At 42.9% G+C, this 144,179-nt stretch overlaps 1 protein-coding gene across 1 annotated transcript; it reads right to left on the reverse strand.

Annotated features, from left to right (window-relative positions):
• Window positions 1-239: 239 nt before the first annotated feature.
• Window positions 240-80,961, reverse strand: NFATC3 (nuclear factor of activated T cells 3). The gene is made up of 10 exons (XM_060254514.1): window positions 80,566-80,961; window positions 65,459-66,584; window positions 53,735-53,897; window positions 33,228-33,427; window positions 29,854-30,026; window positions 26,582-26,722; window positions 24,058-24,113; window positions 23,290-23,416; window positions 20,918-21,985; window positions 240-3,870 (listed from the first exon to the last, which is right to left on the reverse strand). The coding sequence occupies exons 1-10, from the start codon at window positions 80,693-80,695 to the stop codon at window positions 3,746-3,748; spliced, it is 3,309 nt and encodes a 1,102-aa protein (XP_060110497.1). The 5' UTR covers window positions 80,696-80,961; the 3' UTR covers window positions 240-3,745.
• Window positions 80,962-144,179: the final 63,218 nt, after the last annotated feature.

Here is a 144,179-nt window from a genome sequence, read left to right on the forward strand (position 1 = left end):
ACTACTAACATCTCCTGGCATTTGTCAGGGTAAAATTACAAACCCGAGCTCTCATGCTGCTGGGCTGAAGGACCATCATTGACTGCTAGGCAGAAGCATCCAGATTGGTCATGTTAAGGGATAAATTCTGATGTTTGCATAGTCTGACATAGTCATGAAAGTTTTTTCTTCTTTCTTTGTGCGCATGGAAAACACACCAGAGCATGATTCACAACAGAATACACACTGATAGAAAGAGACATTGTTAGGCATTTTCTTCTTTATTTCAACACTATGATTCAAGAGCCTAAAATGCAAGTTCTTCCCTTTGTATTTCTGCATGTAGCACTGCAATCATAACTTACAAAAGGTTTAATACACAAAATGTACATTAAAATTACAATACAAGGATCTGTAAACATCTAGAATGTAACCTTTAGTCTTAAATCATAATTGTCCCACATTGTTAAATACAAAACTTAAATTCTGAACAATCTCCAAACCTTATAGGAATGACATTCATTCTGTGTATCAAAAATAGAGTTTTCAAAGCTCTGTTTGCATCCTAACAAAATGTGTCATTTTTTTTCCTCTTCTTTAATCTTTGGTTTTAAAAACGATGGCAGTTCCATTTCTATAATGAAGAGTTTATTACGAGTGTCAGATTGTGGTCAAACTTTGGTAAAACCAAAACTACTTTGACAACCCATATCCAATGGGCCACAAACTGCCCCCCCCCCCCCCCAACATCTGATTAACAAACCCCTACCCCTTTTGTAAAAGAGTGATTTTTCATCATTGCTTTCCCTGGTAGACTTGGACTCCATCATTGAAAGCAATTTTGAGGTGGGAGGAGGCTAGCAAAAGTGCCTGTCTCAGGCTGCTACTGAAAAAAAAAATGTAAATTTGCATAGTCTGATGGAGAGCATGTGCTTTTAATACCCACTACATTTTACAAGATCAACAGTCTTACCTATAGCATCACACAAGCAATAAAATAAAATTAAGACCCTTGTACTGAAGCTTTTACAAGGCAAAAATACAACAATTTTTAGTACCGAAATCTATTTTTTTAAATAGGAAAGCATTTTTACTTCTACAGGCATCAAGGTATTTGAAAAGGCATCAGAAGGTTCATGAGCATTCCACCAAATCCACTGCCACAAAATCTCCTTGTGTCTCCATGAGGTTGCAAGGTGTGCCAGTATTGACCTGGCTGAAGCAGAGAGAGGTCGTGACCCATGCAGAGCTTGGTGGATTGCCCATTTAGTGCATAGCAAGCTGGGATTTATTTGGGTTCCCACATTTTAGGTACAATATAGATTCAAAACTACTTAGGATGACTTAGAGAGAAAAGGTTTCACCTCCCTACCCATCAAGGAGCAGAAACCTCCCCCCACCCCCCAGAGTACAAAAAGCTCAGAAACCTGAAATCTCCCTGCAACTACTGCAGACCCATACATGAGCAAAAACTGGAATATAGCCACCGTTACAAGGTCAATCGCTTATACTAGTTCAAGGGAGTGAAATGCTACAAAATGTAACTAGCCATACTCCAAGGGTTTTTAAAAAAAAAAAAATTATTAAAAGGTCAGCAAAATAGGGAACAGATTTACTTACAACAGCACCACCACTCTTCTCTTGAGTTCAGAATTACCCCTGACCCTTCTGATTTCAAAACATGGCAATGCAATGCAGGGGCCCCTAACAAATGGGAATATAATGCATCTTAGGAGGTACCAGAGAGGATCTACCACTAAAAGGTGCGAGCCACAATAAATGAGATGTCCACCATATTAAGATATCCAAGATAGCATTTTCCTACGAAAGCAGCCTCCTGTCCTCCACTTGAAATATGTGGATACTAGCAAAAGCGTGTACGTGGCTTCCTGTCTCTAAAAATTAACACAGTGCTTTGTTAGAATTGTTTTTCTGTTCAAACGTACAGGGAAACAAATCTTTATGTATTGTGCTTGACGTATAATGGAACGGCAGGCAACTGGTGGTCCGTGGGCTACAGATACCCTACTTGGGCTACTATTGATCAATGCCCCTTTAATGCAAGTGCTCATGCAAACTACTTCACAGGAGAAGGAGAAACTTAGACACTTGTGGCTTCCTGTTTGCAGGTTTCCTGGAGGGTCCCCCCCAGGAGAGACGTTTCGGCCCCAATAAACTGTAAGCATGCTGACAACAGTATGAGAGTAAAGGGCCATTCTACTTATGGATCACTTTGACTGGGGAATCTAAAATGCAGAGGCAGTTAAGACTTTGGTGGAAATACAATTCATCAAAAAAGTAAGGGAGTTCATTTTTTACCTCCTGAATGAGCAAGAGGGTTTTTTTTTTTTTTTTTTTAACATTTGAGCTTCACATTCTAGGCAGGCCAAAAGCGAATACAGTCCAGCTTTCATTGTCACCAGACTATTGCCCCTACAACAAGAGCAACAGAAATTGTGATATCAAGCCTCTCTGGTGGTGATTCTGATATTAAACATTCGGGTTCCACATACCCCATCATGGTCCATATCAGACAGGCCCAGAGCATTTTTCAAAATCTGAAATATTTCATAATGTATCAGTTTCACCCACTTTACTTCAGGCTGCACCTAATTTGACTTTACAACATCAATTCCTATAAAAAAACATAAACTACCACAATCCCATCAAGAAAATATTTTGAAGCAGCAAGTTTGAGAAAGAGATTTAATATGTTTACCCACCAAAAAGAGGGGGGAGTTAAAAACCCTACCTGAGGGATTCCAAAACTGTGTTTCTGTGGGGATAACTCTTCCTTAAAATGATTTTGACTAAATAATATTCTTATAAAGTAGGACTTCTAGATGTGTGTATTAAACACCCTCCCCATCTTAGTTCCCTGCTTATATGAGTATTTCTAGAAAATGTTCTGAACATATAAAGCTGTTTCTGTTACAGGGGCCTGCGCTAGCTAGGGGGATCATCTAAAATGTTATAAAAAGTTATATTTTGGAATGTCATTTCTACCCCAATATTTCCATGATGGAATGGTCTCTTTTCAGCCTACCAAACATTTTTTTAAAAAATGTATAAAGAACACAGACCTACATTTGGCTTTGCTTCCTATAAATCCAAAGAAAATGCTAATAATCTTATACACAAGACTTCCAAGGCATTGGCTTAAGATGACAGGGTACTTTTTGTGCCTCTGGAAGATGTCATGTATTTTTTTTTTTAAAAAAACAACTTCTGTTTTAAACATTATAAGCTTAAAGGCTCTTCAAAATGACCCCCAAAAGGTATACAAATTTATATTACAATCCTAATAACTCTCCTAAGGAAAAAGCAGCATATGAAGATGCATATTTAAAAAAAAATCCCCCCCACATTCAGTACTGTGCATATTGAGAGCAAAAAAACTATTTCTCCATACATTAAGCACTTAATATAAAAGTATTCTATTTAAACGCACAAAAACAAGCAAAGCTCATTGGTGGTGGTGGTGGTGGGTTTTTTTTCATGGTTAAAATTGCTTGTGTTGGTTCTCTGTGTGTCCATTTTTGCCAATGTTTACAACATCCTGGGAAGCTAGAATTAGAGTGCTCGGTCTCCAAGCCAGAAGTACATCCCTCCTCCCCCTGCCTGCTCCCTCCCAAGAACAGCCACAACCGCTCCAAATCATCAAGGCCACAAAGTCGGAAGCACAGTAAAATCTACAGAAAGGATGAAGCGGTCTTCGGAGGAAAGTGCGGAGTGGTCCGGACTGCTTCCCCCCCAAGTTGAGCTGCTACTGAACGGCATCCGATATGCCTGCCTCCAGAGACGTGGGGCATGTGTGCGGAGGATGGATGGCCACGACCGTGCCATGGGACACAGAGATCTGCGACATGTCTCTTCCTATGATCTCATTCACTGAAAGGGAGAAAAATAAGTCAATATGTTTTTCCAGTTCTTGTGAAGATTTGCTAGACAAACAAACCCCCCCCCCCACATATTCACTCATGTTAAATAACATTACAGCTCCAAGGTTTAAAGATTCATAATGCTAGTTTGTTTGTTTTTGTTTGTTTTTTTAAAAAAGGAGGGGGAAACCATAGACACTAAGTTTCTCAACAATATAAATCTGTAAAGAGACAGTTTGGGGAGTCTGCAGGTGGGATTCATCAGCTATCCATCCATTTTTAAAGCACTCAGATACCACTGATCTGTCCCACTAGCAGAGGTGCCAGGGACGGCTCAAGGATTTCTGACACCCTAGGCACGCTATGATTTTGGCACCCTTCCAGTCAATAGAATGAAGTCATCCCATTGAACCTCTATTAAATAGGCAGGACATTTTTTGCTCCAGGTTGTTGGCAGCCATAGGCTTAACAGACTGGCTCAGTATAAAGCAGCACTCCCTTAACTTCATACAAGCTTTTTGGCACTTCTCTAACTCTGATGTCCTAGACAATTTCCTAGATTTGCCTGGTCGTCAGGCTGGCCCTGAGACATGCATTCCAGTCTGGTGGAAGAAAGAGCCTACTGCAACAAGGAAAGGCTCTCTTGGCCAGAGCAAAGTGTCTCTACAGAATCCAACCATGCAAACAAATAAGAACTCAGAAGAACAGGAAACAGCCTTTCTCAAGAGATGACCTTTGTCTCTCCAGGCATGAGCCATAGAGATGCAGAGGGCCACCAAGTTCTTGGAAACAGATGCATCAAAGCATGTCCCCATGACACTTCATATCATGCAAAAGCAATCCTATGATCTGCCTTTCCAAGCTGTGGGGACTTATGTGAGATAATAGTTTATGCCACCATCTTGATCATTTTAACTAATATTTTAATCTGTATTTAAATTGATATTTAATTTTATTGTTAAATGGCTTGATGTTTTCATATGCTACTTCTTGTTACCTGCCCTGAGCCCACTCATTGGGGAGAGCAGGCTAGAAATAAAAAATAATAAATAAATAATAAAAAAACCCCATGGTGAACACAAGTTTAGTATAGAATGCCATTTCAGGGACAGGACTGAAGTAGGATTAAAGTCCTAGTGGGGAATGTTCACTGGCAGGGGAAGGGGAGGGAAAGCCTGCAGCATGCTCTGGTCTCTGGCTTAAGTCCTCCCTTCAGCACTCCCCCAGCTCTAGTGTCTCCCCTTCACTCTGATTCACAATGAGGCTGATCTGGGATGAGTTATAGGCTCCACTGGAACCCAATTTTGGCCAGCACACATATTCCCAGTACTTGACAGATAGAGATGTGTACAACAGCACACTTAGGCCTCTACAGTGGTCATGCCCATACACTGATCAAGTTGGTCAGCATTTGTTTCTTCCTTTTTAATAATGAGTATAAGAAAAGGGAGAAATTGAACTCTGATTGGTTATGGGTTAGGGATAGTAATGACATAAACAGATATTGTAACCATATGTTAGTAATAAATTGTTTAAAACCAAAGAGTGTTTAAAGAGTCCTTTTTGCAATACTAGTCTTAATGAATACTTTAGTACAAAAATAGTGTAGTGATATCAATCTGATACACCACCAGTTATGAATAACATGCTGTCCTTGGGATTCTGCAAGATATTGAACCCGCTGCTGTTTGAGTCAGCGGCTGCTGCTGCTTGCTACTGTTGCATTTCTGATAAAAAATGGAAACACTGGACTCCAACAAAGAAGATGGATTTGGAATCAGGTTGCTGCCAATTTCCATTTAGATTCTGCACTGTGTTCTGTGCTTCCATTGTGAGATGGCTACTATTAATTGTTCAATGGATTTTTGTGGGTTTTCCTACAAGTTTTGCTTAACAAAGCCCAAAAGCATAAAGGCAGAACAGTATTATGTTGCCTTTAAGTCATGGCAGGATGAAAGCAAACCTTGTGAAACTTTGCGGGCAGGGTCTGCTTCCACTCTCACACACAGAGTAACAGCTGCCATTGACAAAGTTCCACCTCCTTTTTACCTATGCATCCTTTCCATTAATACTCTAGTCTGTATTCAGAACTGTTAAATATTCATTAACTTGTCCTAGCTCCAAAGACTCAGGCTCTCTCGAGCTCCCACATCCAGTAATGGTGGAAGCATCAAAGTCTGCAGCCTGCAGTTTCTTCAGTCTTGTTTTATCTCTTTAGTTGAGGGGGGGATAGTGGACAATCACTTCCCCACCCCCTGCAAATCTACACATCCATGCTTCATTATCTCATGTATCTATCCTAAATTGATATACAGAATATAAATTGGTTGGCAAGCACAATATGTTATGTGAAATTTACTGTTGGACTTTGTAATTTGATTTACTAAAAACTTTATATTGTAAAAAAAATTCTTCATGTAATGTTGCCGAAGCTGATGGCCTTAACTTGCACTTATATTGGCTATTATCTGGTGAGTCACTGGCAGCTATCCCAGAAGGCTATGGTTGAGAGATGGAGTACACAAATATTTTTAAAATAACACAGGCAAATTTAGAACCACCACTGTTGGCTTTCAGTTTCTGTTGATCCAGAAGGATTAAATCTCACTTTTACTTTTTGTCTGAAAACATACAGGAATAGGGATGGGCACGAACCAGCTGATTGTGTCTAATTGTCACAAACGTTGGCCTGCTTATGGTTTGGGGAGCAATCATTGCAAACTGAAGAACCTCTGTGAATTTTCACGAATTTTGATGCAGTGCATGGTGGTTCATGAAGAGCAGAAAACGGATTTTAAACCCCTGTTTTTTGTTCTTCACAAAAAATAGCTGAGCAATGGGGAGCTCAGCTCTTTGGTTTAAATGGTCCCCTGCTTTCTGTTTCCTTTGGAACAAAAAGCAGTGGTTTAAACTTTAAATGGCTCATGAACCAACACAAACCAGGTCAGTTTGTAAACCAATCTCCTGGTTCATAAATAGGTTTCCCAGCTCCCACAGGGGCAAAGGCCCCAACGTGCTGCCATGAAGCTAGCCACTCAGGAGAGCCCCACCCCGCAAAGAGCACCAGCACAGCCCAGCATGATGATGTCACCTGGAAGTGACACTATCGCAGCCGGCACGTTGCCAGGGGGACGCTCTGTCATTTAGGGGGGAAATTCTATGATTATCATACAGTTTTTTCCTAAGTGATAAAGCGTCCCCCCAGCAACGTGCCTCATGCAATAGTGTCACTTCTAGGTGATGTCATTGCATCACACACACTTTACACATGCAAGAGGAGTCCACACCCAGAGCTAGGTATGACCTGGCAACCCTATTCATATCACAAACTGAACTACAAAAATGCAGTTCATGCCCATCCCTATATGGGAACTCTATGAGAACTGACTGTCCACTGCACTAATCCTAAGCACACAAACTACTAACAAGTCTTGGCCACCCCAACAGCCAAATTTTTCACTGCAGGACCAATCCACACCATTAGGAAGTACAGGGATTAACATTTACTTCTAAGTGAACTGTGTTTAAAGTAGGCTGGTAGACTGGTTACTTGCATGGAAAGAAGGAGTCAATGTTTTTGAAAAGAACACACACAGTAGTAGTTCACCTGATAAATACTGGACTTGTAAAAGCATCAGTAAGAAAGGCCTAGAATATATTTGTGCAGGATTTTTACTGGGATTCCAGCGGATAGTGTTTATATGTATTTTCAGAGGCATACTCAAGGGAAGGAGTGGTGATTCTACATGACAGGCTTTGAGAGGAAGGAAAGCAAAATAGGAATCCTGTTTGCATGAGCTTGCGGATTTAGAATCCCAGACTACTTAATTACCTGCTGACCAATTAGAAATTATTTTGAGGGAGTATAGTTGCTAGCAGAACAGATGGCAAGTGACATTTGATGAAGTTGCTGGAATGAACTGCTTTGCCTTTTGATCTTTAAAGTAGAAGAATATATAAAGGCAAGCTTCACAAATATTTAGTTAGTTACTTTAGGTGGTTTAATGCATTTTATGTCACCTTTCTTGCAAGAGGCTAATATATTTCTTCAGTTTTACAACACAACAGTCTTGTGTGGTAGCTTAGGCTGAAAAAATGACCAGCTGAAGGTCACCCAGCAGGTGTCATGAGAAGTGGAGATTTCACCTCTGATCTCCCTGATCCATTTCCAATGTTCTAACCCCATACTATAATGTCCCTCTATAAATTTGGTTTCAAATGGTAAAAGCCCATGTCCCAAGACAAGAGAAACTTAATATAGCAGAGGGAAGAGATGGTTTCAGTTGTTTATCATCTGAAGTAATTAATGGCAATCCCAAATGAAGGTAAGATCTGTACTTCATATTAACGTTTTAAAATAATAAACTTATATAAAAATATTAACTCAAGAATGCTGAATGGAGTTGAAAACGGGATATTTATTTTACTCTTGGAAGGAAAACAAGGGGACAAAAGCTTTCTAAATTCTCTGCCTCAGATGAGGTTAGGTCACTTCTATGTTAAACACACAAAAATAATAAATTGCACAACCACATCTGGATTCTAATGCAACTAATCCTGCCCAGAATGTATAAAGTGACTTTTTGACATGTCCACACAACTAATTAGAGAAACACTGAATCTGTGCTGGGACCATGCAAGAAGCTGAAAAGGTTTGCTCAGCAGAATTCCTCAACTCTACTCCATACATTTCACTGTCTCTTGCTAGGGTGCAACTAGTCCCTGTTTGGACATGGGCCTTTCAGTAGCCACCCTGTTACTCCAGGAAAGCATTGCAGAAAAGGTGAACAAGGCCCCCACATTACTGACCTTAAAGAGATGCTGCAAAACAGGTTTAAGAAGGAATCTGGGAGCTGGTGAAACACTGTTTTGGGGCCAAGTCGTGAATAAAAGGAAGCTCACCTTGTGGACAAAAAGACTGGACAAGGGTTCTGAGATCAAAGTTATTATGGTTTAGCTGGTTTATGGATTTAGTTGTTGCATATTTTTAATTTTAATTTTGCCCCCCACCACCACCCTTGGAAGCCAACTGTTGGGAGAACAGTAGGCTTAGCAGTATATTAAACAAACAACTTATGGAAACTATTCTTTAAAATTAAAATTATTCTTTAAAATTATTCTACTTTTGACACCGCAATGACCAGGGAGTCCAAAGAGAGCTCAGAAAAGACCTTAATGTTACTAACAGAGTAGGTTACACAGGAGCCCATCCATGTGGTCAGATGCTGCAAAGGGCTTGTAGCTCTTATAATCCACTCCCAAAAGACTCTTTTCCAGCTTTTCACCGATTCTCGCTCGCTCGCTAACTCTTCAGTAGCACTTTACTGCAGCACTAGAGAGGAACAATGAAGTTGCTACAACTTCGCTTTCCCTGCCACTTCCTTGTTTTCAGCTGTTGCAAAAAGCCCTCTGACTGTGCCTGTACGAATCAACAGCTGCTGTTATCTAAAGCAGGGTTCCCAAACTTTTCTTTCCTGTGGTCCGGTTATTTTTACATTTCTCCTTCGTGGCCCACTAAAATTTGGGGGGTAGAGCCAGGAGATTTTGGGGGTAGAGCTGGAAGACAGGAATCATGTCATTTCCTTTGGTATCACTTCCAGGTCAAGGGCCAAGTGATGTCACTTCTGGGGCACACTGAACCAAAACTCCACCTTTTCCTGTGATGTCACTTTCAGGGCACTCCCCCAAACCTGCCTCTTCTTCTGAAGTAACTTCGTTTTCAGAAAAATCTCTCCAAAACTCATGCTGAGAAAAATGGGGGTGGAAAGTGGGTGGTCTGCAACTTTTCATACATTCCCAGAGTCCTCTCTTGCCACCCCCACACCTGCATGCATCTTTCCCTTTGTGTGTTCTTCTCCAGTTTGTAAGCACTCCTAATGCCCATGTTCAGTTGCCTGCACCACCTACATACCCTTTCCTCAACAGCACTGGCCAGTATATGCAGTTGGGAGTGCGGTTGCCATTGCCATCAGGAATGCCAGTACTGTGTACCACCCACACTGGGCCCTGGCAGCTGCTGTACCTCAAAATATGCTGACACATTTAGTAGGCCCTTCCTTCAGCTGCTACTACTGACACCCTGCCTCAAGTTACAACCAAGCTTGCGTGGTTTCAATAAAATCTTTTGAGAGTTATTTTTCATACTTTTCTTTGGCTGAAACACTGGGAAATTGCTGTGAAAGGTAGCAGAGAATTGTACTGCAATTAATGAATTAATTTCAAGTTATAAGAAGTTCACACAAGCTTTTCTGCAGTTATCCCAAAAAGGATATTTATGAGGGGCTTGCAGCTTTTTGCTGGCTGTTTTTCCCATGCTTTTAAAAGCAACCCGTTGTGCAGATATTTAGCCAATGAACTTCGTTCATCCTTTTTAATAGCTACAGGAGAAGTTTAATTTTGGTGTCAGACAGCTGTTAAAAGCAGGATCAATAAAATGGTGCCAGGTTCATAGTACCATCACTTTCAGTGCTGTTGAGATATACAGCAGTAATCTCCATTAATATCTTTCTGCCCCACACTTCTCACTCTCACTCACTCACACAGAAATCTCATAGAAAGGTCAGCTGGCTACAACTGGGGGTGCCAACTTTTCATTGGCAGAGCTCCTATGTCTGCAACAACAGTATGATGAACAGAAAAGTTTCATCCAGGAAACATGGAAGGAAAGAAAGAAAGAGAAAGGGAAAGAATGAAATGGAAGGAAAAGAAAAGAAAAGAAAGACACGGAAAGAAAGAACATAAGAACATAAGAGAAGCCATGTTGGATCAGGCCAGTGGACCATCCAGTCCAAGGTTCTCTCATACAATGCCCAAAAAGCACCAGAATGTCCACCAGTGAGGCCAGGGCACTAGAAGCCCTCCCATTGTTGCTTCCCCCTGACCCCCCAGCACCAAGAATACAGACAGAGCATCACTTGTAGGAAAAGAAAGAGAGAGAGAGAGAGAGAGAGAGAAAGAAAGAAAGAAAGAAAGAAAGAAAGAAAGAAAGAAAGAAAGAAAGAAAGAAAGAAAGAAAGAAAGAAAGAAAGAAAGAAAGAGAAAGAAAGAAAGAAAGAAAGCAAGCCTTACTCACCATTTGATGGCCCCAGCCAGCAACAATTCTGCCCAGGGGTCATTTGGTAAAAAAAAAAAATAGCTACTGGAATGCCCACTCCCCGCCCCTCCCGGGTGAATAAAACATCCCCCCTTCTTTGCTGCTCAGGCCTCCCGGGGAAATCTCCCCAAAATAACATACTGCAAGGTGCATGAAAGCTCATACCTTGAAGAACACTTCATGGGTCTATAGTGCCAGTGGACTCCAGCTTTTCTCTCAAACATTGGGAGGGGGGAGGGGGGAGAAGGAAGGAGAGGCAGCCTAGCTGCTCTCTGCACAACACAGAGACGGGGGAAGGAAGCCAAACGGAGCTCAGGCTTTGCAGCCTGTGTCAGTCTTCAAGGCTAGTTTTTCTCTGCACAACAGAGAGACGAGGGAAGGAAGGAAGGAAGCAGAGCACAGCTCATGCTTTGCTGGGGGCGGGGCTATCTTTGGCTTTTCTTGTGACCTGGTAGTGAGGCTTCCGTGGCCTGGTACCTGCAAATGGGAAACACTGATCTAAAGTTTTCTGACCACAGGAAGGCTCAGCCATGGGCTTCAGAAGGGTGCAGTTTAGTCCTTTGCCAGCTGACTTCAGATGGAAAGGAAAGGTCCCCTGTGCAAGCACCAGTCGTTTCCGACTCTGGGATGACGTTGTTTTCACAACGTTTTCACGGCAGACTTTTTACGGGGTGGTTTGCCATTGCCTTCCCCAGTCATCTACGCTTTCCCCCCAGCAAGCTGGATACTCATTTTACCAACCTCGGAAGGATGCAAGGCTGAGTCAATCTGGAGCTGGCTACCTGAAAACCCAGCTTCCGCTGGGGATCGAACTCAGGTTGTGAGCAGAGCTTAGGACTGCAGTACTGCAGCTTTAATACTCTGTCCAATACTATATAAGTAATATAAAGTTCAATACTAATAGGGAGAATCACAAAGAGGCTGACAGCAGGAAAACACCATGATGCTTCAGATGCGTAGCAACACCTTTGAGTTCTCAGTCAAATGGCAAACTGCCACAGCCAAGATGATTTTTCATGAGTTTGTTTCATGGCAAATATTTGTATATTTGACTAGGGAAAATGGTTCAATTCCGCAGAAACTGAGAAGTATTTCCTGCTTTTTGTCCTGGATATTAGCCACAGCTCTGACAGAACTGACTAAATCCTCCCCCCCTCCCCTCATGGGAGCTCAGGAGGCTTGGAAGAAAGAGCTGTGCAACTCACCTTGTTTGGGGAGGGGGAGGAAAAGAAGAAAAAGAGGAGGAGACTGGATTTATAACCTGCCCTTCACTTGGGAGTCTCAGAGCAGCTTACAGTCTTGTTCCCCACAACAGACATCCTGTGAGGTAGGTGGGGATGAGAACTGTGACTGACCTAAGGTCACCCAGCAGCTGCATGTGCAGGAGTGGGGAATCAAACCCAGTTCCCTAGATTAGAGTCCACCACTCTTAACTACTACCCCAAAGTACCCCAAACCAGATCTTTGAAAGGAGCCTCAAGAGCTTCTGCACACTCCGTTGTAGCCTATAGAATTTGGACAAAAATGTAGCTGAAACTGAGGAGGCAGATGAAGACACACAGCAGCACCAAAGTGCTTTGACAGTGAAAGGGGGAACAAATCTAAAAAAATGGGTGAGGGCAGCAAGGGAGGGGAGGATGGGATGTTTCTTTCCTTGTGAGTCTTGTTGGATCTAATTCTCAAATTGGCACCATATGTGGATCAACATACAACAGTATCACTTGTGAACTGGGCAGGTATTTCTGCAAAGCTGGGGAAATCAGCAGACTTGAAGAAAAATCTGAATTCTATACATAAACTGGGTTATGTAAAAACTCCAAATTCATACAAGAGATTTCGGAGCAGGCTTCGCAACCAATGAAAAAGAAATACCAAGTGAGATCTTGTGACACTATATTGCAAGATCTCAGCCACCACATTGATACTGCTTGGCAACCTGTAACACTGACAGCAATCTGAAAGAGAAGGGTGTCTGTACTTTCAGCTCGAAGCCCCTTCCCCATCAGCTGGATGGCCCCAAACACATCTGTTCCAAGAGGGAAGAGGAAGAACAGAAGAAGGAAAAGCAGAGATAGCAGGAGATGGTAGGATTCCTCCACTCCCACAAGTTCACAGAATGCCCCCCCCCTTTGTTAATTATATAATTATTTTTATTGAGAACCATTTGGGAAAACTGCTGATAAAAGTTCTAAATTTTAGAATAAATGAATCCACATGGAAATGATTTCTACTCCTTTCCAATTTATGCTGACAAAGTTTATTTTAAATAAGGAGGACTCAAGACTGCTGGGTATTTAAATTCATCCTTCAGTGAAAAGGACTGAAAAGACAAATGAGTCAGCTGAGTAAATATGATCTCCAGAAGAAACTACCAGAAGTGAAATCAAGACATTTTAAAGCACTATAAAGTCAAACAAACCAACAAACAGGACCCTCAAATAAAGGAAATACCTAAGTCTTATATTGATGTTTGTAACATATATGCACAGTGGAAGAGTGTAGGCTTGCCAACTCACCCCGCCCCCCCGCCCCCCATGATGGTAACATTTCACATCTGCATATACACACCACTAACAGTATGGCCAGCATACCTTGATTTTATAACAAGTGACACAACAACTTACATGCATTAGACTTACTCATGAAGGTTGTTATACAAATATGAAACACACAAGCATCAGATGGGGCTGAAAGCAGGAACACCATAGAGGAGATGGGGTGACAAGACCATAATACCACATTTATATTTTGAATACCATCCCTGGAATATGCACCAGCCTCAACTTAAAACAGAAGCAACTGAATCTGCCTTGATCCTCACATACAGTATACAGAATTGTTTTCTGAAGTAGCAAGATAGGAACCTGCTAAGGTTACTTGGGCCACCTCCTGCATTGTGTTCATTCTCTCCATTCCTTAATAGGAGCACAACATGTACCACTGAACCAAATTTCGGACTGCAATCCTCTAAGCATTCTTAGCGAGGCACTGTGGACATTTCTGGCTGTTGGTTTTATAACTTAAATTAGTTTAGCTTTGCTGTTGCAGGAATTAGGTTTGAGTTGTTTTACTGATCTACTGCACTTATCTGAATCCTTAATCGTTATACTTTTTGTTAGCTGCCAAACTTACTTCTGTACTGTGGCCAGAACTGGGCTGCATGTATCATTTGCAAAAGTAAAAGTATTACTGGTTTTGGCAAACAGATTCACAGATGCATCCCTCCCCCCCCACCTCACCCCCACCCCCATTATCAACATTAAATTACTTCTCAAGGAAAACAAAGCTAACAGTGCAGCCTGTGCTTTTTTTTTTTTTGCACAATGCATCTGTATCTGCATACAAAAGTCTGCAAGTCCCTGTAACTATACAAGCTTTGGCAGTAAAATATATTTAGCTCTATCTTTTGTTGTACACAACCATCAAGTGGTATCATGTCAACTTCCAGTATAGCAGCAGGCCAGGATATAATTACCTTGTACTGTGGGGAAACCAACTGCAATTGCTGGTTTGTGAACAAGAGGACACCAGAAAGACAAGAATTACACATGCCTTGGGGCGGGGGGAAGAAAAAGTCTCACTCCACAAGCAGCACTGTAACCTGCATGAGATCTTCTAATAAATGACTGAAATTAAAGCAAGAATTATGCTGCCCTGTATTACTTCCATGTAAGACCTGATCTGTTACATATAAAAGTTGTGCAAACTGAGCACAGCCCTTAATTTATTGATCAGCACTGTACACAATAGATGTGGGTAATTAAAGCCAAGACTAGCTAGAACAGGGGTGACAAACTGATTTATGAGGGCCATGTATCAGACCTTGTTGGGCTGGGCCATGTATGTCATAAAACGTAATGCCCGATAGCGGAGATATAACATTTATAAAGGGACGCAAACACAAAGGTTTTTTAAAAACTTAAAATATGCTAAAAAGATTAGCACTCTTGCAATATTTTGTTTAATAGTTTATGATAACTGACACCTCTTCCTCTGAATTATTGCATCAAGATCTGGAGACAATGTCTGTGCTATAGCAATCTTGAGTATGGTGTTCAGGTGTTGTTCAGATATGTGTCTGTAAGTTGCAAACCTACTTTTGATTTATTGATATTCATTAAAGAAATCTTAGGGTCAATTCCTTTGAGCCTAAGACCCAGAGGAAAACAAGAAATGGCAGGGCACTGCAAGCTTTTGTATATAAGTTGCTTCATGTGTTGGTCAGCCAATAGAGAAAACAGAGGCTTCGCTCTGTAGCTCCTGTGTGATTGAGCAATCCTGGCAAAGCAAGTTGTGATGCAAGAGAGAGAGAAGAAAGCAGATAACAGTGGGCCTGATAGCGGGTCTCATAGGAATCTTCCGGGGGCCTGATTTGACCCTTAGGTCGCATGTCTGACATCCCTGAGGAGAGGTCTGTGTATATTCATGGACGCAGTACCCAAGGAAAAGAGGCCTCCTTCCTGTTTAAAGGAGTTTTATCATATCTCTTTCTCCACCACCATCTCTTTCTCCACTACTGACCTAGTCAGGACAGGTCAAGGAAGTGATTCCTGCAGTTTCTTCCTGGAGATTATCTAGGATTCCATCTCTGTTTCATGCTAGGAGGAAGAGGGATGAGAAGGGGGAACCTTGGACATCCCACTGTCTAGACCTATTAGCATTTGTAAGAAGGTGGGCTGAGGTACGTCCAGAGACTTTTCCCCTCTCCTTGCCTGTTCTCTGCCCAGAGAAAAAAGAACTGTTGAAATGCAAAATGGAGGCTTTGCTCTTTTCAAACCTCCCGGGGGAGGGGGGGAAGCATTTCTTCACAGTTTCCATCAGATCAAATTTCTCTCACTGCCATGGTGGTTTGTACACAATGATCAACGCATGCAAATGCACAGTGGACCCTTCAAAAGCAAGTTACAGTCAAGCAGCACTCTCTCGCTCTCTCTCTCTCTGATATCTCTGTCAACACAGATTCAGGAGACTGATCAACTGCCTATATGGCTCAGTGTTTGTCTTTTTAACCCTCAGAACTCTCAGCCATTACCCAAGGTCATTCAATAAGCTCCATGGCTGAATGAAGATCTCAATTCAGGTCTCCCCAGTCTTTGCTTGCACTGGAGGCATACATATTATGCCCTCTGGCACATGAACTTCAGAGGGGCTAGCCAACTAGTTTCCAGACTCTGCTCTTGATCACTGATCCCTGCAAAGACACAATTCACTATTAGTGAACTAAATTAAATAAGGCTTCAGTTAAGGATAGGCACAGACCTGAACCCAAGCCTAAGTCCAGGCCAGACTTTGTCCAGTCCAGAGTTCATGAGGTGAGGTCCAGGGAAGGTGACTTCCCCCAAACGCTCATCGAACTTTTCTGCTCAGTTTGGCATGCCACTTCTGGATGATATTGAGCCCTGCCCCTGGCACTCCCACATCATCCATAAGTGATGTCACTGCATCACCAACATGCTCACGTCACTTCTGGGTAATGCAGGTGTACTAGGGCAGGGCCTGATGCCACCCGAACTGGTTCCATTCAGGTGGGGGTTTTGTTCAAAGGTTCAGTTCAAGGACATCAGTTTGCAAGCCCTGGACCAAACTGGGCAGTCCCAGTCTATGCCCTTGCCTAGCTTCAGTATGGGCCAATGGACTACTTTCATTGCACACTGATTCTGCAGAGAACCCATTTCAAGGGAGACTGGCTTTGATCTAGAACAAATGCTTGGATTTCTCATCAGCAGCTTTATGCAACAGAAAAGGAAGTGAAAGATGATCAGCAAAAGATCCATCAATCTAATTCTGAACATAACCAGGATAACATAACCGCTTAAACTGGTAGGAGAGAAAGCCATGGGTCAGCACTAGAGTATCTGCTTTGCATGCCTAAGGTTCAAGGTTCAATTCCTGGCATCTCTCGTTAAAAGGATCAGGTAATGGAGATACGAAAGACCTCAGCTCAAGACCCTGGCCAGCAACTGCCAGTTAGAGAAGACAACACTGTCATCAGTGGACCAATTGCTTGACTCTGTATAAGGCAGCATCATGTGTTGGTTAACAAAGGCAGCATTGAGCTATTGTTACACTAAAAAAGTTGCAAAAATAAATCTCAAAACATCGTGACACATGAATAAAAGATTAAATGTGTTTTAATTCCATATATAATTCAAGATCTTTTTTTCTACATTGGAATCTATGCTTTACTTACATGAACATATGAAGCTGCCTTATACTTAATCAGACTTTTGGTCTACCAAGGTCAGTCTTGTCTACTCTGACTGGCAGTGGGTCTCCAGGGACTCAGTCCAAGGTCTTTTCCATCACCTGCTACCTGATCCTTTCTATGGGAAATGCTGGAGACTGAACTCGAGACTTTCTGCACGAAAAGTAGGTGCTCTATCACTGAGACACAGCCTCTCCTCAAAGGGAACTCTGGAAGTGGACACCACAGCTGAACTCCACCAGTAACTTGCTGTGTTTGAATACTGAATGGAGAAAGGAGGGCCATTACTCTACCTATGAGTAAGTAGCTTAGTAGTCTCAGTTTAGTCTTGCAAATAAAGTACTGACAAGTCCAGCTTCTGCAGTTACCACAAGCCTAAAACTACTCATCACAATGAGTTTACTTTGAAATAACTGAAACTACTGGACTCAGTGAAGAAAATCTCCAGTGATTATCTATCACTATTATAAATCATCTACCATCATTAGCTATTCTGTTGCTAAATGTCACAGTAAGACTAGACTAAAAGATATGGTTCATGGCCCAGTAAGGTCTTCTAGATTCTCTATGTGCTTTTGACTCTTTTGGAAGCAATGTATGAAGAGTGTCAGATGTAAGTGTGAGCAGAACAGAGCTTTCCCCATTCTTATTTAAAAAGCAGACAGTGTTACAGTGCTCAGGCATAGAGCAAACAGTCTGATTTGCTTTGTGAAAACAAATGCTTTTGGGTGACAAGGTCAAGTGATCTGCTAAAATCAATCAGTTAACCGTTTTGATCCTGTAGCTGCCAAGGTCCTATTTCCTTCATTCTAACAGGAACACATTGACAAAAAACCCCAGTTCTTAATTTTAAATACAATCGGCTACTGGAAAGATGTAGATTAGGACAGAGGAGACAGTGCACCAGCATCAACCCCGCCCCCACCCCAGCAAAACCAACAACTGTAACAAATTAGCAAGAAATGTTTCCATTCTTAAGAACTTAAGAACATAAGAGAAGCCATGTTAGATCAGGCCAATGGCCCATCCAGTCCAACACTCTGTGTCACACAGTGGCAATTTTTATATATATATATATACACACACACACACACTATGGCTCCATATTTTTATCTGAACCCCTCTTGAAGGTGGCTATGCTTGTGGCCGCCACCACCTCCTGTGGCAGTGAATTCCACATGTTAATCACCCTTTGGGTGAAGAAGTACTTCCTTTTATCCGTTTTAAGCTGTCTGCTCAGCAATTTCATCGAATGCCCGCGAGTTCTTGTATTGCGAGAAAGGGAGTAAAGGACTTCTTTCTCTACTTTCTCCATCCCATGCATTATCTTGTAAACCTCTATCATGTCACCCTGCAGTCGACGTTTTTCCAAGCTAAAGAGTCCCAAGCGTTTCAACTTTTCTTCATAGGGAAAGTGTTCCAGCCCTTTAATCATTCTAGTTGCCCTTTTCTGGACTTTCTCCAATGCTATAATATCCTTTTTGAGGTGCAGCGACCAGAACTGCACACAGTACTCCAGATGAGACCGCACCATCAATTTATACAGGAGCATTATGATACTGGCTGATTTGTTTTCAATTCCCTTCCTAATAATTCCAAGCGTGGTGTTGGCCTTTTTTATTGCAAACGCACACTGTCTTGACATTTTCAGTGAATTATCTACCACGACCCCAAGATCTCTCTCTTGGTCAGTCTCTGCCAGTTCGCACCCCATCATCTTGTATTTGTAGCTGGGATTCTTGGCCCCAATGTGCATTACTTTGCACTTGGCCACATTGAACCGCATCTGCCACGTTGACACCCACTCACCCAGCCTCAACAGATCCCTTTGGAGTTCCTCACAATCCTCTCTGGTTCTCACCACCCTGAACAATTTAGTGTCATCCGCAAATTTGGCCACTTCACTGCTCACTCCCAACTCTAAATCATTTATGAACAAGTTAAAGAGCATGGGACCCAGTACCGAGCCCTGCGGCACCCCACTGCTTACCGTCCTCCACTGCGAAGACTGCCCATTTATACTCACTCTCTGCTTCCTATTACTCAGCCAGTTTTTGATTCACAAGAGGACCTGTCCTTTTACTTCATGACTCTCAAGCTTTCTAAGGAGCCTTTGATGAGGAACTTTATCAAAAGCTTTCTGGAAGTCAAGGTAAACAACATCTATCAGGTCTTCTTTATACAATTAGCTTAAATCTTTCCATCTAACCTTCAAGACGTCCAATATTTTGCTTGTCCCAAGCCCCAAGAAGCCCAAGACAATCAAATCCACTATCCCTGTTCCTTTGTTATTTGGGGTTTGCCAAGAATGCCATGGTTGAATTCTTTTTCTTCTGCCCCATTTCTGCCTCAGCACTGCAGCATTCTGATCTTCCACGAAGTCCTCCCTCTGACTCTGAAATACAGCCAGGACTTCCTAATCACAGCAGAGTGAAAGGAGTAGGAGAACCGTAAACTCCTACCTGCAGAACCTCAAATCATAAGCAAGAAGGGGTTTTTTATGAAGCCTAGAACGGAATAATAAAAGAGGAGAGGACACAATAGAACTATGGAAGTAGCAACAAACCCACTGAATTAGATGTTTTGTAATGGCAGAATGAAAGGGTCACATGACTTAACTGAATACATCCTTCCATATTGCTGAGTTCCTCAGCACGCATGCTTTAAGATCTGAATTATTCTAGCCAGCCAGACACAGCGATCAGCCTTATCAAATAAGTTACATTGCTAGTTTGTGAAGCAGTTTTTAGAAATACACATTTTTTGTGTTATTCCATGTTTTTCACTGTGAATATATTACTCAGAGATCCAACATTATTTTTAATATAGTTTCAGGAAGGTAGCCATGGTCTACAGTAGAAGAGATAAATTAGAGCCCAGGAGTACCTCAGAGATCAGCAAGATTTGAGGGGTAGAAGCTTTCGAGAGTCAAAGCTTCCTTGGGATTTGATGAAGTGAGCTTTCAGCTTCAAAAGTTTATCCCCCCAAAATCTTGCTGGTCTCTAAGGTGATAGTGGACTAAAATCTAGTTATTTTTAAAACACGTATATAAGGCAAAGTTCTGTATACTTAGTAGCTCTGAAAGGGTAAAACATAAAATGGATAAAACTTGCACTTCAAAAACATGAGTTAGCTAGTTCACAGTTGCCCCAAGCAATTTTATGCTATTTCAATATAATCTGAAAACAAACTGTATAATCCGCTAGTATAAGTCTTTTCCTAAGCCCTTTTTCTGCAAGTTCAAAACACCAAATTAAAACTACCTTAAATAGCTTACCAAGGTATAGCCTCTTTATGCACACATATACACATAATGTTCTGCACAAGAGACATGTGAATACAGGGATTTCCACAGACAGGGCTGGATCCATCCAGCTTTTTACCTGACCTTGCCCAATTCCCCTCCTTACAAGTGTCCTCAGCTCACATGACTTTGGTCCAAGCAGGCAACATGGCCATTCCTGGTGATCAAACCACACCCTCTCTTCCTTTTTCAACAGCCAAAAAGCTGAATGGACCCAATTCAATATAGCAATATCGAAATGTGTACTTTCCCGACTGCACTTTCATCCCCTCCCGCAACTCTGCGGCAAACAAGAAATTTCATAAATTCATATGGGAGGATGGGATAGAAATTGAAACAAACAAGTAAATAAATAAATTTCCAAAGTATCATACACCAAGGCTTGCTTGAAAGGAATCCATCCAAAAGTCAGCACCCCATTCAACCTCTGGCACCAAACACAAAACAATACTTACCATCATCTAAGGTGATGTCTTGCAGCCCTATTGTCTGAAAATTCAGCTCTCTATCTTCAGGTTCAGGCTTTACATTAGCTGCTGTCTCCTCTGGTGAAAATGGAGATGCATCACAAACATTATGATGTATCAAGGAAGAAGCTGCAGCAATTCCTCCTAAACCTGGACTGTGTGCCTGAGGCGACTGTTGTCCAGAGTGACTAACGGTAGTTGGAGGTGGGGGTGAGGAGGCAGGTCCTGAGCTAGAAGTCTGGTAAGCCATGGGCTGCAGTTGTGGAGAAGACGGTCCAGATCGCGGTGAATGGACCATAGAATGAGAAGATTTGGGGGATGGCGAGGAAGTGTTACCTGGATTTGAAGAATGGTAAGCCACCTGCTGAAGCTGAGCAGAAGGATGCCCAAGGGACTGAGTCATTGCAGATGCGGCAGAACTCTGCCGAGGATTTGGACAGTGGTACCCCATCGATTGCAGATGAGGTGACGATTGTCTTTGTTGAGCAGGGTGTGATGATGGATGGCCGCCTGCTACAGCTGAAGTTGACACAGAACCCAGATTTGAAGAGTGATACGGCATTGGTGGTAGAGGTTGACAGCTAAGGTTTATCAACTGAGGTACAGCTGCTGCATCCTGTTGAAATGAAATTGCATCAAATCCGTGGCTGGCAGAGGCAGAGTTCATGGGAAGACCAGACTGTCCGTTAAACATAACATTTGATTGCATAGGCTGGTAGGAAGGCCTCACAGAAGGTGCTGATGTTACCTGAAAAGACTGGTGGACTACAGCTGGAGACCGAACAGGATGCTCTTCACCTGGGTTAATGTTTCGACCTTGGATGTGCGGCAGCTGGGATACCGAGGAGGATACCATGGGTGTATATGCTTGCTGAACTGGGCATACAAGGCTCCTAGGTGACGTAGAAAGTAAACTCTCATGGGAGAGCCCTGAATCTGGTGAAGACAGCTGAGTTTGAAGAGAAGGGAGTCCTTTAACACCAGCACAATGGGTCAGGGACAATGATGAAACTGAAGACAAATCCATTTCATCTCTGTTCTCTTGTTTCAGGACAACTGTAAAGTTAGGGAATCGGTGAATTAAGATTCACAAGTTTCAGTGTTCACCACAATTAACCCTATAAAAAGCTGCACTGCCTCAAGTTGACCCAATGGCACATCTTGCCCAATATTCTCAATAGAGATAAACAGCAATAATTAAAATACCAATAAATATACCTATATCTATTTTTCCCCAGCAGTCCTATTCATGATCCTGTTTTAAAGGGAAGCAGAAGAACCTAGAATCTTCTGCATGCAAAGGAAGTGTATAATCACTTGCTATATCTCCACTTAGTATGTGAGAATGAAACTGTTGTAATAAAAAGAAAAATGTACATCATCTCTAGTACACAGATAGACGTCTCCCCCCTCCCGTCCCATTTTATAGGCAGACTCGATATTTTAGAGAACAGGGTTTCTTAAGGCATCAAGGCAAAGATTTGGCTAGAGAAGCTTTCCCTCTTAATCAGCCACAAAGTGTTATTTCCTGACATTATTTATATATGCTATTATCGATAGTCAGGATAAGAAAACAAAATTTACTTTCAAATATGTGTCTGTGCATACTGACACAGTGTTTATTTTACAACTCTGTATACCATTACTTTACAGATTTTTTCACTCCAAGTAGTAATACTCTGTCCATACGAACAAGATAACATAGCTCTCTATTGTGAAAAAATATTGGGAATGAAAAGTATGTCACAAATAAGAGACTGATATGATCACAGACGTTCCCCACAGGCCACTTACAAAAGAACCAATAGTATGTATGGAGGCAGTATGGAAATAATTTAGAAAACTAAAACAAAATGAATTGCACTTGTACTTATTATATCCAGCAGCGACCTTCTCATCTTTTTGCAAAAGTTGTTTCCTGTTTTATTAAAGTTTTAAGTTTATTAAAATAGCTATACCTTGCCTTCCCCTCATAAAGGTAGAGCCAAGGCAATCCTCTTCCCAACCTTACTATAATACATTTATCTAGCACTGACTGTAAAAGGATCTTGGTCTGCGGATTGTAGTGTTTGGACCCAGACATGAAAACTGGATGAAATTCAAGGAGCTGCCTTCATTTTACCCAGTAATACTAGAATCATAATCCTAGAGAGCCATAACACAGGTGGTGGGAGAAGTAGGAGCATGCACAGCTGGAAGTACTCGCAGTTTTTACTGCAGCCAATTATCCAGCTGAATGGGCAAAATAATTTCCCCTAATTTGCCCATTTGGACAACATCCAGTTAAAGAACTGAAGCTTTGAACAAACAAGTATGCCCAAATCTTGTTGCGCGCTACACTCAAAGGAAGTTGCACATACTTGGTGTGTAAGTAAAACGCTGAGACTGGCTTTTTTTCCTCTTGCCGTTGCAAGCGTAGAACTGCACCTGGACAGCAGCTGAAACTGCTTTGTTGTGGTATGGAGGAACTTCAAGAACAATTGAAGCCTAAATGAAAAAAGTGAATAAACTTACATGTCAAGGGCAGACCTTCATTTCAGAAAGCAGTTTCTTCTCAGAAGCCACCAAATATCCTGCCATCTGGCAGGATGCATGTGCCGTGTCCTGAAGTAAGAGCTGTTAGGCTACAGAGCAGAGCCTTTTAAGTGGTGGTGCCTTTTTCCTTTTCCTGGAAAGGCCTTCCATAGCAAGACCACCAAGGCCACCACACCAACTACTTTCATATTGCTGTAGCCACCCCAATCCAGTCAACTCTGTGTCCCTTGTCACCTGCCCTCTATATTTATCATTGGTCACTTTCTGCATAACATCCAGCAGGCCATTATGGGCTCTGTCATTTCTCAGTTAAGCACTGTTTGTAAGCTGCTGGCAGGAGGGGGGGCAGAAGGCACCAACAGGAGCAGGATCTCCCCTCCTCAGAGCCAGCTCCTAAGTTCTGTAAACACATTTGCATACCTGCTAAAGAACAACACCAGTGAACTTCTATCACTTTTCCTTAGAGATTCCTGGTTTCTAACAAAAAGATACGGATACCCATACTATGCAACGTTTGTCTAAATAGTTACTATATACAAATATGAAAATAAAGACAAGTTAAAACAAGGATTCCCCCGTTTAAAAGATCTCACCTCTTGACTCCTTTCCCTAATTATTTTTCCTTCTACCTCCCACTGAGGTCGTCCATCTGGCAAAAGAAAGGTTTTAGTTTAAGTATCAAATTGTTCCACAATCATCCAGCTGGTAAGGATAGATAAAAATACACGTAAACCACAAAAATTCTTAATAGCTGTTTTCATCTGGGAACAAGATGTGTTTTTTTTTTCTTTCAAACAGAACAAAGACTTCAGTAGCCATGCTGAGAAAAGCTGGAACAAAAGGTGAAGGGAGAAGAAAGGACTTGACAGCACAGAAAGGCCAGCACCGTATAAAGGAAGCTTCAAAAAGGAACTTGAAGGGGAGCAGAGCAGTCGCCACACCAAACAACGCTATTCTGACATAGCATAGAAGACCCAGAATCGAAGCGAGGCTTTAGAAAAGAGCCAACTAAGGGGAAACATTACAGAAGTTTACAAAAATTATGCATGGGACTGAGAGAGTGGGCAGAGAGAACTTTTCCTTCCTCTCCCAAAATGCTAGAACTGTGGGCATCCAATGAAGTTGTTGGGCAGCAGATTCAGGACGCAATAAAGGAAACACTTCTATGTACGAGTTATTAAAATGTGGAATTTGCTGCCAGAGGATGAGTGACGACCACAAGCACAGGCAGCTTTAAAAGGGGATTAGACAGATTCATCATCAGCTACTAGCCACTGACATTCAGAGGCAGCAAAAACATCTGAATCCCAGTGCCAGGAGGCAGCACACAGGGAGGCCTCTGCCTCTATGCCCCATTGTTGGCCCTCTAGAGTAACTAGTTGGTCACTGTGTGAGACAGGATGCTGGACTAGATTATTATCCAGCAGGGCTCTTCTTATGTTATGATCTTATGTTCTATAACTGAAGCAAGGCATACCATGGGAGGATGCAACCTGGAGTGCAGAGACTGAGGGCCACACTAGACAACATCTGCTAGAGTTAGTGAACATACAGTCCCACAGCAGGGCAAATGTGTTGTTGTCCCCTCTGCAGCAGTTTCAATTCTGCAGCAGTCCCCCCCATCACCACACTATTGAGCAAAATTAGACCTGGAGCTCTTGGGAATCTTAGTTCTCCAAAGGCCTATCTGTGAGTTGTTTCTGGGAACCAGACTCAGCTTGTGGCAGACATCACATCTGGTTTGGTCCTGAGAGCTGCTTCGTACCTGACAAAAATAGCAAATCCATCAGGTGTAGAAAAATGGATAGTGAAGTGGGCCTTTGCTATGGAAAGATCCTGCACCAAGAATATTTAGGTAAATGTGTCTTTAAAAAGGATGGGGGCAAGAGAAGCAGCAGCATTGGAGAATCCTGAGTTTGTTCAGTTTTCTGAGTTTCGTTACTTGGTTTACAATCAGAAGTGCCATAGCTGTTGTCTTAAAACAAACGGCTGATGCAAGCTGAAGTCTTTTCTTTTTTACTGTTTCTCATCAGCATACAATTACTATCAGATGCTTATGATAAAGGTTGCCATCCGGTGATAATATCAGTAGTAAAGCCACCAACAGTTTGAGGAATGTGTTAACTGCAATGAAGCATTATGCAATAGCTAAAATATGCTAGTAACTATACTATGGCTCTATGGAATAGTGTGTTCCTTTTAAGTGTATGTGAACCATACTAATTCTTTAGTGAGAGTGGCTCTACATATACTTACTGTGAACATTAATAGTGTTTCATCCTCAGCATCTAGTAGGGTTGCCAACCTCCAGGCACTGGCTGAAGATCTCCCAGGATCACAACTGATCTCCAGGCAACAAAGCTCAGTTCACCTGGAGAAAATGGCTGCTTTGGAAGGTGGACTTTATGGCATTATACAATAATGAAGTCCTTCCCCTCCCCAAATCTTGCCCTCCTCAGGATTCACCCCCAAAATATCCAAGTATTTCCAAACCTGGAGTTGGCATCCTTAGAATCTAGGGGCATGTGATTCAGAAATGGCTTTAATCTTAGAGAGCTGCCAAAATGTTTTTTTGGGTTTTTTTAATTGTCTGTCTCTATGGGAGACAAAGTGAGGGAAAGAGTGCAAGGTCTTCATTACTAAAATACAAGATGAGGGGTGGGTTCATGTGAGTGGAGAACAAAACTCTTATTTCCCTCAAAACTTTAAGAATGAATGTTTTGGGGTTAATAGGTTAATGCTCAATACAACTTGTACCTAGAAAAAGGAGAATTTTGGACTGAGGCTTTAGGACATCCACTATGATATGAATATATCAGGAGGTTATTAGGTGTTACTCAACGCGACGTCACTTAAGACAATAAATTCTGATATTGCACAAAGGGATGGCAATCAACGTAAGAAAGATACCAATAGTACTGAATATAGATTTTATATGTGCATGCATAAAAATAGAAGAAAACACAAACTCTCTCTACACCTGTGTTTCAGTATAAAGTATCAGTATCATGTTTACGAGGAGACAGGATGTGTTAGTTACAACACAGACATCTTCTACTGTGTCACTTCAGACCCCAAATTAAGTCACTTTTTAGTATTCAGAAGAGATTAACTTACCCTGCCCTTTTTCAAGAAATATTATTTTTGATTCTGGAAGAAAGTTAGATCCAGTAACCACCATTTCATGCCCTCCATTTACAGAGCAACTGCTGATGCTGTATTTCTCTATCTGAGGAAGTTCTTGAGCCGATCTCTGAGCTTTGTGAAAAGAAGTATACAAAAATATGTCAATATTCTGGAGTTGTCATACCCATTCTTATCAAATTATGCCTAAACAGGTAGGAAGCAAAAATCTCAGGAACTTTAAATACAGAATATGCTTCCTTTATACATGTTTACTGTCAACAGGGGCTGTTAACCACTCACACAGCTCTTCCTGAAGCAGATAACAACTTTGCATCAACACTGGTTTGTATAGCAAAGGAGCTTCAGAGCTGCTCTTGTTCAGAGCATTTTATACACATATCTAGTACTCTACAATAATAAAGTTGGTTTGTTACCTTGTTTTTTGAACACACTACTTTACATTTCTTAAGCATTTACTTTACCTCAAACAAAGAGGTTCATAAACATTTGCAGCTTTTTCTGCTCTTTCAATTCATGTTATCTGATTCTAACTTACTACTGCTTTTCAAATTTGTTGAAAGCATAAATGGTATTGAAAAAAGTCTGTTATAGCAAAGGGGGGAAAAACAAAGAATAGGCATGCATAAAGCCTTCATAAATACTGCAGTATGAAAAGTCATAAAACTGTTAAAGGCCAAATCACCTTCATTTAGAAACAGACTTCATTAAACACTGAATGTGCTCTTAAATCAACTGAATCCCCCCTCCCACATGGGCCACAGTCAATAAAGTTAAAGACCACTGAAAATAACACTGTTAAATAAGTTATAAATCTCTTTGGCAACAAACAAACATATTTCTGTGAGTCTGCTTGTGCCACAGTACATTTTTATTACCATTAATTATAAATAATATTTCCACAAGGGTATTTTTAATTTTCAAACTCCTGGCCACCAGTGTTCCCTTTAAGCTCAGAAGTGGTGTGTTTTCATTTTAATGAGTCAAAGTGTTAAAGTTGTGTGCAACTTTACATTTTTTTCAGTTTACAAACTCTCTAAGGAGCTACTGGACTCCAATCTAGTTACCTTCTATAAGGATAAAAAGGAAGGAAGGAAGAATCATGTAAACCATCTAAAGTTCCTTGGAGGAAAAACAGGGGGGGAAATTGCAATTGACCAAAAACAAAAAGCCATAAAACTCCTCTTCATTTGTTAGTTTTTAACTTCATCTAAGTAAATATTTCCTTTTCCAATGTGCAATTATATATTATTACACATACACAGAGAGAGAGCATCAGGCAAGAATAAAAGCAGCCTTGAGCTGCTGGCACAACATTTTATTTCCTTTTTAACTGATCCTTAATTGTAATAAACTGAACTACTAGAACCATTTACTTGCTGAATGTTTTCTTGAAAGAGATATTTTGGCAAGTTATATTCTCTAGCTCCCTCAATTTGGGGGGGAGGGGAGGGGGGGGAGAGAGAGATGGAAACAAAGAACAAAAGAAAAAATAGATACATGGGATGGGGGGGAGGAAATAGATGGGGAGAGAAGGAAGAAAAAGGGAAAAAAAGAAAGCCCCCCCCTCAGCTGCTTGTTTTAAAGCCAGGCAGCCATTACAGTGCTCTGTTTCACTCCTCCTTGCTACCAAGCAGGTGGAAGAAAAAGGAAGCCCTCTAATGGCTTTCTGCCCTTTAAAGCGAGCAATGCAGAGGGTCCACACATCAGCTGCTCACTTTAAAGCACAGGTGTCCAAGTCATTTGTTATGAGGGCCAAATCTGACATAAATGGGACTTTTGTGGGGTCACACTTGTCATAAAATGTAATGTCGGGTAGCAAAGATATAACTTTATAAAGGATACAAACACAATTAAATATTTTTATTTAACAATCTTTGATAACTGACCTCCCAACCCCCCTTTAAAAGATGTCTGCCTAAAATGGAAAAGTGGGATTTGGCGATGCAATTTTTAAAACAAAGCATCCAGAAAAAGAACAAGGAACAAAGCAGAAACTAAAAATATAAACTAAAAATATAAAATGCTCTGAGCTAAGAAAACATGAAGTTACTGGGAATTGCAAGCTTCTCCCCCTTTCCCCCAGGTCTAGTGTAATGTCCCCCTTTGGCCAATGTCTCCAGTATAATGTCCCCCTTTGGCCATGGATTCCCAGGTTAAAATATTCACTCAGGCACCCATTCTCAGGTCCATCCAACAGAGGCAAGCTGACTGAAAACATCAACAGTTTATTTGCAAGGCCACAACTCTAGCAAGCAACAGCTTCAACAGTGTACAAAATTGGAAAGTGAAACTACTTGAGCTCCACTCCACTCCATTGAAGTATATTGCAGCACAGACAAAGTTGCAAAGAAAATACAAAATCAAATTGTCCATTAAGGTATCTGGGCCCAGACAGACTACTCTGGGTCTGGAATGACAGCTCCCAGAGTGAAATGACAGTTCCTGGGAGCAGCAGAAGAGTTCTGGGATTGGAATGAGAGCCCCAAGATTGGAATTCCATTCCCAGAACACTGCTGCTACTCCCAAAGACTGTCACTGCACTCTTTGTCATTCCAGTCCCAGAGTGCAGTTTCTACTGTTAGGAACAGTCCCAGAGTAGTCTATTTGGGTGCAGACACCATAATGGAAAATCCATTCCACATTTTCTTTGCAACTCTACAAGCCCAGAAGAGCCACGGGTCAGATTAAAGTCATGCGCAGGCCAGTTTCATCCTGCAGGTCATAAGTGTGACACCCCTGCTTTAAAAGATGGGCAGCCATTAGACGTTCTGTTTCACTCCCCCTTGCTGCCAAGCAGGGGGAAGCAAAAGGGAGCCCTGCAATGGCTCTCTACCCTTTAAAGCCAACAGAGCAGCAAGATCTTCCAAATACTAGTCTGATACCCTGTTACACCACACTGACTCAAAATCTGAACCAATACAAACCCCAATAATCTAAGATGAAGCTACATATACTCAGGGCTTTTTTCTGGGGGGGAAAGGTGCCGGAACTCACAAGAGGGAAAGAGAGAAACACATGGGTGCCCATCATGAACTTTTAGACATTTTTTGAGAATTTTGTTTCCATTAAGAGGTTCCAGAACTCTGTTCCACCATATTCCCCCCAGGAAAAAAACCCCTGCATATAGTTATCTTCATTTGTAAATCGGTTTAAGTATAGTTTGTGCTCAGTGTTTATAAACTACAGTTTTGATTCTCTAAGCAAACAGAAAAGGTATTTATGACTAGGAAAAAGAAACTTACAGCACTCAACAGGTATCGAAGCAACCTGGAGGGACAGGACTTTTCCACTGGGCTGTGGGATGTGAACACGAAACACAAGTCGCACTCTTGTATTTTTCCTTCCAATATCTGTCTCACCCTTACGAAGTTCTATATCAGAATTGCGAAGTTTCAAAATGCCTGCACAATCAATACTGTGGAAGACCACAGAGAAGACAGCAACATTACAAGCCATTTGTTACTGATTACAATTAAAACATTTTATAAAGGAAGCATTCCTGTTTGGAAACCTGTCAGTGACAAAGAAAACAGAAAAGTCACTGTGATATACTCTTCTGTTGTTCACCCCTGTACATTGTGCAACTGGCTTATGGCGTAAATTGAAGTGATGCCTTTGTTCCCTTTCAGTTTGTGCAATTAACAACCAGTCAAAGGAACTCCTGGAGTTGTGTCACACCAGAAGAAAAGATACGGAGGGGAAATTACTGATTTGACTATTTTTCCAATGGAAAATCTGGAAACCTGAGGGAAAAAAATTTTAAAAGCCTCTTTTGGAATGAGTAAAATGATCTTTAACAAAAAGGGTTTAATCAGTCAAAATGCACAGTACGAAAATTTTTATGTGAGACTACAGCATTACATAATGATGATTATGCATACTGAGCCAAATACTGCATGTTTTCAAGGACACTGATTGTTTAAATGTGACTAATTTTATTCACAGAATATACTACACTGCATGGCAACAAAACTAGGAGTGTAGCGGTTAAAAGTTACCTGTTTAATTCTGTATCAGAAAGGGCATGCTTATTTTGTTAAATATTGACAACATTATAGTTGTATCAGAAAGCTGTTCAAAAATATCAGAATACTCCTGATACTTAAAAATAAGAAAAAGGACAAGCAGTCCCATTTCTTGTTTCCCTGTACAAAACTAAAACAGGGTAGGATGAATGGAAAGTCCCCACCTTTTATCTGAGAGTCCAGCCTCACTCTATTTAAATCTTAAAGGGGCAATTATTTCTATCTTAGAAGTAATGTCTCATAGAAAATAATGCCCCTTTAAAATTTAAAGGACTGAGACCAACTATTAGTTGGGAAGTGCTCCTTGTCCCCTAGTCATTGCTGTTTCGCTGACATAAGTTCCAATTCTAGTGCCACCAGGAATGATAACACTGGAATCGAGACTTGTATCAAGGAAACAGCAGTGGTATCAGATATTGCCAACCCAGCACCCTAAATATCGGGCATCTTATCAGTTCGGCAATATCAGACTACATGACCCTGGCCAATATACTATTGAATAATTCACAGATATAAAGTTTAACTTGGTTATCAAGAAATGCATCTAGTCCTATTATAATTGTAAACAGCTGTTTCTATCCAAATATTACACTTCCTTTTGTTTAATACAAAATTTGCCTTTTCTCTTCAACTCAATTTTTGCTACCTGAGAGTTAGGAAAAATGAAAAATATATGTGCAAAGGTAGCAGCAGTTCACAACTGTCTCTCAAGTACTGGGTATCTTTACAGGTTTTGCTTGTAGAAAACAAATGTTGCCAGGCAAAGCAAACTTGCTCTGAATCCTACTGTAATCTATTTAATTAAGGATTGTTCCCAAAGAAAACTATTCTTAGGGGAGACTGGTAGGCATTCATACATCCATATATACACCAAACAGCATAATTTTGTATGCAAACTAATGTTTGGATCCTAAACCACGTTTCTAATCACGCAGTGCCCTTGTCCATGGCAATAATTTTCCTCTGCAGCAGAGCATGCTCCTTCAGAACTAGGCACTCACACAATACCAAAGAGGAATATGCCAACCTTGTGTCATAGTCTGATTACATTTTTTAAAGGTTTTAAAATAAAACAGAATTTTGGGGAAAATGAGATGGGCAGAAACATTTGGGGGGGGGGGGGAGGACCCTGAGGCATCTATGGATAAAGGCAGTTTGCCTAAGTCAGCCTGTGTTGCTGGGTGGGCACGGAGAAGGCTCTCCTTTGGTGCTAGGCAGCATTCAACTGAACCCCTAGTTGTTGAACAACAAAGTGGGATGTTGATGGAGTTCAGCACCTCTCAGCATAATTTTGTACAGAAAACACAGTGGGGGAAAGTTGTTTTTGCAAGCCATCTTAAAAGGAGAATTGAAAAATATGGGGAAAAAATCTTTAAAGAAACCTTTTAGCTCTCATCACTGGAAAAAACTGAGATATGTAACAGGAGTAAGGGGAATGTTCCAGAGCATTTTAGCAGAAGATGTCTCTGCAACAGACAGGAACGAGTAGAAACAAGGCTTAGGTGTCAAGCACAAGTTATAAGTGATGCCCTTTTATGTTGCTAAACAGAAAAATAAGGTTGAGGCTTGAGAAGTATTGGGTTATACTTCCATTTTCCCCCAAATCTTCACGCCCCCAACTTCCCCCAAATAACAATGTTAGTTTCTCTTACGGCTTCAAAATTTCCAGAAGCTTTACATCTCTACTTCTCATATTCCTGCATGGAACTATTATGAAGTGGCAGACCATGCCTATAATAAAACCCCATCAAAGCACTTTCATATTGTACATTTTTTAATTTGTAAGCTTAAATTGAGCACTTTGTGCATGCAGCCTTGCTTAAAGCAGAAATGACAGCATGTTCATCATTAGGGGCCACTATGAAAATGCATCCCAAGTTAGAATGCCACTGATGATCTGCAAATATTCAATCACACATGGTCAATGAAATGCACAAATATTTCACATTAAAACTCAACATTCTTTACTACAAAAGGAGAAATTTACACTTTTGCTACAAGACTATGATTCTCAAAGTGTTACCCATAGATTGGGTGGGTGGGGGAGAAAATCACTGTGATTAAGTTTGTTTAATCAGTTTATGGGGAGGAAACAAATAATTATTTGCTCAGTTCACACCTGGGCAAAAGACTGGGTGTTTTGTTGAAAGTTTCCCATACCAGGATGCTTCACAACAGGATCCCAAACCAGAATGATCCACACACAAAGGGAAGAAGGAAGCAACTTGTGGACATAGCAAACAAGTTGCATTTGTGCCTGTCACAAATAGAAGTTTGCCGTGTTGTCAATTCAACTGAAGTAACAGCCGTAATACCTTATGATATCTGAAGCACTGCTATGTGAAAGCATTGTTTTAAAAAATGCAGAGGAGGGGGGGGTTGCTTTTGTAGGAACAGAATCCAAAATTCTTGCAGGGATTTTGAATGTATTTTTTAGAAATGAGGAGACCAAAGTGAAGCTGTTCCTAAAAGGAAGCTGAGAATAGCATGTTTCATAAGAGATCCCACCCAGTGACTCACCCTCAACCCCTGGCAACTGATAAACCCAGGCTACGATTTACCAACTCTCATGGAAAAGTCTTCCAACATACCTGGCTGACATGTTGTTTTCTGGAAGCAGAGGAATTTCCAGGACCTTTGTGCTAGTAATAATTATTTCTTGACTAGCAGTAGCCACTGTCTTCCCTGTGATTCTGTGCACTTGGTAGAAGGCATGCGGCCTTAAGTAACGATCATCTGCAGTCCCAATGAACATCTGTAGGTTTACTGGCTTTTCACTGTAACCCAGGAGCTGACAAAAAAAAAATGCAATACTCAAATGTTAACTTGCATTATTTGGTACTTGTGCAATATTTTTTCATTTTAAAAGGGCTCTGAAGTTAAGTCAAGGAAAAGCATGCTTTTACTCCTACTAACCCAAATACAAAAGGGTGTATTATGTAAGCAGCTGAATTTCAGATGTAATTTAATACAGAATTTCCTTTTAAAATGCTCAGTTTTCTTTTTGTACATCCCATTACTTGAATTTTTACACATGATTTTACACATGACTTCACACTTAAGAAAGCTTGGTATTTCCTTTGGATAGCCTGGGCTAGCCCAATCTTGTCAGATCTCAGAAGTTGAGCAGCGTTGGTCTTGGTTAGTATTTGGACGGGAGATCTCAAAGGAATACCAGGGTTGCTATGCAGAGGCAAGCAATGGCAAACCACTTCTGAACACATCTTGCCTTGAAAACCCTATAGGGTTGCCATGAGTTGGCTGCGACTTGGCAGCAAAAAACCAAACCAAACCATATATTGCTTTTTCAAAAAGAAAATACAGTATTCAAGGTATACTGGAAGAGCAGACAAGATCCTATGATAACTATGACATGAAAGGAATGGCAGGCATAGATTTTTAGTCGGACTAAAGAGATGCTTCACAGGAAGAGCAACAATAGAGGCAAGTTGTGGCTTCAAATCCAAGTGCGGACCATGTCCATTAAACCAATTGAACAGGTCATCCTGTGTGTGTTCACTGGGAAAAATCCTGTGTGCAAATGACTGGCAAAAATCAGTATTTGGGCAGCAGAAACATTATGGATCAACCTGTCAATTATCATTAATGTTAAGCTATACACTTTCAGTCTGGCATGTGGGCTTTTATGCCTGCTTTGTTGATCTCTTACTCTGAAGTCTGACTTTGTGCTTTAACTGCAAAACTGTAAAAGACCCCCTGCTTTACGCTTTTCAGAAGTTTTTTAATAATTCTACCTAGAACCATGTGAGGTACAAAAGTATTTTAAATATCCCCTTACTGTAGATATGACACTTGGGCTAAGGAAACAGCCATTATTTATCACAATTTCTAGTGAGTACATGGGGGCGGGGGGGAGATCTGAATCAGGAACTTCCTGGCTCATTAAATATATGCAGTTTTAAATGGCTGATATCCACAACCAGTGGACAGTCAGGGTGGTGCAGTGGTTAAGAGTGTCAGACTAGTTAGTATCTGAGAAACCCAGGTTTGAATTCCCAGCTTATGCCATGGAAGCTCACTGGGTGAAAGTGTGGGCCAGTCACAATCTCTCAGCCTAACTCACCTTACATGGTTGTTGTGAGGATAAAATGGAGGCAAGGAGAATGACATAGGCCACTCTGGGTTGCCACCAGGGAGAAAGGTGGGGTACAAATAAATAATATAAATAAATATAAACCACCTTCCTCACCACCTTTTTGATAGCAACTTCATTATATCCTATTCTTTGATCTTCCAGCCAGCATGCTGTTCTGGTTAGAGTGTCTAACTAGGATCCAGGAGGCTGAGGTTTGAATCCCTACTGTACCATGGAGGCTTGCTGGGAGACCCTGAGCCAGTCACACACACTCATCCCAACCTACCTCACAGAGTTGTTGTGAGGATAAAATGTGACATGAAGTAAGCCGCTTGGGGTCCCCACTGGGGAGGAAGATGGGGCATAAGTGAAGAAAATAAGAAAATAAAAGTTGGCTCTTCCACCCACATTCTCAGGCCTCAAAAATCCACATATCAAGGGATGAATAAGCAAGGAGCTCAATAAATGAGAGATCTCTCCATGAGGCCAAGTTTTATGTGGATTTCATCACAAAGTTGTAGTTGACAAAAGAAACTACTTGGCAGGAAAACTGCCCATGTGAACTGGCCTAGATAAGAGAAACAGCACTCTCACTTTATGAAGGAGTCTGGCCTTACCACTATTTTTTTTTTTTTTTTGCAAACTCCAACAGCTGCTGAGAACATGATGTTATAAACTTGGGTATTTTAAGGAAGCAGCAATGTGCTGTATCAACTGTACTAATCTTAAATTAACTGCCATTTAATGCAATGCGCTTGCTAAATTCACTGTGATGTATACTATTTATTCCCCAGTATTTTAAGAAATTATGCTGGACAGAAGGATTTAGAACTGACCTGGGACAACAACAATGGAACAGGCTTGCATTTAACTCTCCTACTCTTGTGAAAAGTGGTTTATTGGTCTGACACTGGGATCAAAAACACCAAAATTAAATAAGGGTTTTTAAAAAATTAGCTGTAGCAAGGAACCAGAATTGATGTATAGAATATGAAACTGGATAAAGGATTATTTTCAAGACAAGGATATAGCAATACAAGAGCAGTATCTGGGTCTGGCCATGCCCATTATTTCCCACAGAGTCTCGGACCCAACAGCTTACTTTTGTACCTTTTCCTTCAACAAATATTCATAAAGATTATGAACACACACCATCACTTAGCGCTAACACAACCTCATCCTTTAACCGCTGCACCAACATATAAGTACCTTTGGTGTTAAATGAAAATTTACTATACTGGGCTAACTTTGACGCTTGGACATTGAGTGTTGCACTCCATTCTCACTCCTCTCACCACTTCATTTAGTTGGGGTCTCACTAACTCCACTACTCTTAATGAATCCCTTAAATTTTAAACTAGTTAAAGGGGTGAAGAAATCTGAAACATGGAGCAATCAATTCTTATTACAGCAGGATACATGGAGTACAAAGTGACATGGCCACGAAGGCAGAGAACTATCATATTTTATATTCCCTTGTGATCACTAACAACACTGAAGGATTAAAGAATCATCTCATACTCTAGTATAAAAGTGTCGCCCAATCAGCAGATATCTCACTCCATAGATTGGGGCAGTGCTAACTAAAAACATATTATCCTGCAAACTTGGACTCCCCAGGTTTGCAGAAAAATCGGAAAGTGTTAAAAATACATTGGGGGATTTAATTCACACACACCCTATCAAATAAAAGTGGTGCATGTGCATGTGCAAAGACAGTGCACATATCTTCTCCTCCAGGAAGCGATGGCAATGTTGGGTGCCAAGAAGGAGCACTGGGAGGCCCAGTAGCAGAGGCCGGGAGCCATGCTGGGCTTGCCTATACCCCAGAGGAGACAAGGGGTGGAAGAAGCCATGGCAGGCCTGGAGACAGAGGCAGGGAGGCACAAAAAACTCAGAGCTAGTAGTGGCAATAGTGGCAGGGGTGCTGAGAGCTGTAGTGGCCCCAAAAGCGGTGATGGGGGAAGATGCTGCAATGGGCACTGCGATGGAGGCTAACACCAGGTCTAACAGCAACAGTGGTGGTGAAGTTTTGTTGGTAACAGCATTGGCCCTGGTGACAGCAGCAGAAACCAGGTTTTTCTGGGGGGGACAAGCTGCAGTAGGCCTAGCAGTGGAGACCGCAAGCTGTGCCAGGTCCAGTAGAGACTGGTGGTGGTGGGGGGTGGCCCAGCAGTGGAAGAGAAGCAAGCTAAGAAGGGATAAAGATTCCCCCACTATCCACTTGTAAAACCAAAACTGTTAACTACTTCTTAAAACATGCAGGTTACATCAGATTAAACCTTACTTCGCTGCAACAGAATAAACTAATGATAAACCACAGCACCGGGGGGGGGGGGACTAAAATTAAACACGAGTAAGATATTTAAGCATCTAACCAAGTTGGAACTGTAACATAAGATGCGTTCCTGTGCAGCCCCAATAACTGGTGATATGTTGCTCTTCAAATACATTGTTAAGACCCGCAACTTTCATCCCACAGCTTAGAGAGCAACTGCCCTGCGAATTTACATTCCCAAACCCATACCTGCAGCAATAACAAAGTGAAAAGAGATCTGTAGCAATGAATCTGCAGAGGAACCAAGTCTCTTTAATCCTTCCTGTGCCCATGTGCCTGCTAAAAAATGCTCCCCCAGGTTCACTCCCACTCCTGCCCTTATTCTTCTCAAATCAAACTTATTTCTAGACTGTGAGCAAAGGTGGGGGAGAAAAACTGTGTTAAAAGCTACCTAGGGTCTTCTGCAAGAAAAATAAGAAGACAGGTGAAGAGTTAGCCTTCCCCTTGGGCAGCCCAACACTTCTTTCTTTTTATTAGCATTACATGGAAAGCAGAGGTGGAAAATGGATAGCCCCATATCGTATAGTTCTCCCTGCTTTATAACTGTCCTACTATGGGGAAGAGGTGTTCATTAAAAATTAAATTATTCAGCAATACAAACACTAAAATTTTCTTGATCTGAGACTGAAGAGACTCCTTTGACTAAACCTAGTTTAAGAATTCAACAATGTCCTTACATATTTTCACTGTGAATCTTTTATGCTGAAATACTGATTTTATACTATCTGATATTCAGTATATTACGTGCCCAACTGAGCAGTCAAATTGTATTGTCTACTTTTATTGGTTTTAACTGCTGTTTTACTGTTTAAAACGTTGTTATCCGCCCTGAACCCGTCTGGGAAAGGGCAGAATATACATTATCTAAATAAACTAAATAAAATAAATTATACATAATATCATGCTCAAACTCAGAAACTTCACAGGAGAGCATCATATGCTGATGAATGGTAGCAACTCTACATCAGCAACTAGGAAGAGGAATTTTTACCATTTAAATCAAGGAATCAGTTCCACAAGAATGCTTTTCCCTGAAGAAATGTGTTGTCAGAACTGAAAATCCACTTTTCAATAAATAAGAAAGTACACAATGTCAGATTACTGCCAGTTCACTGTTCAGCAACCTTTTCCAAATTCCAGCATTCAACTCTTCCCAAGTGAGCGCCTAGATCCAACAAAACACTTCCCATACGAATTCTGCCATGGAATAATTTTAAAAATAGTACAAAAGAAGTTATACCAAGGCAGACCCCTGAAAACATTTCATGTTTATACAGCTGTTTTCATTTTCACAAAGTGTGCATTCTCTCTTTCATATCTGACCCCCTCCCATGCTTGCCAGCCAGGAACTTGGAATGTCTTCCTAGCCTGGACATCAAAATATATTGCCAGTGAAAAAAGAATGACCTATCTCATTTTTTTCTCCTACAAATGAACTTACAGTAAAAGCCATTTAACACACTTGGAAGGCATGTAAAGTACAGATTTTCTTCTACACAGAGCAATGTTTACTGTAAGCAACTGCCACTTTGAAGGAGTTCAATTAGCGCATTTTTTCAACAAGAACAAACCTCCACAGGCCAGCTATGATGACTCTCCAAAACATAGCCTGGAAGACTGGGGACCTGGCAAAGGCTCATGTGTTCTCCTCTCCTCTATCTCATGCCACTTCCTTCTTGCATTTAGAAGTTGCTCTGTTGTTGTTTTTTATAATATCCAAATCAGGCAACTATGTATAGTGCTGATTCCCCAAGCCATAAATCATGGTTTTGAGGTTAGCTCTACCACAGTGTCAAGCTTCCAGGTGGCTTCAGACCACATTCCTGGCTCTGTTACACAGAGCAGGCTCCCACTGTTTCCTCCATGGCTTGGCATGGATCACGTTCCTTAATCCTGACTCCTTTTACTGTGCACCACTGCATGGATCCCTTTACTGTGCACCACTGCATGGATCCCCCACACTTCCATGCTTTCCACCTCCTCAGTGGCATCTACCTCCCTGGTTAAGTCTGTAGGCCTGGCTGGAATCTTGCTCTGGAGCCAATCCCTTCATCTCCTCTCCCAGCTGGGGTTCTCTTGGCCCCTGTAGTCTCTTCTGGGACTTCAGATAAGTTGCCTACATAGGGCTGTCCTGCTCTACTGCCCAGGGGATCTCCCTATTCCTGAGCATTTGGAGACTTCTGCTGAGGTGCCTGCTCCCTGGGCCCATCTGGCACCCTGATGGGCTCTTCTGGCCCCGTCTTCCCTTTCCGTTGGCAGTCCATAGCATCCTCGAGCCTCCACAACTGCTTTTCCTAGCCTATTGGGGACCCAGCCTTTTGGCAGCCTTTGAAGACCTTGGAGGTCAGGACAGCAACAATGAATGGAACACCACTTCTGCCCTGGCCATGTTTACTTTTGGCCAGACCATCAGAAGTACTCCACTGCTGTCCAGACCCAGTGGGGTTGCCAAACTAGCCACACACAGGTTGCTCAATCTGGATAACATTGCAAAAAAGGCCAGAGAATATCAGAAAATAGTATTAGGAATCAGTACACACAAAAGGGGAGGTGGGAGGTGAATTCAGCCAGTATGTTCCCACATCTTCATGGTTTTCAACACCTGCTGCAGGCCAAAAATATCTCCAGTCCTTTTTTGTTTTTGTATTGTGTGTGTGCATGCATGCATTCCGGAAGTCATGGAGACTTCTGGCGACCCCCTACTGGGGCATGGAGAACATTCAGATAAGTGGCTTGATATATCCTGCCTCTGCTTCCTGGTCCTGGTATTGCAAGTAGGTCTCCCATCCAAATACTTGCCAGAGTCAGCCTTGCTTAACTTCTGAGATCTGACAAGATCAGGTTTGCCTGGGCTATCCAGGTCAGGGCCCAGTCCTAATTTTTAATGCAGAAGTCAAAACTAGGAAAGCTTCTGACACTGTGGTGAGCTTACATGCAGGTCAGAGCAAAAAGGAATCCAATTCCAAGGTATATATAATTAAGTAATATATTTAATACAACTAATAACAATCTTGATAAGATACTGCTTAGTTGAAATTCCTGGTATGTACCTTCAAGGGATATGATAAAGTTTTTAAAAAAATAAAACCGTAAGGCAAATAACATAACTTTAATTTGAAAGAATTTGGGGAACATTCTGACCTGTGATGTTTCCATTACTGAGGATCCTCTCTCATGTTACACTGGCAGCACAGTTCTATCCTGTGCCACTAAGGCAACAAGAGAAGCCCCAGGTCATGCAAGAGGGAGACCTATGCTGTGATTCTTCTCCATCAGTGCTCAGTTTCTTGGAAGAGCAACATCAACGAAAGGAAGAGTTGCAGTGTGGTCTTCTCATGCATGGCTCAAGGCTTCTTCCATGCTATGAGTTCATGCTCATTTTTAAATGTGACAAAGGAGCAACAAACAGCCATGAGAGGACTGTGATGTCCCAAATAAAGGCAAGACTATTCCAGCAATCAAACCCAAGAGACGACAAGCTCATGAGCCAAGCAACTGGACATAATGACCCTGCTGACAGCAGATGGAATGCAAAGAGCAAGACAGAAGACGTCAAATATAAAGCCTAGCTTGTAGCTCACTCAACAGGGCTTATAATGAATACTCTATCCATTCAAAAAGAGCTGCTTGGACTTATGAGTTTGATGGTGTGATGGAAATAAGAGGCAGCAAGGTTCAGAACTGGGAAGGACGTAAGAACATAAGAGAAGCCATGCTGGATCAAGCCAATGGCCCACCCAATCCAACACACTCTTTGTCACACAGTGGCCAAAAACCAGGTGCCATCAGGAGCTCCACCAGAGGGCCACAAAAGGTCCAGATTAAAAATGTACAGCTGGGTTTCATTAGCATATAGGCAATACTGAAAACCATGGGATTCAATAAGGTCACATGGGGACAGGGTATAACAGGGGACCAAGAACAAAATCCCAAAGAACCTCAGAGAAGGAAAAAGCTCTGAATTTGTCCCAGCTGAAAGCAAGAACACGTGAGCCAATGGGTAGAATCATGCAGGCTAAGATGATCAGCTATATCAAATTTTCTATTTTGTACCAATGCACTTACTGTGATTTCCTTGTGCAATTCCTTTGAAGAGTTTTTAAATGTATATAATCACCTTCCTCCCACATATTAAGTCTAGAACTGCCTTTATGAGAGACAGTTCTGTCCCCCAGTCATCCCAGGCTACAAATACATCCAACTAAGTAGAATTCTGTGGTGACTTCTATGGTTCTCCCCAAGAAGTCGCCTAGACAGAAAATGTGTAGCCCTGCTAAAAATGACAAACAGCAGCTGTGCTGCTGGTTACCCTTCTCTAAAGACCAAACACGTCACCCACTGATAAACTGTGACATAAACTGCCCCATGAATATTAAGTTATATTAGACTACTGACATTAATACCACCCCGGTGAATATACAACCACATGTCCTTTATGCAGAGATAGTAAATTAAACTGGTAGTTGAGGGATGAAGAGCTAGAAGTATAATATTACAAAAAGGGGAAGACTTTAAAGCATATTTATATTTACTACCAGCATCTGCTGCGGTCAAATATAAACATGCCCATATGTGAGAGAATAAACTTCCATTCTGTAAACATAACCATACCACTCTTCACGCTAGGAGTAACACAGAATGTTATAAATAATGAAAAAGTTACAGCACGCTGTCACTACTGACCTCTAAAAACCCTCCGCTAGTAACTGTATACTGTGACATACAACCCACTGCTTTGTGGAGGAAACTCTGCCAAGTTGTTTGTGTGTTTCTGTATCGTTTCCATAGCAAAGGTCAGTGAATGCGTAAGTTAAACTAAAGCTGGAAGGCTAAAGAGAGAAGGTCACTACAGGATAAGCTACAACAGCTTCCCTTTGAGAAACTTCCAATTGTATTAATATACTATCAAGGGGTAACTTTGTCTTTATGGAGAGGTAAGGGATGCATAAAAAAACCTGAGCTTGAAAATCACTACCCTGCATTTTAAACCTTTTTATAAAAGTGTCTAGAGCTGCAACACTTAACACTGCCAATATGCCTCAAGGCAGAAGTAACGGACAAGCGATGCAAGGGACAAAAGCTTCGATAGAATTAAGAGGCCACTCATAAGCAGAGTTGCTCACAAAACAGGTACTCTGTTGGGACAGGTTCTGGGAGCCTTCATGCTACCAATCCTAGCCAGTGCCTAGTGGCATCCCCAATCACAACTCCACTTCTGAGCGTGGTTGTAGAGAAGTCAGTATGTGCATTAAAATATTACTAGTGTTTCTGAAAAATGCAAAAAAAAACCCTTTCCCTACAAGCTTAGGTTACCTGGAGATCTAATAATAATCAATTGCCTAAGCCTGCAGTATCAGCAGGCTGGCACACACCCTCCACAAGCAGCTCCCTAATCAGCCGTGTGCTCAAGACACAGTCTCCATCAAAGAGGCGATCTTGATCAGTTGTTCATAGAACAATTCAGAGAACACCTAGTTTATTTGCCTTGAAGGCAAGTCAATCCACAACCACCGCAAAGCCGAGGTACCAGGGGAACTTGATGTATATGTTTTTATTGGGATATCAGAGGGTTAGAAGGGAGTCAGAGGCAACTTTGTCCAGCTACAGATGAGAAAGGGTAACTGCCCACCTGCTAACAGACTAACCCACATAATCGAGGTAAGTCTACCACTAGCAAAGAGCAAATGCAGGGCACAACAGCATCTGCAAAGCTGAATGTTCATACTGTCACAAAAAAGAGGGCAACTCTTATGTTTTAAATAAAGCTTTAGCATTTTTCAGTTTTTAAGCTTTTAAGGCAGAAAAGATACAAGCTACATTTGAGAAACTGCTCCTTTTAAATTTAACCACCAAGACACAGAACAGTCCTGAAGTCTTTTAAAACGTTTGCTTTCACATCCCAGGATACACAACAGAGGTCTATAAAAGGCAAATTAACATTAAATATAGGCTTCAATATTAAACCATGGCAACATTTCCATCACTACCACCTCATCAATTCTCTTTCAAGCCCTTCAGTTAGCAGGCTTGAGATTTTATAATTAAGTGACAAATTCTAAACACTCACTGCTAAAACTACCATTGCATGTGTGTGCCAGCCAGGGGTGCAAATCAAATAAGAACAGCAACTGTAGCAGATCAGATCAGATTGCAAAGAGAGAAAGAAAAGATGAGAAAACCAGAAGAATGGGAGACTTCACGGAAAGGCTGAGACATGTCTTACGAGAGTAGGTTGTCTTACAAGGAGACAGGACAGGATCACAAAGACCAACCAGCAAGAATGAGAATAATCAAGCCCAGAAATGACTAGAGCCACAAACAACAGCTTGTTATACATACAGAAGGTTCAGTTTTAATAATGATATTAACAGAAATGAAAGAAGGCAAGGAATAATCTTTTGCAAAGTTTCATTTAAAACTGTTCCAAGTGAAACAGAAGTCGGGGTTGGGTGACAGTGGTGTTTACTATGGTAAACTAGTTAAACATGAGGAGCTGACTGGCCAGTGCATATTCCTAAGTGTGCAAGGACAGATGCCATTATTTCTCATTTGATACATTTACCACAGCAGACACCAGTGTAGCTTGCAGGAAGGTTCTTTCTACCATATGTGGTGGACTTGTGAAAGGGCTAAAATGTTTTGGCAAATGATTCAGCAAGAGATTTCTAAGATTTTGGGATATGAATTTAATAAAGTGGCAGAGACTTTTCTGCTGGGATTACAAATGGAAAAATTTCCAAAAGAAGACAGAACTTTAATATGGTACTTGCTCTCAGCTGCTAGGACATTATATGCGCAGCTGTGGAAGCAAGAAAAAATACCAGAGAAATGGGATTGGATTAAAAAAGTTATGTCATGGAGTGAAATGGACAAATTAACAAGAAAATTAAGAGACTATGATTTGGAACTTTTTAAGTTGGAGTGGAAGAAATTCAGAAGTTACGTAGAAAAAGAGTGGAAAATAAAAGGACATTGGACAATCTTTGATAATGATTAAGGTTTTTAAAATAAGAACATAACTTCTGGGTCTTTTTTTTCTTCTTTTCTTCTCTTTCTTCTTTTCAATAGTTAAGGGTACCTTTAATATTTGCTTTCTTTAAGTAAATAACACTGGCGGGGGTCAAGTAACGGGGGGAGGGGTGGGGGAAAAGTAAGATGTGGGGCAGAAAGTTTTTTCTTTCATTTTAAGCTTTTATAAGTTGTAGATATAGTTTTGCTACCATATGTTACTAATAAAAATTTTTGCCACAAAGCAGCAGACACCAGTGTAGCTTGACCGCTGCATAAACGATGAAGTGGTTCACAACAATCTTGTGTGTTAGTTTAGGCAAGGTTGTGATTGGCTCAAGCATGCTTCATGAGTGAGTCTGTCAATACCATAATAATACCTTAACATGCTTCTGAGTAAATCTACTGAACAGGAGTCCGTTTCAGCTCCATCTGCTGCATACTATTGGTGACTGAAGTAATTCTGGGTCTCACAATGCCAAGACCACGGCCATACAGCCTGGAAAATCTACAACTAATGAACTCCAGCCGGGAAAACCTTTGACAACATATAATTCTGGGTAATCTCTCTTTACGCTGGTCATCCACAACAACCTACAAGAACTAGCTTGTTACAAGAAAAACAGGTTTCTTCGAGTGGTCATCTGTGCAGTCACACACATGGGTTATCCGCCAGGATAGATCCCAACCTCGGAGAATTCAAAGCAATCTTGGAACGTTAATTTTGGCGCGCACTTCCTCTCGTCCCGGGGAGGAGGCATCCACTGCACATGCCTAGATGAGAGGGAGGTGCTTCACCCACCCAGTTTCTTCCCGCCGCCGTATAGGAGGAAAATTTTTGAATTAGGAACAAGGAACCAGCAGCGGGGGAGGTTGGGCGGGCGTGTGTGACTGCGCAGATGACCACTCGAAGATCATCAGTTACAGGTAAGAAACCTGTTTATCTTCATCGTGGTCTCTGTGCAGTCCCACACATGGGTGACTGGCAAGCTAATCTGTCTGGAGGCGGGTGCTGGGTCTGTAACCAAAGACAAAGTTAGTTATGCATATAAGAAACAATCTTGTACTTACAGTGTAGCCAACTGGAGACATCAGTGGAAAATGGATCGTAGCACAGCCTGCCCGAAGGACGCGTCATGCTGAGCACGGACGTCTAAAGCACAGTGCGAGGCAAACGTAGATGGAGACGACCAGACCGCAGTGGCACAGATGTCTTCCATCGGAACGCCCTTACAGAAGACTGATGAAGTGGCAATGGCTCTGGTAGAATGAGCTCGTAAATGTTCAGGTATAGGCTGTTTAGCCAGTCAACAGCATAAAGTAATAGCAGCCACATTCCATTTTGAAAATCTGTGTTGAGATTTTAGTGCCTTGGTTGTGGGTTGCATATGCTACAAAGAGTCTAGTGTCTTTTCGAAATGGACGTGTCCTCTCAATGTAAAAAACAAGGGCCCTACATACATCCAGGTTGTGTAAAGTTCGTTGACCTGCATCGGCAGGGCGTTGAAAAAAGGCAGGTAAAGTAGACGACTTTCCTAGATGAAATGGTGAGACTACCTTGGGTAAAAAGGAAGGGTCAGGCTGTAAAACAACTCTGTCATGATAGAAAATAGTGTATGGCGGGTCTGCTCTGAAAGCGCAGATGTCGCTGGCTCTTCTGCCAGAAGTAAGCGCAACCAGCAAAGCTGTCTTCCAGGACAGGAGATGCATAGGAATGGATGCCATGGGCTCAAAAGGTGGCTTCATTAATTGGCTCAGCACAAGAGACAAGCTCCAGGTGGGGTGAAGCTGACGGATTGGAGGATGAAGGTGGAGGATCCCCTTCATGAAGGCTTTGGTAGCATAGCGGGAGAAAACAGTACACCCTTCAATGTGTGGATGGAATGCAGAGATGGTCGCTAAGTGGACCTTCAGAGAAGAGTACGACAGTCCTGAGTTAGAAAGGGATAAAGTGTAGGTCAGGATCTGAGCTATAGCGGAGAGTTCAGGCTTGAAATTATGTAGAACAGCATACGCCAAAAAACGTTTCCACTTTAAAGAATAAGATTTTCTGGTGGCAGGTTTTTTGGCATTGAGTAGGACATGACGAACGTCCAAAAGAAAATTCAGAAACTGATTTTCCAGGCAGTCAGTCATAGAAGTCCCAGATTGTGGTGCAGAACCTTGCCTTCTTGTTGGGAAATCAAGTCCTGAACTTGAGGAAGTCAGAGGAACTTGGACGGGCTGTCCAAGAGGAGAAGAGTGGTGAACCAGGGTTGATGGGGCCACCATGGTGTAATCAGGATGCAATTGGTCCGATCTAGCTTTATCTTTTGCAATACTCTCGTGATGAGAGGGATTGGTGGAAATAGATAATGTAGTGTCCCGGACCATTGATGGAGGAAGGCATCCCCCGCAGACAGGGGGGATGGAGGACCCCGGGTGTAAAAGTGCGGACACTGGTCATTGTCTGGAGATGCAAATACACCTATTTTCAGAACTCCGAAAGTCTCGAACACTGTGTGCATTCGTGGTCGTTGACTAGATGACGACTCAGTGTGTCTGCTTGGACGTTTTGGACTCCTGGTAGATGCACCACTGTCAGGAAAATGCTGTGAACGATACTCCAGTGCCATAAGAATAGGGCTCATTTGCACAAGCGAACAGAGGCTGTGCCTCCCTGCCGATTGATGTAGAAAACAGTGGCTACATTGTCGGACGTGACCTGAATGTGGTGATTGTGAAGAGATGGTAGAAAAGATCTCAGAGCTCTGTGGACCACCAGGAGCTCTAGGCAATTAATGTGAAGGGATCTCTCATACTCAGTCCACTGTCCCTGAACTGTCAACGTTCCCAAGTGGGCTCCCCATCCCCACTTGGAGGCATCGGTCATGACAATCACAGAGGGCGATGTTCGTACGAACAGCATTCCTGCCAGGAGATGACGATCCATCGTCCACCATTTTAGAGATGGGATAATGTGAGATGGGACTGTAAGTAAGGTCATTTGGTGTTGCCAGTGTGGATGAAATGTCCGGACAAACCACAGTTGAAGAGGGCGCATATGAAGTCTTGCAAAACAGAGGTCGGCAGTGGTGGCTGCCATGAGACCTAACATCCACTGGAAGATGAAGGCTGTTTGGGTATGGTGCATGATTATGGTATTGGCCAAGGACTGGATATGATGCACTCTGTCTGCTGGAAGGTAGGCCTTGTGTGATATCGCCGACAGACGTGCCCCTATAAATTGTATGTTCTGAGTGCGATTCAGGTTGGATTTTGCATGATTGACCTGAAGACCTTGTGCAGACAGGAGAGACAGAATAGACGAGATGTCCTTCTGAAGTTGTTCTTTTGTTTGAGATACGACCAGCCAATCGTCTATATAAGGGTAAATGGAGATCTGTTGTTGCCAGAGTATGGCTGCCACCACTGCCATACATTTCGTGAAAACTCTCGGTGCTGTCAAAAGACCGAAGGGGAGAGTGCGGAATTGATAGTGTTGATCTCCGATAGCAAACCTGAGGAATCTTCTGCAGTGGTGATTGATGAGATGGAAGTAAGCATCTTGTAGATCTATCGACGCCATCCAGGCCTGCTCTGGAATCAGTGGTAGGATAGATTGCAGAGTAATCATGCAAATATGGAGACTGAGTTTTCGAAGATCCAGTATAGGGTGCTGCCCCCTGTCCCTCTTTGGAAACAGAAAATAGCGGGAGTAAAATCCCGTGTGATGGAACTGTGGTGGAACTGGTTCTATAGCTCCTTTGTCCAGCAAGGAGGCGATTTCCATTTGAAGTGGAACAGATGGGGGTGTAGATATGAATCTGTGGAGTTTTGGAGTCGAATCGGACTCTATGAAGTAGCCCCTGTGGATGATTGCCAGGACCCATGAATCCAATGTTATGGATTCCCACATGGGGTAGAATGTCTGGTGGTAGTCTGAATGGTGTTGTAGCTGATTGAGAGGTAGAAGAGAGGAGTCAAAGAGACCGCTTTGGAGCCGGTATTGTCTTCTTTGAGGTTTATGGACGTGTTCTTTGCTGAAATGGTTGTTTTGCCAGAGAAGCCTTACGTTTCCAGAATTCAGCTTGTTGGGGGGATTGGGAACGTTTGTAGTATGACGGTTTCCAGGTTCTCTGCCGATTAGGTTGGGATTGCTGTTGAGAAACTCCCAATCTTTTGGCCCCTCTCCTACTGTCATCAACAGTGGTTAAATGTCCATCGAAAGGTAAGTCCTCTATCTTGAATTTGATATCAGGTTGCAGTGACGAGGACCTGAGCCAGGCATGACGGCGTAGAGCAATAGATGTAGCCATAGTCCTAGATGAGCATGCCACAGCATGACGTACTTATTAATTTGCTGCTTGCTGACACGAGAGAGCTCCTGAAGGATGTGCGAAGCCTGCTTCTGTGCTTCTGTGCTGCAGGTGACCAAGGTGGTAAGTTGGGAGGTCAGATTGAAAGTATATACCGAAAAATAGGCAAAATAATTGTGAATTTTGGAATGGTAAGAGAATAGATCTTTCTTCCTAAAGTGTCCAATTTCTTCCCTTCCTTTTCAGGTGGAACCGGGTGTCGTGTTTGTTTGGATTTTGAGGATGAATGCACGGTCATGGAATTTGGTGCCGGATGATTGAAGAGAAATTTTGATTCAGGAGCATGGATTTTGTAGAGGGATTCAACTTGTTTAGATGTCGGTGGCACTGAAGTGGGTTTGTCCCATGTCTCTTTCAAGGCTTCCAAGTGAACTGGAAGCATTGGGAGAAAAAAGCCTGCCAGTAGGTCTGCGTGTACTAAATCGTGGACTACATCTGAAACTCTAGGTGCGTCAGTAGTCAGTTTAATGTTAAGTGAATTTGCCATGTTGGACAGCAAATCTAGGTAAGATTTAGAACCCTCTGAGGGTGATAGGTCAGCAGGTTTGATGATGTCAGAGGCTGGTGAAGGAGGAGCTGAGGCTGTAGAATGGGAGGAATCTGATTGTTCCGCTTCAGATTCTTCCTGAGTTTCAATGGGTGTATCAATGGGCTTGGTAGGCATCCATATTTGTTTGGTCAGCAAGGGAGGCTGTTCCATCTGTTGTTTAGGGGAGACCGAGCGCACTGAAGTCCATCTAGCTGGAGACAATGGTTTGGATACCATAGTGTAATGCTTAGGGCGTCGATAGGGACTCTCACGGGGTCAATAAGACACGTCCTCACGGTACTAAGGACGATCCTCACGGTATACGTGCTCCCGATGTGGATGATAAAGCACCTCACGGTATCGAGAGTCCTCACGTTACCGAGGGTCTTCACGGTACCAATACCGGTGGGAATCTGAGGAAGGTGATCTGTAATATCATCGGTGCCTACAAGGAGACGGTGATCTGGACCGTGATGGGCTATAATAGTAATAGCGTTCCCTATGATGACTTCGAGATCTCTCAGCTCGGTCTCGAGTGGATGGCTCTCTCGGTGTCAAGGGTTCTCTTACGAGTGGAGATACGGGTGTCGCTATCTGTCGTTTGTTAGGCATCGAAACTTCCCAGAAGGAGTGTGTGCCGAGAAGGTTAGCACACTGACCTCTGTGTGAATCTGGAGATTCGGTGTCGAAGATATTTTCTGGCAAAGACCCATGAAGTGATGGGGACCAAGAATGGATATGTACGACCTCGAGAGGTACGGTATCGATGGGCGCCGAGTCCTCCGATGAAGTCGGTGCTGTCTGTACTGAGGCTGCGGTGTCAACAGTCGGGTGCAATGTAAAAGTCATAGTGGGAGACTTCGAATCCGAGGACCTATGGCCCATCTAAGATTTGGTTTTCGGTGATGTCAAAAACGAAGGATCTTAGTCGATTCTGTGCGATGTTTCTTTCTAGAATCGTCAGACTTTTTTGAGTGCTTCCCGGACTTAAGCTTGCTGGGAACCGAAGCCACGGAAGCTGCCGGTCGAGCCACTCCCTTTTGAGTAGATAGGGAAGATGGCAAGGTTTGGGATCCCGAAGTATGGGACATAGTAGGGCGCAGTGACAACTCTAACAAATGACTTCTGAGTCTAGCTGCACGTTTTTTTCTTACTTGCTTTCCAAACTGACTACAATGCAGGCAAGTGTCGGTACGATGGGCCTCACCCAGACAAAAAAGGCATAAAGAATGTCCGTCTGTGGATGGGATTTTTGAGGCGCACCGAACACACTTTTTGAAAGTGATTTTGTCTTTCCCTTCCATCCGCCCGGAGGAGGGGGGAGGAAAGGGACGAAGGTAAAAAGAGGGTAGAAAGATGATAATAATTTTTTTTTTAACAATACCGATGAAGTTGAAGAAGGAAACGAAGACAAACGGTGAAGAGAAAGTGCAGGAAAACAGATGAAGATCTCAGTGAATAGAGGAGACTCAGTGAGGTAGGTGTATCCCGGGCGGCAGTAAAGAAGAAACTGGGTGGGTGAAGCACCTCCCTCTCGTCTAGGCATGCACAGTGTATGCCTCCTCCCTGGGACGAGAGGAAGTGCGCGCCAAAATTAACGCTCCAAGATTGCTTTGAATTCTCCGAGGTTGGGATCTATCCTGGCGGATAACACATGTGTGTGACTGCACAGAGACCACGATGAAGATCAAGACTGTTTGCAGCCCATTTTTAAGACTTACTGCTGTGTTACTCTGCAAAAATTGAACACACAGTGATTAGGTTTCTATTAATCTCGCATCACAAAATTTAACAGGCTCCAACAGCCGCTGTAAAGCAGAACAAGCCCTTGTAAACTATCAATTTATGCAAAGTCATTTCAGTAATCCCAGCTGTACACAACTACACTTTTGGCAAGCAGCATGAAGGGCTGGTTTACAGAGGCTGCTTTTGAAGGCTGCCTCCCTTGCAACTGAGAAGTGCAAGAGCAGTCCAAATAATCAATTCCATTATTGAAACACAAGAGACAGTAGTATGGTTCAGACACACTGACTCTGTAAGTACACATTAGACAATGAAATACAAATAATGCTGCGTCTTGTACACCAGCCTTGTTGCCTCAAAATTGAATCCATGGGGGTGGGGGGAGAAGACGGTAAGATTTCCAAGGCACCTACTTGGTGAGGAAAACAGCTCTGGTCTAGGCAGTACAGTTGCATTGCACAAAGGTCATCCAGACTCTTTGCTTTTCATGAGGTGGCAGTGGACAATTAGTGCAGACATCATCAGCTACTTCCCAATCAGTGGGGAACTAAAGCAGATTCTGGATGGACAAGCCACTGCCATTCCATCACAGCTTCTCCCCAAGAATAAGTAAAGATTTAAAAATCTGCCATTGAAAATGTAACACAAAGCACATGCCCATACCACAGAAGCAAGGAGTTACACACATACAAAGCCATCCTTTCAGAACTATTCTCCAAGCATACACCAAGTGCTAAAGCTTAACTCTGACCTACATATACAGCAAGGTGATAGAATGAACTGTATGACTTCAGCTGGAGGGAGGTGGAAACTTGATGATCCTGTCTCTAGCTGTAGGGCAGCAAAACAGGGGCATGCACAGAAGTTTCTATGTCACCTTCTGCCCCAAAAGTGCAGAAAAAGATAACTTTGTAAATTTAAAAAAAAGTTCCTGTTCTCTCCGCAGTGGCCTGACAAGGACTGAACACGTGCATGACCAGCAGGGAGCTGAAGAATGCAGAGGGAAATGCATGTCAGTTTTGATTTAAAAAAAAATAAAGGAAAGGGAAAATGGACAAACAAAGTGAAGAGTAAATGAGGCCAACCTGTTCAAGCTCCTAATAATTTATAGCAGTCTGAAAGGCATATACTACACATTCTGCAACATAACCCCCAAATTTCACTAAATATCACTGGAAAGGGATGTGTGGGTAAAATACCCTGTAGCTAGAAAAACACCCTGCTAATTTCATCCCGAATCTCAGTAAAAAGCACCATGGGAAAATCCATTTGATTTCCAGAGTGCTCTGGAAGATTGAGAGTGCTGATGGCAACTCTGCCCTAGTAACTGTCCAACATAAAATGACCTGGTATGATGGACAGGGTCCTTTCTTAGTGTCCTCTGACTCGCCTCGCAGAAGACTCCCAGACCCATGTTTACTAGAGAGTGTTAAGTGACCTTACAGAGTGAGGACCCCCAAGTACGAAATACGTACAGTCCATCAAGTGTAGAGAATATATACATACAGAACTCAGCATTTCTCCTTTAAGCTAGATAGAAGCAAGGTTCCAATTCTTTCCCAGGCCCCACTTCCAAGAACTTGAAATGGATTCTGACCCAAATTTTCATGCTAGATTATTTTGTACTCTGATGTCCCTATCCAAGGAGCAGTGTGAAACAAACATGGGGAGTTCAAGATGCCCCTCCAACATAAAACAGCCAAATAATATTTTATTGCTGGATAGTTACCCATGAGACTCAATGTCTACACTAGCACTGTCTAAAGAAGTTTTCCTAAAGAATGTAAGAATAGTGCTGCTGGATCAGACCAGTGGTCCATCTAGTCCAGCATCCTGTCACACACAGTGGCCCAATCAGTTCCTTTGGGGGTACAACAACAGAGAGGGGCTGATGCCTTCCCCTGATGCTGCCTTCTAGCACTGGGATCTAGATTTACTGACCCTGAAAACATGGAGGTTCCCTTTAGTCACCATGGCTAGTAGCCACTGATACACCTATTCTCCATTAATCTACCAAATCCGCTTTTAAATCCACCTATTCCTGTAGCCATCATTACTTCCTCTGGCAGCAAATTCCACATTTTAACCACTCATTGTGTAAAGTATTTCCTTTTGTCCATCCTGAATCTAGTATTTTCGGAGAGGAAGAAAAAGTTCTCTGTCCACCCCGTAAATTCATACATTTCTTATCATATCCCCTTCTTAGTTGTATCTTCTCTAAACTGAAAAATCAGACTCTTCAGCTCTTCTTCATAGGGAATATGCTCCAGCCCCGTCATCTTGGTTACCCTCATCTATATTTTTTTCCAGCTCTGCAATGTCATTTTTGAGATACAGCAACCAGAACTGCACACGGTATTCCAAATGAGATTTCACCACACATCTACACAAGGGCATTATAATACTGGCCATTTTATTTCTAATCCCTTTCCTAATAAACCCTCACACAGAGTTTGGCTTTTTCACAACTGTGGCACACTGGGTTGATGCTTTCCTTGAGGTATCTACTATAACCCCGAGATATTTTTCTCTCTCACTTTCAGCAAGTTCAGACCCTATTAGCAAATAGACAATGGGGTTTTTTTTCTTCCAATGTTCCCCCGGGTAAACAAAAGTGCAAGCTGAAGCCCACTGGATTTTAATAGGGCACAAGTGCTTAAATCATGCGCTTCTCATTTCAAACAAACAGACCTGCAGTTATTTGAAAGCTAAGTATCTGGCAGTGTCATTATTCTTTACAGCTTAAAGAGGCTCTAGCTTTTAGAAAACATGGAAGTTAAGACAGGCAGTCCCATAATGTTGAACATGTACAGTTCTGTTTATTTTAACAATGTAAGAATCAATATGGCAGCAGCAGAGATGTGCCTGGTCCCTTAACAACATGTGCAATTGGCCACACATGATCAGGACATTGCTGAATGAAAAGGCTTTTCTAACACCTAGAAAAGCATTCACTGTCGTTCTTGTAGAAACGGGAAGAGGGCTGCGGTAATTCAGATGAAAAGGCATTCATCAACACTGCTTACCTTCACAACAGGATGCCCACCGGTGGATGCTTTTACAGCTCCTCTGCTGCCTTCTGTTTCATAATGCGCTCTGTGATGAGTTTTTGGTTGCACTTCTATTTTCAGTTCACACTGTCCATATTGAGCAGGTAAAGGCCAGTCTAGGGGAGGCAATGAAGATGTGCTAAAAACAAGAAGCACACAGATTTCAGTGAAATTAGGAAAGAAACCATAGTACTAGCCTAATAGATGAAGAGGCCTGAGAACCAGGGCTTCTGTTTGTAGAAAAAGCCCAGCAGGAACTCATTTGCATACCAGGCCACACCCCCTGACACCAAGTCAGCCAGAACTGCATTCCTGTGTATTCCTGCTCAAAAAAAGCTCCGCTGAGAACCGCCAGCATTCATTCCCACTCCCACCCTTTGCAGGTTATTATAAGGCATTTGCCAATATACACAGGCTATCCTCTGCATGTGGAAACAAGAGTCTTGGTCTTAGGTGGCATTAGTGGAGCAGGACAAGATGAAGGACAAATGTGAAGAAATAAAGAAATTGCCCGTTTCCCATTCCCTTCAGCCTTGTGCCCCCATGGGTCAATGGACCCCCAGAAACATCACGTAGGCTGGGGGAGGGGAAGGGTGAATCAGTGGACATTGCCCTCTCCCAACACCTCAAGTAGAACAAGAGTACAGGAGCCAATTCACAGAACTCTACCTGAAAGTTTGCTGTAGAAGTGACCTCCACTGCAAACAGTCATAAATCTCCCTGACACAGGAACAGCTTAAAGAGTTCCTGAACAACTCTTACCTAGGGTTGACCGGCTAGTCTACTGAACTGTCAGATGATGTCAAGTACTGGCTCTGGTTAAGACCATCACCATACGAGGTGGCAACCTGCATTTTTATTTCATTCTCTTGGTGTTAGCAAGGGCAGAAATAGGGGCTACTTCACCCATCCATCCCTGTACCAGTCATGAGTAGATTAAGTAGTGCAGAAAAGCTTCTCCTACTTGCTACTGGCTATAATAATTGCAGGCATCTGTATCATTCAGGCTCCCAGGTAAATTAATTAAATTGCACATTTTTAAAAGTTAGTTTTTATGGTTTCACAAGAAAGGTGACCACCATGCCAACAGGAAAGATCAACAGCTGCCAATACACATGCATTGTCTGCTATGGCTCCTGCCCTATGGAATGACCTGCCTGAGGAAGTCAAAAAGACTCCTATACTTCCACCACTTTGCAGGCTATTATGTAAAACAAGCTGTATAAAAGGAACATGACTGCAGTTTATTTCAAGGTTTATTGTATGTTTCATCTTGCTTTTCCTGCACTGTCTTCTACTTTCATAATTCCACTATCATTGCTTAGTTTATGATATTATGCCTGATACATTTTTTTCCCTTTTGCATTTTTCTAACTTCAGTAACCTCAGTCCTGCTGCATTATCAGATGTCTTATACTGTCAGATTACACTGTTATACTGTGTGACCTGCCTTGAGTCTCAGCAAGAAAGGTGAACTAGAAAGTTAAAAAAAAGAAAGAAATTAGTTAAGTATTAAATTTGTTGATGATTAAAGTATCTTGCAAAGAAAGCAACGAAGTCAATACAACTTTAACAACCCCATACTGGTTCTTGGTCTAACACTTCCTCAGAAAAAAGAAAGGAGAAAACCTCTAATGATTAAAAAAAATGTGCAAAACACACCAGAAGTGATCATGAAATAAACATGTATCCAAGTCAATTAAAGATATATTTTGTACTTTAAAAAGATAACTATGAAAAGGTTTGGTAACTTGGACATATATACTATGACGTTAGTGAAAGCACAAAGATGTCAAAACAACATACAAAAGTTGCAAGGGTCTGAATGTTCAGTTTCTTTTGTTGTCTTACATATAATAGTCACAGATTTTTGCTTAGTCAATTGGTCTTAAATCTGTTTTAGGTGCACATTGTGCTTTACCACGTTAAGAAGAGATTGTATAATTAAATACTCTCCCGTCAGAAGTGATTGTGCACCTACATAAATCGGGCTTCAACAGCTGCTCATCTCAACCTCTTTATTTCTCAGACTTTACACGCTGGAATTTGTGATTACAACATGATTCTTTGTATCCAGGTTTGTAATACATTATTTTTCAATATCACTTTACACAAATGTGTGTAGTGCTGTGGATAATTGTTCTGGTCCACACAGGATATATTTATAGGATCTGGCTGTAACAGTTGAAGATGATTTTAAAATGAATTCTCCTATCCCAACTGCCACTGACCTTGGCAGATTCCTAATTGGAAGCACCTTTGACTTTCACTCAACTAATCTTGACTTCCTACCTGAAAGTAATGCACCCAACTGATGATTAGTGCAGCGTTACTGCTTGATATGACTGACTTTCTTCTGATAGACTTTTCTAATGAAGATGCTTATGTGTTGTAATGACGTGATATTTTATTTCTGTAGACTGATTGCTACAGTATATCATTTCTCTGTATTGTTATTTTCACTGTTCAATGCTTGTAATTTTGTATGTTGGTTTGACATTGTTGTGCTTTCATTAACATTGTGGTATTTATGTTCAAGTTGCCAAACTTTTTCATGGTATCCTTTTAGAGTAGGAGATATATCTTTAATTGGCTTGGATGCATGTATATTTCACATATCTGATAATCTCTGGTATGTTTTGCACATCTCCCTTTTTTCTAGCACTACCTCATTCATGACCTGCTCTTCCCATTCACCTTCGTGGAAGATGTCTTGTTCTAGATATGACTACTTCAAGAAGTAAAATTAAAAATACAGAGCAATGTTTTATTCTAGCACCCATTTGCAGAACTCTTTTCCCAATGACAGCCTGCTGAAGCCCCACATTGCAATCTTTCAAAAGGAATTTAAAAATTATTTTTATTTAGATAAAGATTTGGGGGAAGACTTTTTTATCAACAAGTGATATGTTTTATATGTTCTACTTTTATTGCGCTTTGCTGGCTGATTTAGAATTGTTTTATGGAACAGTATTAGTAGCCACACTGGGCTATTACTAAACGAAAGATATACATTTTATAAATAAAAAGGGCATTATTTTGATTTTGTTGTCAAAGCGATATTAAGTCTAGCAAAACCAGTCTTACATGACAGAATACCGTATTTTTCGGTCCATTGGATGCTCCGGACGATAAGACGCAGGTGCCTGGCTGGGAGACAAGCGGCGAGATCGCTCCCTCCGCCCCCCACCGCAAACCCAGCACTTCGCAGGGAGCGATCTTGCCGCTTGTCTCCCAGCCAGGCACGCAGGCGGCGGCGTGCTTCCCCCGCGCCTGCATGCCTGGCTGGGAGACAAGCGGCGAGATTGCTCCCTGCGAAGTGCTGGGTTTATGATGGGGGCGGAGGGAGCGATCTCGCCGCTTGTCTCCCAGCCAGGCACGCAGGCATGGAGAAAGCACGCCGCCCCCTCCACAGCCAGCACTCGCGAAGCGCTAGGTTTGCGGAGGGGGCGGGTGCTTTCCCCGTGCCTGTCTGCCTGGCTTCAGCTGCTGCTTACAGCAAGCGCCAGGATTGCTCCCTCCGCCCTCCGATCCCAGCGCTTGCTTTAAGCATCAGCGCTGAAGCCAGGCAGACAGGCACAGAGGAAGCACCCACCCCCTCAGCAAACCCAGCGCTTCGCAAGCGCCGGCTGTGGAGGGGGCGGTGTGCTTTCTCCCTGCCTGTTTGCATGGCTTCAGCGCTGATGCTTAAAGCAAGTGCTGGGATCGGAGGGAGGAGGGAGCGATCCTGGCGCTTGCTGTAAGCGTCAGAGCTGGAGCCAGGCTGGCAGGCGCGGGGAAGCGCCAGGACGGAGGCAGCGGATCCCCCCCCCCCCCCGGGAGGAAGGTACATACGGTACCTTCACTCCATAAGACACACACACTTTCCCCCCCACTTTTTTGGGGAGGGAAAGTGCGTCTTATGGTGCGAAAAATACGGTATATGGTTTCATTTTTTTGTCATCAAGTCACAGCTGACTTGTGGGCCCCCTAAGGTTTTCAAGGCAACAGACAACCAGAGGTGGTTTGCCATTGCCTGCCTCTGCATAGCAACCCTGGTATTCCTTGGTGGTCTCCCATCTAAAGATTAATCAGGGCACTGACTCTGCTTAGTTTCTGAAATCTGACAACATCATGTTAGCCTGGGCTATCCAGGTCAGGGCAGTTATATACCCAAAATTTAAACAAAGTGGTTCTCATATATAGCCTGCAGTTGCAGCTGGAAACGTAATTCTTATCTTACTATAATAATGAAAACTATCATACTCTAACACAGTTATTTAAGGAAGCAGACTACAAAGACAAGAAATATATTGGTGGGGGGTTTTTCTCTCATCAGCAAACATTTGTATCATTCTAAAATGTTCAGTACTGGGCTGCAGTGCTCACATTTCTGAAGTCAAGACTCACAAGCAACTGTACAGAGAATGTCCATGCCTTTTTCCAGATCATAAACATAACTGCAAACAGCTGACATAACCTCAACTGCAATCATCATCAACAATACTGAGCAAGACTGATGTCTAATTGGAAAAAAACACAGTGCTGCTTTGGAGTCATTATGTGGACTACTTCAACCTACCTAACAGTGTCTCCCCCCCCCCCCTCGAAACAATGTAATCACCACCATTCTATTCCAGGAAATGTGAAGTCACTGAGTTGCTGCCCAATCAGGGGACTGAGCTACACTGCCACCCACTCTTTCTCCGTATTTAGAAGACAAAACACCAAGGAGAAACATAGGTCTCTCAAAAAATCTAAGACCAAATAACTGAATTTTCTAGCTGCTTACCTGGCCTGCAAAGGAATGGATGGGGTGTGTGCATGCCTACTCATCTTAGAGAAGCCATCAAATATTTTTATTCTCACAGCAATTCTGGATAGGCTGGGTGTGTTTGACTGGACCAAGGCCACCAAGCAGGCCTCCATGGCAGCATGGGGATTCAAACATGTGCTCCTAGATTCAAGCCCAACTCTCTACTGCACTATACTGACTCTCAAATATAAGAACACTCTTGATTTCTTCCTACTTTCTTGGTCAACAGGACAGCCATGGAGTAAGAGGTATTTGCATACCAGAAACAGCCACTTTATTAATTGTATATTAACATCATCCACTGCTTTCTCTTCTACATTACAATGAATACATATGGAGCAGTATGAACTTCAATTAACATGCAGAAGTGCCAAGGTGAATGCCAGCTTTAATCGGAGATAGTTTTTTAAAACAAAGCTAGGCACAGAGGCAGAAGCAAGACAACATTTATTTAGGTATTTATACCCCACTTTTCTCTCCAATGGAATCCAAAGTGGCTTACAGCATCAATTTCCCCTTCCCTATCATTCCCCCACTTGTCAGGACACAATAACTAATGGATTTGCTGTCTTACAAATTACATCAAGAGTTAATTTGGAAGGGAAAGTAGTTTAGAACTGTCAAGTGTACCAGTTATGTTCCTCCTCCCCTAGCCCTAAATTCTGTGCCCCAATCAGCACTTTTTTCAGTGGTGGAGAGCCAGTTTGATGTAGTGGTTAAGTGTGCAGACTCTTATCTGGGAGAACCGGGTTTGATTCCCCACTCCTCCACACTTGCACCTGCTGGAATGGCCTTGGCTCAGCCATAGCTCTGGCAGAGGTTGTCCTTGAAAGGGCAGCTGCTGTAAGAGTCCTCTCAGCCTCACCCAACTCACAGGGTGTGTGTTGTGGGGGAGGAAGATAAAGGAGATTGTGAGCCACTCTGAGACCCTGAGATTCAAAGTGGAGGGTGGGATATAAATCCAATATCTTCTTCTTTGTGTTAGGAAGGCCCTCCCTCCAGAGGCTTGCTTGACACCCACTTTATTGTCTTTCAGATGCCAGGCCAAAATATTTCTTTTTACCCAGGCATTTTGATTTTTGCCTTGTTTTTCAACCACTGTGCTCTTTCTCCAGGTGAAACCATTCATTGCAGGCTTGACCCACACAGCAAATCTTGATGGCAGTCCTAAAATTAATTTTGTTTCTACACTGCCACCCTACCAAAAAGCTCAAGCCAGCATACATTAAGACTCCCATGTGGCTTCCCATCCCTGGACAGCCAGACCTACTTACTTCAGCAAGAACTGCTGCATCATGTGCCTTCAAGACCACGTGCATGACAACTCACTTGCCTAGTAATTGCTAGTGGTTGTCAGATGGGACAGTGATGGCAGACATGGGGCAGACAATTGTAAAAGTGTCCACCACTCCCATACACAAGTGCCTGGAAGCCAGAATGATCTACCACAAAATGTTCTCCCAGTCAAGTGATCAAACTTCAGAAGCCACCAGGCTACCTGCTGGAAGGGGTAGTCTGCCAGAAACTAAAGAACTCCACCATGCTTGTTAAACCGAAGCTAGAATTTGTCCTTTGTCAAACAGCCTGACAAAGAAGGAGGCCAGCTGCTCTTAGCCAAACAGTAACAGATGTGGGAAACATACGCACAAAGCAGTAAATGGGATTTTCAACTGTGAAGTCCATTTCATTCCTGTAAGGATTGTCCTTTGTTTTCTCTGCTCCCACTTACTACATAACTAAGAATCAGTTGCAAGAGTTATATTTGGGACTTTAAAATGGAATTTTTATTCAATATATATGTGGATGAACCAGTGAACAAATATTTGTCCACCAAGTTCACCTAGTAACCGGGGGATAAGAACAGCTCTGCATGTGCTGGCTACAGTTCAATAGGACACAGAGAAATTTAGCAGAGATATCCAGCTGCATCTGCACAGTTGAGGCTGACACATCAATACTTTGAATATTAAAATATCTGCCACTGCTACACAGCTGGAACAGAGCAAACCCGGGCAAACAGGCACCTGCAATCAATAAATATTAACTTCTTAAATATATCTGTACCTTAAAAAGAGCCATTATATGGTGTGTCAACTTTGAATTGTTTAGTTTTCTAAAGTTAAGGACTTCAAAGGTACTTGCTTAGCTTATGTGGGTACTTATCACCAGGTCAACAAATGTATTTGAAGGCTATGTTTACCTAAAGCAGTAATATAAATTAGCCTGACTATTAGTGAGCAGAATGTAATCAAAAACAGGTCTGGTATTAAAATGTTTGTTCTACTTTATTTTCTTACAGGCAGAGTCGCCATATCTTTGAATGATAACCCCACAAGGATTAAAGGATCTTTGAACTGCTAATTCAAAATTAGGGTTAACTTTAAAAAAAAAAAGCTTTGATGGGCCAGTGACCAAATGCTAAGTAGTAAGGCCTTAGAGTAACTTCTTACTGATAGAGGAGAAAGGAAACCTGGCAGATATTATACCGCACTCCCCTTTTCTGTCACACAGATCAAGAGTAGAAAGATATAGTTTGACATGAGAAAAGGGAATTCTTTGTAAGTTTTACTGGGGGAGGAAAGAGAACCTCAAAAGAAAATGCAGCAATTTCACTGGGAGGCAGAGTGCAAGCAGCCGCATTGAGAACGTCCAAGCCTTTGAAACATGCTTCTGAAGTGGGCAGTTTCAGTATGAAGCATTAATTATATACAAGTCAAGTATACATGGACACAATTCTTTAAGCTTTCAGGACCTCCTTGTTAGCAATGCCCCCCCCCCCGTTTTCTCCTTAGGAGGAATAAGGCCCTAGCCCCAGATGACCAAAAGACTCATAAAAGAACATACCCAATCCAAAGCTTATATACAGTGCTTAGTAAGTATAATGATTTCCAAGCTCTTAACATTAGGGAACTACTTCCACTGGAGAGAGTTCTAGAGGCAGGTTCCTAAAGGGAACTGCTCCCCAAAATTCACAGGGGTTGTGTACTGCAGGATTTTAAATAAACATCATTTAGACAATATCACAATCAATTTTTGTCAGAAAGGTCTATCCTGTTCCAGAATTGTGCTAAGTGTGATGTGATGACAGTCACTGAATTCTCTTTTCTTTCTTTCTTTCTGGAATAAGTATCAATATTTTTACAGTATGGACAACAAATCCATTTTTCTGCAAAGGTGATACATAGCCTGGACTGGCATAATCAAGGACCAGCTCAAAACCAGCACAGTGGAGCAAATAAAATATCTGTAACAGTTCAATGGACAAAATGAAAACATGTACTAGCACACGGAGCTGTAAAATATATAAAAACCTTGATCTGGATGGTATTTTCTTATTCCTGAAGTTACAATTCCATTTAACAAATGAGTACTAACAACTTGAACATTAAAAACAAAGTTAGATTTTATTGGAAAACAAGATAAAAAACCCTGCAATGGATGATGGGTTCAATGCTGCAAAAGGGACTGATCATGAAGGGCTTTAAATATATATACCATCAAGTCACAACTTACTTCGGGTTATTCATTATGAGGTTTTCAAGGCGAGAGATGAGCAGAGGTGATTTGCAATTGTCTACCTCTGCATAGGAACCCTGGTCTTCCTTGTTGGCAATTTGGCTATCCAAGCTTAACTTCTAATGGCTAGTTGGGCCTATTCAACTTTAGATATACGAGTCACACAAACCATGAAAGGCCTTATTGGATGCTGCTGGTTTTCTGGCAAATTCTGAGAATCTGCATTTGTTTGGAACCAGTGTAGTATTTATAGTGAATAATAAGTTGTATAATATTTAACACATTGAGTTTTTACATACTTACTGTATGTATTTTGAAAACTGCCTTGAGTCAAGGAAAGATTAAAATATTTATAAATAAATAAATTCAAGCTATTACTGGATTAATAAATTTCCCAATATATCCGGTTGATGAGGACTAGACCACAATACACTCAGCTGTACTGATTTTGAATACTGGAAATTCCATTCCCCCGCAGGCATAACCAGTGTGGCAGTAGTGATCTCCTTCACCCTAATGTAAGCCACAAGCTATATCTAGGGAGGTTCAACTAAGCTTCCTCCATCTTAGAAGAGACAGTATCCTAAAAGAAGGCTCCTGGCCATGTCAGCACAAGTAGCAGCAGGAGATAACTACATTATATCTACAAAGGACCTGCCAAGGTCACTTGGCTGAATTGCCTTGTAAGCATTTTCTAAAGCGGTGTCCTTATTTGGGATTATATCTAGATCAGATGTATTTATAGAACTCAGGTTTCCCACAAAGTTACCATCCTCACAAGCATCTTTAGGAAAGTTTTGGTTTCTAAACATGACAGCTGGTATATTAATACAACTGTATTTGAAAAGACATGTCACACTAACAGGATTATAAAACCATTTAATATGCAAGAGGGTGGGCAGCAGTGCTTGTAGCAAAGGCCTGTAGGTGCCTTGTCACCAATGGAGGACAACTACTGCAGCAGAACACATTTGTGCAGAAGGGCCTGAACAGAAAAGAAAAGAGATGATTCCAGTGTAGCACTTCTAATCAGAAGAATGGCATGCAGAACACCACCACAGTAGTAGTAATATGCTTTTACAACACGGAAGTGGGATTGAAAGAGCATGCACAGAGAACAATGGTTAGATGCTGTGTTCTACTTTGGAAGATGGTTGGCAATACAGAGAAGCTGGTGGGGGGAGTGGTAACTAGTACGTAATTGGGATGGACAACAGTAACCCAAGCAAATTTACTAGGAGGAGAAATGGGTTGGTTATGGGTATCCCTTAAACACTGTCTCTGCCAATGAAGTTACAAAAGACTCATTCTGCATCCACCTGTTAGCACTCTATTTTACACCTATAATTCACAGCTTCAACAGCTTTTTTTTAGGCATTTCATTAAATTAGTTTCTACATATTGCTTGTCATTTGCTCTTCAGATTCCTTCTTGGTTTGCCTTAAAAGTACATCCAATCTGAATAGGTGTTTTTGCTTTGTTCTTTTCCATTTGTTTGTGACCATCACTGTTACAAAAATAATCTTATTTTAATGGCTATCTGGAAATTTCTACTGAACTATGCTAGTATTTAAGATAATGTATTTTAACCTTAGTCTTCTTACCCATAAAAGTTCTGTGGTTTTGAAATTTTCTTTTCACATCTGAAGGTCAATGGAACATTAAAGCAAAGCAACTGTCTGCACAGTGTACACACTTTATAACTAAAGGGGAAAGCTGTTACATCTTTTCAGACATACATTTTGGCAATTCCACAACCGACTTCATAATATGAAGATGGATCTGATTGAGATATCCAGTACCTGAAATCAGTGAAGCAAATCCATAAAACTTTACTGAGTTGCAGTGTTGACTGTTAACTGCAGTAATACACTCCATGAAAGCTTCACACTGTTGTCCCTTACCAAGTTGTAAAAGTCAGCTCCTAGCAGAGGTAATGAGCCTTTTCTACCAATAGTTAAAGTACTATTGGTAGAAAAGGCTCATTACCTCTGCTAGGTCCAACTATTCACCCACCCACACCTCAATACACCAGACCTGGGGGATACGTGGAGAAGGAAGGAAAGGGTAATAGGGCCTGCCTCAAACGTCACCAGGCCTGCCTGCACACAATGCCCATAGTTACCAGCCTCACTTACCATTTACTAAGACTCAGAAAATATTAAGCAGTACCCCACTCATGAGCCGTTAGTTTATCAGACTTCACACACACAAACACTCCAGTGAGATGGCTTTAAGTTTAAAAGGAATCTTTTTAAAAAGAAGCGTTCATGTACTATTTTAGGATGGGGATGACTGCCCCAACATGTCCCAATGAGAGCTTGCAGACTCCTTTAATCTGACAAGTTCAAACTGTGGCTTCTTATCCTACCTCACATCCAGAGCCCAGTGGACAGTAAGAGATTTGGTTTAGAAACGTTTCAGAGAAAGCAATTAATGACTACCAATTTTGACTCAATATCTACCACAGAAAAGTATCCAGTTACATTTTGAATGGGAAAAGACTTAAGCAATCTGTTGGCTAAACAACCTTTACTGTTGCTTATATCTTACAAGTGATACCTCCGCATACACTACAACTGTATTAATACCAGGGCTTTTTTTCCGGGGGGGAAGTGCCAGAACTCTATTCCATCACATTCCCTCATAAGTATTATTTCAGCATCTGAACCTGCATTGGTAGAAAAGTATCTAGGAATATATTATTTCAGCATCTGAACCTGCATTGGAACAAAAGTATCTAGGAATATCTGATTAACTGTTACAGATCCTAGTCACACATTCAAACTGCAACACTTATAGGACTTACAGGGGCATGTTAACATTTTAAGTGTTAGAAAAACTGAGCAATCTTTACCAAGATGGTGAAGATGTGCATATCACCATGAAACTATACCAGAACTCAGGCAATAGAAATCTCCATAAGCGGATAAGTTAAGCCATTCACTTTAATACCTGAAAATCCTTAGCATTTAGAATTCTAGCAGTTGATTACTAATTCAGACCAGTTTAATACTATGTTTACTAGACAAGGGTTAGCTAGAGAGTCCTAAAGGTACCTGCCCTACAGTTTCTCATTTTACTGTTAATTGAATTTAGGTAGATATTTGAGACTGTCTGGCCACTGTGACTAACCTATACACAGTGTTGTTATCACATGAATTATCTCCATACATACATGAAGAATTGCAGACTATTTAAGAAACAACTTAAATGGCTGTATAAATAATAAGATCTAGTAAACATCAGATGACCTGTTTACTGCAAAATACCTTTATTGTCTAATAAAACTCAGCATATTACAGTATGAACACACATATGCACTTGAAACCTTCCTCCCAAGAGGCAGTAAACCTTGTTTTGTTGTCCTTATACCACTTACCACTTACCGAAATATAGGAGTGTGGCCAGGCTTTGGTTTGCTCCAGGTAAAATGTGAAGGAACAGAAAGAAATTGGTCACCAGGCAAATCTTTTTTCAGTGTGTGTGGGGATGCAGAGCTATCCTCTATTGCAGATTCAAGTGATGGTGATAAACTACCCTGTTCTTCAGGACAAGGCTCTATTTTCCCTGACATAATGGCAGTTTGATCCTCGGAGGTCTTTCTTGTTTTAAGAGGGATGTCAGTCTCTGGACAACACTGAAATGATGAAAGGCCAGGTGTCAGACCATGGAGAGAAGAATTTAGCCATGTGTCTTCTGTTATGCTTCCCCTTGGAGAGTGACCTGGGGATGGGGTTGGAGAATGATGAGGAGAAAGTGAACCAACGTAACAGATCTCAGCACTAGAGTGTCGCCGTTTTCCACATGGCGACGTTGGCCTTGATGATGGTCTTGAAGTCGGCCTAGGGCTAAGCCAATTTTCATCTGTGATACTAGTCCTAGGAGAATGACAAGGAGATTGCCTGGGTGACAAGGCATGACCAAATCCATAAGGTGGTTGCCAAGATTCATCTACCAGACAACCCCTCGGAGAACCTCCAGGAGATGCCAAAGGTGACCCAAGGGTAAATCGAGCAGCAGCCTCATTCAGCTCTGAATCCACATCATCATAAATGTGAGAGATCGACTCACAAGAGGAGGCATCTGAGAACCAGCTCCTAGAGGAAATGCTGCTGGCAGGACTTGGGCTGAGGGACGATTCCCTGTAAGATGGCTCAAGGGGAAGATACAAGTGGTCCCTCGAAGGCCTGTCCATATATTCATTTTGAGGGCCATTGGTGTGCAATTCATTTTCACTGGCTTCTATTCCTTGATGACAGTTAGGAGATATAGATGTAATCTGAATACTAGGACATTCAAAGGGTTTAGGACCACCTAGTGGACTGTATTTAGATTCTGGTATTTCACATGATCCTTCATAACCTTTATGACTATGCAGTCTAGTAGGTGAAGACAAAGGAGAAGGGTGTGATTGAAATCCATGACATGGGATACAAATAGGATGATTTACAGATGACGACGAATGGTCTACATTGAAGATACACCCAGATGCACAATCTTCTGGATCAAGATCTGAAAAAGGAAAGCAAAGACAGACATTGAAGAGCATTATAGACACATTATTATCCACATTTAAAACTATTGCCTTAGCAGTAGCCAAACATTTCCAAGCATTTCTATTATAAACCAAACAATACCAAAATTGTTGGCCTGCTGCAGAATTCTAATGTTATCCTGTGATACCATGACTTCCCTCAGTATGCTTAGTTCAGACTTTTCAGATAACCATGAATTGCTGCTCATGAATGAAGATATTAAATAATAATAGTAGTAGTAGTAATAGTAATAATAATAATGGCTTTTTTTGAGCAGGAACGCACAGGAATGGGGGTGAACTGTCCCAGAGGCACCCACTTAATTAACATCAACATGCGCCCCCTTGCCCAGATTGCCCAGAGGTATGGGCTGAACTGTCACCAGTATGCTGATGACACCCAGCTCTATCTACTGATGGATGGTTGGCCTGACTCCATCCCAGAAAATTTGGACCTGGCACTGCAAGCTGTGGCAGGGTGGCTCAGGCTGAGTAGGTTGAAGCTGAATCCAGCGAAGACAGATGTCCTTTGCCTGAGCTGTGGCGCTCTGGGAAGGGAAATCCCACCAGCCTTTGACGGTGCACCATTAAAAATGGTGTGCAAGGTCAAGAGCTTGGGGGTGCTACTGGAGCCTGCCTTGTCAATGGAGGCCCAGATAGCAGCCACTGCTAAATCTGCCTTTTTTCATCTTTGGCGGGCGAGGCAGTTGGCTTCCTTCCTGGAGCGCAACAACCTGGCAACAGTGATCCATGCAACGGTCACCTCGAGGCTGGAATACTGTAATGCACTCTACATGGGGCTGCCCCTGTGCCAAGCCCAGAAACTGCAGCTAGTGCAGAATGCGGCAGACAGGCTGCTGTTGGGGCTCCCTAAGTGGGAGCACATACAGCTGAGGCTGCGGGAACTGCACTGGCTGCCAATAGTGTACCGGATTCGTTACAAGGTGCTGGTTATCACCTTTAAAGCCCTATATGGCCAAGGACCTGCCTACCTTAGGGACCATCTCTCCACATACATTCCCCAGAGGGTACCGCACTCTAGCTCCCAAAATCTTTTGACAGTCCCCGGGCCGAGGGAGGCCAAACTGAAAATCACCAGGAAAAGGGTCTTCTCGTTCACAGCTCCCCACTGGTGGAACCAGCTGCCAGAGGAGATGCAGGCCTTGTGGAGTCTTACCCAGTTCCGCAAGGCCTGCAAGACTACTCTCTTCCAGCTGGCTTTTGCCTAATATGGAATTCACTGTAGAAGAAAGCTGTCACCACGGAACAACTGTAATGATGGATAACACCGAGATTTTAGCACCAAACTAATCAGTTGGTTTTTAATTAGTTGGTTTTAATTTAAGATAATAATATGTATTTATGATTTGTAAATTGTTTTGTATACATCTTGTTTTAACTGTTGAAATGTAGCATATTATACTATGCCATGTGAGCTGCCCTGAGTCTGCTTCAGCAGGGAGGGCAGGATACAAATTAAAGATTATTATTATTATTGGTGGCAGGGAGTGTGGCCTAATATGCAAAAACCTCTGTGTGAAGCAATGGTGATGTCAGAGGGCATGGCCTAATATGCAAATGAATTCCTGATAATAATAATGATATGCTGCCAAATCACAACCTATTTACAATGACCCCCCATGAGGTTTTCAAGGTGAGAGATGAGCTGAGGACATTTGCAACCCTGGTCTTCTTTGGCAATCTCCCTTCCAAGTGCTATTCATGGCTGACCCTTCTTAGTTTGCAAGCGCTGATAAACTCAAGCTACTCTGGGCTATTCAGACTGCTTAGTATAAAGATAGACCATAGCCCACCCTTGTGTAAAGCACACACACACACTGGTCACCAGAGGCAAATTTGCATCTCTTCCAGGCAACTATGCAAGGAAACTTTATGTCTGCGTGTAGAAGTCACATCAAACTGCAATTAAATTCTAATCAATTTGTAAATAAGCCTGCATACAGCTCTCATTCCTTCCACAACACACAAAACTTGAACACACTCATTTGTGCCCAGCTGGAATTTAAACACAGTTTGTTGCAAAATCTCAAGGAAGGGTATGAAAGCTGGGGAGGGGGTGGCACTCTCTATTTGGTCAACACGTGCTAAAGATTTTAAGCATGTTTTAAGTTTGGGGAAAAAATGTGTTTGTGTGTCCTTTATAAAGTTTATAACTCTGCTACCTGGCATTACATTTTGTGTCATACATGGCCCATTCTGGCTAGGTCTCATTTATGTCAGATCTGGCCCTCATAACAAATGAGTTCGACACCCCAGAAAGCAGCAGCCTCTGGTCTAAACTCTTCTATAATTCTGTATATATACACAGCTGAATCATTAGCAAGGTAGCAGGTTAATGCAGAACAGCATATAAACACTACATACCAACCCTGAAAAAGTACTGTTGTTTATTCTGACCAATATACCTGAAGGCAGACAACACTGTATTTCAGTTTTAGGTGCAGCTGTAATACATCACAAGCAATACTCCCTCTAAGCTGTGGAGCCTTGTGAGCAAAAATTCTGCTTCATGAGCTACTGGCATTAAAGTTGCGAGCTACTACATAAATTAGATTGTTCTGGGTCCATTTTTCCTGAGCTAATACAAAAATGTACGAGCTGGAGGCTAAAAAAACTGTGAGCTAGCTCACACTAAGTCAGCTTAGAGGGAACACTGATCACAAATTGTTACTAGAGAGCCAGCATGTTGTAATAGTTAAGATCAGCAGACTCTAATCTGGAGAACCAAGGTTTAATTCCCCAGTCCTCCACATGAAGCCAGCTGGGTGACCTTGGGCCAGACTCAAAGGTCTCACAGAACTCTCTCAGTCCCACCTACCTCACAAGCTGCCTGTTGTGGGGAGAGGAAGGGAAGGAGATTGGAAGCTGTTTTGAGACTCCTTATGGTAAAGAAAAGTGGGGTAAAACCCAACTCTTCTTTTTCTTCTGGATAAAGGTTTTTGCTGCCACCATCAGAAGCATTCTTTTTAAACAGACATCCTGAAATCCTTTAATATATACACAGGCTTTCTAGTCTACTGTAGTAACTGGACGTAAGGGAAGACTATGACTTGGATTCAGGGTAGCATTTCTTCAGGCACAAGGAATTCACCCTCAGAGTGCATTCATCAAGTAGGAATTACACCACTGCAGACTGAAGGTGGTAGATTCAAACTCTGAGTATTGAACATATGAACATATGTAGCTGCCTTATACTGAATCAGACCTTTGGCCCATCAAAGTCAGTATTGTCTTCTCAGACTGGCAGTGGCTTTCCAGGGTCTCAAGCTGAGGTTTTTCACACCTATTTGCCTGGACCCTTTTTTGGAGATGCCAGGGACTGAACCTGGGACCTTCTGCTTCCCAAGCAGATGCTCTACCACTGAGCCACCGTCCCTCCCCGAGTATTATGTGAGTATTCCTTCACATAAACTACACGCAGACAGAAAAAAGCAGGAAAACAGTTTCTAATCCCTTTCTTTGATCGTTTTACTGATTCCTATTTGCAGGGAGGTTTCTGAAATATTTATATACAGAGAGAAATTGTTATTGTTCACCTATAATCTAAAGTCCATTTTACCTTTTCATGTCTCTGCTACTTCTGTGCCTTGCATGTGCGAACTATAGGTCCCTGCAATTCCCATTCTACAGAAAGACAAAAGCTTAGCGGGAACCATTTCCACTAGAAAGCTAGGGCTAAGCTATGATTTAAACCTCAGTTACCAACTTGAAATCTCGGTACTTCATTCACTGACTCACAACCTTGCTCAATTTTGTCATAAGCCTGAATGCCTCCCTTTCACAAGAATCAGATGCAAATGTATACATCAGCTGAAGCAAAACTAAAAGGAGTTACAAAAGATTCTTCATGAAAAGTTTAAAGAGCCATAACTGTGTAGGAATGCAGCTGTGACCATCAAGTGCATTATACTGCGGGGAACTTGCTCCCAACTTTCAGGCAAAGAAATGCTACCAACCAAGGCTTACTGATAATTTTCCAGGAGAGAATTCTTTAAACAGAAAGACTGGGGGAAGGCAATTCACCCTCTTGGACACTGTTGATTTTTTTCCTACCTTGAATTTCTACAATACCTTAGTTATCTTGAATGAACATGTTCTGGATAGCAGAATACAAACTTGTGTCTATCAGATAATCTTCAAACAGCACAAGCTTCCTCTGGAATGTGCCACTTCTAATACATCCAGTTCTTTGTGGCTGGACTAGATCAATCCAGATAATTCTAATTAGCAGCAACATCAGCAGAAAAGACAGCAATCACCTATCTTCCCTGACCTGGTCACCTTGACTATGGTAACTATCTTCCTTTAATCACACCTTCCGTCACACTCAACAGCCACAATCATTCACCTCTCTTGCTCAGACACTGGAATGCCCCTCATTGGACTCCCCTCCACTTCCATATGTAACATGAACGACCTGTTCTTTTCATTTAAAACTCCCCATAATCTTGGCACCATCTCATATTATTTTTTTCTCCTCAAATCCCACTTCATTCCTCCCCCCAACTACTCTTCTCAGTCACCTGAAAATCTCTGATATCTTTAAATTGAGAGTGCAGTTCTCTCATGAGTTCCCTTAGGTCTAAACCTCATACCAATGCACCTACATTGTACCAACTATTTCACTGCAGGGTCCTCCTCTCAATTTAGATCTTCCAAAAAACCTAGGATTTAACCTCAAATTAAGTGAAGGCTAACATTAAAATGCCCTTATACAAATTCAATACCTTACCTTTTTTCTCACTTTCCCCTTCGTTGTTTCCATCTTCCCCTTTCCTATCGTACAACTATAATTTCAATTGTAACTTCCACTACCAGATAAAGACACACCTTAGCTGGAATCTGACATTTAGAAGTTAACAGAAACTTGGTATGTGGGAGGCTAGATTGCATATTCCTGAAGACTTCAGGAAAGAAAGGGGGAGAGGAGCAGGCAGAGGAGATACATTTTTTGGTATTGAGGGAATGGGGTCTATTTTTCCCAACCTCAACTGGAAATAGATGGCAAGAAAGAGCTCTCATATTGGGCATCATCTTGGCTAGAAGCCATTGCCATGTGGAAGAAAAGGGCAGGCAGTCGGGACTATTCCAAAGTAATGGTAAACTTTAGAATGCTGTACCTTTTAAGTTAAAAGCCTTAGAACAAGATCAGATAGGGCATGTGCAGGGCTGAGGGATAGAGGACGTCATGGTTGCACTTTTTCATTGTATTATTTGCTCAGTCTGTTATTGTGTAGTGTATATGCATGAGACTTTCAATAAATCCTTTTCCATTTTAAACGCTTGCAGCAGCTCTCCATACCACAGAGCCCTTCACTATTTGAGCACACTGTCTAAAACAGGCACAAGGAGAAGGGAGGCAGGTGGTTGTTAGATCGCTGTTTTCCCAGGTGTCTCAAGGGCAATAAGCCATCCCCAAAATAACCAGTTGTTGGGTAGCAGGAAGCATGGGCACTAAGCAGAGTAAAATGGCAACAAAGAAAGGAAGCTGGGACTGCTGGCCCTCTTGGTGGGAATTCCAGCTAGTGACCAGGTAGGGGCAGTGTACAGAAGAGGAGAAAGAAAACTTCCAAGACACAGGCAGACTTGAGAGAGTGGTGCATCACTGGGCAGAGACTCAGGATGGCCACCGAGTGTCTTGATGCCTCAGAGGCCAAAATGGAACGGGTGCTCACAGGTCAGTGGGGCTGTTCCACAACAGTGTTAGTGCCATTGTGGTTATCTTGCCTCCATGTGTGGAATTAGTTATTCCTTCCCTACCTAATTTGCCTTAGTAATTAACAACAAAATGAAAAAGGCCAGCTTTAAAGTTAACTTTCTCATTGCATAGTGTCTCAAGTAAAAGTTTCACTAAGTCCTAGTCTGCAAGACTCATTTGCCAAGACTCTCAAAGCAAAATCCAACATTCAGAAGTATCCTTTTGATACAGAGTGGTGTTTGATAAGTTTGTGTCTCAGATAACGACATCACTAACTGCTAAGGCCAGCATCTAAAGATCTGCCCCAGGTGAAAATATTTTTGTTTAGTTAACATTATTGTATTTCTGTTTTGGCCTTGTAGAATGTATTTGTTTTGTTCTGAAGCTCTTTTATTGTTTGTTTGAAGGTCTTCCTGAGTTTATGCATTTTATGTGACTTCTTTGATTAATATTATTTATTATTATTTTAATGGATTTAATGTTATTTTGGTGCTTAATGAATGTATTGCAAATTGCATACACCAAGTAATCCAAATAAATAGTAAATGCTGTCTCTCATAAATCCAATCCAGATGTGACTGTACAAAAGCTGGCTTTTAGCCTATTAGAAGTCTGAAGGCTGGGTTCAGCATACACTAATGGAGACCCAAAGTTGAGACAGTAGAATTATTCATCTTTAGTTTCTTTTCTAAATTGCATGTGCCAGTTGATTTTTGTAAACATTTCGTGTTTTCCAATAAAATATATATTTTGTTTAAAAATTACTCAAAAAGTTATGGTTTATTTCAATAATAATAAGTTTGATCTCAATTGTAACCTGCTTGGGGCAGAAGCTGCCTTTTACTTATGCTGCTCTGTAAATCAACACATACACCAATGGGTCCATATGAAACATGGTCACTTGCAACCTTTATACATCTCTCTGCATTCATGAACTATTAAAACCAAAAAAATAAAGTGCCTTCCCCCTCTAATCAGCCAAAGACAAGGAAAATGTCGTGTGTTCACCCAAAAAGTTTTATTACCAGGTAAAAATGTTACCAGACTCCACATCAGCTGTACAAAAAAATTAAATGCTAAAACTTTACTTTAGTAGGTCTCTTCTGGCCCTATCTTAACGGTTACTCCACACTCCAATGCATTTACCCCACAATGTATTTACAGAACAAAGGCTGTATCTCTCTTTAAAGAGAGATGTTTTGCCCTTTTAAGACTCAGCAAAATTCAAAGCGCTTTAAAGTAAACTGGGATCCAAAAGAGATTACTCTAGCCCAAGAACTGGAATCTTGTGGGTTTTTTTAAAAAAAAGTGCAGGACATTTGCAGTTAACAAACTTGATGATGCAAAACTCCTGGTGGCGGTTTTAACTACAGTCAGAGAAGCATCCTGCACTTCCCATAAATAACAGTTTGAATTTTGTGAAATACTTTATTATATAAACAGTTTGGGCTATTTTAGTTTCAGTCCTGTTTTTATTAGTAGTACTACATCAGCAGTACGGGCAGTAACAGGACACTGATTACACTGATTCTATAACTGAATTTTGTTCTGCTGGACAATAAGTACCCAAGCATGGTTGTCATTTGGGGAACAAGCCTTGGACGTCTACAGGCTAAAGCAGTTCCTTTCCCCTTGCAAAAAGAAGAGGTCTGCAATCCCAACAAGTCTTCCAATTCCAAAGCGGGGCAAGAACGAGGTGGGAGAACATGTGAGTTTCAGGATTTCCCAGTAATAATAAGCTATGGTTTGTCATTACATCTGAATGCAACCTGATTCATGAAGAACAAAGTGACCCAAGGACTGACATGTAAGCACTAGTCTAATCATACCTCAATTAATACCCAGTTACCTAGAACCTTTTAATTACTTACTATGCACCAAGCCAACTGACAACTCTTCAAATGACCTCCAGTTCCAAAACTGCCAGGCGTACATGGCATGGCTCAACACATTCTCCTACCTCCCTTTTTAATGTTTATAGCACAACATCCTATTCACTCACTCAGCAGATGAGTGCTCCAGCCGACTGGAGAGGAAACACAACACTCCCAAATAAAAGGAAATGACACAACATCATTGTTAAAAGCCAAGCTTTCAGCTGCTTGTCTCTAGAGATGTGAAGGCCCCAGGAAAGAAAAAGAAATATCCAGGAAAACCAGTTTTCCAATGGAAAAAAATGGTAAGTTTGATGGAGTGCTAAAACACAAACAAACCTTTATCTCTTTTAGAATGAAATGCTTTTTAAGACAAGGTTTTCTTTACTCAAAATGCATTGTCTTAAAAAAAAATTATGTAGAACAATCTACAGCCTAAGATGATAATTCCCATATATACCAGAGATATTTTGAAGATAATTTGTTGCCAAAACACAAATCATTTTAGCAGCAATGAATAGGTTATAATGTTCAAAGATGATACACTAAAGACTTGTAAAACTGAACTCCAAAGAAACAGGAAATCCTATTGTTCATTTATGAGACCGTGTTTCTGTCCAAATAACACTTTCCAGTGTTTACTACAAAATCTGTTTTCTCAAATTCAACCCCACCCCTGTAATTCTCAGACAGCAAAAACTAAGATGGACATGTTAAGATGGCATAGGGCACAGGAGTCTGCAGCTACGAATATTTATTTATTCAAGAGGTTTTTATGCCTCCTCATCAGCATACTGCTTGATATTTGCAGTTCGGCTTTTAGAAAACTAAGGCATTTGTACTTCTAAATTGCATTAATATGCCAACTAGTACAGTTTTACAGTTATAAATTATATGCTTTATGTCACTAAGGCAGTAAAAAGTTTAGGTTGATAGGAAAATAAGTATTTCTTCAGTGTCTTTTGGAAATGTTATATTTCTTCTTGCCACTTCAAAGAAAAAAATTGCTACATGTGTATATGTGGATGCAAGTATATAACCAGCACCAAAAAGTCAATGAAAAAAATTAAAACAGAAGTCCCCAATACAGTGCAAGCATAAAAAGTGAGGGATGGTTGTGTCACAACTAGCAACACCACAGCTCCCAACTGCAAACTGATTCCACCACGCAGCTGTTAAAGGGGAGATAAAATATCACACTCAGTGCAGGAAAAGATGCAATATCCCTGCAAAAATGGAAGTCTGAACCACACACACCAAATGAGAAGCAAACAAGCACTTAGGCACAAGAGACATGCAGAAAATGCTAAGTTGCATACAGCACTGCTTGTTCAGAAAATTACTCAACACAAGACCATGAGACTTAGGCTAGACGTTACAAGAAATTGGTACCCCTGAAAGATATTTATGACAGCACTTTCCACCGTCAACATCATGATGTCCAGGTTGATTGGTTACAATGCTTTACAGCTCAGTTATTAAACTATGCTTCAATTTCTAGTTTTTAACACCATGTATCCTTGGTTTCAATGAAATATGAACACTACAAGCTCTTAAGATTTTCAAATACATCCACAAAAGTCACTAGCTTCTTGCCCACACAAGTTAGTAATAGGCAATACATCAGTAGCTTGAAAGCAAACAAGAACAGACTCTCATCCACTTTGTAAAGGTTTTCTGGCCGGGTCACTTGGAAGTAATTCTTACTCTTCACAGGCCACCAGGCACATACATGGCTGTCTATAAGCCTGACGTACAATTAAGAAAACTGCAACACAGAGGCAGAGAGAAGTATCACCTTTGAACTTAAAACACTAGCCAGTATTTTGCATACTTTGTCATACTAACGAAGCATATTCTCTGTTGGTCTCCCCAAAGTACTAGAACTTTATTTACCCAGCATCAGTTATATGTTCACTGTTTTCAATTTAGGTTCCTGGCTTCATACAGGTTTTCTAAGCAACTGGGCTACATTTTACAGGTACTTACATTTACAGGCTATTCAAGTCACAAGCATACACTGGGAAGCTATTAATCTTCCCCCTCCCCTTGCAGAAACTGACACAGCCAAATGTTTTACAACTTCCAAAAATACAAAAGTTTCTGCTATATTTTAAACACACCTTTTATTATAGACAGCTTTTTAAATATTGGGTATACACCAAAAATGAAAATTGGACAGCATGAAGCCATTTTTTTCATTCACTGTGATTATTTCTATTACGAACGTATCATAAAATCTTAATTTTTTCAGAGCCAATTTTCATAAATGAACTGACTGCTTCTTTAGATTCTTACTGAGTACAGTAGTAAGCCTTATAGTATTTCAGTCATTAAGGACTAATGGTTTTATGATCTGACAATATATAAAGTTAGAACAATAGTACAGTGGTACTTATCTCTGAGCTAATAGTCTAAAAATGTGTGAATATACTACATTCAAGAACATAAGAGTGATTCTCATGTCAAGTCATTTCAAGAAGCAAAAATCCCTTCAATTTTAAAATTCACTAAATAAAATTTTTAAAACTGCTGAAACATATTTGCATCTGTTTCCCCAATTTTCCCATAAAAAGAATTAACATCTTATCAGATTTGCAACAGAATCCAGTTTTTCTGCTGAAGGGTCATTAATTCACCAGGAACATAAAATGTGTTTTAGTGCCAGCTATAAAAAGAACTCTTCAGCAAAACTAAGAGAGAAGTGAAGGCTACTAAAGGTTTTTTTTAAAAAAAAAAGTAGTCCCCTGGGGTGATATTGCTTTCACGTTTTCATGGCAGACTTTTTACGAGGTGGTTTGCCATTGCCTTCCCCAGTCATCTACACTTTCCCAAAAGCAAGCTGGATACTCATTTTACCGACCTCAGAAGGATGGAAAGCTAAGTCAACCTGGAGCCGGCTACCTAAACCAGCTTCCGCTGGGATCGAACTCAGGTCGTGAGCAGAGGGCTCCGACTGCAGTATTGCAGCTTTACCATTCTGCGCTACAGGGCTCTTGAAGGCTACTAGCCACATGATAAAATGTCAGCCATCTCTCTTACAACAAGGTAGACCCATGGATAGCCTGCCTAGAAGGTACGAAACTCCAGGAAGGTTTCCAGCAAAATTCCTGGTTCTGTCACACACTTAATGATTTTTTTTAATTGTGGGGGGACTTGTTATAATCTTCAGGCATTTGCTTCAAAGCTTCTCTGTTCTGGATATGCTATTGTCCCACACCTAAGAGTTTAGTGGGTGGGAAGGGAGGGACAGATTCCCAGCATTCAAGTGCACATTCTTCAAAAGCTCAATTTTGCTTGCCAGTGAAAGCCCATGTTCCATCAAAGTGAGAATTATTCCTTCCTATTTTTTCTGAACTTTCCATGGAGAGCTAGTGTGATAAAGCGGCTAGTATGTTAAACTAGGATCTGGAAGACTTTGGTTCAAACCCCACTTCACAATAAAGTTTAGTTAGGTGAGCTTAGGTCACTCTCTCTTAGCCTCACCTACCTCACAGACTTGTTGGGAACATAAAATTGAAAGCACCCTATGAATCACCTACACATAGACCACTTTGTGTTTCCTCACTGCCATCCGCCTATCCTAAACAAACCAAACATCTCCAAAACCCAACTATCAGAATCCAGACAGCTCCAAGATACTTCACATAATTCTTTCACTGCATGCTCCCTAAGAGATTGACAGATTTAACATTGCTAAGTTTGTAACAAACCCACTGGCTAGAAAGTGCCCAGTTCAAAACTCACTAGGTGGCCTGAGATATGTTATTATATCTGTTTGAAACTTGCTACATAAACAAGATGCCTTATTATGGGATCCTTCAAGAACCACAGGGCTCCCTATTTTTTCCATATGTGAACACAACTCCACAGACAACATTCCAGCCCTTAATGACCAAAAGTCCAAACCTATTCTAGTCACCAGTCTCAGGTTTAAGCCTGCACCCAGGCTACTCAATTGAAATGAGATAGGAAGCTTCATAAAAGGGAGATCCCATAACTTGGTAAGAGAAGATAAATGTATGCAAAGCACATACAAGGTCCCAAGTTCAATCCCTGATAACTAAGAGGATCACAGAGAGAAGAGCAAGGGGAAACCCCGCCCTGAGACCTTGAAGAGCCACTCCAGTCAGTAAAGACAACACTGAGCTAAGTAGATCAGTAGCCTGACTTGGTAGAAAGAAGCTTCTTGTGTTCTGAAAAGAGCCCATACAGTGCTGGCAGAGCTTTTCAAACTTTTCTCTTTATCAAGGATCCAAAAGTTTCATCCATTATGATACACTTAATGTAAGAAAAGACAAGCATCATTTCCAGCTTCCACTACCAGGAGGAGAGAGAAAAAAATCAAGGGAGTATGATGAGCAGGAGTTCCAGAAAGCCACATGTGTGAACAAGAACACAGAGGCCCTCCAGGGACTTATCACTAAGCAAGCATGCAGTGGTGACTGCAGGCTCCTGATTCTGTGTGTGATTATTCAAAAGTACAATACTGTATTAACCAAGATTTATTCCCAATGAAGCATAAACAGAATCACAACAGCCAACATCTAAACTTGCACAGAAACAAGTCCAGTGATGCCACATAAAAAGGCGTTCTGCCAGATCAGATCAGTAATCAATCTAGTCTAGCATCCTGTGAAAAACAATAGGCAATCAGTTGCGCTGGGAGGCTCACAAATTTAGACCAAAGCCTTCCCTTGATGTTGCCCCTGAACAGTGGCATTCAGACATTTAGCTCCTGAGTATGCAGAAGTTGCCCTTAATCACCATGGCTAGTTGTCTGTGATGGACCTATGTCCAGGAGCATCTCTTCACTTTTTAAAACCACCCATGCTAGAGGATACTACCATATCCCTGCGGCAATGCATTCCACGAGTTAAATTAAGCTTTGTAAGAAGCAGCACTTTTGTCTGCCCTGAATCTACTAACACCAATTTCATTTAGGGCCAGTATTTGGGGAGTTTTCTTCTCTCTATTCTGAGTTCTGACTTTATAAATCTCTACCATGTCCCCTTAGCCATCTTCCTCTGTAGCCAGCATAGTACTGCACTTTACACAGATTTACTCAGAACAGATTTATTCAGAAGAAAGGCACAGCAAAACTCAACCTACACACATGGACAGGCATAAACAAATCACCAAGAGCAAAAGCACAACCCATCTCCAGGCAACTTTTCCTGAGAAGCAAGTCCTACTGAGCAATGGAGCTGACAGCTGCACTTCTATACATGCTGAAGCAGGAATAAGTCCCATCAGATTCTAAACGGTCCACTTCCAAATACATGTGCACAGCATCCCACCTTCATCCTACACACAAATATATGAGCTTTGTTCACGTTACAAGTTTCTAAGAAACAGTCAACATGTGTTCACTTTACAAATGAAACTGGAGACCAACACCTGGAAAAATGTGAAGTGTAAATCACAGAGTAGCTGCACATGCATTAAATGTAACATGAGAATTACTCAACATAGGAATAAAGGCAAAAATCAAGCCCACATTGTGCACAGACTGTACATATAGTCACTGTTACTTGTGAAATTGGGGGGGGGGGGATCCCCAGCTAAAGACAACAACAGCTCAACCCTTGGTCTACCAAGGTCAAAATACTATCTCCTCCACCTGTGTCCCTCTCACATTCCCTACTACTTGATCTCAAAAAGTATTGAACTTGGGGATCTTTAGCATGCAGATCACCAGTCAATGAACTACAACTACAAACACAAGTTTCACATGAAGACCTAAGCCAAGCCTCTGGCATCCCCCTATCCCCTGCTCCTTCTAACTGGAAATGCCAAGGACTGAATCCAAAGTATCTTCTGCAAACAAAGCAGATATTCTCGTACTGAGCCAGGGTCCTATCAAGAATCAACCATAATCACAAGCTTCACATGAAGCCGGTTTCATACTGAGTCAAGACTTTTAAATCTCCGTGCTATTTGCTTCTTTTAAGTGAAGGTGCTGAAAACTAAGCCTTGGGACTTTCTTCAGGGAAAGCAGATGCTCAACTACCAAGCCACAGCCTCAGGAAAAATCAACCCAAACTTTGCAGGAAGGTACCATGTGCGAATAAAACCTTTCTGCATTCGCCTATTGCCTGCTCCTTCTAGCTAAGGATGCCAGGGTTTGAACTCCGGACATGCAATGCAGATGCACGAAGCCGCCATGTACGGAGTCAGGACTTTTGCGTCCCACTCCTGCCCGTTCCCTTCTAGCTGAGGAGTCGAACCCGGGACCTTCTGCTTGCAGAGCAGATCTCTGCCGCCGAGCCACGGGGCGCCGCCCCCTCCTTCTCCCCCCCCTCCCCGTTCCAAATCGCGAAAGGCGGGCAAGCCTCGTCGCCCGCGTCCCTCGGCGAGGCGCACCTGCTGCGGCCGCAGGCCCAAGCGCGCGTGGTAGTGGCGTCGGCGGCCCCGGGCCGGGCTGCGCGTCCTCCCCGAAGATGAGCCTGAAGTCGAAGTCGTCGTTGGCGCCGCCACAGTTTGCCGCAGTCATCGGGGGCCGGGTGAGCAGAGCCCCCAGACCCCGCCGCCGCGTCGGGCTGCGCTGGACTGAGGCAAGAAGGGGACAGGAGAGGGAAGAAGGAAGGAAAGAAGGACGGACGGCGGGCCGGCTGCTTCACCCCCGCCCTTAAGGCCGCCTCATAGCGGGGCAGGAGGAGGAAGACGACGGTGGCGCCGGCGACACACTGGGCGAAAGCAACAACGGCCGCGGCGGCGCTTAGCCTTCTCGGCTCCTCAGAGCGCGTCTGTCACTCACAAGTGCCGGAGGGGGGGGGGCAGGGAGGGGGAGGCGACCTCGGGTAAGGCACAGGCCCCGCCTCCCCGGCCAGCAGCGCGCTGGGCCACGCCTCCTGCCTTTGCCTCCGGCTCGCCACCCTTGTCCCGTCTCTCGAACTGGCTGCCCAAAGAGAGGAAGACGACGCGGGCGCAACTATACGCGTTACGTCCGGTTCACCGTCGGGGTAGGGGGGGGGGCGGCCTGGAAGCAAAGTTTGAGTCCAGTCAGTGGCACCTTTTAAGAGCAACAAAACGTGCAATTGGACTAAAAATTTGTTCTGCGGCTTCGGACCAACACGGCTGCCCACTTCGAAGCGAGGTGGCTGGCCAAGGGGGAGCCGGGCTGGCCGTGCAAGCATCAATGGAATGACACCCCCCCCCCTAAGGTTACCAATCTCCAGGTGGGGCTTGGAGATCTCCCGAAATTATAACTGGTCTGCAGGCTGCAGAAACCAGTTCCCCTAGAGAGAAAATAGCTGTTTGGCTTAGTGGAATGTATGGGATGATGCCCCAGTGAGGTCCCTGTCCTCCCCAGGCTCCACCCCGAGATCTCCAGGAACTTCCCAACATGGAATTGATAACTCTACGTCTAAATTCGTGGGGCGGCTAAAATCGAATAAATCAAATCAAATCCATTCACGTACATGGATAAAGAGTATAACTATGCTTAGGATTGCACTGTTAGCCATTCAAGAAAAGGGGGGCGGCCCTAAATCACACCACTGCAAAGAAGATGCTGTAAGGTCGCCTCCATGTTGAGGGGACAGATGGCAGGGTCTCAGTTAATTTCGCTCAGCATTCCACAGTTAAGGCTGCATCTGCCCCAACATTCTCCAAGTTTGACATATTTATTCCTTCACCGTGTTTTTCCAGGTTGGTCCTTGAATCTGTTAAAACATCTTAATTAAGCTGTATGTTAATTTACTGCTCACCCTCTACCAATATATATGGACTGGTAATTTCAGTTTCATTGTATCTGAGGCAGTCTGCGTGCACAGGAAAGTTTATACTTTGAATAAAACTTTGTCGGTCTTAAAAGTGCCACAGAACTCAAACTTTGTTAGGCTTCTTCAGATCAGAATGGCTACCAACCTGAAAGCTACCATGGAGGGGGGTAGCCATGTTTGTCCATTTAAGGAAAGAGGAACAGAAGTGTCATTTGAAACCTTCAAGACTACTCAAGTTGATTCAAGATAAGCTTTCCTGAGTCAGAGAGTTTAGGTATATGAAGAGAAAATCGTTTTGGGAATCTTTGCAAGGAAAATTACAGAGGGGAGGGAGTTGAAGAAGCAAAAGGTTTGGTGTGAATTACAGACTAAACACAGGAGAACAAATATTATCAAATGCATCTTTCCTGGGAGTAAATCCCGTTGAGTAGACCTGAACAAGATTCTGAGTTATCAGTTTAGGACTGCGCCTACTGGTACTGTCTTTGGTGAGGGTGGGGGCAATGGAGGATGGGAGACATCATTTCAGCTACTTTCATACAGGTACTCTTAAGCCTGTTTACCCTTAGTTTTATTCCCTTTTCAGACAAATTATATTGTTGCATGCAGAGTGGCAGTCTTCTTAGGATGTAGTCCTAAAGGCATTTACTAGAGAGCTCCATGGGAGCCCAAGGGCCTTTCTTCCAAGAAAACATGCATAAAGTTCGGCAGTTAACCTAATGCAGCAAAAATATTTGTTTTAAAAAAACCCTCGCATCAGTCTTTTTAGGCCTTGCTGCAGCGTAAATAAACGGACGTATGCCTTTTATGACTCGCGTAGCGTGAATTAAGGAGAGTTAGAGAACCATGTTCCCTCTAAGTTGCAGAGTCTTGTGAGCAAAAAATCTACTTTGTGAGCTGCTGGTATTAAAGTTGGGAGCAACTGCATAAATTAGTGTGCTCTGGGGTCATCCTTCCTGAGCTAAGACAAAAATGTGTGAGCTGGAGGCTAAAAATCTGTAAGCTAGCTCACACTAATTCAGCTAAGAGGGAACACTGAAATAATGTTGCTTCTTAACTTTCACAACCATCACCGGATAGTATTTTGCTCACTGGATGCAATTATGGGCGTCTTCAGAGAGGGAGTAGGGTTGCCCAGTGGGAGCTGGAAAATACCTGATGGTGCAATGGCATAGAGTCCACTCTTAAAAGAGCCATTTGTTCCAGGGGAGTGGATCTCTGCCAGCTAGAGAACAGCTGTAAAAGCGGGAGATCTCCAGGCCCCACCTGGAGGTTGGCGACCATAAAGCTCCAGCCTTTCAAATCCCCCAATTAACCCGACTATAGCACAGCTAGCAGCCACCTTAAAGGCTCTGCGCCCTTAATTTGCTCCGCCCGTTGTCTATCCCCGCTCATTGGTGGGTGTGAGTCCCGCCTCTCCCTGACGTCAGGCTTTTGGTGGTCTCCGTTTCAACCTTTGCGTTTGAATTAGCCACGCCCACAAACTCTTTTCTCCCATCAGTGAACGCTTTGTCCACTAGGTCCCTCCCCCTTGAATCTCATTTGGCGGATGACGTATAGCAAGACTAGACTAGCATCTCGTGATTAAAACAGAAGAGCGTGAGGATCATGTGGTAGTGGGTCCCCTTTTCTAGCCTCTCGGGAGTTGTAGTTTGGATGGAGGTTTTTGTGTACAGAAAGCATATGGTTCCTGGTAGCTTTCTGTGGATTATAGCAGAGCGCATCAATTGCGTTAAATTCTGGAAGAACTGTATTCTTCTGTTGTAGCAAAACTGCACAGGAGTCCGGCAATACCCTGAAATCTAACAACGTTTATTTAAGCGCGAGCTTTGTGAGTCAGAGCTCCGTTCCTTAAATGCAGATACCTTAAATTCTGGTGATTAAATTATACTTAAATTTTTGAAAAAGCCGAACCTCAGTCCTGGACCGTGAGCAGTTGTAATAAAGACGTGTATGCCTCTCAGAATGTGCAGAGTGGATTCTAGGGTTGCCAGCCTCCAGATGGACCCTGGAGATCTCCTGCTTCTAACAGCTGAGATCAGCTCCCCTGGAGAAAATGGCTGCTTTGAAGAGTGGACTCTATGGAATTGCACCATGCTGAGGCCCCTGCCCAAGCCCTGCCCTCTCCCACATCCACCCTCAAAGTCTCCAGGTATTTTCCAACACAGATCTGGCAACCCTAGGAGTTCCTGTATCATCAGTAGATAAGGCTGCCAACATCCAGGTGGTGGTTGTAGATCACCCACTATTACAATTGATCTCCAGGCAATGGAGATCAGTTCACCTGGAGAAAATGGCCACTGGCATTCTGTTTCATTGAACTCTAGAGCATTATACCCTCCCAAATTCTGCCCTCCTCAGGATTCACCCCCAAAATCTCCAGGCATTTCCCAGTCTGGAACTGGCAACCCTACCAGTAGAGCACTCAAATAATAAAAATATGAATGTCCTTGAAGATGTGCAAAGAGCCTTTCCTGCATCCCCAAATAATAAAGGTGAATTGCTTCTGAAGATGCGTAAAGTGCTGTTCCTGCTTCCCCTTTGCAATAATAAAGATAATATTTCCTGCTTCACTGAAGTGCCTCAGCAACAATAAATCGGAGTCCCTCTGGGGATATATAGTGTCTTTCTTGCTTCCCCACCTGGAAGGAGGATTGTAAAGTTCCATCAAGCTCATTGCAGCAGCCTCATAGGGTTTCAAGGCAAAAGAAATAGCAGTGATTTGCCATTGCCTTCCTCTGTGCAGCAACCATGGACTTCCTCAGTCTCCCATCCAAGTACTAACCAGGGACAACTCTACTTTGCTTCTGAGATCTGCTTCACTTCTGAGATCTCATGAGATTGTGCCAGCCTGGGTAGGGTTGCCAATCCCCAGGTGGGGGCAGGGGATCCCCCAGTTTGGAGGCCCTCCCCCCGCTTCAAGTTCATCAGAAAGTGGTGGGGCAGGAAGGGAAATGTCTGCTGGGCACTCCATTATTCCCTACAGAGACTGGTTCCCATAGGGTATAATGGAGAATTGTTACACTGATATCTGAAGCATAGTATCCAGTGCCTCTCCCCAAAATACTCTCCAAGTTTCAAAAAGATTGGACCAGGGGATCCAATTCCATAAGCCTGAAAAGAAGGTGCCTCTATCCTTTATTATTTCCAGTGGAGGGAAGGCATTTAAAAGGTATGCAGACCCTTTAAATGTGATGGCCAGAACTCACTTTGGAGTTCAATTATGCTTGTCACAACCTTGCTCCTGGCTCCACCTCCCCAAGGTCTTCTGGCTCCACCCCCAAAGTCCCCAGATATTTCTTGAATTGGACTTGGCAGCCCTAAACCTGGGCCACCCAAGTCAGAGTGCCTCACCATAATAATAATAATAATACTTTTTATTTATATCCCGCCCTCCCCGCCGAAGCAGGCTCAGGGCAGCTCACAACATATTAGTTCAATACAATACAATAAAATCACATAATTCAATAAATACTACATTATAAAACCATCATTTAAATCAACATTCCAATTAAAATTAACAGTTATGGTGCTAAATTACAGGTTTTTAATAAATTGATGGGGGAATACAACAGCAGCGAATCTATCATTAGCTCAGCATTCAGCGAGGGCCATTTTAAAAAGAGTAGTCTTGCAGGCCCTGCAGAATTGCTCAAGACTCCGCAGGGCCTGCACTTCATCCGGAAGTTGATTCCACAGGTGTGGAGCTGCAATAGAGAAGGCCCGTTCCCTTGTGTTCTTCAATTTGGCCTCCCTTCACCCAGGGATATTCAGCTGGTTCTGGGGAGAGACAGTCCCTCAGGTAGGCAGGCCCTTGACCATATAGGGCTTTGAAGGTAATAACCAGCAATTTATACCGAACCCGGTATGCAACCGGCAGCCAGTGCAGCCCGCGCAGCCCCGGCTGTATGTGCACCCACTTCGGGAGCCCTAACAACAGCCTAGCCGCCGCGTTCTGCACCAGCTTCATAATAATCATAATAAAGATTGGTTCCTCTGAGCATGTGCAGAATGATGCTCCTTGTGTTTGAATTTAGCAGGATTTCCACATCCAAAGGGCCACTGTTTTGCATTGACATCTGCCTGCAGTTCCTTCTGCCATGGAGAAGGACTTCCAATGGCCAGAAGAGTCTGCAGTTCAACTCTAAGTGAGCTCCTTTGACCTGAATCTGCCAGCCCTGAGTCCATCCGCAGTTTACCTCTGTCTGCCTTCCCTGTCTCCCCTCCCCGCTTTCCTCTTGCCATCTTGTGAGCCATGAGGCAAGGAGGGACTTGTCTTTTTAAAATTCTGTATAACACCTTCCGATTATTTTAAGTGCTAAACAAATCAAGGCGGAGGAGGGCTCTTTCGGGACTGATTTGAGCCACTGAACCAGAAACAAATATGTGGGGGTATGTTGTAGACTGATCCTGCTTTGTGGTGCTATCACTGCCTCTGATCTTGGCTGAATCCCTATAGTTCCTTTTTAACTTGTTCATTTACCAAAAAAGCAGATGTTTACAGCTGCTGTGCTCCCAGTGGTGACTGTTCCCAATGGCAACTATCTTCAGTTTCCCCCGGGAAGGGGAGCAAAACACATTTGTGACTGGGGTTTTTAATTTATTAATTGGGGGAGGGGTCACATTGTTTGGCATTTTTTATCAATTAATTCCCTAATACTTTGAGAGCATCATGGGCCAACTTTGGTGTTCATGCTCTCTGAAGTGGAATGTCTGTAGCTCAGCAGCCAACTGCATAGTCTGCTGCACACAGAAGGTCCCTGCTTCAATGCATGGCATGTCCCCCCAGGGCTTCTTTTGTAGCAGGAACTCCTTTGCATTTTAGGCCACATGCCCCGATGTTGCCAATCCTCCAAGAGTTTATAGTAGGCCCTGTAATAGCAGCCCTGTAAGCTCTTGGAGGATTTGCTACAGTGGGGGGGGGGGTGCCCTAGTATGCAAAGAAGTTCCTGCTTCAATAAAAGCTCTATGAAAATCTAAAACTGAAGGGCTGGGACAGACTGAGACCTTGGACAGTTATTTCCAATTAGAGAAGGCAATTATTGTCTGGATGGACATTTGACTTGGCTAAGTGACAGCTTCAGTTATGGCAACTCACTGCCCACGTTCCTTGATTGAGCACAAGGCCTGTTCTAGCTAAATATCTACCTGGGGTGGCCAGATGACATTGCCAGGATGCCTGCGCATGGACATCAAATGCTAGAGGTTGTGTATGTTTTATGTATTCATTATTATATTTACTTCATTGATGCCTCGCTTTTCTCCCCAACAGAGAGCCAAAGTGGCTTAAAACATTTTTAAAAACATTTTCCCTTTCTCTACTGACATCCTTGTGAAATGGGTGAGGCTGTGAGACAGTGTGACTAGTCCAAGAGCACCCAGCAGATTTCCACAGCAGAGTACGGGATTTGAACAGAGGTTTCCCCTGATCCTTGTCCAAAACTCTTAACTACTACCCCATGCTCTTGCACATTTACATGGAATGTGTCCTTAAAGATGGGGTGGGTTTGCACTGACACTGAAGTATATAAAAATACTTCAAGTGAGTTTGTTGCAGCAACACAAAATGGGAAATGATAACTGCAAAGCCATAAACCTGTGGGGGTTGTTTTGTTTGTTTGTTTAAGAAATGAGAGTTTGGGGGAAGTCTAAACAGGGAGAGGCAGGAGGAAGAGAAAACGTGAGGTTTGCAAGGGAGGAAAGAGCTGGGGGGGAGGAAAAAGGAGGGTATGCTAGAGCAAACAGGGAGAAAGACAGTGTGGGGCTGTGACTCAGTGGTTAAACACTGGCTGCATGAATAAGGCTCCATGTTCAGTTCCCAGCACTTCTTACTTAAAGGGTCAGGGAAAAGATGATGGTGAAGACAGGAGATCTAGAGAACCACTGCCAATTGGAGTAGAAATTCCACTAGACCTTTAATCCTGGTTCAGCCCTATCCCCAAACTGATTTTTGTACACTAGAATAATATAATCATAAACTCAAAGGATGATAACAGATGGGCATTCAGGGGTAGGTCAGAGATGTCCCAAATCTGGCCGGCTCAAAAAGAGCCATCCTGAACCCTCAACATGCTTCCCGGCAACGTGGTCCCATCTAGTCTGTGAGGCGGTTTGGCGCGATCAGAGGCAAGGGGAGCCTCAGAGGCCGGACTGCTCTTTTTTTTCTCCCAACAAGTCAAGCGCTCATGTGCTCGTGAGCTCAAGCGCTCTGGGTAGTTTTTACAAACAAAAAAGCCAGCTTGGGGCGGCTTGGGGATTACACACTACCACGGTGCCTTATTTGCACACTTCCCCATCCAAATGCTGAAGAGGTGACTGGCGTGCAGCTCAGTAGTAGCTTTTTGAGCAGTTCTCAGGCCACTGGAAGATGTGGTAAGTATGGGATGGGGCCGGGCAACAGATGCTCACTTTTGCAAGGATTTTTTGTGTAAGTTTCTGAAGTGTCTCTGAGTCTCCCCAACTACCCGTCTGTTATCACCCATTGAGTTGGTTTCAATGATATAACGATTCAAGTGTAGAATGTCAGTTTGGGGACAGGGCTGAACCAGAATTAAAGGTCTAGTGCGGAATTGGCCTAGTTGTTAGACTAGTGATCTGGCTCCAAATTAGGCAGCTTCATGTCCGCAAAAAAGCAGCTAGGTAGTTGTGTGAGGGACAGGAAGGGAGACAACATGTCTGTAGAACAGAAATAAAAAGATGGATCCCAGTGGAACAGTGGCAGAATCACTGTGAAGGGAGGAAAGCGAGCGTGGAATTGGAGGGGCAGTGGGGGAAGAGAAAATTGGATCTCCACATCCTTGGGGGCCCCTTACTTGAGATTTATATGGAGTCCAACGGTCCACAGTGCTTGAATCATTTATCAGTTGTTTTTCAGTTACATTTGCAGAGTGCTCATTTTATAGGGCTTAATCACTAAGAAAAGTAATTTAGTCTGAATATGAGACAAAAGCATAAATATCCCATCGTCGATGTGCACAGTGTATTGTGACACTTAGATAAGAACTGTAAGAACAGCTGCCACATCACTTAGCGGCAAAGTGAGTGGATTAATTAAAATATAGCTGCACAGGCTGTTGAATGTGATGCTCACTGTACGCGGCGATGATGTGAGTCCAATGGAACTGATGTAGAACAAATTTTGAGCCCAGTGGCATAAAGAAGTATCTGAAGAAGTGTGTGTGCACACGAAAGTTCATACCATGAATAAACCTTTGTTGGTCTTAAAGGTGCCATTGGGCTCAGAATTTGTTCTACTGCTTCAGACCAACATAGCTGCCCACCTGGAACTGAAGCTGAAAGTGTTTGTTAGACCCAGGTTTTGATCCCACTGGTTTTTCTGCTGCTGAAAGGAGAAAGGAGTTCTCTTTGACATCCCCAAACAACTGTTCTGGGGGTCATGAAACCTATTTATTTATTAATTTTTATTTATGTTATATTTATATCCCACCCATAATTCTATGCAGACTCAAGGCAGCTAACAACATAAAATACACAATAACCAATAAGCAATATTAAAACAATCAAACAACCTACATGGACAAAACCCATGGGGCGAAATCAGGAAATAGGCAGGTCAAGTTGTGGTTCCACAGCAATTTGTGTGAAACCTGGCAGAAGACCTGGACAGAAAAGGAAGGTGATACCGGGACAAAGGGTAGTGCAAAATAGGTCCTGGTTTTCACTCAGTTTGCACCCAGGACTGTGACTTCAGAATCACTGGGGAGCAATGCTTGAAGGTGCCCTCGTTTTTATTGCTCGAAGGCTTGACTCAAATTTGTAACGTTCCAGACCAATGTGATTTATTTGGAAAATGTATAGCCTGCCTCCGGGGGACCTGCTCCATGTTAATCACAAAGCAGAAATGATAAGATAAAATCAGAAAGACAACCACCGTAAAATTGACAATATTCAAACAAGCCACTAAAAATGAGCTGAAGGTTGAATCCTGTCAGCTTTTTCTGTAGAGCTAGGGGGACTGGAGATCTCCCGCTGTTATAACTGATCTCCAGGCAACAGAGATCAGTACACCTGGAGACAATGGCTGCTTTAGAAGGTTGGCTATATTGCATTATATCTCACTGAAATCCTTCCCTTCCCTTCCCCTCCCCTCCCCAAACGCAGCCCTTCTCATGCTCCACCCCCAAAATCTCCAGCTTTCCCAACCAGGCAGTGGCAACCCTAGTTGTGGTCTAGTCTGTCAGACAATCATGGAAGTCTTCATCTTCTCTGGTCTGACCATAAGGCCTAGCAGTTTGAAGGCCACAAGAGACTGCAAGGCTACATTAGTGCCTGAATCCATGTGTAGAAGAAGGTGTTTGCTTAATTGGATCCAATGCAGCTGCAGAGCGGGGCTGTCAGATCCCCTAGGGGAGGGGAGATCACCCGCTGCCACTTTTACTATAGAGTTTTCTTCCAAATACCAGAGCATTGCTTTGAGGTCCCAGACATGATGTCATCACTTCCAGGTCATGTGGGCAGTGAGGTGGACATGTCACTGTATGTTGGATGGGCCTCCCTGCTGCTCCCAGTAAGGCCCCCCCATCCCCTGCAAGTTGCCAGGTGGGATCTGGCAACCCTACTGCAGAGTGTCTGGTCTAATTGGTAACTCACCCAATCAGTTGAGACATCAGGTTAGCAACATATCTGATTGATCAAATTACATCACATGTTATACATTTGATTGTCAACTAGGACCATGTCAATGTGGATCAGTGAGCATAAAGGAAAGACCTTTCTTTCTAATTTAGCCCTTTCTTTGAATTACATCTAACTTTTAGGACACTTCTTGACTCTGGGTATATTGTGCCAGCTGGAACCCTTGTCGTGGACTTTCAAACCCTGCTGAATCCAGTCTTGCTCTGTAACATCTGGATCTTGAACCAATGCTTATAAATGTGCTTAGCTTACCTATTTAGCTTTATTATTATCCTCACTGTTGACTGCTCTTTTATTGTATATTCCTGTACAGTCTTTTAATGAATCACTTGAGTTATTTGTGGTATTCTTCAGTTTTGCCCCTTCGATCTGAATCCAGTACTTTAGCATATATTGGCTACACCTACCAGAATTGTACTTGGGACAATTTTTTTAGATACTTGGAAGCCTTTTACAGATGCTTATCTGTAGACTTGCCACCATTGTTCTTATATTTTTATTTATTTCTTTTCAGGGTTTGCCATTAAAAATTTTTTTTAAAAATCTTCCAAGATAGCAGCTTTCGTTTTTTTTCCAGACCCTAATGTCAGCAATATGACAAGCTCCCAATTATTTGGTGAACATCAGTCCGGTTGTATTTACACAAGGTGACTCGAGTAAGTTCCTCCTCCTAGCAATTCCAGAGTCGGCAGCAATAGGAACTCTGGGTGTTCCCTGTGCGACAGGGTGTGGTTCCATTATTCTCAGTTTGGGCTTCAGTGCTGTCTTCCCTTAGGTGTGTAGGAAGTTGGTTTTCCCCACCCCACCCTCTATTATTCCAAAAACTACAGCATTGAACACCTGGTTGGCACAGGTGCCACTGCATTGACAAAAGAGAGCATCTGCATTGCCTGAAGCAACAGGGAAGGCTTTTGTTTCAGTCTGGCAATCTCAGGGTTGCTACAGAGGGAAAGCACAGCCAAAACACTGTGTGTCAAGCACAGCCTGGGGTGCTTCTACCTTTTAGACAACAGAATGCAGAAAAGCCAGGTGACTGGAGAAAAGAACTTAAAGGCACAAGCCCTGGGAAGGAGGGGCTTGTTTTGACAGCACCCTCATCATTCTTTCTTTCGATGGGGCTTGCACAGAAGAACTTCCTGTGAAATATGAACTATCCAAAGACATGTTTCTTCCAACATGACATCAAAAAATACACTTACATAAAATTAGAGAAATAATCACACACAAAAATTCGAGCTGGTGGCAACGGCTCCAGCCACTGCGTAGCACACACAGGTGCGTAAATAAATTCACAAGTACAAATTGAACAGATAAAGTCAACAGTGGTTCCCTTACAAAAGTATCATCCTGGATCCCTTCTACAATAATTTTAATGGATAATTTAAACAGTCCATAGGCAATTTCATTAGTGGATCTGGATCCAGAACAATGCTTTTTGTATAGGTGTCCTATTAAATTTATTATTAATTGTTTTAAAAAGTGATGAATTTTCTCTGCTGAGTATTTTCCTTTGTATTGGATTTGAATCTTCCAGCATGGTGGTAGCCTTCCATTATCCCCATATGCTCAACCCTAGGTCAGTCTAAGCCTAGACCTTTTATCTGCAGTGCCAAATAATATCAGCATTCAGAACAAGTGATCAACAGCATCTGTACAAGACGGCTCATTTACAATAACTTAAAAGATACAACTTCACATTGCTGATACCGGAATCCAAAGTAAGAATCCAAAAGGTTCCTGCAGCCCCCAAAACTGTCACACACAGGGCTGCCATGTAGCATTATCAACCTCCAGGTGGTGGTTGGACATTTATTATTTATTTATTTATTTTGTGGTTTTAAACAATTTATTAATAACATATGGTAACAATATCTGATTATGTCATTACTATCCCTAACCCATATGATATTTTCTAATCCCCTCTCCCTCCATTACTAGACTCCTGCCGAAGTTATATACTTGAGTTCACTTATAAAGGTACCTTTAACCAGTCAAAGTTCAATTTCTTCCTTTTCTTATACTCATTATTAAAAAAATTGTCCAATGTCCTTTTAAATTTCACTCTTTTTCTATATATCCTCTAAATTTCTTCCATTCCCTTTTAAACACTTCCAAATCATAGTCTCTTAAAGTTCTTGTTAGTTTATCCATCTCACTCCATGATAAAACTTTCACAATCCAGTCCCATTTCTCTGGTATTTTTTCTTGCTTCCATAACTGCGCATACAATGTCCTAGCAGCTGAGAGCAAGTACCAAATTAGAGTTCTATCTTCTTTTGAAAAATTTTCCATTTGTAGTCCCAACAGAAAAGTCTCTGCAACTTTCTTAAAATCATATCCCAAAATTTTAGATATTTCTTGTTGTATCATCTGCCAAAACTTTTTCGCTTTTCCACAAGTCCACCACATATGATAAAAAGAACCTTCATGTTTCTTACATTTCCAACATCTATCCAACATCTTTTTACTCATCTTTGCCAGTTTTTTCGGAGTCATATACCACCTATACATCATCTTGAAACAATTCTCTTTAATGCTCTGGCATGTTGATATTCTCATCAAGTTCTTCCAAAGATATTCCCATGTATCCATCTGAATTTCTTTATTTAAATTAATTGCCCATTTGATCATTTGAGATTTTACTACTTCTTCTTCTGTAGACCATTTCAACAATAGTTTACATATTTTCGATATTAATTTTTCGTTATCTCCAAACAGAACCTTTTCCAATTCCATTTGCTCACATCTAATTCCAACAGATTTGATATCATTTTCCATCAAACTTTTTATTTGTTGCATTTGAAACCAATCATACCTGTTGTTTAGCTCTTTGGCAGATTTTAACTCAACTTTATCACCTTGAATCTTTAGCAGTTGATTATATGACACCCCTCTCTCTTCATCAGATTCAACTGTTATTTTTATTACTTCTGCTGGCACTATCCATAATGGCTTTCTTTCGTCACCATATTTCTTATATTTTATCCATGTATTTAGTAAGTTGTTTCTAATATAGTGGTGAGAAAAAAGACCAGCCATCTTTTTTTCCCCATAGTACATATAAGCATGCCAGCCGAATTTATTTCCATGAGCTTCTAACAATAAAAGCTTTTTATTTAACAACATAATCCAATCTTTTATCCACGTCAAACAAACTGCATCATGATACAATCTTAAGTCTGGAAGTTGAAATTGTCCCCTCTCTTTAGCATCTGTTAAAATTTTCATCTTAATCCTTGGTTTTTTCCTGACCCATACAAATTCTGAGATCTTCCTTTGCCATTTATTAAATTGTTTACTATCTTTCACAATCAGAATATTTTGGAACAAATACATTATTCTTGGCAAAATGTTCATCTTAATTGCAGCAATCCTACCCAACAAGGACAAATTAAGTCTATTCCATTTCATCATGTTTTCATCCATTTTACGCCATAACTTCTCATAATTGTTTTTGTACAGATCAGTATTCTTCATAGTTATTTCTAGACCTAAATATTTAACTTTAGAAGTGACTTCACAGCCCGTCAAACTCTGCAATTCTTTCTGTTTATTTAGTTGCATATTTTTGCATAAAAATTTCAACTTCTCTTTATTTATATAAAGTCTTGCCATTTCCCCATATTCTTTTATCCTCTCTAGCAACAAAGGTACCACTTGTATCGGATTTTCCATTATAAACACAATATCGTCTGCAAATGCTTTATATTTATAAGAAAATCCTCTAATTTTCAATCCTTCTATCTCTTTATCATCTTGTATTTGCATTAGCAGAATTTCAAGAGTCATTATAAACAACAATGGTGAAAGCGGACATCCTTGTCTTGTACCTTTACCCACTTTCATTTCATTTGTAAGGTCTGCATTTATACACAATTTTGCGTGTTGATCCATATATATTGCTTTTGTCATTCTTATAAAATATTCTCCCAAATTTATTTTTTCCATTACTGCAAACATAAAGTCCCAGTTCAGATTATCAAAGGCTTTTTCCGCATCTACAAAAAATAACGCTGCCTCTTTTTCTGGATGCTTCTCATAATATTCTACAATATTTACAACAGTTCTTACATTGTCTCTTATTTGCCTTTTAGGGAGAAATCCCACTTGATCTTCCTTTATAAAATTGATCAAATATTGCTTGTCGTTCTGCCAAGATTCTTGTATATATCTTATAGTTATTGTTTAATAATGAAATTGGTCTATAGTTCTTTACATTTGTGACATCTCTATCTTCCTTGGGAATCAATGAGATTATAACTTCTTTCCAAGTATTTGGAATTTCCCCTTTTATTCTTATTGTGTTCATCATTTTTTGCAATTTTGGTACTATCTCATCTTTAAGAGTTTTATAAAATTTAGTTGTATATCCATCTGGCCCAGGAGTTTTACCTACTTTCATTACATTTATTGCTGCTTCAATTTCAATTTTTTCTATTGGATTATTCAAAATCTTTTTCATATACTCAGTCAGGGGTGCTATTTTAATATTTCGTAAATACTCTTCCATTTTTTCTTTTTTAGTTTTCACACCTTTAAATAAATTTGCATAATATTTAAAAAATTCTCTTTTAATTCCTTCTTGATCTACTATCTCTTTTCCGCTAGCCACGATTTTATTAATAATTTTGTTTTCTTTCTTTTTCTTCAGTTGCCAAGTTAAATACTTCCCAGGTTTATTCGCACCTTCAACGATTTCTGTTGCAAACTTTTTAAATTCCATTCTAGTTCTTTATTCAACAAACGTCTTACTTGGGTTTGTAATATAGTGATTTCCCTTATTAATTTCTTTTTCCCTGGTCTTTTTCTTAGTTCCCCTTCTTTTTCCTTTATTTCATTTTGTATGTCCAACATCTGCTTTTCTTTAACCCTCTTATCTTTATTATTCAACGTAATCAATAGTCCTCTCATTACTGCTTTGTAAGTATCCCAAACCATCTGGAATTCTATATCATCAGTGTCATTTATTTGAAAAAACGCTGTAGTTTTCTTTTCTAGAAAAGTCACAATATCTTTTTTTTTTAGAAAATCCTCATTTATTCTCCATCTTCTTGTTTTCTTTTGCAATTTTGTAGTCCAAAATATTGGATTATGATCTGCACATACCTTTGGTAGAATCTCCACTTTTCTAGTTATGAGGCCCAAGCTTTTAGAGCCCCATAGCATATCTATTCTGGAAAAAGTATTATGTCTTGCTGAAAAGAAAGTATAGTCTCTTACTTCAGGATTAAATTTTCTCCAAAAATCCTCCAAACTTTCTTGTTTAACCAACTCAAAAAATGATTTTGGCAGTCTTCCTTCTTTATTAGTACTCTTTTGGCCAAACCTATCTATATTATTTTGTATTGTTCCATTAAAATCACCCATCATCAAGATCTGGTCATAGGACACTTCATCCAACTGTCGATTAATATCTTTTAAAAAAACATCTTTTGCTCCATTGGGTGCATATAGTCCTAATAACAACGTTTTCTTTGCATCCATCATCACTTCACTGCTATATATCTTCCATCTTTATCTTTAAATATCAATCTTGGTTCTAATTGTTCTTTAATGTAAAAGACCACACCCCTTTTCTTTTGATCCGCCAGTGAAAAAAATTCCAACCCTAATTGTTTATTCCACAAAAATTTGTAATCCTTTTGTTGTATATGAACTTCCTGTAAACAAATTATATTACATTTTTGTTTTTTAATCCAATGAAATGTTGCTTTTTGTTTTTGTGGTGAATTTAGTTCATTTATATTCCAAGATAGTAACTTGTACTCCATTATGATGCAGAGTCTTTATTCTCTTCAAAAAAACTACACATCTCTTGCTCATTCCTTATTGTAATCCTTCTTCCACGTTGTTCAAAGCCCAAACCCTTGGGTAATATCCATCTGTATCTTGTTCCCTCTGCATGCAGCTTCTCTGTTAATCTCTTGTATTTCTTCCTGTCGTTTATCACTTGTCTTGGCAGCTCTTTCATTATTTTGATTCTATTCCCTTCCACTGTCAGAGCCTTTTGAAAACTTTTATTTAGAATTTTCCCTGCCATATCTTTTGTCCTTAGTTTTATAACTATATCTCTTGGTAGGCCTTTATCTTTTGCATACGATGAATTAACTCTAAAGACACTGTCCAACATGTTTCTGAATTTTTCAGGATCTTCCTCTAAATAGTCAGCAATTGTTTTCACCATATAGTCCATTAAATCAGTTCCCTCCCCTTCAGGTATTCCTCTCAAACGCACTTGAGTTAATCTGCAGTCATGAACTGTTACCTTCTCTTGAAGTTTTAATAAGGTGGAAGCATGCACATCAACTTTCTCTTCAACCTCCTTGACTCTGTTTGTAACCATACCCAGCTCATTTTTAAAATCTTCAACTTCTTTTTTAAAGTCTCCAATATCCTTCTTAAGCTCTTTTTTGCAAGCTGTTAATATCTTCTCCACACCCTTCATAATCTTGGCTTCCATGGTATCAAACTGACTTTGCATTTTGTCTAAAGGATGAGATCTTGCAGGAGTTAATCTTTCTTCTGACATAAAAAAACCCCCCAAAAATCCAAAGACTCCAATTCTAAATCCAGCACCAAGTCCAGTAGCTTAGAACTTGCTGTTTAAAATAAGATTAATTTCGTCCTTCTCCTACCTTCCTGGGCTGAGATATTGATTTTTAACAGTTTTTGGCAATTTTCCCTTTTTCAAAATGGTGATCGCAATTTCTCTATGGTTAAAAATCCCTAGCAAAGACCCTCTTCTTGCTCTTCTCACCTTCAGCTTTTACTTCCTGGTTCACTAAGCCCAGATCACGTTCTCCAACTATCGCGATCTTTAGAATACTTGTTATGTTGATTGCCAGTACACCTTCAGCTTTTACTTCCTGGTTCACTGAGCCCAGCTCTCGTTCTCCAAATATCGCAGTCTTTAAATGCTTGTTATGTTAATTGCAAGTGCAGAGCCATAACACAGAAGCCTATGTCATTGACCGCAGGTATTCAAAACAATTCTCTTCTTTCCCAGATTCTATCAAAGTCTTTAATTTAACAGAGTCCAAGTTTCAAGTTTCCTTTTTCTCCCCTCACTTTCTTTCTTATTCAAGTTTTCCCACCTTCCAATGTTATTTAGATTAGTTTAGAAAAGTCACGGAGTGAGAGATTAAGATCAAAGTACCTTAACGGCTATGCTTCTTAAACTTTGGTCTCCTGCCTTGTCAGAAGTTTATCAGTCCCAAAAGAGAGTGAGATCCAGACAGGCTTAAGCCAATTAAATGGCTCTTAATCCTTTGTAGATGCTGAACGATGCCACCTTTCTACACCGGACCTCAAAACTTCAGAAAAACCCCCTTCGAGATCAATCATCAGCTGAGGTCACACGGCTCAAAGTATTTTGTATGTTATCCTGGGCAAATCTCTGTCTGAGAAATGCCGCAGGAAGTCCATAAAGGCTTCTTGCTACCCTGAACAATGAATTAAGTTTTCCCTTTATTCAGGAGACGACAGCTCTGTTGGAATCTCACACCGGAAGCCTATTTATTTCTTTATTTAATGTGCAACCACCACCTGGAGGTTGACAATGCTACAAGGCAGCCCTGTGTGTGACTGTTTTGGGGGCTGCAGGAACCTTTTGGATTCTTACTTTGGATTCCATTATCTCCCACTATTACAACAGATCTCCAGGTGACAGACATCAATTCACCTGGAGAAAATGGCTGCTTTGGAAGGTGGACTCTATTGCATTATATTGAAGTCCCTCCCCTGCCCAAACTCCACCCTCCTCAGGCTCCACTCCCAAAATCTCCAGATATTTCCCAAACAGGAACTAGCAACACTACTGTCTTGTACTGAGCCAGACTCTTAGTTCATAAAGGTCAATATTTTCTACTCAGATTCGCAGCAGTTTTCCTGGTCTCAGGTTGAATCTTTCCCATCTAGGGCTGCCAAGCTCCTGGGTGGGGTGGGGTTCTCCTGCTTTGAAGATCCCCAACCCGCCGGCCCGCAGTGGGCTGGCGAGGGGATCCCCTCCCAACATCGCTGGCACAATGATGTCACTCTCAAGTGATGTCATTGCGCTGGCGACATCATGCACTGGCCGCTCTGGGAGCTTTTGGGAAAACTCTATGGTTTTCCTGGATGCTCTAGCAATATGAGTTTTCCCTGAAACTCCTAGAGCAGCTGGCGCATGACATTGCCACCATGATGACATCACTTGTGATTGACGTCATCGCACCGCACACGCTATGCACGCACAAAAAAAGGCCCCCCCTAGAGGCCGCAGGGAACTTGACAACCCTATTCCTATCACCTCCAACTTAGGGTTACCAAGTCCAAGTCAAGAAATATCTGGGGACTTTGGGGGTGGAGCCAGGAGACTTTGGGGGTGGAGCCAGGAGACATTGGGGGTGGAGCCAGGAACAAGGGTGTGACAAGCATAATTGAACTCCAAGGGAATTCTGGCCATCACATTTAAAGGGACAGCACACCTTTTTAAATGTCTTCCTTCCATAGGAAATAATGAAGGATAGGGGCACCTTCTTTTGGGGCTCATAGAATTGGACCCCCTGGTCCAATCGTTTTGAAACTTGGGGGGTACTTTGGGGAGAGGCAGTAGACACTATACTGAAAATTTGGTGCCTCTACCTCAAAAAACAGCTCTCCCAGGGAGAGGGGGGAAGAGAGGTCTAATTACTAATTACTGAGCCATAACCCTGGCCCCATATTTCCATCCAGTTTGGGTACTGATCAATGTTCCCTCTAAGCTGCAGAGTCTTGTCAGCAAAAAAACTACTTTGTGAGCTACTGGCATTAAAATTGTGAGCTACCGGTATTAAAGTTGTGAGCTACTGCATAAATTATTGTGCTCTAGGGTCATCCTTCCTGAGCTAAGACAAAAAATGTGTGAGCTGGAGGCTAAAAATCTGTAGGCTAGCTCACACTACCGCAGCTTAGAGGGCACACTGGTACTGATGCCAGTCTCCACCTTTCGTCTCCACACACAAAGCCTGGACGAGCCCGAAGAGGCCGCCGGGAAAATGATCCCTTCCTTCCACTCCAGCCTTAAGATAAACAAACAGCACCTTCGAGGAGGGAAGGGAAGAGTCCCCACAAGAGGCTGAGCACATCTCACAGAGGTCTGAGAGGAGCAGAGCAGCTCTGATAGCTGAGACAGCTGGAGAAATTGCTGAGAATTTCTGAGTTTTGAAGGACTTCATTCTAAGGTTTGTGGGGCTGCCTAAAATTCTAAGGTGTGATAGCTGGGGAACTGCTCTTTGTTTGGTTGACTGCTCTTTGCTTGGTTGACTGCTCTTTGTTTGGTTGACTGGCCTAAGGGTGAAAGAGATTGAGAGTGATTGCTGCTGATTGCTGAGGAGTGCCTCTGCTCCACCTCTTTGCATTTTAAGCTGCGCCTTGCCAAAGGCGCGAGCTGAAGGGCGAGAGCTAAAGGGCTCTTGGCCTGTGGCTCTTCGCCTAGGGGCTCTCTAAGGACCAGGAACACAGATCTCTGATTTCCTTGTTCTCCAAATAAGGTAAGTTCCCAATAAGGTAAGTTGAGGTAAGGTAAGTTGACCCTCCAGAAGGGGAGCCACTTAAACAAACAGCATTTAAAGAGGACTGTATATTTTAATATATATATCATGAAGATAGAATGCCAGCAGGGGGTTGGGGGCTTTCCAGTGTTTTGCACTGAGTGTCACATGTATGACTATCTGCCCAAAGGACAGAAGTCTTGGGTGTGTGCTCGATGCAAGGAGCTCCTGGTCCTCAGGGAACGAGTTCGTACCATTGAGGCCGAGGTGACTGCCCTGGAGAAGCAGAGACGGTCAGTTAGGCACTTGGGGAAGACACTCGGGGGCGTATTAGATGAGCCCCGCTCTGAACGTAGCAGCCCCGTTGCTGCCAGAGAGCGTGAGGGTCGAGAGGGAACAGGGCACCGGGCTGAGGACAAGGGGAATGCGCCTTCAGAAGGGACCTCTTCTTCGGTTGGTGAGCGGGTATCCTTTCGCGCCAAGGAACCATCCCTGAGCAGGGGGAGAGGGGGGGGGGTTGGTAGTTGGTGATTCGATCCTTAGGCAAGTAGACAGCTGGGTGGCGAAACCGCGTACTGACCGTATGGTGACTTGCCTGCCTGGTGCAAAGGTAGCGGACATTACGCGTGTAGTAGATAGACTGATAGACAGTGCTGGGGAGGAGCCTGTGGTCGTGGTGCATGTTGGCACCAACGATGTGGGGAAATGCAGTCGTGAGGTCCTGGAGGAAAAATTTAGGCTGCTAGGCAGGAGACTTAAGGCCAGGACCTCCAAGGTAGCCTTCTCAGAAGTGCTACCTGTTCCACGTGCAGGGCAGGAGAGATAGGCACAAATTAGAAGTCTCAATGTGTGGATGAGACGATGGTGTAAGGAGGAAGGGTTTAAGTTTGTTAGGCACTGGGATGCTTTCTGGAACAAGCGGGAGCTGTACAAAAGAGACGGTCTCCACTTGTCCCCGGATGGAACCAAGCTGCTGGCGCTTAAAATCAAAAAGGTGGCAGAGCAGTTTTTAAACTAAATCTTGGGGGAAAGCCGACAGGAGATGAAATGTCTCTGGTTCGGGAGGACTCGTCTCAAAGAGATGAAGGGTTAGCTGCTATTTTTCTACCGGGTAACGGACCAGAGTTGTCCACTGTGAAGGTGACAAACAATATGGTCTGCCAGATTCTCGAGGCGGCAGGAGGAAGGTGGCGGGCCTAGCTCGCCTGGGAAATTATAGATGTTTGTATGCAAATGCTAGAAGTGTTCGAAGTAAAATTGGTGAATTGGAATGTTTAGTGTTGGGAGAAAACATAGACATTGTGGGAATTTCAGAAACTTGGTGGAATGAGGAGAATCAGTGGGACACGGTGATTCCTGGATATAAGCTATATCGGAAGGATAGGGAGGGAAGGGTTGGAGGTGGGGTGGCTCTGTATGTCAGAGAAGATATACGGTCCAGTAAGACTGAGATCAGAGAATTAGATTCACTTTTAGAAATGCTTTGGGTTGAAATAGAGGGCCCAAAAGGAAATTTAACTATGGGAGTTTGTTATCGCCCACCAAATCAAAAGAGAGAGGATGATTATAATATGATGGAAGGCTTAAAGATAGCAGCTAAACGTAAAAACTGTGTTGTAATAGGTGATTTTAACTACCCGCATATTGATTGGGTCAATATGTGTTCTGGTCGAGAGAAAGAGATTGAGTTTCTTGATGCTCTCAATGACTGTGCTATGAAGCAGATGGTCTCAGAACCTACCAGGGGTGGGGCGATTTTGGATTTGGTCCTAAGTAATGCCCAAGACTTGGTGAGAGATGTAAAAGTGATTGCGCCACTTGGGAGCAGTGACCATAATGTTATTGATTTCACCGTTTGTATAAATAGGGAGTTGTCCAAAAAGACCGCCACAACCACGTTTAACTTTAAAAGGGGTAAATACACTGAGATGAGGAGGCATGTGAGGAGGAAACTGAAAGGAAAGGTACATATGGTCAAAACCCTTGGGGAAGCTTGGATGCTATTTAAAACTATAATCCTAGAAGCTCAGATAAAATACATACCACAAGTTAGGAAAGGCACAAACAGGCATAAGAAAAGGCCTGCGTGGTTAACAAACAAAGTAATGGAAGCTGTAAAAGGTAAGAAGGACTCCTTTAAGCGGTGGAAAACCAGTCCAAGTGAGATTAGTAAAAGGGAACACAGGCTGTGGCACATCAAATGCAAGACTGTGATCAGGCAGGCAAAAAGGGACTATGAGGAGCATATTGCAAAAAACATAAAGACCAACAATAAAAATTTCTTCAAATATATTAGAAGTAGGAAACCAGCCAGGGAGGCAGTGGGGCCCTTGGATGACCATGGGGTAAAAGGATTACTGAAGGAGGATAGGGAAATGGCTGAGAAGCTAAATGAATTTTTTGCCTCCGTCTTCACTGTGGAAGATGAGAACTTTTTGCCCGCCCCAGAACCACTAATTTTGGAAGGGGTGTTGAAAGACCTGAGTCAGATTGAGGTGACAAAAGAGGAGGTCCTACAACTGATAGACAAATTAAAAACTAATAAGTCACCGGGTCCGGATGGCATACATCCGAGAGTTCTGAAAGAACTCAAAGTTGAACTTGTGGATCTTCTAACAAAAATCTGTAATCTTTCATTGAAATCTGCCTCCGTTCCTGAGGACTGGAAGGTAGCAAATGTCACCCCCATCTTTAAAAAAGGTTCCAGAGGAGACCCGGGAAATTACAGGCCTGTCAGTCTGACTTCAATACTGGGAAAGTTGGTAGAAACCATTATCAAAGACAGAATGAGTAGGCACATTGATGAACACCGGTTATTGAGGAAGACTCAGCATGGGTTCTGCAAGGGAAGATCTTGCCTCACTAACCTGTTACATTTCTTTGAGGGGGTGAACAAACATGTGGACAAAGGAGACCCAATAGATGTTGTTTACCTTGACTTCCAGAAAACTTTTGATAAAGTTCCTCATCAAAGGCTCCTTAGAAAGCTTGAGAGTCATGGAGTAAAAGGACAGGTCCTCTTGTGGATCAAAAACTGACTGAGTAATAGGAAGCAGAGAGTGAGTATAAATGGGCAGTCTTCGCAGTGGAGGACGATAAGCAGTGGGGTGCCGCAGGGCTCGGTACTGGGTCCCATGCTCTTTAACTTGTTCATAAATGATTTAGAGTTGGGAGTGAGCAGTGAAGTGGCCAAGTTTGCGGATGACACTAAATTGTTCAGGGTGGCGAGAACCAGAGAGGATTGTGAGGAACTCCAAAGGGATCTGTCGAGGCTGGGTGAGTGGGCGTCAACGTGGCAGATGCGGTTCAATGTGGCCAAGTGCAAAGTAATGCACATTGGGGCCAAGAATCCCAGCTACAAATACAAGTTGATGGGGTGTGAACTGGCAGAGACTGACCAAGAGAGAGATCTTGTGGCCGTGGTAGATAACTCACTGAAAATGTCAAGACAGTGTGCGTTTGCAATAGAAAAGGCCAACGCCATGCTGGGAATTATTAGGAAGGGAACTGAAAACAAATCAGCCAGTATCATAATGCCCCTGTATAAATCGATGGTGCGGTCTCATTTGGAGTACTGTGTGCAGTTCTGGTCGCCGCACCTCAAAAAGGATATTATAGCATTGGAGAAAGTCCAGAGAAGGGCAACTAGAATGATTAAAGGGCTGGAGCACTTTCCCTATGAAGAAAGGTTGAAATGCTTGGGACTCTAGCTTGGAGAAACGTCGACTGCGGGGTGACATGATAGAGGTTTACAAGATAATGCATGGGATGGAGAAAGTAGAGAAAGAAGTACTTTTCTCCCTTTCTCACAATACAAGAACTCGTGGGCATTCGATGAAATTGCTGAGCAGACAGGTTAAAACGGATAAAAGGAAGTCCTTCTTCACCCAAAGGGTGATTAACATGTGGAATTCACTGCCACAGGAGGTGGTGGCGGCCACAAGTATAGCCACCTTCAAGAAGGGTTTAGATAAATATATGGAGCACAGGTCCATCAGTGGCTATTAGCCACAGTGTATTTGTGTATATAAAATTTTTTGCCACTGTGTGACACAGAGTGTTGGACTTGATGGGCCGTTGGCCTGATCCAACATGGCTTCTCTTATGTTCTTATGTTCTAAGAGACCCGGAGAGGAGGCGGCAGAGGAGAGGGAGAAGGGAAGGGCCAGGGCTGGTCGTACCTGCGGCGAAATGGAGGGGGCTGGATTTCCTGCCGGCCGTGTCTCTGCTGTTCACGTTCTCAGGCTGCACCAGACGCTTCACGCATTCCACATCGCCGTTCTGGCAAGCTTCGAAGAGCTTGCAGGCGGGCTCCGTGGCGGCTCCTCCGCCGCAGTAGGACGATGACTGCAGCTCTTCCCCCAAGCCTGCCCCTCCTTCGCCTCCTGCGCCCTGACGCCCTGCCTTGCTGAGGGAGAAGCCACCCTCCCTCTTTCGCTCCCCCTTCCTTCTTCATAGCCCCCCCCCACTTTCCTCACAACCCGACGCTCGTCATGGTTGACCTTAGTTTTCTCGGCAAAAGCCGGGATGGGGCATGGGGGTTGAAAAAGAGGTGTCTGCAGGGAGGGCGAGGAAGAGACGGAGACGACGCCTCAGACAGGCAGACGCGGCCGCTGAGGGCGAGAAGACAAAACAGGAAGGGGAGGGGAGAGGAGAAGCTGCTGGGATCGGGGCTGGGTGGGAAGGGCCGCCATTCCCCCCTGCTTTCCAGATTTTTGGCGTGCGGAGGATGGAGGCTCCAAATCGGGGGTCCCCCGCCCAGGCGGGGGATTTGGGAAGCCTACTCCAACTTGATGTTTTACTGGTAATATCAGTGATTGAACCTGGGACTTTCTGTATACAAATTTATTTATTTATATCCCGCCATTCTCCCCAGTTGGGACCCAAAGCAGTTTACATCGTTCTCCTATCCTCCATTTTATCCCCATAACAACCCTATGAGGAGAGATCCTAGGCCTAGTGTGGCCTACAGGTTCCAGGAGCCTGTGTAGGAGTAGCTGCAGGGCCTACAACTCCCAGGATCCTTTCTGTCCTGAGAGGGTGGCATCTTGGAGGAAAGCATAAATAGGCGAAGCTGCAGACAGGGTAGTTATCTCTGGAAAGGCTGCATTCTGAAGGCAGTAGGAGGGAATCCGTCATCCAAGGAGGGTGAGTCTACTGGGCTTACAGAGGATGGGAACATTTAGGTAGCTGTGTCAGGATGTTTATTTAATTGTACCAACCTTTACCGTTTTATTATATTCACTGTTGCACTAAAAAGTTTTTGCAAACCACATTTTTTTTTGAGCATTTATAACAAACCTGTTGTTATTGTTAAACTGCCTGGGTCCTCATGTCTCTTCGGTCACAGAAGGAGTTTGTTAATAAGGAAGACAGAGGTGGATGTATGCTCTGTTCCCTCCCAGACAGACCGTTAGCAGAGTGGTAGCAGCCAGTAGGAGGCCCTTCCTCATCCCCTAATGTGTGACAGGTAGGTTAGGCTGAGAGTATGTGACTGACCCAAGTCATCCATCATGCTTGCACAGCAGTGTGGGTTTCAAACTTGTGTTTCTAAGATCCCAGTCTGACACTTTAATCACTATAGCACTCTGGCTCTTATAGCAAAGCAGGGGCTCTTCCACTGAGCCAGGGACCTCAGCAGGGAATGATGCCATAGAGTCCACCCTCCAAAGCAGCCATTTTCTCCTCGGGCACTGATCTTGGTCATCAAGAGATCAATTCAATGCGGTGTACTCCCTGGAAATTCTTTAGGATTGCAGTCTTTTAGTATTTAAAACAACTCAAAACACATGGCTATATTTGCTCTCCAGAAAGATGGTTATAGAGCCATGGCAGGCAGTGCTGAAAATTTTGCTGTGAACGTGAACAACAGTCAAACTTCCCATAGTGGTCTATAACAATCAGATGTGGACCAATCACCTTTGGTGTGGCACTGCATGACATGAAACCTTCTGAACATATTTGCATCAGGTTTCACCAAAAGTGCAATGTCATTTCTGGAGTGAATCTAAATATAACACCACGGTGTCAGGGCAACACTCTAGGATTCAACCTAAAACAATGTTGCAGCATTGGCATAGCAGTAAACATCTGGATTTTCCCTCTGCATCTTTCAGGGGTCACCAGTTCTCAGGTGGCAGCTTTAAGCAGAGCTCAATCAGATTGTGTAACACTGGGCACTTGTGAAAAGCTGATTGCGGTGTACTGCACTGTTAGGAAGAAAGGACGGAAGAAGAAGACTGCAAATTTATACCCCACCCTTCTCTCTGAATCAGAGACTCAGAGTGGCTTACAATCTCCTATATCTTCTCCCCCCCACAACAGACACCCTGTGAGGTGGGTGGGGCTGAGAGGGCTCTCATAGCAGCTGCCCTTTCAAGGACAATTTCTGTGAAAGCTATGGCTAACCCAAGGCCATTCCAGCAGGTGCAAGTGGAGGAGTGGGGAATCAAACTCAGTTCTCCCAGATAAGAGTCCACACACTTAACCACTACACCAAACTGGCTCTCAACCAGCCAGAGGGTGAAGCAGCCTGCCAAACAGCCATGAACAGGTCAGTGAACAGGCAAACAATCTGTTGAAAACTCATTTCCCTTTTCACAGCTGGCAAACAGGTCATGAGCAGAACTGGCGGTGTTTGAGCATCTTAGGGATCTGTGCTGTGCTATTATGCATTCAAGGACATATATGTTCACCAGAATTAAGATAGATCCAGGTGGGCAGCCATGTTGGTCTGAAGCAACAGAACAAAATAGGAGTCCAGTAGCACTTTTAAGACCAACTTTAAGACCAACTGAATAAAACTTTGTTGGTCTTAAAGGTGCCACCAGAATTAAGATTCATCTACTCCCCAATCAGAAGTTAGACTTCTACAGGAACATAATATCTCCCAAAGGACAATATTGACTGCTCTGGAACATCGGAAGACTTGGAGCATATGCTACTTTCCCCCTGAAGAAGCAGCATTAAATACAGATGCAGTAACAAAACCAGCTGGAACAACAGGTACCTCAGGTCATCCAAAGCAGTTTCCTGTTCTCTTCTATGAAAGGAGTTATTTCTGCACACGCAGGAGCTCCCCCCCCGCCCCCTCCTGAGCACAGAATGTTCCTCTCACAGTGCTTAATTTCTAAAAAAAGATGCCAACTCTCAAATAGGACTAAGAACAACATTCTGCAGTTTAGAAGCTCCAAACAAAAACACCAACACATACATAATTCCTGAGGTGAGAGGACCCAACTTTGTGGTGAGTGAGATTGGCATGGTGGATCCATCTTTACTACATCTTAGGTCACCCAATTAATGAAACCTCAGTCGTATCTGTTTAAATTGATTAATTCATTGATTTGGCATATATTTCCATATGAGTATAGTACTTCTAAAGGAAAAAATAACAATACACATGACCCTGCTTTCTGAATAAACTGCCCTAAATGAAAAGATGGGGGCTGAGATCATGGAAGTTCATCAGTTTTCACTGAACATATAGGGTTGGATTCAACCAGCTTTTCTGCTAGTTAAAAAGGAATGAGAGGTTAGCTTTGACCACCAAAAAAGGCTACGCTAAGAATCATGATATCTCCATGTATAAAAGCCGTATGGAATTGGGGAGGGGGGTTGTTGTTGCATGAGGACAACAAGAGAAGATTGAATGAAAAGGCTGACTAGATCCAACACATCATGCATAAACTGAGCATTTTTTCATGGATGAGTTGTTTCAGTTTTACATGACCAGATGCACACGAATAAGATTCTCAGAATGCTCACACAGATGTTTTTAAAAATGGGTTTGATGGAACATCAGTTCTGAACTTTGGGGCCAGGATGAAAAAATTCAGACAATTTCTTCAACTAAACCATCAGTATGGAAGAATTCTCCATTCATTAACCAGGGATAAAGAGAATCAGTTTTGTGTGGAAGCATGTTGGATCGCTCCCAGTCCACCAAAGAGGTTCAGAGTCCAGCTACCAGCTGTTTTTTTTTTTTTAATGGCACTTTCTGGGGCATGGAGGGAATATTCAAGGTTTGCAATTCATTGACTGCTTCTGTAAAAAAAAACACTTATAAGAAACAATGACAGTCCATGAAAACGCTGGTATACTCCATTGTGGTGGTGTTCTGCTCTACACCAATGCATCAGCATACAAAAGCTTATTGTCAAATCAGACAATAACTCTGAGATTAAAATATTGTCCCATCCACCATTTTCATCAGATGGAATTATCTGCATTGCAATCATTTTCCTGATGACTTAAAGATCACTGGTGTGGTCAATAGGTCAATTGTTCATCATTGCAACCAAAGGATCTTCTGGGCCACAAGGTTTCTTTTTTCCTGATGACCCTGAAATCTGAAGTGGAAGGCAAAAGGGGGATTTTACAAGGAAGCTATTTTGAAACTGAAGCATCAGTGGGGACTGAGGAGGGGAAAAAATGTGTGCAGGGAGGCGGGGGGTTATATTGTGAATTGTGAAAATGAATAACATTTGGTGAATAAAATACACTTGTACAGGGCTTTTTTTGTAGCAGGATCTCCTTTGCATATTAAGCTACACCCCCCTGATGTAACCAATCCTCCAAGAGCTTACAGGGCTCTTCTTACAGGACCTACTATAAGCTCTTATAGGATTAGTTACATCAGGGGGGTGTAGCCTAATATGCAAAGGAGTTCCAGCTACAAAAAAAGCCCTGCACTTGTAAAATGCAGGATCAACAAAAGCTTTTGGCCAGTTCCCATCTGCAGTATGAAGTCACATTGCACAGCAGTAACACCCTGTCAGTGGAGGGAAGATGCCCTTAAATGCTCATCTATCTAGATTCACCCCTTCCTCCTGACAATTGTGCATTCATTCTGAAGAGGCAAGCTTTTGCAATGGCGTTTTATGCAACAGCTAATCAAAGGGCTGGTTTATTTTGTCAAAACTGACAACTCCCTTTCCGCAAGGAAGTCGACGCCTTCACAAGGAACTTCATTCACTGTTGGCCAAGAGCCCATGTATATTATGTGTTGTACACATAATATAATATTATGACTCTGTGTGTGAATTCCCTGAATCTTCCCATTCCAAGTTTGTGTTCCTAGACTCTAGAAACCAATATACATGAAGCAAGATGGCCATAAAGTAAACCTTTTACCACACACACATTTCTTAACAGAAGGAGCTAGCAAATTACCAGCAATGAGGTTTCTTACGATTCCATAAAATTGTCTGATTCAGACTTTATACCTTTCTTCCCCTCGCCCAGGCTTCTCAAGAACATATCTATTGCCTATTCAAGTTAGGCCAATATTGTCCGTCTTGCACAGTATTCAGTGGGATTTATCTGAATTATAATTACTTTCATTCCAGGTCATCTGGCTTCCCCCAAAGAATCCTGGGACTTATAGTTTAGTGATGAGGCACAAACTTTAATAAGAGATCCCTCAACCACCACAAATCTTCAGGGTTCCGTAGGAAAAGGGAGTAAGTATTAGAGCAATTTAAGTCTGAAGTATGTAGTACAAATAAGGCATTTGTGCCAGATGGCAGATCTATGGATCCTATGACTGCCTTCCATCAACACAGGCAGACTTCCTTCAACACAGAAAGATTTTTCTTCACCAGAGGAAGCCTTTATCCAGTAGAAAAGGTCATTCTCCATTGCAGGACATTTTTCTCTGTTAAGGAAAGACTCAGTGGAAGGGAGTTATAATCAGGGCTTTTTTTGTAGCAGGAACTTCTTTGCATATTAGGCCACACCCCGCCGATGTAGCCAATCCTCCAAGAGCTTACAGGGATCTTAGTACAGGGCCTGCTGTACGCTCCAGGAGAATTGGCTATATCAGGGGTGTGTAGCCTAATATGCAAAGAAATTCCTGCTACAAAAAAAGTCCTGGTTATAATATTCAATCTTATATAATTTAACATCTATGGTAGGCGGCTTGCAGTGCGAGTCTAAGCAGAATTACACCATCCTAAATTATGGTTGCCAGGTCTGTGTTGGAAAATACCTGAAGGCTTTGGGGGTGGAGCTGGGAGAGGGTGGGTTGTGAGGAGGGAAGGGGCTTCAGCATGGTGCAATGCCATAGAGTCCACCTTTCAAAGCAGCCATTTTCTCCAGGGGAGATGATCTCTGCCAGCTGGCGATAGTTGTAAAAGCAGGAGATCTCCAGGTCCCACATGGAGGCTGGCAGCTCTAAATCAACTGAAGTTAATAGGCTTAGAAGGGTATAACTCTGTTTAGGATTGCACTGTCAATGAGATTACTCATAAGTTTGAGGATGGGTGTTATCAATATGCTGATGACACCTAGATCTTGCTTTCATTACTAAGCCCCTGTAAGCAGCTGTCTCTGTCCTAGGTCATTGCTTAGGTGTCCAGATCAAGCCACTAAGAGCAAACAAGATGAAGCTGAACCACTAAGAAAGAGGCAGTGCTGGTCAGAAAAGCTGATGGTGTGGAGGGAACCATCCCTGAATGAAGAATTCTCTGTTTGGCAGAATGTGTGACAAGCTTACAGGTGCTTTGGGGCTCAGCTGCTAATGGGTAGGCTGGTCAGCACTGTTGCTAAAACTGTCTTCTTCCAATTAGATCGAAGATTAGCCCCCTTTCCTACAATCAGCTGATCTGGCCAAGCTAATCCATTCTCCTGTAACCTTAAGGTTAGAGTATTCCAAACCACTCTCCACAGGACTGCCCTTAAAAGACAACTTGGAGACCTCAGAATACAGTGGCTCATCTTTTAGCTAGGAGCAATTGAATATTAAATCAATTTTGCAGCAACAGCTTCGACAGCTGATTTGTTTCCAGGCTCAAGGTCAGGTGCTATTTTTGACCTCTAAAGGCCTTCATCATCATCATCATCATCATCATCATCATCAATTTTATTTACATCCCGCCCTTCCCGCCAAAGCAGGCTCAGGGCGGCTAACAACACAAGTCAATACATACATTGTACAGTATTTAACAATACTAATTTAAAAGTTTAATTAAAATTCTATTAAAATAATAAAATAATAAAATTAATATTAATATGTTGGTGCTATTATACGGGTGGTAAGTTTGCATAGCAGTCTCTCTCTTTAGTTGGTGAAGGCCATTCGGAAAAGGATGGTCTTGCAGGCCCTGCGGAACTGTTCAAAGTCCCGCAGGGCCCGCATTTCTTCTGGAAGCTGGATCCATAGCTGTGGAGCCATAACAGAGAAGGCCCGAGTACGGGTAGTCTGTAGTTTTACCTCTTTTGGCCCAGGAATAGTCAGCAGGTTCTTCCCTGCTGACCTCAGTGCTCTCTGGGGTTCATACGGGGAGAGACGGTCCCTAAGGTAGGCAGGTCCTTGGCCATATAAGGCTTTAAAGATAATAACCAGCACTTTGTAACGAATCCGGTACGTAACTGGCAGCCAGTGCAATTCACGCACTGTATGTGCTCCCACTTTGGGAGCCCCAACAACAATCTGGCAGCTGCGTTCTGCACCAGCTGCAGCTTCCGGGTTCGGCACAGAGGCAGCCCCATGTAGAGGGCATTACAGTAATCCAGTCTCGAGGTGACCGTTGCATGGATCACTGTTGCCAGGTCCCGGCGTTCTAGGAAGGGAGCCAACTGCCTTGCCCGCCTCAGATGAAAAAAAGCTGACTTGGCAGTGGCTGCTATCTGGGCCTCCATTGATAATGAAGGCTCCAGTAGAACTCCCAGGCTCCTGACTCGGCACGCCGCTTTCAATGGCGCCCTGTCAAAAACCGGGAGAGATATTTCCCCTCCCAGAGTGCCCCGACCCAGGCAAAGGGCCTCTGTCTTCACTGGATTCAGTTTCAGCCCGCTCAGCCTTAACCAAGTTGCCACAGCCTGCAGTGCCAGGTCCAAATTTGCTGGGACGCAGGCAGGCCAGCCATCCATTAGCAGATAGAGCTGGGTATCATCTGCATACTGATGACACCCAAGCCCATACCTCCTGGAGATCTGGGCAAGGGGGCGCATGTAGATATTAAATAGCATTGGTGAGAGGACTGTTCCCTGAGGCACCCCACAATGTAGTGCGCATCTCTGAGAGAGCTCACCCCCAATTGCCACCCTTTGTCCCCGATCCTCGAGGAAGGAGGAGAGCCATTGTAGGGCCGACCCCCGAACCCCAACATCGGCGAGGCGGTGGGTCAGTAGCCGATGGTCGACCGTGTCGAACGCGGCCGACAGGTCTAACAGCATCAGCACCGCCACACCACCCCGATCCAGAGACTCACATACCTGAAGGACCATCTTTCCCTCTATACCAGCTCCAATGGCAACTCCATCTCTCTGCCTTCCTATAAGGAGGTGCAATCTGTAGCGGCTCAGTCAAGGCATTCCCCAGTATTCACTATAACCAAAACAAGCCACCGTCAGAACTGCTCCTTCCCAGTCCCTTTCTAGGAGAGCATGTCACAAAGCACTCTTTCACAGGGCCTTGGACTGGTTTTACTGCCATCTGTATTGCATATAAGTACAAATCTCTGTTGTGACAGTGATGTGAATTATGGCTTTATGTTTATAGCTGTTATTACTATTTATTCATTTAAGCAATCTTTGGAAAACTGCCTTGAGCCTGCTATGTAGGCGGAAAGCCTGGGGTGAACCTTTGTCCTACACATTTCTCCTCTCTGCATGCCACTCAAAACTTCAGCACTTCCCCCTTCATCACAAACAAAAGTTTCCTTCAAAGCATGGCCGATGGTTTGTTCTCTTCACCCCCAAACAAGATTGCAAACTGCGGTTTAATTCTGCTTTGAATCTTGGCTTAGAGAGGGGGGGAAATGAAACATTATTTGTGGTTCAGAGAAAATGACCGCTCTGTTTTGCAGGAAATGCAAAAATGATTAATGAACCAGGCACACCTGAGGCAAGGAGGAAGGTGGAAGGAGGAGGGAATGCGTAAGCCACAGGAGGATTCCCCTGTCTTGTTCATGCAGTGACAAAGCCCATAGGTTGTTATTATCTCTAAACCCTGTGGCTATATGTCGTGTCCTTCTGTTTGCTTGACTCAAGTAAGTCACCCTTTTGGATCAAGTGCTTCTAATCCCAGATTCACCCTTGCTCTTGTTTTAAAAGCTTTGCACAGTCTATCTGAGGGAAGCGTGAGAAAGAAGCTATTTTGGGGCTCTGAGTAATACTTAGATGACCTTTTCTAATGTTGAACAAGGCTGACGAATAAGATCTGCTGGCTAAGTTTAACATTCAAGGGAGTTTTAGGTTCAGTGCAGAAAGGCATAGGTGACTTCTACTTAATATATGACATTGGGCTGTTTTAACAATTTCCATGGCTAATTATTCTTGGCACCAGTGATTAGATAGACAGACAGACAATACAGCACTGAAACTTTGGTTATGTTTTTGACAGCTGTTCTCACTCCAAATCTTTACTGTTCGCTGAATGTTTTTAAATAAAAAAGATTTCAAAGAGTTTGTTCTGTCCCTATACACAGAAGATGAGAGGGGATGAAAGCAAACTCCGGACTTCCTGACAGAATGTCTTTGCAATCACTGGGCTCTCTCTCTCTCTCTCTGTCTTAAAAAATACAGAATTTCTAGTCAAGGGGATGTTTGTCATACACTAATAATTAAGGCTGCCCGCAAAATGAGTCTGGATGAAAAAATACCCTGCATAAAAATTCACAAGGGTCACACAGAGTCTCTCATAACCACTTTTATGGCCTTCCCTAGGAAGTTTAACGGCTCCTCAGAAGTTGTGGGTAAGATTAGCCCACTTCTTTTGCCTCAGTGCATTTTGGATGCAAAACAATCACCACCTTTCTTTATTGTTTGTTTATCGTTTTACCTTCTCATGTAGACATTACTTCATAAAATTCTCTGCTGTTTAAATATTTCTTGTGATTATGAAGTAGCAGACAGGAACAGCTGCCTCCCGCAGGGCCTGCCACAGTGTAGGGGTCAGTTTGAGAACCACAGGGGAGTGGCGTTTGGGGCCCAGTACTAACTGAGCCATAGGCAGACACAAACATCCAAAAAACAGTAAGTGACTTGAAAAAACTGAGAGCTAGAAATCCTCTGCACATGCTACAGTAAACTCATGTAAATCCTACCTGTACATGCGTGCATCTGTTTATAAAAAAGAGCCAATGCATGTTCTTTTTATGAATGAAACCAGGACAAGTATCTGAATAAATGCTGGCTTTGTATCACACATTCAGCTGTACACGTGTTGACTTAGAACATGAGAATCACTCAACGCGCATACAAAAATAAACAAACAAGTGTACAGCACTCATGGACTGTGTGTGCATTCACTGTAGCTTGTGTACATGGCTGGTTTGATCTGGTAGGAGAGAAGGTAAATTTGTGTCGATTTGCATGGTAAAAGGAAGCATGGAATGAATGGTCCCCCATTTGGTGAGGTGAAGTACAAAATGATGTATGTGTGTGGAATGGCAAGCTGTAGGCTGGGCAGTGTTTGAGCCATTCTGCTCTTGTCTGAAGATCTCAAGATGGCTGGCAGGTTTGGGCAAGCAGGTTGGCCCAGGATGGTATGATTGGAGAGAATAGTCCCTCTTGCTCAGACTTTATAAATCTAAAAGATTAGATAAGCCACAGCTCTTCCTTGCAGCAGTGGGAGGAAAGTCCAATTTTAGTCTAAATAAAACCAAACATACAGGCAAGGGGAGTTAGACCCCGCCCCACTTGTACCTTACTTCATATGACTATGCTTTACTTCTAGCATCAGAACCAGGGGGAAGAAAAATACACATTATAGGGAGCTACGCTAGCTCTCCTCACCTGGATGTTCTAGTCTTGTTTAAAAATTATGTTTTTAAAAAGTATTGTGATAAGAATTGTGTTAATTGCCGAATTTTAAAGATATTGTTTTTCAAATATGTTGTTTCCCACTCAAGCAATGTTGTGCAGGGGAGGGAGGGCTACAAATCGAATGAATAAATAAAATAGAAAGCCTCCCCCAGACATGTGAACGGAGAGACTTGTGCATATCAGATTCCTCTCTCCAGCATGGCTACTTTTAAATACAGTAAAGGCATCTCTGAGATCTCTTAAATCACTAGGACTTTCTTGCACATATTATGCTATCCTTTGTCATTGTTTTTGCTGAGTGTGTGTTTGTTATCACTTAGGAGCCTTAAGCCTATGCCTCTGTCCCTCCAACTCTGCTTGGTAGGCAGGATGTCTATAGCTGGAGGAGAAGCCAAAGCTTTGCCTTCTGTTTCTGTCTCCTGCCCTGCCTGTCTTCCAGCATGTGCAGCCACAGCCTCTGCTCCTGCCTAGCAGCTATAGCCCAGAGAATGAAAATGGCTCCCAATCACAAGCAGGAGACTTCCGCTGATACAGAACTGGGAAATTCTCCCAGAGCTACCAAGATGATGCAATGGCTCAAACTGGCACATAGACAGCTTCAAGAGGAGACTGGGTAAGCATATGGAGCAGAGGTCCATCAGTGGCTATTAGCCACAGCCTCTTGTTGGAACTCTCTGTCTGGGGCAGTGATGTTCTGTATTCTTGGTGCTTTGGGGGGGGGCACAGTGGGAGGGCTTCTAGCCCCACTGGTGGACCTCCTAGTGGCACTTGGGGTTTTTTTTGCCACTGTGTGACACAGAGTGTTGGACTGCATGGCCTGATCCAACATGGCTTCTCTTATGTTCTTATGTTTTTAGAAATACCTACCAGAGCAATCATGTTTGGTGGGCAGGTTCACTCCCACAGGATTACCTACAGATGCCCACTTTGCGTTATTCATTCAGAACAGTAGTATTTTACATTTCAGTCATGACAAACTTTCAGGTCTGCTTGAAAGTTAGCATTGCCAGTCTTCAGTTGGATCCTGGAGATATCTCAGGATTAACTCATCTCCAGACTACAGAAACCAAACTCATCTCCAGATTTGGGGTTGCCAGCAATGTTCCCTTCCCTCTAAGCTATGGAGTCTTATGAGCAAAAATTCTACTTTGTGAGCTACTAGCATTAAAGTTGTGAGCTACTGCATAAATTAATTTTGTCTGCGGCCATTTTTCATGAGCTAAGACAAAAATGTGTGAGCCATAGTCTAAAAAACTGAGCTAACTCACACTAACTCAATTTAGAGGGAATACTGGTTGCCAGGTGTGACTCACAAAATAGCTGGGGACATTAGGGGTGGGGCCAGGTGCAAGGTTGTGATAAGCATGATTGAACTCAGAAGGGAGTGCTGGCCATCACATTTAAAGGGACCACACAGCTTTTAAATGCCTTCCCTTCATTGGAAATAATGGAGGATGGGAGCATCTTCTTTTGGGGCTCATAGAATTGGACCCCCTAGTCCAAACTTTTTGATACTTGGGGGGGGGGGTTAGGAGAGGCATCAGATACTATGCTGAAAATTTTGTGCCTCTACCTCAAAAAACAGCCCCCCAGTGCCCCAGATACCCATGGATTGATTCTCCATTATACCCTATGAGAACCAGTATCCATAGGGTATAATGGAGTGCCCAGTGGATATTCAATACTACTCCCCCCCCCCCCGCTTTCTGCTAACCCTGAAGTGGGGGGGCCAGGGCAAGGGACTCCAGACTATAGAAAACCCTGGACAAAATGGCAGCTTTGGAAGGCAGACTCTGCTGAGATCCCTCCACTTCCCAAACTAGACTCTTCCCAAAGCTCCACCCTCAAATCTCCATGAATTTCCCAACCTGGTACTGGTAACCTTAAGTTACTGATGTATCAGAGGAAGTTTCATTTAAAGTGCAAGACGACCTGACCCTGTGACAAGCAAGATTTGAAACCAGATCAATCCTTTATTGTTACTCCTTTCTGTTTCTCTGACGCACACAGGTAGGCACACTCCTCATTACTCTCTTTGATAGCGGAAGAGAGGACAGCCCTCTGCACTTAAAGCACACCAACAATCTAGCAATGATACAAAACTAATCATTTTTATTAACACCTTTATCAACGAGGCCATTCCCTGTAATCTTAACAATTGCAGCTCTTTATCCCATTGCCAGCCAAGAAAGTTCATTAAGGTCAAGATAAAGAGCAGCAGAGACCTTGAGAGAGTCATAAGAGAGAGAGAAGGGAAAACAAGGAAGCAAAAATTCAGTTATATCTAGAAAGCTTAAATAATTGATTATATGTGGCTTATAATTCAAAGATGAAAAGATATTATAAACTACTGGAGTGCAAATTATTATGCGGAAGAAGGGAGGGTCCTAGGATAGCTCCCGGGATGTGCTTAAAAGGCTCTTTCAACAGGTCCCATAGAGCCCCAAGTAGAGCAGGATTATTTTCCCGAGTCATGCTCCTCAAGTGGAAGGTCAATATCATCTACTGTTACTGGCAGAAACACTCCAGGGTCAAGGTCTTTCAGTTCACGTACTATCTTTACCATTCAAATAGAGGAGCCAGGGACTGAACCTGGGACCTTCCACGTGCAAAACAGCTGCTCTACCATTGATAGTTTAGTTAGTTTTAGTTTATTCAATTTATACAGGGCCTTTCTTGGTAGGAAAAAGCCCAGCATGAACTCATTTGCATATTAGGCCACACCCTTGACACCAAGCCCACCAGAACTGTGTTCCTGCTTAAAAAAAAAAACGCTGGATTTTTATCCCACCCTCCCCGACAAGCAGACTCAGGGCGGCTCACAACATATGATGATAAAACAAAATCAATGAAAACAATAATCAATAAAAACATTAATTAAAACAGTGCTAATTTCCATACCATTCAGTAAACCTCTTCCTCACACATAAACCCTGTCCGTATTGTTCAGTTCCGCAGGGCCTGTAAGACGACCCTCTTCCGGCTAGCCTATAACTAGCTTGAGAATTTTAATGTAACTTGCTGGATTTCTTTTATATACAGTTGTAATATTTATTAATGTGTATTAATAACTAAGGTTTTATCTGTTTTATCTGTTTTAAATACGGATCCCTTTATATGTTTAACTATTGTAATTTTGTTGGATCTACTATTGGAAGCCGCCCTGAGCCACTTGTGGGAAGGGCGGGATACAAATCTTAAATAAATAAATAAATAAATAAAATGTTACAGTGAATGCACATACAATCCATGCACAGTGTATCCTTGGTTTTTCTCTACGTGCACCTTATGTCATTCCCAATGTGGCATTCAAAGCACGTGCAGCTGAATGTGACTGGTTCCTGGTTTCATTTGCAAAAGGAGCACCCGTTGGCTCTTTCTTATGAACAGATGGGCACACGTACATGCAGAATCTATGTATGTTCAACTGTAATACATGAACCTCTGTTCACGTGGATGCAGCTCTCCTTTTTAATTGCAAGGCAAGGGATGGTGGAATTTTCTTCATGTGCTTTTTTTGGTCAAAGGCTATACTGCAGTACGGTTCTATGGGCTCAACAAAGGGCAACCAGGGGCTTGTGCTGAGAGGGAAGTCAGCTGGGGGAAAGGTCTCTCAGCAAGTGGAACTCTATGTACCCAGGAATTCCATGGTGCAATGGCATCGGGTGATTCTCTTGCTCTGACATGCTACCGCTTGGCAGGGAAATGCCAGAGACAGTGACAGCTGCCTTGCGTGCTGCTCTCCTGCAGACTCTAATCCACCAGGTTTACACAGTTGTTGAAGGAAGATTAAAGCTATGAGGCATTCACACACACACACACAGAGGCACCAACTGGGAAATCTGTTCCAACTAGACCAGCCAATGTAGGGCTGTAATGCATACAATGCCTAGCCCTGCCCCCCAAAGCTCTCAGGGGATTGCCAGCCAATGGCCCAACTAGTCCAGTATTTTGTTTCACACAGAAGCCAAACCAGTTGCCCTGGAGTGCCAAACAAGCAGTGCATAGAGACCAAAGCCTCTCCCTGATGCTGCCTCCTAGCAGAGGGTTTCGGAGGTTGACTGCCTCTGAATATGGAATGTTATTTATTTTATTTTTATTTTTGCGAATTTATAGCCCGCCCTTTCCCATAATGGCCTCAGGGCGGATTTCTCTTAATTCATCCTGCTTACTAGCCATTGATTGACTTTCTCTTCAATGAATCTGTCTAACCCACTTTTTTTGCATTCTGTTTTTTTTAATTAAGCTTTAAAAAAAGATATACAAGTGCAGACAAAGATTCACAAAATACTTAACCCTTTAAATCCCCCCTCTCCCCCAGACAAAAACCTATAACAACACATCTACACCATTATCCTAGGATCAGATTCAGACGGGCAAAGTTCAAGAGGTAGATACAAGACAATATAATCAAAATAAAAAGCTGCAAAATAAACTCCCTACACAGAGAATACATACTGACAAGTGTTCAAAAGAGCTCAGCTTATAGAATGCATGGAATGCACAGGGTGAACTAACTTCCCAGAAAAGGAAGGTAAAGGGGGAAAACAAACAAACAAACAAAAATATACACAATAAAGCCAAAATGCAATAGTAAAGGAGGTGTCACTGCTTTTAGAAAAATATCAGATTACAATAAAATTTGTTTTTTGGCAAAATGTCAGGGTCAGAGAGGTATGTAACAATAGGAAACCCATAGCTTCATGAAGGTTTCCTGGGATTTGGGTGTGTGTGCTGGAGAAATGAAAGAGGATATTTTTCCAAGTATAAAATAGTCCCAGAGCCAGATTCTCCAGTCATCGACTGAGGGCATCGTGCGGTTCTTCCAATGTTTTGCAAGGGTCAACCTTGCCACTGTTAATAATAGTGCAAATCTTTCCATTGAGATTTTATTTTGCAGCTTTTCAGGCCCCCAACCTAGGAGAAAGCCATATATGCTCCTGCTCATCATTATGACCACTGGCAGTGAATTTCTCAATTTAATTACTCATGGAGTAAATAAATATTTATTTTTATCTGTCATACCTATTTTCCAACAATTTCACTGGATGCTTTGAGCTGTATGGAAGAGAGAAGAAGCTCCAGAGAGCCAGCTTAGTGTAGTAGTTAAGTGTGCGGACTCTTATCTGGGAGAACCAGGTTTGATTCCCCAGTTCTCCACTTGCACCTGCTGGAATGGCTTTGGGTTAGCCATAGCTATTGCAGGAGTTGTCCTTGAAATGGCAGCTGCTGTGAAAGTCCTCTCAGCCTCACCCACCTCACATGGTATCTGTTGTGGGGGAGGAAGATAAAGGAGATTGTGAGCCATTCTGAGATTCAGAGTGGAGGGCGGGATATAAATCCAATGTCTTCTTCTTCTTTAATTCCCCCTGACTTCAATAGCTCAGACTAACCCAATCTCATCATATTTTAGAAAATAAGCAGGATCAGCCCTGGTTAGTGCTTAGATGGGAGTCCAGGGTTGCAACACAGAGGCAGACAATGACAAACCACCTCTGTTCATCTCTTGGCTTCAAAACCCCCATGGGGGTTGCCACAAATCAACTGAGACTTGATAGCACTTTCCACCATCCTTTGATTGTCAGATGCTGGGAAGTAATCAGTGCAGGTGGGGGGCCCGTTGTCTGTGGTCCTGACTTGAAGGCTTCCGTGTGACCTTTGATTGGCCACTGTTGGAAGCCAGAATGGCTGGCTTCATGCCTTATGTAATTTTTTTATTAGTGTAAAAAAACACCTTTTGTAAGCTGTTTACAAAAAAAAAGCAGCAATCAGAGATTTGGAAGCCTACTCTGGCAGAGATCATTTAATTTCTTCTGGCTGTAAACGCCTTTCAAAAAAATCATGTGCTCACAAGCCCAAAAGAATGTTGTGGGGAAGGCTCAGGAAAATAAAGGGGGACATGGGGATTCTTGAGTTTGCTCTGAAATTCGCTATTCCATCAGAGACACCTTGTTCCTGCATGCTGGCACTCTTTAACTGCTTGCTAGATCAGAACAGGCTTGGCATCATTTGACCCACTTGCAGACAGAACAAAGGGATGCCCTTCCATTCAGCACTATGAAAAACTGCCAGGCTAATAACATCTTTAACCTGTCCCATCCCTCACTCGATAAAAACCCACGGGCAGACCAATGTCAGCTGCAGCCCAGCCAATGGGGTCAGCTGTAGCTCAGCCTCTGTTCCCTAGACACCAAGATGTTCTGGCAACTGGTCAATCTGAACCAGCGCCAGGAATCCATATGTGTGCTGGGATTTCTCTCGGCTGATTTCTTTTTATTGTACTGCTGCTTGGTTAGGGATGTTATGTCTGAGTGGGCATCCAGGCTGTAAGTAGGAGGTAAGGAAATGGGATGTGGTCCCACATATACTCTGGGAATTTTCCAAGGCCCCTTCCTTGAATTCTGAGTTTTTATTTTTTAAAAGTGAGTCCTCTTGAGAGAGAGAGAGAGATGGGAAGAGTATTCACCTACCTTACTGGGCTATCATAAGGATTACAACAGACAACACAACTGTGGTTCACAGCAGCAAACTCATCTGGAGAACAGAGTTTGAATCCTCACTCCTCCACCACATATAAAGTGCTGGGTGATCTTGGGCCAGTCACAGTTTTCTCAGAACTCTCTCAGCCTCACCTGACTGACAAGGTGTCTGCTGTGGGGAGAGGAAGGGAAAGGCGATTGGAAACTGCTCTGAGACTCCTTAAGGTAGAGGAAAGAGAGTATAAAAACCAACTCTTCTTCAGCTGAAACGTCAAATACTTGAAAGCATTGTACAAATGTTAGGTATAAGTATTATAGGGTGAAAAATGCATGAGTACTGCTTTCTACTCACTAAAATTGAAACCTCTTCCCAGCTTCCAGAGTTCTGGGCAATTAGCCCAAAAGAAGATGTAGTTTATATGGATCTGGCACTTTAAAAAACACACGCTATTTATTTAGACTTTATACTGTGCTTTTCTCCTCAAAGGGAACCTGTAATGGCGTACATCATTCTCCCTTCCTCCTTTTTATCTTCACTGCAACAGCCTCCCTGTGTGGTAAATTAGGGAGAAATGTGTGGCTGGCCAAGGTCACCCAGCAAGTTTCTATGGTAGAATCAGAATTTGAACCCTGGTCTCCTAGATCCGAGACTGATACACTAACTACACTACCTCTTAACACATCATCATGTTATTTTATTATTCATTCAGACTGCTTTTTTATTATTCATTCAGACTCCTGTTTGGTTTTTAGCTGTCAGGGTTACTAGCTCCAGGTTGGGAAATACCTGGAAATTTGGGGGTGGAGCCTGAGGTGGGTAGGGTTTGAGGAGGGCAGGGACTTTAATGGGGTATAATGCCCTAAAATCCACCACCTAAAGTGTCCATTTTCTCCAGATGAACTAGTCCCTGTTGCCCGGAGACCAGTTGTAATAGTGGGCAATCTCCAGCTACTACCTGGAGGTTGGCAACCCTAACCCAAGGTCACCTAGCAAGCTTCACAGCACAGCAGGGATTTGAACCCAAGTTTCCCAGATCCTACAGCTTAACACGCTAACCACAACACCAGGACAGTATTCAGCCACTGCTCTTTTGCATTGACTGAATACAATATTAGCCATAACATCAGCAAGGGTGCCTCAGGCAACAGAGGGTTTGGGCTGCCATTCAAAGACAGAAAATTGCCCAACCAAAGTCTCTTGGCACCTTCAAGATTACCAACATTTATTTCAATGCGAGCTTCCCTGAGTCACAGCTCCCTTCTTCCAAGAGGCCCAAGTCTTCCTCCCACAGACCACAGTTCTGGCCATCAGCCAAGGCGGCATTTTCTTGCTCACATTAAATCCCCACAGATGGCTCTTTAATCCAGCACGGGAGGTTCCCAAAGGCGGTGGCGGCGGCAGGGGGGAAGGGGGAGCTTGCTTTAGTTGCGGCTTAGCAGCCCAAATGCCCTTGCATTCTTTGTGACTTGGGAGGGGAGGGGGACTGAAGGACGGGTGGTCTTGTATTGGGCTGGGCATAATAATCCTTTGGTTTTGTCCCCTCTGTTAAAGAGCCCCGTGGCGCAGAGTGTTAAAGCTGCAGTACTGCAGTCCTAAACTCTGCTCACAACCTAAATTCAATCCCTGGCAGAAGCTGGGTTTTCAGGTAGCCGGCTCAAGGTTGACTCAGCCTTCCATCCTTCTAAGGTCGGTCGGTAAAATAAGTATCGAGCTTGCTGGGGGTGGGGGGAAGTGTAGATGACTGGGGAAGGCAATGGCAAACCACCCCGTAAAAAGTCTGCCTTGAAAATGTTGCGAAAGCAATGTCACCTCAGAGGCTGAAACAACTAGTGCTTGCACAGGGGACCTTTCCTTTCCTTTGTCCCCTCTGGACAGAATTTGCTTCGAGATCGATTGACTATTTATATTGTATTTCTTATCGCACTCTGAGGCTAAAAATTATCGGCTGTCTTGAACTGGAGAATTCCCAGGTATCCAAGGATAACAACTCAGTGAACAGCCATGACTTTTTACTGAGAATAACCAAAATGACACCAAACAATGCACAAGCATGTAAATTCTCCAGAACTCTTAGGCAAGTTTAGGATTACCGGCTCTGGATTGGGAAATTACCTGGAGATTTTCAGGGTGGAGCCGGGGGGGGAGGGGTCGAGTTTGGAGAAGGGAGGGAACTCAGTGCAGTGGGGTATAATGCCATAGAGTCCATCCTCCAAAGCAATTATTTTTTCCAGGAGAACTAATCCTGGCCATCTGGAAGTCAACTGTAATAGCGTGAGATCTCCAGGCGCCCCCTGGAAGTTAGCAGCTCTTGTCAGGCTGGATGTTCAGTGGGGTGGGGAGGAAAAACGCCTTTGTCTGCGTTATAGGGTAGCTTTAAGACGCTCAGCTAACTTCAGTGCACATGGTGGCAACCAGTGTGTCACACAAGGTGGGCACCTCCTGGGTTGCCTGCAGAGTAGCCAGGCTGGGCAGCAGTCATCCATCTGTGTCTTCAACAAACTCACTCCTACACTATGTGTGTCTGCCACTTACAGTCACCCACCACCTTCCAAAGTGTCCCATCCCTTCTAGGCCACCCCTACAAGTGTCCAATCACCACTTTTAAGGCCCAGCACAATAACTGGTCCCTTTCCCCAGTGAGTCCAATCTAGCCTTTATATATCCAATGGCATCCTCTCTCTGACCAGCAATGCTGAAGCTATACTCCTGCCCAGCCCCAGCCCATTGCCCTCCTTCAGCCCCAGGCTCCCAACAACCTCTGACTCCAACCTGGTTTGCATCTTCTGACTGCCCCAACCCCACTGTCATCCTGTACATGTTCCAACAGGGCCCAATTTGCCCATGTGCCACTGGGGTTGTTGTCAGGTCCAAGTTGGGAAACACCTGGAGATTTGGGGGGCTGAAGCCTGAGGATGAGCTTTGCTATGTCTTTGCACATGCTAAGTTTTTTCAGATAGTATTTACTAAACAAAGAGTTCTAGTAGTGTAGCATAGAAGTGTCTGTTGTATGTGTGGTTGTGATCCATCCTCAAAGGCAGCATTTTTTCTATTGGGAAATGCCCCACCTCCCAGCTGCTTTACCAAAATCACCCTCCCAAACTAGGGTTACCAGCTCCTAGAGATATGGAGGGGGCGGAGCCTGGGAAGGGTGGGGTTTGGGGAGGGGAGGGAACTCGGCGGGGGGGGGGGGGTAATAATGCCAGAAAAGTGGCCATTTTCTCCAGGGGAACTAGTCTCTGTAGTCTGGAGACTGGTTATAATTACAGGAGATCTCCAGATCCCACCTAGCAGAGCAGACCCTCATGCAGCCCCAGGGCCAATATTATGACTGACAAATTGGGCTGCCAACTTCCAGGTGAGGGCTGGAGTTCTTCCAGAATTACAACTTATCTCCAGAAAACAAATCAGTTCCCCCTGGAGAAAAAGGCAGCTTCAGGGGGCAGACTCTATGGTAAAGCATAGCATCTAGGAGTGATAGAAGCTCTTCACCAGGTGCTGTCCCAAAATCTCCAGGAATTCCCAAGCCAGAGCTGGCAACCCTAGAATCTGCAAGTACTCCTCGGAAAGACTGATCACCCAAAGTTGACCAAGAGTCCAAGGAACGCTTCAGTTCCCTGAAGAGGATATTCTTGAGTGACATGCAAGGAGATGTTTACTGAAGGGAGAAGCTGCAATTGTCTTCCCTCAGGGAGGCCCTTAAAGTAAATCCTGTGAGGGCCGAAGGGAGGGTGAAACCCAGAGAGAGATCAGAGCAAACAGCACCCTTTGCTGTCAAAGGCAAGGGAAAAGGAACTTCTTCGCAAGGCCTGTTTATTTTTGCTCTTAACAGAGTAACCCACCTGCCCCTCTGGAATTCTAAATGATAGTTTATGGGTGAGGGAGGATTTGAGTGTGGGCAAGAGCAAATATTGAGATTAAGTGACTTACTTTTAGGAGTTGTAAAAAGAAGGCGGGATCTATTTCATGAAAGGCTGGCATTGTCAGAGACGGTGTGATAAGCGTCTTTGGATGGATGGAAAGAATGGGCTGAAACTTGGCTGATCTTAGTTGAAGAAAGGCACAATTCCTTTTCAAAGAATAGTTAAGAAGTGTGCCCACAGTAATATGAGCCTCTCCAGTATCTATGAAAACAAACACTGAAAGACAGAATTTTAGCCACCATTTGCATATCCTTGTGCTATTAGTGGATCTGAAAGGTGGCTTGGATTTAGATTCTAGCCAGTTTGGAAATCTGGTTGTTGATCTGAAAGGGCCAAATCACTTAGATTGGAAGGGCGGGGGGAGGCAATCAATCTGGAAGTCTCCTGAGAACTGGGCTTGTTTGTGAGAGATTGCTGGCGTAAGCATTTTGAGCTGATCCCAGCTGGAATACTGTGAGAACAGCCAATTTCTCTCCTGGGGTTTTAGAAGCTGGAAGCTGCAGGGCAAAAGGAGGGAGAGCGATTCAGTGCTATAAATGGACACTGAAAAAACATTGAGGGTAGCATTTTTCCTCCCATTTCTGATATGGTTCACAGTTCCAAAGGAAGGACAGATCTTCCAACTAGAGAAGGCTTCTGTAATAACCTCTGGTTTTAAGACACTATTGGTATTATGGAAATTGTTCTTATTAGTGATCTATATTCTTGCTATTTTGTGTCTTTGTTTCCAAAAGTGTAAGATTCCTACTGGTTTCCACATTTTATGACCATTTGATGTTTGTTTTTACAGTTTGTTTTGCCTGTATACTGTATTTCTGGTCTTACCGTTGAGAATTGTAATTAGCTGAAAAGATAGGTTATGCGTATCTATCTCCGATCTGTCAGTTGTATACTGTCCATTGTTTTCAGTAAGCTAGCCAGACAACAGCTGCTGGAATGCGGCTCTATACAGGGTAGGGTTACTAGCACTGCCTTAGCAAATGCTGTGAGATTTCAAAGGCGATGCCTTTGGAAGGTTTTTTGGGGTGGACTGTGATGTCACTTCCAGGTAAGAGTCTGGGAATTTTCCCCTTACTATAAAGACCACAGAGAGATGGGAAAATTCCAACCTTGACAAAATGGAGGCAATTTTCCATCCATCTTTTCCCTGGTCCTCATTTTCTCAAGGATGGGAATTGGGGCCAAGGATGAGGAGTTACCCAGTATGACTGAGTAACTGGCAAGCCTAATGGAGGGGCATTTGTTTACTTGTTTGAAAATATTTCTAGGTCTCCTTTCCTTCTGACTGGGTATTCAGGGCTAGTTTAAAAGCAAATAAACTCACAAGGGAGCTCACAAGGAAATAGAAAGCTCCCACTTTCTATTTCCTTTCTCATCCAGCAGAACTTTGGATGTCACATCAGCAAAACTAGTGGTCAGAAAGTTCTGCTGTGGGAGCTGCTAGTTAGGACAAAACATCTCTCACCCATGATTCATGGCAGAGTTACACCCTTCTAAGGCTTTGAAAGGCACATTACTGTGTAGGATGGTACTATTAGTTGTGGAGGAGCATCCCAGCCTGCCACATACATACAGCAGAAACCAATCTTGAAGATGGGGGAGGGGTTTCTTGGCCCAACAGCAGGCTAGACCAGGTCAGCCAGTCAAGAGGCAGTATAATGCTCCTTGTCCCCCCAACACTGTGGCCACTTTGTTCTTTGCCTGCCCTGCCAAATAGCCAGTGATAGTGCAATCTTTCATAAATTAGTCCAAACTGTTGTTCTAATGATGTAGTCCAGCAAATTAAAGAGACCACAGACATATACATGAAAGATGGGGCTTGGAAGGAGGTCACAATACCATCCTAAGCAGAGTTATACCCTTCTAAGTGCACTGAAGTCCATGGGGCTGGAAGGACATTGCTCTGCTTAGGGTTACGTTGTCTCGGACCAAGGGAGAGAATGAAGCAACGGGGAAGAATGACCCAAAAGCAATACTGGTATATCTCTTGCCCTTGCACAGAAGAAACTCAGCTGTGCTTTTTTTTTTTTTGCATAGCTCAGCTGATGTTCAGCTAGCTGAATCCGCTCCTTTTCAGAACAGCGTATTAATTAGTTTTCTAGATGGATGGACAAGCCCTGATGAGAGAATCAGGGTTACAAAAAGCCCTCTTGAGTCAGGGAAGGAAACACAAAACAGGGATTGCTCAAGAGAATAACATGCCAAAAATCAAGTCTGGACAGCATGTCTCGAGGGACCACCACAGTATTTAGGTGCTGATTGCACAGTTCATTTTCCTTACGCACCAATAAGAACAAACTTCAACAATGCAAGTTTCTGTGGATTCTAGCTTCAACTAACTTTAACAATAATGCAAGAATCTAAAGTTCAGACTACTAGATACAACCCAATTCACTTTCCTCACAGGCAGACAGCAGGGGCAGGGAATTTATTTCCCAAGACCCATGAGAATTGATTCAGATTGGGACCATTTCTCTGTTGGCTAGCTTGGAGAAGGCTTTAAATCCCTTCTCCAAGCCAAGCCAGCCAGCAGCGTGGAAAATGCATTTAAAGTTGCTTTCTTTCCACCTCCATCTATCCTCTCTCTTTCTCTCTCTTTTCCCCTCCCTCCCCCTCTAAATTTGCATGTGTTTTCCAAGTCCCGACCAATTGTAAGCGCACCGGCTGGCTAGCTTGGCCCAGAGAAAAGGTTTGTCTTTTTAATCTTTTCTCCAAACCAAACTGGCTGGTGTAGGAGCAGGGTGGAGTTTGAATAACACATTTAAAGTTGAAGGTACTTTCTTTCCACTTTTCTTTCTCTCTTCCTTCCTTCCTCTTTCCCTTTTCCCCCCTCCCTCCCACATCTTTGCTTTAGTTTTTTTCTTTCTCTCTCTTTCTCCCTCCTTTCTCTCTTTCTCTTTCTCTCTTTCTCTCTCTCTTTCTTTCTCTCTTTCTCTCTCTCTCTTTCTCTCTCTCTCTCTCTCTTTCTCTCTTTCTTTTCCTCCCTCCCTCCCTCCCCCTATTTGTTTCTAATTGAGGGAGCTAGGGAAGGTTTGCCAAAATTTTTCACTCTCAAGAAAAATTTCAGGGAACAAATAGTTCTAGTTATCTAGTAGTTCAGTTTATTACCATCAAAGACCAGTTAAAAATTGAAATAAGATGTACCAGCAGCTCAAGGCTGCCTTTATTCTTGCCTGATGTGCGCTCTCTCTCTCTCTGTATGTGTAATCAGGGCCTATGGTACAGGGCCTACTGTAAGCTCTTGGAGGATTGGCCTAATATGCAAATGAGTTCCTGCCACACAAAAAAGCACTGTGTATAATAATGTATAATTGCTGGGCTTTTTTTGAGTAGGAACACACAGGAACACAGTTCCATCTGGCTTTGCATTGGGGGTGTGGCCTAATGTGCAAATGAGTTCCTGCTGGGCTTTGTCTGCAAAAAGAAGCCCTGTATAATTGAATAATGAATTGGACTCGGGCATGGTCAGTGTCTTGGAAGCTGGTGGGCCAGAGCAATTCCAGTCATGTTCATGTCTTATGGCTCTCAAATATCTGACTTTATTCTATGTGGCTCTTATGTTTAGCAAGTTTGGCTATGCTTGCTATAGAGCATGCCCTCTGAAGCTGCCATTTCCTCCAAAGAGCTGCTTTCTGTAATTTGGACATCAGTTTTAATTCCCAGAGAACTCCAGGTTCCACCTGGAGGTTGTAACCCTAAACTTCAGCCTTCCCTTGCCATTTTCACAACCTGAAATGGTCCCAATAGGGCAGTTTTTTCCCCACTCGGAGTCTACATATGCAGCATTTTGTGCATATTGGGAACTCCTATCCAGCTTGTGTCCAAACATACTGTACAGTTTGGACCTAGGTGTCACCCTAAAGACAAAGAGATTTGCTATTGCATGAATCCCAAATATGAGGGAGGATGGTCTCAAAATTGAATTTTAACAACAACAGCAACAACCTTCATGGTCTAGAATGCACTTTACCAGATATTACCTCTCACTTGATGACTATTTATTGCCTTTATTTATTTATCAGTTAATATAATACTGTTCACATCTACAGTATTAACAAAATTAAGATTACATCATTGGAAAGAAACTGATTCTGCACAGTCCAAAATATTCTGGGTGTTGCTTCAGTAATCAAGAAATAAAGTCCATGTTTGTTGACTGAAAAGTGCCTTCCTTGAATGACATTCTCCCCCCCTCCCCAAGCATCTATAAATACAATATCCAAGTCATTCTTTGATTGTGGACACATATTAAGCCTTCCATGATTCTGTCCAACCTATTTTAGCAGCTAACAAGCAGATTTGTTTTTAACATCTTAGCTAAGTCAAAAATCACTCATGGATCAAATGGTAATCTGACCATGTAACTGCTCAGGTAAGTAAAATAATTTTGAAACTTATCTGTCTCTTTGTACACCTATGTATACATACACTGGCACAGAGGGGGGGATTGGTAAACTGTGGGCTTTAAGGGTAATGAAATCTCTTTTTAATGTCCATTCAGTTTTAGCAATTTGTAATCTTAATATTGCATATAAAAACAAAAAACTAAGCAAATCTGAGTTAGGATGAGTGAACTTTATTCATTCTGTTTAGGAGTTAACTATGCCACAGTTTCCACTTTCACGGTCTGGTTTAACGTGGAGAGTTTTCAAAATTAACTTTGGAATTAGTGTATGTGCAGTTTGATGTAAATCCCCCCCCCTTACAAGTTACTAATGCACAGGAGAACACATGCACCCAGATTAAAATACCATGCAAAAAGCAATCTGGACATGGCTGCATGATTTCACAATTCACAGTCACAGGACCTTTATTGGCATAACTCTGCATGATATAATTGATGCACATTTGTGCTCCTGAGCATTGATAATTTGGAAAGAGAAGACAACAGAAGCGAAGCTTTGCAGTGAAAGGCACACTCACAGTGGGTTGAAAGAACAGCAGATTTCTCACTTCTCACTGTTCCTTTCTAAGTACATATGAACATATGAAGCTGCCTTATACTGAATCAGACCCTTGGTCCATCAAAGTCAGTATTGTCTTCTCAGACTGGCAGCGGCTCTCCAGGGTCTCAAGCTGAGGTTTTTCACACCTATTTGCCTGGACCCTTTTTTTTGGAGATGCCAGGGATTGAACCTGGGACCTTCTGCTTCCCAAGCAGATGCTCTACCACTGAGCCACCGTCCCTCCCCAAGTAACATCAAAGAGTTCAGAAACCCCCAAATCCAGAGAGAAATTCAGAGAGGGAGAACATTGTAAGCATTTCTGGTCTGATTGTGCAAGCAACCCAAAGGGGTCACTTGGAATGGGGCAACATTTGAAGGGTAGCACTGCACAAGCCAAGAGGTGTCCCCCTTCAGACACCTTGCATGCAGGAAGATGCTGTTGGTTGCCTTTTAAAAATTGTTCTTAACTCTTTATGCTGGTTTTATTTTGCATGCTGCTTTGGAAGTTGAAAAGGCAACCAAACCATTTGACTATCTGAGTAAAGTAATAAAGAAATAATACTGGTTTATCAAAGTGGGTGTTGTAAAGACTACAGAGACGATGTCTGCAAGATGCTTTGAAAACTCTAAAGCAGTGGTCCCCAATATGGAGCTCATGGGCACCACAGCAATTGTGAATGTGTTTTTGGGTGCCCATTTGCCAAAACTTCAAAAAAAAAGCCGGTAGGGCCCAGCCTCATCATACTGGGGGGGGGGGAGGGGAGGGAGACAGGCAATGGAGCATGACACTGCAGAGGGAGGGTGGCAGGCAGCAGGGGGGGGCAGCAGGGGGGGTGGGCGGTGGACAGGGAGCCTGCCTGGGGCACCATGCACCCTAGGGCCAGCACTGCCACTTGGTTGTTCCTCAAATAATCTCTCCCCTAAAGCTAAAAGCCATTCCTGACCAATATTCCTTCAAATCTGCAGAGTCTTGTGAGCAGAAATTCTACTTTGTAAGCTACTGGCATTAAAGTCGTGAGCTACTGGCATTAAAGTCGTGAGCTACTGCATAAATTATTGTGTTCTGGGGTCATCCTTCCTGAGCTAAGACAAAAATCTGTGAGCAGGAGGCTAAAAATCTGTGAGCTAGCTCACGCTAACTCAGCTTAGAGGGAACATTGGTCCTGACATTTCTCCACTTCACTGGAACCGGAGGCGCTTCAGAAGAGCCCATGTGGAAAGAAACCATGTGTGCGGGGAGTACCAATTAGCTACCTCTTTATATGGAACCTCACAGTATTTTGATATTGGACCCAGCCTGCATGGTGACAACTTTGTTGTACTGTACTCTTCTCACAATTCCAAAGGATGGTCTATGGTTCAACAAAGTTGGGGATTCCTATTTCAAAGGTTAGATGTGTGGCTGATTCACACAGTACACAATACCATCCTAAAAGAGCCGGCCCTAGACTGTCTGCCACATTAGGCAAGGCTAACTTCTAGTGCCCCCCCCCAGCACTGATAACATCACCGAGTCACATGGGGAGCACCCAATTTGGTGCCCCCAGAAGGCTGGTGCCCTAAATAAGCAACCTAGTTTGCCTAGCGGCAGGACCAGTGTAAGCAGAGTTACACCCTTTTAAGTCCATGGCTGACAGAAGGACTTCATATCAGATGTGCGATGGAAATTCCATGCTTCCCAGATGCACACAGGTCCCATTCTGATGATGACATTCAGGTTAGAAGCACCTTCTACCATCCCTCCCCCACACTGTTTTTTTCAACCTGAAAAGGCCTCCAGGAATGGCTTCTGTTACACCAAAATTCCTCAGGGGAACTAACAGAAGCTGACTGTGGAAAAACAGTATCAGTGGCAGTTAGGAGACTTTGTATTGTGTGAACCATCTGTAGGGTTGGGGAAATTCAGGTTCAGCTCTCCGCGCTACTATGGAAGCTTGCTGGTTGACCTTCAGCCAGTGACTCCCTCTCAGTCTGACCTACTTCATGGGATTGTTATGAAGATAAAAAGGAGGGAGAGAGAATCCTCACTCTTCCATGAAGCTCATTGGATGACCAAGGAGTAGTCACTCTTGCTTGACCCAGCCTACCTCACAGAGTTGTAGTAAGGAAGAGACAATCATTTACTCCACTGCAAAGAAGGATGGAAGTTAAAAAGAGATATCTAGATAAATGTTTAACATTACCATTGCCAATGCACTTTTACACGAGTAGATGCTTTATAAGCAAGAAAGTACAACTTATGGCATCTGGTGAAAGGGGGTGTAAAGGCTGGTGTGGTTTGAAATTCCACAGCAGTATGAACAAGCTCTTTGTTCCCAAGATCCTGCCAAGTTTATTGGGGAATGAAACGGTAAAATAGCTATGACACCTTTGTAATCACAGAGAACCTAAATATTAAACGTACCCACGGCTGGCCATAGACTTGTCTCCGATGCGTACATTGTTGCACAATAGAAACGTTTGTGCAAGAAAATTCTTCGGCAGGCATTTACTGGGTCTGTGATATTGAGAGTCAAAGTTAGTTAAGGTGCTGTTGGTTATTCATGGGTTTTATGAATGTTGCAGTAGGTTATTATTACTCCGTCTCTTATGTGTGCATTAGATCAGAGGTTTTAATAAATGCACTGCATGGGAAACGAAGGTTGTGGACACACCAGTGTATCTGGTATAAGAGGACCCAGTTTCCTTCTTGTTACTTTGGAATTTGCTCTGTCCAGCATCAGCTTTTTATAACTCTGAAGGATTAGTTGGTTAGCAGAGTGCTCAAGGTACATAACACAGCAGAGCACCTATCTGGTTTGTATGCACTGACAAGAAACAAAATTACAGACAGAGCCTCTTTATCTTTGCAAAATTGATACGGATCCTTTATTGTAAGGAACTCCATTCCAGACAGGATAGACAGAATTCTAATCTAGTCTACCTAGCTAGGATGGATAGAGATGCAGAAAGCATGTCCTGCCCTCATGATGCCAAGATGGAGAAGGCTAGCGTAGTGTGGAGAGAACATGTCAGGCCAGAAGGAAGGAAGGAAGATTCCCTAAGAGTAGCCATCTATACATCAAAGGGATGGCATCAGAGCAGCAGAAGGGAAGGATGATCAGGGTCCTGGCCTGCCTATCTCTCTGACTCTCTATAGTCCCCCTGGCATCAAGAATAGTAGCCTACTCAGGCTGGCCGAGGTTTTGCAGGGTCTCAGGCAGAAGTCTTTCATGTCACTCACTACCTGATTTCCTTAACTGGAAATGCTGGGGATTGAACCCGGGACCTTCTGCATACCAAGCCAATATTTTACCACTGAGCCACAGCCTTTCCCCGGTATGCTGAATAGTGAATACACACTGAAAAGGAATGTGTTTTTACTTACTTTTGGTCTTCTGGTTTTATTGCGGCAGTGCAGCACCAGAGGACTCAGTACCTGTCTCCTCACTGCTTTCCAGACCTCCTTTCACATCTAGATCAGCCCTGCTTCCTGAGGGTGCCAACAGATGACCCCATTTAAGGGCCATGGTTGAACCAGAAAGAGCTATTGGCCTGGAACAGTTATAGGTCAAGGATGTCATTTCCTGGGGGGGGGGGGGGAGGAAAATATGTAATGTATTGGAGAAGTATATTTGAATTTAAATAGATGAATGTATTTCAATATATTGCAAAATAAAAGTTTGGTTACATAAAAAGGATGTCATTTCCTTTTCTTAAATGTCCCTTTAAAGCCATTGATCCCTCTTATTTTCTGTTTTTTCTCTTTCAGCAGAAGAATTTATCTCGAATTTCTCTTTGTTGCTTTCTGTTACACCTTAATGCACCCCTTCATAACTTCAGCCCTTGCAGGTGGGGTTTGACCACAGGGGGGGTGCTCTAGGAGGAGGATAGGAAGATCTGGAAAAACTCTGCCTGCCTCTGAGAATCTGCAGTATTAAATTCTGAAAATTTGTAGAAACTCCCTTTCTCTCTTCCAATTTCTTTTTTTTTTTTATCAAAGTAGAATTGATTCTAAACAGACTCCAGATTCCTTAAAAGAGGAGGAAAACATATTGTTGGATTTAAGAGAGAAATTAAGTAAAGAGGAGTTAGGAGAATTCCTCCTAACAGGGCTGGCTTTCACCCAATGGATTCTTTCTAGGCTTGCCAATCTCCAGGAGGGACTTGGAGACCTCCCAGAATCGCAACTGTTCTCCAGATGGCAGAGCTCACTTTCGCCTAGAGAAAATGGCTGCTCTGGAGGGTCAACTCTAGGATTGCCAGGTCATCCCTGGCTGCTGGCAGGGGGACCTCCCTCACACGCTTTGAGCACATGGTGCGATTACGTCACGCCAGACACATCACGTGGGGATGTTCTAGTATTTTGGTTAAAAATTCTATGGCACCATAGAGTTAATTACTAAAATGGTAGAGCATCTCTGCACAATTATGTCACTTCCGGATGATGCATTCGTGCCAAGCACGTTGGGTGCTGATGGAGCTCTTCAGGGGTGGGGCTCCCCCCCGCCAGCCAATCTTGCGCTGGTGGGTTGAATAGGGGGAGCTCCACCCCCAGTGGGAGGCTGGGAACCCTGGTCGACTCTATGGTATTATACTCCACTAAGGTGCCTCCCTCCATAAATTCCACCCTCCCCCCAGACTCCACCCACCACTCAAATCTCCAAGAATATCCCAAGCCTGACTTGGCAACCCTAGTTCCTTCTGTTGCTGCTGCAGATACAGAAACATTTGTCCACACAGTAGTTTCTCACATACTTTCCTTGGTTAAAAAAAAGGTAAAGGTAGTCCCCTGTGCAAGCACCAATCTTTTCCAACTCTGGGGTAACGTCGCATCACGACGTTTTCACGGCAGACTTTTTACAGGGTGGTTTGCCATTGCCTTCCCCAGTCATCTACACTTTCCCCCCAGCAAGCTGGGTACTCATTTTAGCAACCTTGCACAGATGGAAGGCTGAGTCAACCTTGAGCCATCTACCTGAACCCAGCTTCTGTCAGGATCGAACTCAGGTCGTGAGCAGAGAGCTCAAACTGCAGTACTGCAGCTTTACCGCTCTTTGCCACAGGGTTACCCTTGCCAATATTCCCATATTAAAACTGGTAATTGACATATTTGCCATTTTTTTATTCCCCCAAACCCCTCTGGTGATATGGGGGAGGATTGGCAGCAAAAATGCTCACCTTCCCTCCCACACAGAACCAAAGGTGTTTTTGACTGCAATATTTTCCAAAAGACTGCAGTAAACCAAGTATGGAAAAGATCACAGCCAAGCCAGGGAAAACACAGAAGGAAGGCAGAAAGAGGACAACACACCATGAATGCTCCTGAAAACTGCTGTAGCAAGGATGCACAAAAAAAAAAAAAAATCCACAGGGAAGGCACACGGCTGACCCTTCTACCTAATGAAAAGAAAGAGACATCATTCTCCCAGTAGATTATAGTGTTTGGTCTAGACACCCTTCCGTTAAAGTGCCAACTGAATAGACTGTGAGATGCAAATTCAGCATTTCAAGGAATCAATTTTGCGGGCGGAGACCAAAGCTCTTTCTATGGTGAGTAAACTAAAGTAATAGATAACAACAATAAAATAAATGTGTGTCTCTGTGCTTTGGCTCCTGTTACTCTGGAAACTGGATAAAGTTGCCATCAGTGTGTGTTTGTTGCCATGGCTATTAATGCCTTGAAACAAAGCAAGGGAATACTACTTTACTTATTGCTACTATAGAAGGTAAGACTGGAAGCCTCTCCCAATGACAGTTCTCACAAGGGTTGTCAATGAGAAGAAATGCCTTCTTAATAGCTGGGTATCAATGAGATTTAGGCAAAAAAATGTACACAATGGAGTATTATGCACACAGAGTGAAGTCGACTCCTAAAAGGCTTGGATAAAAGTCAACATAAAAGTGTTCCCTAAAAAGAGAGAGAGAAAAAGCTATGAAAAAAATTGAAGCGACTCCCATACAGAGGAAAATGTGTGGAGAAAAGGGGGGCGGGGGTGGAGAGACAATGCAGTTGGGGAAAACCCACTGACAAAAATGGTAGTCCTTTACAGGCATTACATTTCTCGCACTCCTGTCTCATGTACAGAGAGAGGATGCTATGTGCACTCCTCATGGTACACATTATTGCCATGTTATGCAAAACAGGCAGCACACATATTTTCCAGCCATGACACCCAAAACTCATATTTTCCAAGAGTGCACGTTTGCTTGTACCAAAGCTACAAAATGGGTCTTTTCAACATAAATGACAATTGTGTTGGCTAAGAAAAAAGTGGATAGCACACTCCCCTGGCACATGAGACAGGAATGCCAGAAATATAATGTATGAAAAAAAGTTGTGATGGGCAGACTGGTCACAGAAGAGAGGTGTGGTTCTAGGTTTTGCTGAGGGGCAAGCAGAAAGTATTTCTTATAACAGGAAAGGGACCAACTGTTTAACCTGGTGTAGGTGGTAAAACACCAGCTTAACTACATTTGTTACATCGGGCTCCACTGATCTCTAGTGCAGTTTGAGGGGGTTGGCCAAAGGGGAGTCCTCTTTCCTTTTTCACCAACCATCAAACTCATGCATATGCAGCAGATTAAACCAAAAAAGATCTCAAAACAAAAGCTTGTGAACAAATTCATGAAGCATAAGCATGCACTGTTGTCTTACCTTCTGGCTCCAATGATCATTTAGAGTAAATACTTTGAATTAAAGAAACAGTTGTGTTCTCTTCTCTGACCCTACTCCTAGTCAGCGCTTTTTGCTTTTTAACCACAAGCAGCAATGCTATTTGGGGATATCAGGGAAGTTTCTTTTCCAAGTCTCCACACAGGAGCAGCTGGTTGACTGAAAAGATTGTTCACACCATGATTTATGGATGTTATCCCAATCAACCATCTGCCTATCAATCCATCTGCTGCCCTTCACCACATTTCTATCTGCCTTTCCTCCAATGATCTCCAGGTGACCATTTACCAGCTAGCCCAAGGTCACCCACAAATTTCATGGCAGAGCTTATCCTTCCCTAAGCAAACATCATGCATATAGCCAAAAGCATAGCCCAGCCTGGCCCAATCTTGTCAGAAGATGGAGCTAAGCAGAGTTGACCATGGACAGTACGGGGATGGGAGACCACCAAGGAAGATGGAGGTAGCAACACAGAGGAAGACCACAGCAAAACACCTCTGCTCGTCTTTTGCTTTGAAAGTTGGCTATCTGACAGCATGCTTTAAACTTTCACCTTATGTATACATGCAAATATGTTGCTTGATTTCTTTTTCCTTGATTACTGTACATTTTTGTTAGTGTCTCACCTTTGTATCAGATGTGCACTGTGTGTCCCCTGCTGGGAGGTCACTTCCCAGGCAAGCAGGGATTCAGACTGGGGAAATGGTGTGTGAGGAGAGATTTTACCTGAATACACAAGACTGCCTCATACTGAATCATACTCTTGGTCCATCAAAGTCAATATTTGTCTACTTCAGGGGTGGGGAACCTCCGTCCCGAGGGCCGTTTGCAGCCCTCGAGGTCACTTGGTGCGGCCCTCGGGTTTTGCTGGGCTGAACCGAGCCATGTGGCAGCCTCTCTGGAGCCTGGCTGGCCAGTGACAATCGTGGAGCCCAGCCACGCTGTGCAGCAGCCTCCCCAGGGCCAGGCAGGGATCACAGGGCCCAGATGTACTGTGCGGCAGCCTCCCTGGGGCCTGGCTGGCCGGCCAGAATTACTGCAGGGCCTTCAAAAGTTACTGTCACAATTCAGTTTGCACTTGATTTTCCCAGATGGTGTAGCCTAATATGCTAATGAGTGTATGACCTAATATGCTAATATTAGGGGATGTGGTCTAATATGCTACTGAGTTCCACCTGGGCTTTTCTACAAAAAAAGCCCTGGACATACGTATTTGCCTAGGGCAGCGGGCCGGGTGTGTGTGTGTGCATGCCAGATTAGGCTCTCCCCACATGACTTCAAATTGAAAAATAAATATCCATATGGCCCTTGGCGGAGAAAAGGTTCCCCACCACTGGTCTACAGCAGTTCTCCAGGGTCTCAGGCTGTCTTTCACATTGCCTGCTGCAAGAGTTTTACTGGAGATGCCAGGGATTGAACCTGGGACCTTCTGTATGTCAAGTACATATGGACATATGGACAAGTAGGTGCTCTCCCACTGAGCCTTGGCCCTTCCCTAATCTTCCCACTGTTTTTCTGACCTGAAATGGCCCCGGGGAGTGCTATTCACCCCATCAGGGAGCGCTATTCACCCAAATGCACACATTACCTTGTTATAAGGAAGGAAGAGAGAAAGTCTGTGATAGGGTACAAATACTGGCAAAGAATTTAATTTTGAGACGAGAGTGAAGGGACAGAATAGCCTAAAGAAAACAGAAAAGATGTTTTCTTCATCAAGAATTTTGAAATCAATGGAGCTGCATGTCTGTCCTGTCCTGTTCTCCCAGTTTCTGCAGCTTCCTTTCTTTGAGAGTCTAAGCTTGTCAGGGCAAGGCCGATGTTTATCTGCTTATCTTTTATGTCTGGAAAATACCTTCCTGGCTGACAAGATTATTAGATTCCAAGAATAATATTAATACATAGACTAAAGATCCCATCCAGGGTTTCACTCAATGTTTGCATAGCTTGTATGAAGCAGAAACATTGGACTTAAATCACATGGTTCTTTCTACATAGGTGGGGGCAGACAACTTGAGAGAGGTGGCTCTTTTCAAACACCTTAGGTGACAGTGCCCAAGTGTTTTTTCTCCTTCATGAGAGAGAAGCCCCTTCCAGTTTGGGAATGTATACTGAGGTAGTAGCAGCTGTTCTGTGGTGGTGCCCACTCAGTGTTCTCCAAATTCCCAAAGTGTCCACAAGTTCACTAAGATTGGGTAGACCTGATCTACAACAATAATTCAAATCCGGCTTCTGGAAGAAAGGGTAAAACAAGTAGAAAGACAGGATGGAAGGATATCCACAGCCAGACCTGTATTGGCTACTGGAATAGTCTTTTGACCCTTTCTAAGACACCTTTCCCTTTATATCTCTACAATAAAAAGGGCTAGAGACACATTTTAGTGAAAGCTGGGCAATCAGAGGAACTAATCAATCATGGCATTAGATTGTTATAACAGTATAACACTATTGCTTAATAGCAATTACTGGTTTTTTAAAGCACAAAAAAATGATGGAGGGGGAATGCACAGGAAATGGCACATGACTGTGCTACATGTGCACAAAATTCCCATATGGATGCTCCATTGCCAGTGTACAATGCCTCTGCATCTGCAGCAATGATGACACAGAATATGTGGATGCTCCCCTGGTGACTTCAGATTCAATCCAGTGTATTGGGGTGGACTTACCCATGACTCTACACAATGCCCCAGCTGATATATAATTATGTATGGACTATACTGTACTGGCTTAGTCATCAAAGGCCTCAGCTATGGAACAAAATGACAGAATCACCCCTCCCAAAGAAACGTTATCAGCTGGCCCTGCACTAGACCAAGCCACTACCTTGTCCTCGAGCTGAGACGCAGCTGGTGAGCATAGCTTTCTAGGCTCATGGTGTGGTGGAACCTATAGATAGTGGCTGCTCCCCACTCCAGAGAGTTTGTTTTAGTCTAGGCACAAGAACATGTGCATGTGTGTGCAAAGATCTTAAAGCACGATGACCTTTTTGAGTCAAGCGAGCCAGCATGTCAATAGCCCCACTGGCGTGGGTGTCAGAAGATGTGGTTGGAGATACTTTGGTGCAGGAGGAAATTAATGAGACTGTGCTGTTTCCTTGCCCATCAAAAGGAAAGCCTCATAGTGCTCGGTTTTCTTGAGCAATGATCCCCTTAACGGGTTGTGCGGAGAAGCTGCTGCTTAAAGGGACCAGTTACACAAAAACACACAACTGGCTGCTTGTTTTGAGTATAAGCAAGGATGGTGCCAGGTCTGGATTGGCTGTGGGAAACCCAGGTTCACATTTGAGCTACGAAGCTTTGAGCAAAATCCTTTCTTGCCCCTGATTCTCTCATCCCTTCCTGCATTTGGTCATTTCCCCCACCTGTTTCCTTTGTCTGGGTCAGGCAATATACTACATTAGAATCAGGCACTGGTAGCCCCTGAGCCAAACCCAGCCCTCTATGCAATAGGGTTGCCAGTCTCCAGGTAGTAGCTTAATTGCATGTAACTTAAGCTATATGAAAATTACCTGTTTTCTCCACAGGAACTGAACTCTGTAACCTGGAGACCAGTTGTAACCCCAAAACAGAGAGGTGTCTGTTATCAGTTTAGCTCAGTGTAATGGTCAGCTTATTAGACTGGTAGCCAGGCACTGAGGCTCTCAACATCTAAATTAACTCTTTTCTGGTATTTTCATTCATTTGTAATAAATGAGAAAAAGTGTCCTAGAAACCATAACCAGCCGGCATGAAACCAGCCTGTGCTCTAAGGTGGGCACCTGTTGTGCCGGGTGGAAGACTTAGCAAAAGTCTTGCACCAAGACATGGGAGAACACTAAAATCTGCCTTCATTCCTGAGGACTGGAAGGTAGTTAACGTAGCCCCCATCTTTTAAAAAGTTCCAGAGGAGGTCTGGAAAATTACAAACAAGTCAGTCTAACATCAGTACCAGGTAAGTCGGTGGAATTCAACTTTCTAAAGATAGCATTAGTAGATGCATTGATGAACAAAAGCTATTGAGGAAGAACCAGCATGGATTCTGTAAGGGAAGATCTTGCCTTGCTAACCTTTCAGAGTTCTTTGAGGGGTTGAACAAAACATGTGGACAGGGTGACCCTGTAGATGTTTACCTAGACTTCCAGAAAGCTTTTGAAAAAGATCCTCATCAAAGACTCCTAAGTAAACTCCGCAATCATGGGATAAGAGGACATGTCCTCTTCTGGATTCAAAACTGGTTAATTAACAGGAAACAGACAGTGAGTATAAACAGGCAGTTTGCACATTGGAAGGTGGTAAGCAGTGGGGTACCACAGGACTCAGTACTAGGTCCAGTGCTTTTTAGCTTGATCATTAATGATTTAGAATTGGGAGTAAGCAGTAAAGTGGCTAAACTTGCGGACGACACTAAGCTGTTATGGGTGATGAGAACCTGGGAAGACTGTGAGGTGCTCCAGAGGGATCTGTTGAGGCTGAGCAAGTGGGTATCAGTGTGGCAAATGAGGTTCAACATGGGCAAATGCAAAGTAATGCACATCAGGGCAAAAAAAATTCCCAACTATAAATATATGTTGATGGGGTCGAAACTGGAAGTAACTGACCAGAAGAGAAATCTTGGGGTCATGATAGATAACTTACTTTACAGAATTGGAAGGGTTCTGGAGTTCAGGCCACACTGGTAGACCTCCTAATGGCACTTGGGTTTTGACCACTGAGTGACAGAGTGTTGGACTGACTGGGTCACTGCCCTGATCCAATATGGCTTCTCTTATGTCCTTATTGCTCCAGAGGTAATATCACAGAAGTCTTTGGGGAAATTTCCTGTTTCTTAATCAGAGGAGACTGGAGGGAACAGACCTGCAACACTCTGGTTCCCTTTAGCTATGCTTCTGAAATTACAGGTGGATAAGAAGAAGAAGATATTGGATTTATATCCTGCCCTCCACTCCAAAGAGTCTCAGAGCGGCTCACAATCTCCTTTACCTTCCTCCCCCACAACAGACACCCTGTGAGTTGGGTGGGGCTGAGAGGGCTCTCACAGCAGCTGCCCTTTCAAGGACAACCTCTGCCAGAGCTATGGCTGAGCCAAGGCCATTCCAGCAGGTGCAAGTGGAGGAGTGGGGAATCAAACCCGGTTCTCCCAGATAAGAGTCCGCACACTTAACCACTACACCAAACTGGGTAAGAAGTGCATATGCATGAGTGCCTGGGAGGGGGAGTTGAGGGAGCTGACTCATGATAGTCCACAGTGGGGGGAGCACTGAAGGGCATTTTGCCTTGCCCCCCCCCCCCAAAAAAAACCCTTGGAGCTAGCTTCGCATGTATTACCACCAAGTTGTAGCAATTCCCCTTCCAAGAACATATGACGGTACATATAGCAACAAAACACAGCTTCTTGGCAACACACCTTTTTTCTTCCCAAGCTATTTCCACATAGAAGGATGTTTTTAAAACATCTGCACAGTGATGTCCTCCACTTTCTGTCAAAGATGGCCGTCAAAACATATTTGCAAGCTGGGTGGACAGGAAGGTGTGCTTCTTTTTTTCAGGTCCTGTCCAAATCAGCACCATTTCCCTCGCCCCGTCCCCCAAAGCTACTATTGCCCCCCCCATTCCACTCCACCAGGGTGGATTTTAGGGGCATTTTAGAATAATTGGTAATTGACACATCACTATAGCATTAAACCACCATGATCTGTGAATTACTGAGGTTATGTAGATATGTCAGTTACTGAATGCTTAAAACTGATAAGACAGATCACCTCCATATAATTCTATAGGGATATGTGAATTGTGTGTGTTATATGCCATCAAGACACTTCTTATTTAAGAAGATCCAATGAATTAATGACCTCCAAAATGCCCTATCATTTACAGTCTTGCTCAGGTCTTGCTAACTGAAGGCCATGACTTCCTTTATTGAGTGAATCCATCTCATGTAAGGTCTTCTTTCCAACTGCCTTCAGAACTTTTTCTAGCACTACTATATGTCCATTACTGATTTTTTTTTTACAGTTCCCAAAGGCCCTACTGCCCTGCCCTGGATAGCCTGGTCTCATCGGATCTCAGAACCTAAGCAGGGTCAGCTCCAGCTAGCATTTGGATGGGAGACCTCCAAGGAATATCAGGGTCAGAGGCAGGCAATGGCAAACCACCTCTGAAAGTCTCCTGTCTTGAAATCCACATGGAGTTGCCATAAATCAGCTGTGACTTGAAGTGGGGGGGGGGGTCCTCCTGTAGCAGGGTGACAAAAAATGGTGTCTGAAGAGCTGGGGTGCAAAAAGCATGGGGGAAACTACCACACAGATCCTCCACTGCTGCTGCAAATGCTTGAGCATTCGCAGTGGCGATGGAAGGAACGCAGAAAATCATTACACATTTAACCTGGCAGATATCAGTTTATGCATGCCAGATATAAACATGGAAATTGGGCTAGCCTTGTACTTTAGCTATCTGGCTGTCTCAGCTGCACAAGATCAGCAGAAAGATTCTTGTAACAAGCCAAAACATGAGCTAAACAACAGCAAAAAGGCCTGTGACTCCACAATATGTGTGAACTGTGTGGGCGAGCGGTTCTTATTCTCTTCCTCCAGATTCTGGATGGAGACTTCACCACCCAGAGGGCAACAGGGAAGAGGAATAGCCCAGAGGAGATAAAGGGGCCAGAGTACAAAGGAACCGGGTTTTGTTATTGTAAACAGGATGAGGTTAGCTTTTGCCCTGATGGCCACAAGCTGGAACTTCTCAACTTGCTTACAAGTTTCATTTTGCCTTTGTGGGGGGCGAGGGGTGAAATATTCTTCTGAAGATATATATATATATATATATATATATATATATATATATATATATATATATATATATATATATATATATATATATATATATATATATATATATATATATATATATATATATATATATATATTCTTGTTGTGCAGTTTTTGCTTCTGGTTTGGCTTCTCCTGTTTCGGTCGAAAATGCAAGCATATATGCAACAGATGGCAATCTCTACCTCCACCCCCATTTCCACTCTCTGTGATCCATCAATGAAGGCAAGAGTCTGGGCTCTTATCTGATGAAGGGAGTTAGCTTTGACTCAAAAGTCTGTACCCTGGAAAATCTTGTCAGTTGATAAGGTGCTACTGATCTCAGATCTTGGGCTTTTACTAGTTGACTACAAGGAGATCCAGCCAGCCACATGGCCTTCCAGCACCGCTGCATAGCATCTTGGCCATGGAGTAAAGGCAGGAAATGCGAGGCACACGCAGGGCCATGGACAAAGATGAAAGTCAAGGAAATGCTGACTCAGGACAATGGGACCGTTGGGGACAGTTTCAG

This window comes from Heteronotia binoei, chromosome 14, assembly GCF_032191835.1.
Source record: "Heteronotia binoei isolate CCM8104 ecotype False Entrance Well chromosome 14, APGP_CSIRO_Hbin_v1, whole genome shotgun sequence".
NCBI classification, from domain to species: Eukaryota; Metazoa; Chordata; class Lepidosauria; order Squamata; family Gekkonidae; genus Heteronotia; species Heteronotia binoei.

What these genes read in the sequence shown, in the direction of transcription:
- NFATC3 (XM_060254514.1), bottom strand. Translation starts at nt 80,695, where the DNA reads ATGACTGCGGCAAACTGTGGCGGCGCCAACGACGACTTCGACTTCAGG. An exon ending in GTGGGCATCCTGTTGTGAAG is followed by an intron (nt 33,428 to 53,734) that starts GTAAGCAGTGTT and finishes TTTTTTTGTCAG; the next exon opens with CTCCTGGGTTACAGTGAAAA. An exon ending in GCGTTTTACTTACACACCAA is followed by an intron (nt 21,986 to 23,289) that starts GTATGTGCAACT and finishes CTAACTTTACAG; the next exon opens with TTGTCCTGAAACAAGAGAAC.